Source organism: Cibotium barometz, chromosome 15, assembly GCF_041138505.1.
Source record: "Cibotium barometz isolate CiBa-2024 chromosome 15, ASM4113850v1, whole genome shotgun sequence".
In the NCBI taxonomy this organism is placed as follows: domain Eukaryota; kingdom Viridiplantae; phylum Streptophyta; class Polypodiopsida; order Cyatheales; family Cibotiaceae; genus Cibotium; species Cibotium barometz.
In genome coordinates, this window is record NC_141060.1 from 32552258 (window position 1) to 32659757 (window position 107500).

Sequence of the window (107500 nt, forward strand, 5' to 3'; positions counted from 1 at the left end):
GCATGTGTGTACGTATCATGTGCTGGTGTCTCTGTGTTGTGTGTGTGTGTGCATGAGCATACATGTGTGTGCGTCGACATACATATAAATCTATTTATATATACATGCTTATATACCTATAGATACACATACATACATAATACATATGTGTGTGTATCTATAGGTATGTAAGCATGTATACAAAGATTTCATTGAAAGATGTGAGATGAGATCTTCTTAGATTCAAATTCAAAATTGCATTGGAAGATGTGAGATTTGGCTCCTCCTCACGCTTGCAGGAGGAGTGGTTATTTTGAATTAGCCCCACCTCCTTTGCCCACGTGGAGGGAGGTGGGGTTGTCCTTAATCCTGTATAGATACACACACACACACACACACACACACACACACATGCACACACTCCCTCTCTCTTCTTACACTCTCTCACACATAGAAGCGCTCTCTCTCTCTCTCTCTCTCTTTCAATATCTCTCTCTCTCTCTCTCTCTCACGCACACATACGTATATACAATATTATGTTTTAGATACATAAACCTATACATATACACATATACTTATACATATATACATGTATACATACGTATATACAATATTATGTTTTAGATACATAAACCTATACATATACACATATACTTATACATATATACATGTATTTAAAAATATAAATACAAACATCGACATAATTTAATTAATTTTGATTAAATTTTAATGTGCGGAGATGGGTGATAAGTTGTGGTCACTTTTAAATATATAGATAGATATATCATACACACATCTAAACACACACACACACACACACACAAAACATATATATGTATATATATATACATACATATGTATATATAAATGTAAATAAAAACACACACACACACACATGTATACACACATACACATATACGTTTTTTATTTAATTTATATTTTATTAAAAGATACTTTTTATTCTCTTTCTCTCTCTTTTCACCCTCCCTCATTGCATCTCTCTCTCTCTCTCTCTCTCTCTCTCCAGGTCTACGCCATCTCACCAAGCACATTCTACACAGATGCAGATGTACGCACATGCATGCATATACTCTCTCTCTCTCTCTCTCTCTCTCTCACACACACACACACACACACATGTACACACCGCACATACACTAATCTAAACGCACACTCTCTCCTCCCACACAAACTATCTCCTATATAGAAATTATCTATCGCCTCTCTCTCTCTCTCTCTCTCTCTCACACACACACACACACACACACTTACACACACACACATGTACACACCGCACATACACTAATGAAAACACACACTATCTCCTCCCACACAAACTATCTCCTACATAGAAATTCTCAGCCTCTCTCTCTCTCTCTCTCTCTCATGCACACACACACACATACACACACACACACTCTCTCTCTCTTCACGCACACTCGCTCACATAGAAATTCTCTCTCTCTCTCTCTCTCTCTCTCTCTCTCTCTCACACACACACACACACACACACACACACACACACATATAATTTTAATTAATTAAATTTTAGATTAAATTTTAATGGTAGGGATGAGTGGTGAGGTGTGCTCACTCTCAAATAAATGCATCTTTCATGTAATCTCTCTCTCTAAACACACACTATCTCCTCCCACACAAACTATCTCCTACATAGAAATTCTCAGCCTCTCTCTCTCTCTCTCTCTCTCTCTCATGCACACACACACACACACCTCTCTCTCTCTCTTCATGCACACTCTCTCACATAGAAACTCTCTCTCTCTCTCTCTCTCTCTCTCTCTCTCACACACACACACACACACACACTTAAATAGATTTACACATATATATAATTTTAATTAATTAAATTTTAGATTAAATTTTAATGGTAGGGATGAGTGGTGAGGTGTGCTCACTCTCAAATAAATGCATCTTTCATGTAATCTCTCTCTCTCTCTCTCTCTCTCTCTCTCTCACACACACACACACACACACACACACATGTACACTATTTATATATACATGCTTACATACCTATAGATACACATACATACATAATATATATAAGTGTGTGTATCTATAGGTACATGTATACAAAGATTTCATTGAAAGATGTGAGATGAGATCTTCTTAGATTCAAATTCAAAATTGCATTTAAAGATGTGAGATTTGGCTCCTCCTCACGCTTGAAGGAGGAGTGGGTATTTTGAAATAGCCCCACCTCCTTTGCCCACGTGGAAGGAGGTGGGGTTGTGGTTAATCTTGCATAGATAAGGGAATGATTATGTATTGCTTATTATTAAAAATGACTTATATATAAGTGACTAGTTTTCACACTAGCTAGCTAAACTTAAAAATGTAATGACCTCTATTACTAGTCTTAAGCAACTATGTACACGGAGTGCGTAGACTTTCCCTATTTGACATTATGCACATGGTAAGGCTACTTTATATGTTCCAACATTGTCGTACAAAAGATAAGTACTTGTTTGAGCAAGCAAGATGGCAAAGCACCTTCCGATAGGTCGAGCGGGTAAAACTATGTTAACCTTTAGAGTGGTTAACAACATGAGATATCACGGAGCAACCACCATCATGTTGTTTAATTGTGGTAAGATGGGCACTGCTCCTAGACCATAAGGTGGAAGATGACCTCTTGGTTGATCTTGTTGACTTGCTTGTATCCTTTGTCACTAATAAGGAATGTTGAGTGCCGCTTGACCAAAAAAGTTAGCAATTGCTACAACATACGCTAGGTGTTGGGAGGATTTTTGCCAGCTTTGCATAGAGTGTGCTAGACATTATTGACACATTTGCCAATGAAAATTAGGGTAAAAAATAAGACACTAATAAAACAGTGTAAGTATAGATAGGTTGGTGAATGTTTTTACATATGAACCTAAGACTTTAGAAACTTGGACGAGTCTTTGAAATTTTTTATCTTGTATAGTAGTATATGTAGTGTACTTTTGGCGACTTTATCTTTGAAACCCACTAAAAACTAGGAAATTATGGGTGATTTTTCTTTAAAAAAGTCTCTTGTGAAATAGCTTAATAATATCAAAGAACGGGTTTGCTAAAAAATTTATATCTTATAAATGGAAGCGATATTTTAGCATTTCTCTTCTTGAATGTGGCAAACCTTAGAAAAGTATTAAGATGATAAAAAAACCTTAAATAATTGATGAATCACCATAAGTAGAGGTATATCCAGCATTATAATCCAAACAGGTTATAAATTTTCAAAGTAGGTTCCTACATGTATGATCTTGACTCATTATAAATTTCTCTTAAACCTTACATAGTATTTAAGAGATGAGAGATAGATTTTTCATGGAAAAAAAGTATTTCATCAATAATTAATTCAATTAAATTTCCTTCTTAGAATCTCTTTTTAGTTGTTAAGTCTTTGACACCAAAAATACAATAATATATAAGCTTATATGGTGATTTACTTTAGTTATACTAATAAATCAATATCTCTATTAAAGTAATTGGTCAAGAATTTATATCTAAACATTTTAATTTAGTAAAAAAATAAGGTGATGATCTCAACTTTCAAAACTGTATTGATAATAACAAAACAACCTATATAAACCCTTGCTTTTATTTGGACCATCTAGTGGAAAACTTATGAAAATAGTGTTATTATTATATAAAATGACTAGATATTCCACTTAAAGCCTTATGAAATGTTTAAAAATGCGTGAAGTAGTCTCTTATTCTATAATGATGAATATGGCTTAAAATTTTATATATTTTAAAACAAAGTGCCTAAAAGGATAGTGTATATGTGATTAGCTCTCATTAAATGCACCAGCAAAGGATAACATTATACAGAACATGTGTGCAAGATTTGGTCCTATTCTATGATTGTTTGATTAGCTATAAAATTTCTCTCAATTATTTTTTTTGAAATAGCTAAATACCTTAAAATTTGTATTAAGACCTAAAATTTAGACTTCTAATTGATATTTGAGCTTAAGATGGATTGTATTACATCATAGATATGTTTGTGTAACAATGCACATGCCAAAAACTTTGGAAAGAAATGAGAAATTAGGTAATTAAAGCCTTTGATCCAAATATAATCTAGCTCGGCATGCTGAAGCGCTAAAAAAAAACGAAAAAAAATAACGTGCGTTATTTTGTTATTCCTGGAAATTTGTGAACCGCTGAAAATTTCCCGCGAAAAAGTGAAGCGCTAAAAAATGCGAAAAGCGTTAATCCATGCTAAAGCGCTAAAAAAATGAAATAACACGTAATATTTTGTTATTTCAAGCGCTTATAAAAATGCGAAGAAGAGCGTAGCTGAAAAGTATGCGACGCTAAAAACGAAAATCGCCGAAACAAGTATAAAAAAACCAACATGGGCAGACTGGCGGATAAACCACTAAATTGATGCAAGGTAAAGAAAAGCATGTGCAGAGGAAGCACTCAATTGACGTAAGGTAAAAAAACGTGTGCTGCTAAATACCGTTTCTTCAAATTGATTTCCAAAAATAAAAATTCAAAGTATAAGGCTTAGAACCTTATGAAAGCATAAGGCTAAGCACCTTCCAAAAAGCCTTGCATGGGTTCTATGCACAAACTGCAGCTCTCTCTCTCTCTACCAAACCACAAAACAACGATGTAGAACAAGGCCTTGAGGTGTTTTAGTGACTCAATTTGTTCTTTCTATGGTATTTCAGTGACTCTCTTTGTTCTTTCAATGGTGTTTTGAAAATGCTGAAAGTCAGGGTAGGTAGGTTTTGCTGTTGTCACCAACACGCTGCCAGCATAAAGAGGAAGACAAGGTATATTTCCATATTGTGTATACATCTTAATTTTGTTCTTGATTTGGATGTTTTTTTTTGGTAGATTGCGGCTTTGGTTATGAGGTTGAAGATAACTTGTGCGGACTGATAGCGGTTATAGCTCTACATTAATCAGCGATCATGAAACAATATCACGCGAGACTCGTCGCATCATCAACTTTAATATTTTAAGCTTTGTCTTTTTTATATTTGAACAAACTAATGGCCACTTTCAACATTGAAGGTAGATACACCAAAAGATCATACATTCAAGATATGAAGGAATGGTGTCCAAATCTACAACTTGGACGAGCGCGTGTAATGGTCCGATGGAATACTTAAGGCGATTCCCACTTCAAGAGCGTGTGGTAGCAAGTTAGGATGAAGTCCCAAATGATGTACTTCATAGATATATTATGATAGTAGTCATTGTAATAGCATTAGGCCTCTTATGAGCCTAAAGTGCCCGGTCGGCCACTTTAGGCCTCTTATGAGCCTAAAGTGCCCAGTCGGCCATAGATATAGTAGTCATTGTAATAGCATTAGGCCTCTTATGAGCCTAAAGTGCCCGGTCGGCCACTTTAGGCCTCTTATGAGCCTAAAGTGCCCAGTCGGCCATAGATATAGTATGATAGTAGTCATTGTAATAGCATTAGGCCTCTTATGAGCCTAAAGTGCCCGGTCAACCATAATTTAAGTGAGTGTGAACACTTATGGCCATGTATATAAGTGAATATCTTATAATACAAGGATACTCTCCCATTGTGCAATAGAGTCTTGCACTTGCTAATCCTCTTACTAATTTCTCTCTCTAAGGCATGCTAGTGAGTGTGTGTGAGTGATAAGAATCTAGGCGTATGCCAAAATGGCTTATATAGACATTGAGGGATAGCAAGTTGGCAGCTCCTTTACTTAGCAGAACTCGTGCACGTTCTCATCATGCAGATTATTCTCATGTGGATTAGTTCTCATTTCTACTTTATGTAATAAGGAGGAACCTGTTTCCTTTGAGGAAGCACATGATGATGATGATTGGATGCATGCTATGTAGGATGACTATAACTCTATACTCAAGAATGACACCTGGTATTTGACAAATCCCTCATGGCAAGAAGGCCATTAGTACTAAGTGGGTTTACAAGTTAAAATGCAAAGCAGATGGTAGTATTGATCGCTACAAGGCCAGACTTGTTGCAAAGGGGTATGCCCAACAAAAGGACATTGATTATGATGACACCTTTGCACCCACATCTCGTATGACTACCATTAGGTGTCTCATTGCTTTGGCAGCACATCACGGGTGGAATGAACATCAGTTTGACATTAAGACTACATTCTTGAATGGTGATTTACATGAGGAGGTGTATGTAACGCAGCCTCCTGGTTTTGTTGTGAAAGGAGAAGAATTTTAAGTATGTAGGTTGAAAAAGGCTCTTTATGGCCTTAAGCAGGCTCCTAGAGCATGGTATGAGAAGATTCATATATACTTGGTTGCAAATGATTTTTACAACAGTCCAACAGAGAGTACCCTCTATGTGAAGAAGAGTAAGGACACATTTTTGGTAGGACACATTTTTGGTCATGGTTCTATATGTTGATGACATGCTGCTCTTCATGGGACCCGATATAGATCAGATTTCAGCCTTTAAGGTTGATTTGCAATCATCATTTGAGATGTCAAATTTGGGACCGTTGCATTACTATTTGGGGATTCAATTTATGTAACGCAATGATGTCATTGTTATGCTACAGTCTAAATATATACAGAAGCTATTGAAGAGGTTTAATCTTGAAGACTGTAAACTGTTGAAATATACAAGTGAATAGGGTGTGTGTGGGAACAAGCTCTTGGATAGAGGCTGTAAAAGAGGAGATGTAATTGTGAAAGAACCTGTGAAAAGGTGAGAAGAATCTACTGGAAGAGAATAAAGGGTAGCATGAGAGAATTTAGGAGTGTGGAGTTATTCTGGGAGATATTCAAGGAAAAGAGAAGAGGTGGAGAGAATCAGGCAAAAGGTGGAGATATTCTGGGAGTGAATCATGGAGAAATCAATGGGATTTGATGCTTGATGTAAACTCTATAAATTGAGGCATAGCCCTAATGAGAATTTGCTGGTTTTTGAGTATCCATGCCTACATTCATCTATTTGCTAATTACCCACTAATTACGTCTTAATCATTTGCTAATCACTTTGTTAATCATGTTGATTCTAGTGTATGATCCACCATAGCTCATCATTATGCTCAAATTTCAACATAAACCTGTGGCTATACCTATGGAGTCAGATACTCGACTTAGTCTTCAAGATGCAGGAGACTCTTTTGATGCTAGTTTATATCAGCAGGCTATTGGATCCCTTCTTTATGTATGCAACACGAGGCCATACATACAGTATGCGGTCTCACAGTTGAGCAGATTTATGCATAGCCCAGGTATGAAGAATTGGCAGGCTGTTAAGCGGGTTTTCCGTTATTTATAGGGCACTCAGTATTTTGGATTGTTTTATCCAAAAGGGGGTGAGTCACAGCTGCATACTTTTAGTGATTCAGATTGGGCTGGATGTTATGACACATGAGTGTCCACTAGTGGGTTTTGCTTTTCCCTTAGTGATTCATGTATATCATGGCTCAGCAAGAAGCAGCCTACAGTGGCCACTTTCAGGCTAACAGTTGAGTGTGTGTGGCTCAGACGCCTTATGGGGTTGATTTGGGTGTTGGACAATCGTTTAGCACTATGATTTTCACTGACAGCCAGAGTGCATTAGCAGTTGCGAGGAACCCAGCGTTTCATACTCGCACTAAGCACATTGAGGTGCATTACCACTATATCAGGGGAAAGACTCTCTCTGCAAAATAGAGATCAGCTTGGTCTATGTGCCTACACATGACAACATGGTAATTTATTCGCGAGGACGATGAAGACTCTTCCTCGTGAAAAGTTCAAAGCTTTTTGTAAAGCTTTGGGCTTACTGCCTTTTCAGGATTGATCGATCATACCTTGTACATGTTTACATCATCACTCCTGAGGGGATTTGTAGCATTATATGGTAGTGTGTGTGTCAACACACTTAGGACCGTCGGGGCACTTTTTCCCTCACTAGGAGGTTTTTTCCCCCCGTGCATATGTATACCCTCTTATCTACTCATTTTGGGGTGTGTACTTATCTTTTGTATCTGGCACACATTTATTCATTCTAATCTAGTGAGTTTGTGTGCTCTCAATCTTCTCTATCTTGTGTGTGTACATTGTTGTAATCCTAACCTTTATTCTAACATACACATAGAGTGTATTAGGTTTAGTTTGCATCCATTACAACAAAAGAATGCAATCAAATGCAATTTCTAGTGATTTTGAACTCTCTTTAGAGTTAAACATAGAACTAGAATCATTAATTTTTGGTTGATTTTTTGTATGTTTTTTGTTTTAATTGTATGCATTAGAGTGTTAGTAAGTAATAACAGTAGCTTAATCATTCAAAAAATTTCTCAAAATCATAAAAAATCCTTGAAATCGACTAATCTTCCTTAATTGACTGGTTTTTTTAATTATTAAGGGTGACTAATCCAATTCAAGAGGTAAAAATTTTAGAAAATGTATTTTTTTGGGGTCCAAATTAATCATGTAAGAGATTAAAATCAGTGTTTTGAGAGCATCTAGATGCATCAAAACACTTAATTACATCAATTGGATGAATTTCTTTCTCTTTTGCTTAATTTTGCTTAAAGAGAAAAGATATTAATTTATAGTTTAATTAATCTCTATTATACATTAATTTACACATTTATTGATACACATAGCTTAGCAATTTTATGTTGTACCCAATGATGTGCTCAATGGTGTGAATTAATTAGTGATTAATGGTTAATTAGAGCTCTTGATTAGTCTAAAAGGAGAAAGATTAATGAAATAATTAATTTTTTTATTAATTCTTAAACACTTTTTTACATAACTCATTAAGGCTAATGAGCATTGAATGAGAAGATGCTAATGAGTTGTCAAATTGTCCATTTTAAGGGTCATTTATGAAGGGTGTAAGGGGATGTTATAAAAAGGTTGACTTTTTTGATTCCCACTTGCCTTTTTGGGAAAATGCCTATATCTTCCAATTTAAAATTCAAAAAATATCCCTCGCTCTCCTAAACAAGGAAACTTAAATTTCCTTGTAGACGTTAAAAAAAATTAAATTTAATTCTTTTCATGAAGTTCGTTTTACGACGTGAACTGCGTCCTGCTCTTTCACGACGTGAAAGGTCTGTCTGGAAAACAGTCCTATTTGGAGGCTCGTATCTCCTAAACCCTGAATCCATTGAAGGCGCTTTAATGCTCATCGAAAAGCCGCCATCGAGCTCTTCGATATTGGTCTTGAGGGTCCGAGGGCAAAATCCATCGTTTTGGCCTCCGACCAATAGCCTCAAAATTGGACCCGGTAATTGAGGCAAAAAAATGGCTCTAAAAGCACTAAAAATTGCCCAAAATAGCACAAAAACAATTGCGGACCATATTCGGGCTGCTTTTTGAGGGTCTAAACGATAAAATCATGAAAAACTCAGAGACAAAGCTGTAGTACTTCAAAAATACTACAACTCTCTTATACAGAGTTTTTCTAAATCCCTTTTGGAACACCTTCAAAAACGGGTTGCAAAATAGGAAAAATCTTCTTAGGAAAAACTTTCGTCTTTAGACACTAATAAAAAATAGGTTTTGAGACCTTTTCATCTAGGATATTACCATCATGCACTTTTTTTGAAAAAATATCTCTGAGGTCGTTCACGTGCATGTAGCGTCTAAGATAATTTAGACAAACGGATACTTGTTTGACCCAACGAAGGGTATGCTAGGTGTCCTGAGGCTATTAACGCTCTGTACAGGCTGGCATAAATCCTAAAAAGCAACAAAAAAAGGGAGTGTACTTACTCATTAAGGAGCAATTGGTAGCGTCAGACATGGCAATGAGAGACTACGTGGACCGACACCCTCAATGAACCCAATGACTGACATCTTCGAGCCATTGAGATCAATGTCCCAAATGCACATCCTAATGCCATTGGTGGCCATGCCGACAAATAAGCGTATCATCGGGTTTTACACCCCCTATCACTTCAATCCCACCGAGCTTTGGTCCTTTACCTAACATTCCCACAAATCCTATAGGTACCAACCCTTGAAACCCCTAGATGCCCACACCTTGGAGATATTGACTAATTTAGGAAGGGGGGTTGCCCAAGGACTAAGTGAGTCCCTACCCCCACAAGAGCACTCACACATGGCCTCCATTACTCATACAAAAACACGGCCGTACAGATTTCAAAAATCACGTGCAAATATGATGAAACAATTGATCCTGTTCAATTCATTCAAATGTTTGAACAGAGATGTGAAGACTTTGGAAATCCAAACTGCCCCACCAAGGTAAATATGTTGAAACTATGCTTAGTAGGAAAGGCTAGTCGATGGTTCATCACATTGATGTCGGCTTGATAAAGACAAACTTCAGGACCTTCAAAAAAGCCTTTGTCCATGGCTTTTCAAGACAAGATGATCGGTGGAGTGTAGTGACAAAACTCTATTCAACTGAGTGGAAACAGAACAAAGCCATTCGAGATTTTATCCTTCGGATAAACTCATGAGATGTGAGCCATGGGAGAAACTAAGTGATGCTCAATTGAAGAGATGTTTCATGATGGGCTTAAAGAATAAGAGCTTACACAACTTGATCATTGTATCTAACCCGAAAAACATTCGATCAATGTTGTAAAGAAGTAATAGGGTTATATGACAACATGATGAAAGATGATCATGATACGAGATGTTTCTCATCTAAACCAAGTGAAGCAATGTGGCTAAAATGAAAAATTGATCTCGAAGTTGTCATTCCCTGAATTCTATGTAGCCTTGCTTAAAAGCTTACAACTGGCATCTCTAAGAGAGGATGAGATCCTTCAAAACCAAACATCCTTAATGCCTCTTCAAGTGATGAGCAAAATGCCTTGTGTTTAGTGTAGTCACTACGACCATCCCAATCCCCATTGTGCATACAAGGCACCTGTTTTTATGTACTACATATATTGTAAAACCTTTGGTCATGACACAACCCTATGTACCAATTCATCAATTACCTCAAAACCTCCATCTCCAGTGCACCAAAAAGAAACAGTTCAAAGGGTAGAAACTGCTCAGGAAGTAGTTAAGAAAACACTTTAGTGTTTTTATTGTCGTGGACCGCACAAAGTGGTAGACTGTATAGTTTGGAATACTTCCATGCCCATAATCATTGACACTTTTCAACCCATGTGTGAACGATGTGGCATTGATCACATGTTCCAAGATTGCCCAAGGCAAGTTGCTTCAATGCAACTTGTCTCACAAAATACAACTCTTAACGTCTTAAGTGTACAAAACGGACAGTTTGTCCACAGTACCCTTGAATGTGCTTACATACTTACAAGCCAGGGCACGAGGTACCCTTGAATGTGCTTACATACTTACAAGCCAGGGCACGAGGTACCCTTGAATGTGCTTACATACTTACAAGCCAAGGCACGAGAGATAGTAAAAAAGAATGCAAAAGTAAAAACTTTGAAATGGGTAGAAGAACATGCTTTAAAACAGGAACCAAAAGAGAAAAAGCAAAACCTTCTAAACCCAAGGACAAGAGGTAACAAACTATCGAAACCAAAGCTGAAATAAAGGACAAGGAAAAAGGAGTTGACAATACCATACTGCACAGAAGAGGATCCAACCCTAATGGATTTCTATGATATTGAACGCAAAAAGTTACAAGCCTCTTCCACAGAAGCCTCTCTACACAATGACCTACCATCTGCATTAATGACCAACTTGAACAAAGCATCTACCCCTTCCACTCCATCCTCACCAACAAAGTGTAATGCCAAAACCACGCAATCAACCGCTATTCCTAAAGAAGATCCCTAACCAAAACCATCTATCTCAAAGAAGGAACTCAAGGGAAAAGCCCCAGAGAAAACGCCTCTTTATCAACCAACCTCGCTAAAAGAGGGAGCTGCATGCTCAAAAGCCTCCATAAAAGCAACCACCACTCTGCAAGAGACTCAAACCTCATCGTCGAGATGAGGTGAGAGTGAGAGAGGGTAGGAGAGAGGGAGGGTGGGGGAGAGAGAGAGAGAGAGAGAGAGAGAAGATGACATGCCAACACATGTAAAGGAATAATAAAAGCAAATAAAGTAAGAGAGGGAGAGAGATATAATAAACAAGGAGAGAGAGAGAGAGAGAGAGAGAGAGAGAGAGAGAGAGATGCTCAATTTGATTTAGCAGAAAGTAGCATTGAATTGTGGAAACTCTTTGATAACAACGAATGTTGAGCCCACAAATAATGAGGAACACAATTGGACCAAAATGTTACTCATGCTCCTTGAGTTCCGCGAAGTTCATAACACAACACTCACATCAGCAAAGCAACAATCTACAAGCAACTAGCGACTGCACATAGTGGGCTACACATCATCATAGGAACACTGCGTAGTGGAAAGAGTTTCCTCATAAAATATTTGACATGTCAACTCATAAAAGAGAATAGAAGTGTCATATTAACAGCATCTATTGGAGTTGCAACTACACGCCTTAGTAGTATTGCTACAATCGTTCATTACCAATTCAAAATCCCAATAAGATATTAGCAATACCCGTTGTTTATACACCAAATAGATGAAAGGTTCATAGCAATCAAAGAAGCCAACGTAGTCATCATCGACGAGATCTCGATGCTAACTAAAATGACATTTGACATGGTTGTCTGTCAAATTGTTAATAACACAGATAGTACACTTCTGAACCCTTTCAAGGACAAGTTACTTCTCCTCTTTGGGGATTTGGCACAGCTCCCACCAGTATGCAACATTCTACTGACCTATACATGGCATGCCAGATAACCCAGTCGGCCCAGATTGCACATGCAATAGTGCGCAACATGACGTTCTCTGTTCGCCATGTCAGGGATATCCCCTTGCTTGAATTCCTAAAAGCAATACGCCGTAGGCAACCAACAGAATTGGATATTCAAAGAACTCTTTCCAAGTGCATAGTGCGAGAGAACGGCATAAAACACTGCATCAGCCAACTAGACCACTATCATTTGCACTCACAAGGAAGACGTTCGTTGATACAAGGACGTAATGCTCACAAATTTGTACTTGAAGAATGATATAGTTACTGTCAGCTTGAAAACCAATGGCCTCGATGAACCTTACCTGCATCACTGGATTGGAGATATCAACTTCAAGGAAATACATATAGTTGTAGTAGGTGCCAAAGTGTATGATAACCGAGAACATTGACTTGACAATCGGAGCAACACAAATGGGGTATCATGCAGCATAGATGAAATACTTGTTGAAGATCCTAATGGAATAGTTGTAGCAATACACATCAAAATTGACGTAACAATAAGCACAATAACACTACGTCATATGAAGCATGCCAGAAGGGCCATTAATGGTATTTGGTACCACAAATCCACATTCCCAATAACATTAGCATATGCCATAACAAGACATAAGGCACAAGTAGCAACAATCTCAACAAAAGTTCTCCTTGTGAGAAAAGAAGCTTTCGCACCTAGACTAGTGTACGTGATACTTATGTATCACAGGACGCTGGCATTTGAAGATCCTACAACTGCCCACGACCAAAATGTTCATCCTTATGCCGGACCCTTTTTACACTGTGAGACTCCGACGACTTTAAATTCAAGTACAATCCATGCACTGTATATCCTTTCTACGCTTATACACAAACAACTGCAGCAAATAACTAAGTGATTGACAAGCAGAAAAACTTGAAGGCAATAACATGTGAGCCACTATGTATATAAACACAAACTTCTCCCTTCCCTTAATAACTTTCTAACTAACCAAAAGAGTTTTAATATTATCAACGTTCTACAAGACTACATAAATCTGTAGTAGTTTGCCCAAAGAGAGGATCTGGAATTAATAGCAGTCAAAGGAGGACTGTGAAAGCTATCAAAAAGGGTAAGAACTACAACAGGATCGAGCACAGCAGAGGTGGAGCACCCACAGTAAGGACTGTAGGCATTGATGATACCATGATGAAATCAGAAGAGAGAGACTCACAGAAACATTGCGCAGAGTGAGCACACGATTAGATGAATAGACATGAGTGGATTATTGATTGGTGGTTATGTCCTTATAAGAGGATTGAACGTCGAGGTAAAGAGGAGTGCTCAAGCATAGCATGGGCCACCTCCACGGTAGTCAGATGCTTCCTCTTTGCAACTCCATTCTGTGATGGAGTGTATGCTGTAGTAAGCTGTCTCTGGATGCCTTGATCCTTGCAATATTGTTGAAACTCTTGGGATGTAAACTCAAGCCCTCTGTCAGTCTTGAGAACCTTGACCGAAGAACTGGTCTCTTTTTTCCACCTCAGTCCTCCAATCACGAAAGTGCTGAAAAGCCTCATCCTTGGTCTTCAAAAAGAAAACCCAGAGAAGTCATCCACCATCATAAGCATGTACAACGCCTTACTCAAAGACGTGGTACTCATTAAACCACATAAGTCTGCATGAACAAGAGTAAGTGATGTCGAAGATCTGTGTGTCACCTCCTTTGAAAAGGTGGCTCGGTGTTGCTTCGCTTGTAAGCAAGAGGAACATATAGAAGCTGGAGCCTTAATGGTCGGTAAACCCTTGACCAACCCATCCTTTGAAGCTCGCTGAAGAAGTTGATAGCTCAAATGGCCAAATCGAGCATGCGAAAGAGCTGAAGAAGAACCATGAGAGAGCAAAGAGGTCAACTTGTATAAGCCACTATCTTGGACTCCCTGAGCCAAGATGTTACGAGTCTCCTTATCACGAATACTAATATTGTGACGAGAGAAGATCACCTCCGCACTGTGAGCTATAAGAGCACTCACTGACAAAAGGTTAAATACCAAATTTGGAATGTAAAAAATGCCAGAGAAGTAGCTCTTGTCGTCGGAGAAGCGGAAGATGAAGATGGTGCCACGTTCATGAACTGGCATGGAAGAAGAATCACCAAGGTGATAGTGCCTGTCTTGGCAATAAAGTTCTCGAACCAATCCCGATGAGGTATCATGTTAGCCCAAGACCTAGACTGAGAAGTCACAAGTGCCAGTGTACGAGAAGCACCGGCTAGCAGAAGAATACCATCATCCTTCTTGGTTTGGGACACCTCTGTAGAGGTAGAGTCCTTTCCTTCTTTATCCTGCTTCTTCTTGTAACATTGGGGCTGTTTATGACCCTTCTTGCCACAGTAGTGACACTCCACGTCCTTGTTTTTAAAAGATTTATCTTTGTCTTTGCCGTTGTCCTTGGAGTTCTTGTCAAAACTCCCTTTTCCTTTCTTTTGTTGATTCTTCCTTTATCGTGAGCAGCCAAAGCCAAAGCTCTGGTCCACTCCTCAAAGCGAGACTTAATCTGCATAATGGAGGGGAGAACTTCCTACCAAGTAACTGGAACAGTACGAGGAGAAGAAACAAGAGAATAAAAGAAAGCATCAAACCTCTCTGGGAACTTGGAGAAAAGCTGAATAGCCATATCTTGTGTAGAGATATTCTTGTCACATATAGTAAGCTCATCCCGGAGATCTTTCATCTTCGTGATGAAAGCAGATAAAGAGGAAAAGTAGAAACCGAAAGATTCATAAGTTGCTTTTCCAAAGCCAAAATCCATCGCGGAGACTTAATCTCGTCCAAGGGCCTTCCAAACTTCGTGTGCCGCATCTTTTGTACACACATGAGAGAGAACAAAATCTTGACAATTCAACATGAGAAAGCAGAAAACACGACGATCATTTGCTGCCCAAGCATCAACCGGTGCCTGAGTCACACGAACAATAGAGAGGGTGGGAGGGGAGGCATTGGCAGTTGTAACTAGCCAGTCCCAGAGATCCACTCCACGCAAGGCCGACTTCACCTTCACCTTCCACAATGTGTAGTTAGAGCCATCCCACTTGGTAGACTCGTAGAACATATGAAGCACAGTCGAGGCAGCCATTACTGAACTCGGGCTCAATCTCAGAAGAAAACGCACAACTTAGAAGAAAGAAGTGTCTACCCATAGGTACCAAGTTGCCACCAAAGTTACAATCCACACAAGACCCCCTCTGCAAGAGATAGTGTCCACTGGAGAAGGAAACGTAGCCAACAAAGGGGCTGCAAACCTGAAAATACAGGCTGACTAGCTTGAAAACGATGAAGCCTAGGTGAAGGTAGAGCGACCGGCAGCAACTGTCCAGAAAACGTGGCAACCAGAGGGCTGCAAATCTAAAAAACGCTGAGGAGAAAGGACTGTAGACAGGGCAGAATATGGGGCAGCAAAAAAACGCTGATCCCAGAGTGATGATACCATGATAGAGTGTGCACAGAGCGGAAAAATAAGGGTGGCCAGCCCACAACCAAGGTCCAAAAAAGGGAACAAATATGGGCAAATACATGGACAGCATATGGGGATGAATATGCTAACAGTTGCATGCACTGCATGCCTTCGATGTTTGGTGGCTCCCATGTATGGGCATTCACACATTCCAACAAGTGGCTTATGTTTTTTCCAGTAGGCGTTGTGCTGAGTAGCAGCTTGCATGTATTCCAGGCCATATGGCCCGCTGAGAGATCTGCCAGCTTCTTCTGAATTTGGTCTACCCTTTAACATGGTCAAATCTAATCATGATACATCCCACCCCCGTCAAGATAAATGCAGGGAGGAGGTGGAGTTATGGAATGTGCTCAAGGCAAGATGTAAACTGGTGGACTGCGTGGAACTATGCACAGATATAGACCTTGATGTCTTTACATGGAATAACCATCAGGAAGGCAAGAACTGGAGAGCAGAACATCTGGACAGATGCTATCTGTGGTGTTCACCCACCCCTACATGCAAAATGTATCCATGATCTGATCACATGCCCCTGCAGCTTATCATTGATTGGCAGGTCTGTGAGCAAGATAGGGAGGGACCCCCTCCCTTTCAAACTCAATACCTTCCATCTAGGGAGAGCCTTTTGACAAGGGTGTGTAGACTGCTTGGCAAGCTGACCAGAGGGGAGGAGGTTCCCCCCTTTATGTTTGGGACAGATGCATAATGTATGTGATTAACTTCTGAAGAAATTTGGCAGAAATGAAGAAGAAAGAGAAGGGAATGGTGTACACATGCAGAGTCAATGAGCATGCCCAAATGGCGTGATCCTTATCCAATTTCTCCAAGAAGTGGAAATGGTCCTGCACAATGAAGAAAGAAAGAAAGCAGAATAGGCAAGAATTTACTCAAGGATCACCTGGATGCAAGTAGATTGCCCCTCTGATGACTAGGCAAGTCCCTACTGACGTATACACATTGGGTGGACCTTTTTCTGAAAATGAACTCCAGTACTCAATGAGCCAGATGAAGAAGGATAAAGCTCCTGAGCCAGACGGTCTCCCTGTAGAGCTTTATGTACACTTTTGGGAGCTTATCAAAGTGGTTTTTGGCAGCATGCTCAACTATGCATGGAGACAAAACATTCTCTCTTAGGGAATTGATCTAGTTCTTCCCCAGATGATAGAGCTTGGAGATTGGAGACCAATGACGATGTTGAATACATGATAAGGCATATGACAGAAAAGGTGGGATTTTGTGAATGCTGTGTTGGTATAGATAGTGCAGTTCTGCAGTATGGCCAATACACTTATGAGTAATGTCCACTCTGCTATCTCAGTGAAGTCAATTGCAGGTAGCTTCCGTTTACTACAGACAGTATGCCAGGGACCCCCTACTGTTTGCAGGAGCAACTGAACCTCTTCTTGCAAATATTGCCTATTTTCAAGAACAAGGATTCATAAAAGTGCTCCCCCTCCCAGATGGGAAGATCTATACGTGCTTACAAATTTTTGCAGTGATAACAGTGGTGTACTTTAAGCTTCAGAAATAAATGTGGACAGATTCCTGGGGCTGGTTGAGGAATTCTGTGAACTGTAGGCTCTGTAAACAAACTGCACAAGGCAGAGGCTCTCTGTCTGTTTTGGCAAGATGCTGAAGAGTGGACCAAGAAATACAATGTGTCAAGCAGAACAGCCAATAAGATTGGTGGGATGCCTCATTGAGGTAGACATAACCAACAAACAGAGGTCTGGTTGGTTTTATAATAAAATCAAGGAAAAATTAGCATACTGGATTCTGTGCAACTATCCATGCAGGCAAACTTACAGTGGTTAAGCACATCCTCTCAGCATCCATTGTCTTTGTCTCATAGATCTGTGTATTCGGAAGATACCTTTAGGACAAAGTTGAAAAGCTGTTTAGAGGCTTTGTCTGGTCAACTGAAAAGGGCCACAGATGGCATGATGCTATTGCATGGGAACAGGTTGAGAGCCAGAAAAAGATGGGAAGTTTGGGGATCCCTAACCTCCGTCTCAAAGCAAAGAGCCTTGCATGCAAATGGATCTCTTCATTGGAAGACATGGTGCTGCTTCGCCAGAGGCTGGATCACCTGGGCTGGGGAACTCCCTGGGAAGTGGGAAGGGACAGACTCTTTTCAAAAACCCCATGCAAGATCAAACAATCGAGTATTATCCATGGACTGACTATTTGCTGGAAAGAAGTGATGAGTAACTGTAAATGAAAAGGCCGATTACCGGTGATGGATCGCTATAGGAGAATCCATTCGGTGGTCCCATGCCACCAAGAATGATGGTAAACCCCTCGCCCTCATCAACCCTAACAAAGCCAGGAAGTTAAACAAGAAAGGCCTACAGAGATGGATCGACATATGGAACGGAGAGAGACCAACGATGGAGATTACTTTGAGGCAGTAGGCCAGTTCAACTTGTCTTTGTAGGAATACTGATTCCTAAGGGCAGCCACAGACCCATGTGTGTAGAATTGGCCTACATCGTCCATGGCACATATGGTACCACAATTGGTGCATCCTCGAGGGAAAGCCATTCATGAAACTCAAGCCCAGAGAATGGGAAGAAATGCTTGCCACGCTGCAGGTGGTTCCTTATAGGTGGAGCACCAGAGACCCACCCTCAGGTTGGAAAAGGCGAGTATGTGTAGTTTGGAAGACCCTAATCTAACAAGGGTCTGCGGGTAAGCTTGGGCTCTGCAAAAAACTCACCAGCTCTATCCCCAAGTTCCCTGACTTGGTCTTCAAGTTCTTTGGCTTGCTCTCCGGATCTTCTACATCACATGTAGCCTCATCCTCCTCATCAGATTCGGAGAGACTCTTATGAAGCTCCTCATTCTAGTATCTGCTTGTCCACGTCTACATTCTTCTTGTCCAACTAACCGATCTGCACTTGAAGGTCTTCTTGTTTTTGTCTTCACTCTCTTCAACTCTTTGCTAATGTTGCCGTTCATGCTCAACTTCAATCTCTCATCTTTCTTGCAATAGCGGCTGTTTATGTCTTCGCATTCCCTTTTGTATCACTCTGCAGGCTCTTGTTGAGGGAATGTCCGAAAGAAGCCATTTCCTACCTAGAATAGACATAGGCTAAGACTTTTGCAAGTCCAACACTACATGCAAACTATGCTAACGGAAAAATGCAAACTCTAGTTTGGTTTCTTAACTTTGCACATTGAATGTAGGACTAAAAACAGCATTGTAAGTGTTGAACTAATGCAAAAGAGGGAAATCCTAATTGGCTTGCAATCCTAATTTATCATGCACAAAAATCTAGCTAAGGATTGTCCTAGGTTGCTGATACTATTGTTACATCCATTGTAGAAGTGGGATCTTCATTAAGCAAGCGAGATTAATACTAATCCTATGTTTAGATCTTCTATATATTCCAAAACATGAATGTGTACCAACGGTTAAATCCGGTTCATGCATGCTAACGCTTAGTGCATACAAAAGATCTTGTTGGCCATAGCTTGGTCATGCTCATGAGGTGCTCGCATTTGTGCCTTGAGCTATCTCCAGATTATAGACGCTTGAGAGATTTGTGAGATATTTCACGATTATCTTACATCCTTTATATAGGGATCTAATGGCAAGTCATTTTTCAAGTCGGCCATCTATTCACACATCATAAAACATTATCAAAATAAACATGAAACATGTTCATATTGTGCCCAAGTTGTGAATCTACCATTGGGCCATGTCCTAAGCACCTTTGTGCGCTTAATGGGCTATTAGAATTGTCAAAATTGGACCATATTATGCATTTTATCTTGCTTAAGAGGTGGTTGATGATGAGGTCCATGTCCATGTGGCACTTCCAGAAGTGTTGCACATGACAATTTCTTCCATAAAGAAATGCACGCATGCTTGTTCCAAGCGATGGATTGTACCATGGGCCAGGCTAGCGTCCGCCATGGTTCCTCCATCCAAAGATATACGTGGAGGGTTGGTGTTGACGAGGTTAGTTGAAGGTGGATGAGTGTGTGTAGATCCTTAGATGCAAGATATGAAAAAAAAATGTGATACCCATAGTGAAGTATGCAGGTGACGTACATGGGTAATGGGCGGAAAGTGTGCCTTGTTTCTTCAACATTTACTCGACATCTCTTTTCATGGGGAGTCAAGATCATTAGATTGTTGATCCATGGCAACGAACGTTGCCCATAGTTGCAATGGGGCTGGGCAGTCTCTGTTGCTCGGGGATTGTGATGTTATCGAACATTGGGAATATAGACAATGTGGAGCAATGATTGGTGTGGTCAAAGAGGAGGCTACGGAAGGTTCCTGCAGATTTGAGGAAGGTCCAAGCGATCGGTTGTACCTACAACATGGGTTAACACCATGGTTTCCCCATCCAAAAATTTACATGATTATTGCGATGAGGCTTAATGCATGTGTTGGAGAAATGGGTGCCACATTAGTGTGTCTACTAGATGTCGGTGCTATGCATGGGCTAAGGGCTAAAGGTGTACCCATGTTCTGATGAAAACTCCAACACACCACTTTCTTCGACACTTGTTTGTCTTGTGTCTTTAACTCTTACACATAGTATGGGGTGGGAGATTTGAGTGTTGATGTGTAATGAGCTTGGCTGATAAGGTGGTTATGAATAAGGTTAGGTTTGTCTATGAGAATGAAGATTTTACGACACCCAATATGTGGCATGAACGTTGGTAAACCACAAGCTATGGATGGCTTGTTGGACATGTCCCCAACAAGCTATGGATGGCTTGTTGGACATGGTAGAATATTTTTGGACATTTTTTGAGCCCTTTTTTAAAGTGTTGGTGCCTCTTTGGCCCCTTGGTTGAAGCATGTTGCTTGAAGCATGGCGATGTCGGTGGAAAAATTCTTCCTATGCTCTTCAATATGTTCTTTTTTTGGAACCTTTGGTTCTAGTCCTTTAATCCTTTTAGGTGGTATGGGACTGACTTGTGACTTATGCTATTGGGTTTGAGGTTGAATCCTGAGCTTTTTGCTTCTTAGTTGCCTTCGATGTTTCTCTGGCAACTGCCCTTATCTTAGTCTGGAGCCTTGTGATGGTATTAAGGGGGAATGTATAAATAAGTCCTCCTAGTACGCGTTAAAAGAAGTATATTTGGAACAGCCAGCCACTTGGGTATGAGGATTTGAGTCACCTAGATTATGTGTGAAAGCTACATAAAGTCTTGTATAGCTTGAATCAGGCACCGAGAGCATGGAATAATAAGATTGCACAGTATCTTATCACCATTGGCTTTCATATGGCATATGCTAATCATTCCCTCTATTTACAAAAGAGTGATAAGGGGATTGTGGTCAATCACCATCTACGTGGATGACTTCATTGTTGGCGGTGACAATGAAGAGGAAGTTGAGAATGCAAAGGATCTCCTTAAGAAGAAGTTTAACATGAAGGATTTGGGTGAGATGAGATACTTTCTTGGCATTGAGGTTATCAGAATGCGTGAGAGTATATGGCTATCTCACAAAGACAATATGCATTGGACATGTTGTCTAAATATAGTATAGTAGGCTATAAGTCCATGTCTACAATGTTGGATTGCAAGTTGAGTACAAACACATGTGAGATTTTGGAGAACGCCACTATGTACAGGAAGATAGTGGGGATAGCTTGATCTACACGATGATCACTAGGCCAAACATGAACTACATAGTAGATTGGAGAGTCAGTTTATGTAGTGTTCCTCCGGAAGTAGCATTTGGATAGTATGAGGCACACACTACACTACGTGAGGTTCACCGTGGATTATGGCCTCTTCTATGAGGCTGGTATACAATTGTAGGTGTATGAATACATTGATGCACATTGTGCTGGTAGTATCTTGGATAGATCTACTAGCAACTGCTTTGACAGTTACCTTGTCGAATACAGAGGCAAAGTATAGGGGTGCTAAGATGACAGCATGTGAGGTGGTTTGGTTACTAGAATCTTGGATATATCTACTAGTAGCGGGTTTATGTTTTCCTTTGGGAGTGGTGTTGTTACATGGAGCAGCTTACGTAACCAAGCTACCTTACATGCTACCATCCTAGCACCCCTATACTCTGCCTATGTACTACTTATAGATTTGATAACCAGTGTTCTGTGCTCGGACCAAATACATAGAGGTCCATTATCACTTCATCAAAGAAAAAATCTTGGCAGGAGATGTTAATCTCGTCGTGTACGTCAACACAAGAGCATGTAGCTGACATTTTCACTAAGGCCTTGGGAGCAGAGAAGCTTCGTAGATTTTGCACTATGCTTGGAGTCTTGGAGAAGGAGTTGAGCTTGAGGGGGAGTGTTGAGATGTCAAGCTCAACATGAGCTGACACTCATGATGCGCCTAGGTGACTGTTCCACATTTACACCACTGGTGTATTTTGTAGCTAACACGATGGATCTTTGCCATCAGTGATTCTACTATACCTACCTAGTCCAACCGAGTTATGGCATAATTATCTTGCCAACTCACCTATTTAGTGTGTCCACATTATGGGATGCTTGTACTTAGTACTCTAGTACTTATGTTTAGTTTTCACTTATCTTTTGTAGTCTTCTTTTTAAGAGGAGGAGGAGGAAGAAGATTTAAGCCTTCCATCTTAGTGTGTGTTATTCATTGTTGTGTGAGTGTCTGTGTGCTTACAACAGCTCAAGCTCTCTCTCCTCCCCCAACGTTTTCATATGTGTGTGTCTGCATGTGAACCACCTCTTAGGAGGGTGAATAAGCATGCATTAAATAAGGGTCAAATGGTTTGATAAGAGAAAGGCCTATATAACAAGAGCTTATACTTCATTTAACATATTAATCAAATCAGTACTTGAGTCATGCAATCTATCTTTTATGTCTCGACTTTGTCACATATCTTTTTAAGGCTGAGTTGAGCACCATGGCCTCAACCCCATGGCCTCAACCACCGCCAGGGCGAACTTTTTTTTAGTGCATTTTTGGTTTAAACTTTTTTTCCACTTGTGAACCTTTGTTGTCGGTTCTCTCACCATCCCTCTTCACCTCATCGCTCACCCTCGTGGTTTCCTTGCTGTCCCACTTCTGCTTCACTACCTGTTTCTCCTGTTCACTTCCTTTGTGCATCTTCTGCCACTTCCTCTTTGTGCTGGCCTGTGCACCCTCCTGCTTGGCATCTCTGCTCTCTCATGTCTGCCTTCTTTTTGGCTTTGCTAGCCTCTAATGTATAACCCCATAAAAAGCGACTTCAACAAATAAGGGCTTTCCTGTATACATGGTAAAATCTTCAAATCTTCTACATTGCTTGAAATTTAGGGGTTTCTGCAAGATCATCTTCTTGCACCAAAACTGAAGGTTTTGCAACACCATTAATTTGGGGGTTCTATAATAAAGCCTACAACACTTCTCTATGGCACGCCATATCTTCATTTGTCGAAAGGTTCTTAGGCAGTGGTTTCCCAACCTGGCAAACCAAGATGCAACTACTTCTCATGCAAGAAAGAGCGTGGGGACTAATTTTTATGGAGATGATAAGGATCTTGGAGCAACCAAGCCTGACAAACAAATACAGTGCAAAAGCATGGAAATGAAAGAGTAATTGCATTGATTGGCCTCAACCACGCAACACTCTCATTCATCACACGGACTTCAAGGAAACAACCAAGTAAATTTGTGATTGGAGACTCTCTTCAGTAAAAAAATTACTAATTCTAAAGTGTTCTTAAAGCTAAAGTTTTATGATTTGAAAATGCTTCATAATGAAGAGAGTTAAGTGACCACCTTGCGAAGTTCTACTCAGTAGTCCAACAACTCTCCTCTTAAGTGTGAGCCTAATCATGAGAAAAAAGTGGCAGCCCTCATAGTGAGTATATGACCCGGTTTTGGAAATTCCTCGAAGCCGTATATATAGCTTCAACATCATTTGAAGACATGGTGGCTTTAGTCATTAATAGGACCAAAGACTAGAGGAGGAGGAAGCCAGTAGCAATAGTCTCAGCCTACGACAAGGCATTTGTCGAAGCTCAAAACTAGAAGAACAATAAGAAAATATAGTACTACAAATGCATGGGTCACAAAGAGGCTAATTACTTCAAAAATTTGGAGAAAGAGTAAGCCAACCACCATGCTAACCTTGTTGTAAAGGACCAGGAGGTTCCAATTGAAGAGGAGAAAGTAGAAGAAATCTACGCAGTAATAACAATAGCCCAGGTCTCCCTTGGTGAGGTAGACCAAGAGTGGGCATTTGTTGAAGCTCAAAACTAGAAGAACAATAAGAAAATACAGTACTACAAATGCATGGGTCACAAAGAGGCCAATTACTTAAAAAAAAAACAAAGTACTACAATCTCAACCTACGACGAGGCATTTGTCGAAGCTCAAAACTAGAAGAATAATAAGAAAATACAGTACTACAAATGCATGGGTCACAAAGAGGCCAATTACTTCAAAAATATGGAGAAAGAGCAAGCCAAGCACCATGCTAACCTTGTTATAAAGGACCAAGAGGTTTCAATTGAAAAGGAGAAAGTAGAAGAAGTGAGGTAGACCATGAGTGGGCATTTTAGTTCTTTACCCTATGTGTATGAGTCAATAAGGGTTCTCTATCCCAAATAGGAGAAAAGTAGACCAAGAGTGGGCATTTTAGTTCCTTACCCTATGTGTTTGAGTCAATAAGGTTCTCTGCCCCCGGGTAGTCCCCCAAAAACTTGATTATATATATGTTCTTTTTTGTGCCTTGATTTATAAAGGCTTCATGTTTCCCTTATCCTAGTGAGGATCGAGTGACTAAGTGCTAGCCTTGCTACCTCGGGCTTTCCCTGATATGAGAGACTACCATGGCATGGGAGGTGCAGATGGTGAGTCTAGCTCCTAAGCAGGGTGGATGGAGTAGGTGGTAGCATCTTCTTTGCATTGGAGTCTCACCACCTCGCTTTAAAAGGGGGATTCTTGGGATGAGTCCGACTTATATGTGTGTAGTAGTGTGTGAACAACTCCTTAAAAGGCTGGTAGTGTGTGTGTGTGTGTGTGTCTGCGTGTGGATAAGCATGCGTGTGTTATTATGTTGGGATTGATTGTGATGAGTCCAACTGATTGTATGTAACTAACATGGTTGGCATTGTTGAGTAATAGGTGATGAGCACTACAATGAAGTCAACTAGGACGTCGTATCGATGTAGGGTTATGCATAGTGCATATTTATCATTTGTGTTATCATGTTGAGTTACTTCATTTATTTGGCCACGTGTACCGACATTTTGTTATTATGTTTGCCACCCATTTTGTGCAGTTGGGGGATGTTAAATTTTGTGCATATGTGAGTGCAATTATTTATGATTGTAACCTTGGTTGCATGAAGATATATTTTGGAGATGAAGCTATGTGTGGGATGAATTGAAGATCTATTTTAATTTCGAGGTCATGACTACTTAGAAACTAAAAGTATCTCAACTCACCAAGGTCTTTCATGTCAAATTGCCCACTCAAAGCTTTCTTGACATGCATCACATCTGCACCATGATCACCTGTGATAATCAAGTCATCCACATAGATGACGAGTAAAACAATCCCATGCTTTGTCTTCTTTATATTTTTTTTTGCTATATTCTGGAAGTTATATTTTGGGAATAAAGCTATGTATATCCAAGAGTAGATCGTGTAATCTATTTTGGCCAATAAGTTTGAAATCATGTTTATTTTTAAATGCTTATTAAAACTTATTTTTCCTTTATCCATCCTAGTAGGAGAAATACTTGTCTAATTTCCATAAAATACATATTGATGGAAAGAATTTCTGAAATTTCAGTTTATGTAAGTGAACAGTGTGAACTTTGAAGGTTGTAAAAGAATTCGAAATGACTTTTTAAGAGGCTTTATTTAGAAGTGCATACGAAAAAAGTTTCTGTTCTTTAAGAATGACATTTTTGCGAACTCCAAGCGAGTGCAATTGGAAAAGTTGGAAGGCGAGAGTCCCGAGGTTAAGAGTTCGATTGCTCCCTATGCAAGTGGTGGCACGCATGGGTGTGTGGGTGTTGATATTATTCTTTCAAATTTCGAGCTAATTCAAGGGAAAAAGGAAGGCATTTTTTATATAGCCCTTAAATTAAAAAGTGGGGGGCAACTTGCAAAAATAGACCTTGTTGGATCGACATGCTCACATTTAAACTTTTTTTTAAGAATATGCAAGTAAATTATGAAAAACATCTGCAATCAAATGCAAAAAGAACTACATCTTGAAATAAGTATGAGCAATGCAATGCACTCCCACTAAGTGAGGCACTTCTCTTGCAAATTTCATCACAAGTCCATTCTTTGAACCAACCATGACACTGCAACCATTTGTGGCAAATTCAATAAACTTGGATTTTAACAAGCTCCCAAAGGTAAGCACAAAGGCTTACATATAATGCATGAGCTGAACCATTGCTTATGACGAGCTGAACCATTGCTTATGACGAGCAACCTTATAAAGCAATTATTTACCAGACCACTTCTCTTATTTGCAAGGTATGTGTGATGCATACTATTGTTAGGCACTCCACCTAAGCATAAGGCCTTGGTAGATTTCAAAATGCTTTTACTTAGTTATGCATGTTAAAAAAGTACCTACTACCACTGGTGGGGGTTTGGGGTTTCAATCAAGCATTAGACAAATACAATAATGGAGTGGGTGTCCCTTTTAGACATCATGGGGCCTGTTCACATGTGAAGGCTAGGTAGCAGTTGGATATATCAAACCAGTTGGAATGTGAAGTGGCTCTTGTGTTGACCAAGAAGAGGCAAGCTCAGTTTTTGTGTACATGGTAGTTCCTTTATCCAAAGAGGGGAAACCTCACTTTTTGTGTTCATAGTGGTTTTACATCTGCTTTGTTTTGGAAGCTCCAATGCACTTTGAAGGTATTTGCTTTGTTTTGCAAGCTCCAAGGCTAGAACAAAAAATACCGTTGAGCAAAAAATAATCATAGTGATATGCCCTTACAAACTTTTTAGAAAGAAATGAAAGGTTGAAGTACGACCTTCCAAATTTTGGGGTCATCGCTCTTGTGGGTGCCACTTGGATACCCGTGGTTTCTAAGTGGTGGTGGAATGCAGCCTTGTTGTTACTAAGGTTGTGCTCATACATGGTACCAATGGAAAAATGTACCATTTTTAGCACTAATAGGTTGAGTGGTGCTTTGGCAAGTCTCCTCAAACCTCCAAATTCAAATTCTATGGAACATAAGAACCTCCAAATTCATGCCATGTGAGCGTTGTAGAACTCTTCCTTTATATAACATAGAGACATAGAGAGAGAGATGTAATTATATCTCTAACCAAACCCTAGCAGGCCCTCAATGCGGTCATCGCCAACAAATTTTGGGTCGGATCCTCACCGGACATCAACATGCAACAGCTGGCCCGCCTTGTGAGTTGCCTGCACTTAATTTTTCTGCACTAACACGCTAGACATGGCGCACCTTACCAAACACATTCAAGGCTGCTCCGTCTGGATTCTGGAAAGTCCAATTCTACTCTTACCTACAAACGAGTTGCAGCCTGGACTAACGAGTCGAGAGACTGTAGTTGACTGCTCAGCTACCCATCTTGCATTGTGATTGCTGCATCTCGCACTTCACTTCATTAGAGAGTATACTTTTTCTATCTTGCCTTGTTCTACTCTCCCATAACCTTTCTTAATAGTGGGGATTAAGTATTATGGCAAAGGTTAATTTTCCTTGGAGAAGATTTAGAGCTTTCATTGGTGGTCCATCACCATCACCATCACCATCACCATCTCTATCTCTACAAGTCAAATTATCAAGGTCATCTCCTACAACTCTTATCTCTTGATTCAAGTATGGTTTAGAAGTTTTGATTTGTTCTAGATCTAGGTGAATAAGAATTAGGGTTTTAGTAATGCGACCACACATTTAACTAGATGATTTGCTATGTGAGTTACCTTCTATCATGTGGGATGATGACAATCTCCATGTGGTTCTAATTGGCTCTCACGGGGATATAATATGTTTTCATCTTATCCTAGGTTAAGAGAATGATTAAAATGAATTGTCTTTCTTTTTCCAACGAGTTCAACTTGGTAAATATGTCAAATATTTTATTGTCAAATATGTTTTCTATGTGGATGAATTGCTTGCCTTTGTAGTAAATAAGGCTACCATGAACCTAGGTTAGTTCTTGTTTAATTGAATGAAAAGGAAATGGCAATAGATAGTATAGATCAACTAGGGTTGTTGATTTACAAATCTTTTTGTAAATCATTGTGGTGATGTAAGAAGTGAGGGGTAGTTTGTTTATGATCTTGTCTTGTGAATGTGAATGAGAGAGAGCTCTGCAGCAGGTGTGGTTATGTAAATTTGTAAAAGGGCGTGGAAGTTTAATCAACTCCATGATTCTCCCTTCTTCTTCTAGGAATATGCATGTAGCTACTTTGTAGGATGCCCTTGCATATAGTTCTTATGCATGTAATTCTTGTGATGCCTATGTATGTAACCCAAAGTAGGAGATTAGTTCGTTAGTAGATTTAGGCATGGATGGTTAACTAATGGGTTGTGATTCTAACAGCTAGGAAAAGGGTTGTTATATCTAAGTTGTTAATCCTAACGTGTGCATGGATTTCTCATTTCTTTGAGATTGGATAATTGATTAAGTTAGTCTTGTTTCTCGTCTTGTTTATTTGCTGAATTTACCTATGCCTTTGTAGATAGATTGTTCTTTTCAATATCATAATGTGTGATTTTTGATTATTTAAGCAAAGTGAATGGTTTTTCTTCATTTTATGAATTCTTGGGAGATCTCTCAAGAGACTAGAGAAGGAATTGGATGATGTGCATGAGTATTACCCCCACTCAGACTTGTTCCTTTGGCCTTCATTTAAAGAACAAGACTTTGGTATATGCAACACTCCTAAGTCCCTAGCACATTATATATGCAAAATCTATGTTACTCATTTAATGGTATCTTTTTTTGGTATGCATGCGATGTAAATAAAGCTTAGGGACTTAAGGAACCCCTAGTTGAATACTCTTGGAGACTCAGTCCTAGGGATGGAACCACATAAAACATCTAAGACATTGGAAGTAACAAAGAAACTTGGAATGGGGACTGATATTCATTGTTTGCTGTTTGCATCTAGAAGAAATTATGGATGGGGATGGCCTCCTATGCAAGGCCAGAGTTTGGGTGTAGCCCTAGGAGTCTTAGCTTCTCTCGGTTGGATAGGCGGAGCACTGGCCCCAATCTCTCTCGGTTGGATAAGTTCTATGTCGACGAGTGGGCTTGCAACTGTGGAGGCATGGTTGGTATTCTGGCAGGTACTATATTTTCAGATCATGCCCCAGTTATTCTGTCCTTAGAGGACTCATGGAGGCATGGACAGACATGCGAGCTCCAGGATTCCAAACAGCCTCATTCAGGACCTTGAGATCTGTAGCCGGATCGAGTAGATATGGGCAGGATTGGACTTTTCCTCAGGCTCTACAGCGTGCACTTTGGATGATAGCCTTGGGGAGATCAATATTTTCTTACAGGAGGCAGCCCAGAGTAGATTGGAGGGATTTTGGGAGCCGAAGAGGAGTCTGAGGAGGGGCCTTAGCCTCTTTACAGTGTCTTCAGGAGAGTTCCCCAGACAGCTCGTGGATTAAGAGTCAGGTCGCTGCCACCCGCACGGAGATTCAGTCCATTGAGTAGAGTTGGGTGGAGTATAGATACCATGCCAGGGCTTCATTCTGGACTCAAGCCGGTGACAGGGTTATTGGAGACTTCTTTGAGATAGCTGGCCCACACAGGAGGAGAGATGGTATTTGTAGGTTGCATGGCCAGGATGGAGCTATTTTTCCGATCCCCCGCACGTGAGAGCCATCGCCAGGGATTTCTTCTGATCTCTTCTCACTGTGCCCCATTATCTCCCCAGGTGATGGATGCGCACGAGAGAGTGTGGAGGCACATGAGAGAGGTGGTTCCCCCCTCCCTTCGGTCTTTCTTATTGACCCCTTTCTCTTTAGAGGAGCTGGCGGAGGCGGTGAAGGCATTACCCAAGGGCAAATGCCCAGGGGCGGATGGGCTTCCTCTTTCTTTCTTTCTTTCTTCGCCATTGGGACCTCATGGAAGGTGGCCTTCGCGCTACCGTCAATGAGATCATGCTCACAGGTGCCATGCCAGAGATGCTCACAGAGGGCTTGATACATTTGATTTCCAAGGAGGGTGGTGATAGATTGGAGATCCGGTAGTGGAGACCCATCACCCTTCTAGGAACGGCCTATAAGATTTTGGCCAAGGCCATTAGCAGGCAACTTCAGCCTTCTCTTCCAGACTTGATCCACGATACTCAGACTGTTAATTTTGCACTAATAGAGTCAAGGCCAAGTTTGCAACCAATAGATGTTGTTGACAAGTCTTTTCATGTGCAATCTTCTCTGAGGATAGGGCTCTTGACCGAGATGCTCTATAGGTATTGGGCTTGTGTGAAATTTGAATAAGCTAGGCTTGTTTATATGTAGTTAACTTTTTGATTTGTGGCATGCATAATGGGGGAAGGATGCTAAGGACAGTTTGGAATTGGTGTTGGCTTAGAGTTGTTTGTCAATATGGGATCTTGCCAATGTAGTTAACTTAACTCCTATAATGAACACAGAAATAAAAGTTGTGATTTGACAAATTGTGTGCACTCTAGAGAAAAATATTCTTGGACTCTTTATCACCCAAGAGTAAAGCATTAGAGGTTTTTCTGTTGATAAATGTCTCAAGGCAAAGGATGAATAATGCTATGGCTTTTTACAATGGGATGTGGCCCGAACTGTGCCAATTGCTGTAGCGTGGTGAAGGCTGATGAGACGAGCCTTCTCTTGTTAGGTGATTTACCCAACTCAATGATTAGCTGATAGGTTAGGTTGACGGAATGCATCTAGCCATGCTGCAGCTCTACCTTCTAACCTGAAGTTTTTGATTTACGCTAATTGCTGCTGTAACCTTGAGAAATTAACCCTTCATTGGAGCTTGCCATTTGCAGAATTCAGTGCTTCTATCCTTATCAATCTCTCCTTAATATTGTGCATTCCCTAAGTAATTGTTTGGTCTATGCCTTGCTGATCCATAGCTTATATCCCAGCTAATCAAACCCTAGTGGATATTGAAGCTTACACTCATGTTGTGAATTGGAGATTGAAGCTTACACTCATGTTGTGAATAATATAATCCCTATGGGGGGATGGGTGGCTATGGCTTTTTACAATGGGATGGCCGGAACTGTGCCAATTGCTGTAGTGTGGTGAAGGCTGATGAGATGAGCCTTGTCTTGTTAGGTGATTTACCCGACTAAATGATCAGCTGATAGCTTAGGTCGAAGGAATGCATCCAGCCATGCTGCAACTCTTACCTTCTAACCTGAAGTTTCTGATTTACGCTAATTGCTGCTGTAACCTTGAGAAATTATCCCTTCTTTGGAGCTTGCCATTTGCAGAATTCAGGGCTTCTATCCTTATCAATCTCTCCTTAATATTGTGCATTCCCTAAGTAATTGTTTGGTCTATGCCTATAGCTTATACCCCAGCTAATCAAACCCTAGTGGACATTGAAGCTTACACTCATGTTGTGAATTGGACATTGAAGCTTACACTCATGTTGTGAATGTTTAGACAGTCCTAAAAAAGCCTCAAATCAACCTATTGTCCAATCCAATTTAGCCTTGCCTCACGTTCATAGGATTAATTTCAATCTCTATGCTTGGGAACTTTTAAAATATAAAAGATTGAAGGTTTTAATTTAATTCTAAATTCACTCCATTAGAGAGTATACCTTTTCTGTTTTTCCTTGTTCAACTCTCTCATAGCCTTTCTTAATAGTGGGGATCGGTGAGACCATATTAAGTATTACGGCAAAGGTGAATTTCTCTTGGAGAAGATTTCAAAGCTTTCATTGGTGGATTTTTGAAGTGGGACAACCCTCATCAAATTCTCAAGGCAAGGACAAACTCCTGGTCACTATCTCTAGCTCTACAAGTCAAATTATGAAGGTCATCTCCTACAACTCTTATTCATGAAGAAGAGCTTTCAACTCCTCATTACATCATTGGAAGCTACATTGTACTCTAGGAGCTACCCACGCTCTAGAGTTTCCAATGCAGGTGATGTCAGAAGCCCAATCTCCTCCACATTACTTGAGTCCGCATTGGGTAAGTGGTGCTTCTTACTTATGGTCTGGAGGCCCCTTTTTTGCTCATTTTTCAATGCAAGCTAGGTCCTGAATGTTGGATTCTACACGGCCTTGACCAAAAATGTCATCATTTGTTGCTCCCAGTTGAATACTCTTGGAAACTCAATCCTAGGGATAGAACCACATAGAAATGTCTAAGACGTGGGAAGTAACAAAGAAACTTGGAATGGGGACTTGTATTCATTGTCTATTGTTTGCATCTAGAAGAAATTCCGAATGAGGATGGCCTCCCATCTGAGGGATGGATGCTGATCTTTGTACTTCAGATAGTGATCCAAAGTTCCCACTGATGTGTTCAATGAGGAAATTGATAAGGAGTTTGTGGGGCCTTGATCCACCTCCCTCCTTGGGTCCCCACTCGGTGACCAGGATGAAGGCTAGTGATGCAATCTTGGGAGAGACTGTGACCCACGACCCTAGAAGAGTCTAGAAATGGAGTAATAAAAAATCCCATGGGTTATTTGGGTTCTCGACCCATGAATGTACCAAGGTATCTGGAGTAGAACTTGGGTATTGGGCAACCAATGAACCAATGAAATTACACAGTTATTAGGATGGGCCTCTAGTGCAAGAAATCTTATTGTGAAGAAATTTTAGATTGGAATTGAAAATTAAAAATTGTTTGTTGACACTTGAGTAATCCATTTAAATCCATCCCTAAGGACCAAGTGATTGGATTACAAGGTCGTCGGATCTAGACTCGAGTCTCCTCCCAGTTGTTCCAAAATGGAATTGTTAAGCTCTAGGATTTAGTTTTTAAATTGACCCTAATTTTATAAACCCCCTTAGATTCTAAGGTAAGAACCCGTCAGGCACCCAGCTTAGCGTGAGAGTGGTTTCAAGAGGGGGAAACTAGGCCGCGCCTCACATTATTTGGTGTGTCAAATAACAAGAGGTTATCGACGGCCCGCCCCGAGTGTAGATTCTCCTAGAGCCCCCTCTTTTTTCTATCATGAGGGTTGTACTTATTGCTTCACTTCAGAGTTGCTTTTGCAGACGTTTTTTCTTTAATGACTATTATTTCAAAAAAAGAAGAAGTGGAAATTAAATAAGTATATTCAAATTCTCTCACTCATCAATGCTAAATTTCATTGGATAAGTAAACACCTCATATTCTACAACATAGGTCTCTTAGATCAATCAACATGGTAGAGTTTCATTTAACATGAGTGGCTCAATCATTTCAATAGATTAAGCTATCACAACCCCATTCAACTACTCCTCAAATTATGATACAAAATGCATAGTCTACAGACTACCTCAATACCTTACCAAAAATACACCTCGCTAGCCTTCCAAAAACGTTCTCAACTTGAAGAAAACAATGTCAGCGAGCTTAGTTTTGATTGAGCATGTAATTCAAAACCAAATGTGAGATTTATATTATTTAGCATGAACATATTGTAGAATTAGTGCCATTGATGAACCAAAACATTTTTAGGGCACGTGATAAGCGTTGATTCTTTTGTATTGTTGTTTTCTGTTTTGATCAAGTGTGGTTATGGTGAAACCACATTAATACATAGGAGGACAATGAGCCCATATGAGAATCGATGACACTCACTCATAGCCTGCACATGATCTGTAATGCAGATTTATGCCACAGCCTTTCTGCAGAGGCTCTTGAATCTTTACAGGACTTACAGACTTGTTCTCTCAAGTCTCTAAGTGCCATGAATCCGTACAAATTCAGTGAACTTTGATAATCCATATATATACTTCACCTCTACATCTTCTTCTTTTTGGGTTATCAAGGGTAAGCCATTCATGATGCTGCACTATTTATTTTATTTTACTTTTTTAACCTCGTACAAATCAAGGGTCAGCCCATTAATGATGCTGCACATGAATTGGCTGTCTTTGTTATCCACAGCTCATCACCCACAACTGCATCACTGTCTTGATTCCGATGCCAGCTCCAGTGTGCATGAGTTGAATTTACAACTTGTAGTATGCCATGACCAAAGCTTGCCTCACGATATATGGACCAATCTGGCTTTGGATTTAAAAACCTGCATTAAAAACCATGTGGAAGGTTCTCTCTCTCTCTCTCTCTCTCCCCCCCCCCCCCTATCAAAGTGCCCAAAACACCTCAAGGGACTTGTAAAGAGGTGGGATGAAATTATTACCAGTCCTTGCATGACGTCATATGTTAGAATCAGGGGAACCTTTGGGTTTGGGAAGTGTCAGTTTTGGATACCTTCATGATCCAGAGTTTTCAGTTTCTATCATGGCTTCAAAAGACCAGAAGGTCACCCTGATGCGTACAATAATGAACCAGATGACAAATTTGGCCTCTACATAAGCAGTGTAGACGGCAACTTGCGCAGCCTTGCTGCAACATTTTGATACCCAATCGGCTTTGCATTCCACTTTTGTGGTTGCATGTCACTCTCACCAAGCAACTGATCGATCTAGAGCAAAAAATGTAGCAGTTGGAGCATCAAGAAAGCCGGCATAATTATGAGGATCTTGCCTTAGCCTCACCCCTTCTTCTCCAGCCCTTGCCTTTCAGGTTCCCCATGGGTTTTGGTGTATTCTTACATGTGGCAATTGTTGGGTTTTATGCTGTGTATGCACCCAGAGGAGTGCTAGTGATCATCAGTAGATTACTGGGGCACTTTTTACTTCAGTTAGTGGAGGTTTTTTCGCAGTTTAGCTTAGTTTCACTTATAATAGTTTATAAGTGATTTGGTCCACCTGGCACACTTTATGGCCGGATCTTTTAGGTCACTTCATCATGTGGCTATTGTACTTCACTTTATCACTACTGAATACAAGAGTTGTGTTTACTCTCTCTGCCTCCCACGTTTTCTGTTTGCAGTACCTCCAAACCCTAACCCTAACTACTCAGCACCTTCATTTGGTATCAGAGCCATCAGTACAGGCCATCGCCATCAGCTGTCCGTACGATCAGAGCTGGTTCCCCTGCAACTGCTCGTACAGCTTCGCCTGCAACTGTCCGTACCCTGTAGCTGTCCGTACAGTTCGTCGACAGCTACACAGCTTCTCCAGCACAGACAGCAGTACAGTCCTGCGTAGACAGCCGTACAGTTGTCCGTATAGGCGACCTACACCTGCTGTGTACGTGCTCGCCCTGCACAGTTCAGTACCAGTCGACTGTATCTGCTACGCATATCTGAAGTCAACCAGTGGACTGCAGTTTCTGTACTGCATCTGCTGCGTGTATGTGTTCCGTACAGTCGACTGTACCTACTCCGTACAGCAGACCAGAACCTGCTGCGCCTGTTTCGAACTTCTGTGTACCTACAGTCAACTTGTACCTCAAAAATCACAGTTGTGGTAAGCTTTACAAGTTTTGAAATTTGGGCATTTTTCTTTGTGAAAATTTTCTGGCAGATACAGGCAGATTTTCTTGCAAAGAAATCTCTACAGGTTTTTTGCAAGGTTTTGGGTGCAGTAATTTTGGGCATTTTGGCACTGTGTAAGCCATTTTTGCTGCTCTACTCAGTCAGTGGTGCATTGTGTTGCACATTCAGAGGATTGAGAGTGCAGGCATATTTGGGTGAGCTGTATTCAGTGGAGTACAGTTGCTTTCAGGGTTGTTGCTATTGGATTTTTTAATACACAGGTACAACATTGTGCATTGGCATAATGGCAAATCAACAGCAGAGTGATGTATTCACGTATTTGTCTAAGGAAGACAAATTGGACGGCATGAACTACTCCTTGTGGAGTTTTATGCTGAGAAATGTGCTCGTGGCAAAAGGTCTTTGGGATTTTGTTAGTGGTGATGAACCACGTCCAGGTCCATTGGCTCCAGAGACTCCTCCCCAAGGGGGTGCTCGTGGACGAGGACAACAAGTACAGGCACCAGGTCAGCCATTGCCTGTTCAAAGAACAAATGCTCAAAAGACATGGGATGCCAACGATGCACAAGCCTTGTCACTCATTGCATTGTCAGTACAGAGGTCTATTATACCTCATATTCGTTCAGCTGGCTCTTCACGGAATGCATGGGTGACTTTGGAGCAGATGTATGCTGCTCGTAATGAGGCTAGGATCTCGTTTTTGAAAAGAGAGCTGGAAAATCAGAAAATGCATGAAGGAGATGATATGTGCCACTTGAACAAGCTGCAGGATTTGAGAGAGCAACTCATCAATGTGGATGAGATAATTCTTGAGACACAGCTTGTGTCCACCATTTTGAACTCTTTGCCAAGATCTTACTTGGCTTTTCATACCTCTTTGAACCTCAGCATGAGGAATGCTGTTGAACCCCTTAAGTATCAGGAACTTGTTGCTCTCTTGCTACAAGAAGAGCAAATCAGGAAGAATATGAATATGAACACAAGTGCTGAACAAGCATTTACTACAGGTCAAAAAGGAAAAGGCAAATCTCAGCCAAAGAGTTCAAATCAGAATTCAGGTGATGGTGGTTCATCTCAGGATACCAAGAAAGGTGATGGACAGCCCAAGAAGAAGGGCAAATGCCATTACTGTAAGAAGCCAGGTCACTACATCACAGAGTGTAGAAAGAGGATTGCCAAAGAGAAGGCAAAGGAATCTGGGATGTCTGTAAATGATGCCTCTAAAGATCCTCTAGAGATTGCTTCTTTTGTTGAGGACAGGGATTACTGTTTCTATACATGCAGCTATGATGCCTCTTGGTCTTCACAGGCACTTAGTATGACAGAGCATGCATGTACTTGGTATTTTGATAGTGGTGCTTCAAAGCATATCACATCTCGCAGGGATTTGTTTTGTCATGTAGGCCCTGCCTCTGTTGGCAAAACTGTTCAGTGTGCCAATAATGCTTCATATCCAGTTCGTGGCATTGGGGAGATTCAGCTCACAGCCATTGATGGCTCTATTCTTCGCCTTACAGATGCCTTATATGTAGCAGGGATAAAGAAGAATTTGTTGTCCATTTCTTCTTTAGCACACTGTGGTATGCAAGTCCACTTTGATGATGACAAGTGCATGGTCAGAGACAAAGCTAATGCTTTGACCTTGATGCTTACTTGTACATTATGTCATGGACTTTATCAGTTGGATGCATTTCAGCCAGTGGATCAGTCTGCTTATAATGCATTCACTCTTACTCCAGCTATGGTTGATGCGAAGTTATGGCATGCTCGCATGGGACATGTAAATTTTGGTAGTCTTATGCTTATGCAGCGACATAACATGTTTACAGACCTACCTCTTATGGAGAAGCCTCTAGATCACATATGTGAAGGATGTATTTTGGGAAAAATGCATCGGTTTTCCTTCCCACGTGATCAGGCTCTACGAGCAACTACAAAGTTGCAGCTTATACATAGTGATCTTTGTGGTCCCATGCAGACGAAGTCATTAGGAGGTTGCTTCTATTTTGCTACATTTATTGCTGGGTCTATCCGTTGACACAGAAATCACAGATATATGATGCATTTTTGACCTTTGTAGCACTTGCTGAAACAGAGTCAGGATGTAAGGTCAAGACTCTCCGTTCTGACCGAGGGGGGGAATATATGTCACACATGTTGAATTCCTTTCTTGAGAGTAGAGGTATCAAACATCAGTATACTACTCCTTATACTCCACAGCAGAATGGGGTTGTAGAAAGGAAGAATCGGTCACTCATGGAGATGGCCAGATGTATGTTAAAGGCAAAGAAGCTACCACATATCTTTTGGGTGGAAGCTGTCATGTGTGCTTGTCATATTTTGAATCGATGTCCCACAAAGGCATTGGTTTCCATTACTCCTTTTGAGGCTTGGCATGGCCGCAAGCCTTCGGTATCACATTTTCGTACTTTTGGGTGTCTTGCATATGCACACATACCCAAAGAGTTGAGGAGGAAGTTTGATGATAAAGCCAAAAAATGCATTTTTGTTGGGTATAGCCGTGAGAGCAAGGGCTACCGGTTATATGACCCACTATCCACTAGTCGGGATGTGATTTTTGATGAAAAATCAGAAATATCCATGGCTGGTTATGATGCAAATCAGGCTGAAAATGATGTGTTTGAAGGTCTACTACCTATGGAGTTTCATTCCACAGTTGGTGATCCAACTCATGAGGATACAGGACAGCCAGCAAATCATGAAGGTGGTGCAGAAATTCAGCAGCAAATTGAGCCAGAAGCTGAACCAAATATGGGGCAGCAAGCACCACAGGTCAGACACATACCTAGATGGTATTTGAGGACATTACAGGACAGCCATCTAGAGGGTCCTCTTGCTGGTCGTACTCGTAGGGAGACACGGACCAATGAGCATGCACACATCATGGATTTGAATATGGTTATGGCAGCCAGTTTATAGGATGATGATGAGCCTGATTCATTTGTGGATGCACGAGACAATGTGCATTGGAACAAAGCCATGCAGGATGAGCTTGATTCTATTAAAAGGAATCAAACATGGGATTTGGTTGATCTGCCCAAAGGCAAGAAAGCCATTGGTACTAAGTGGGTCTATAAGTTGAAAAGACATGCAGATGGATCCATTGAGAGGTACAAAGCCCGTCTAGTTGCAAAGGGCTATGCACAGAGAAGGGCATTGATTATGAGGAGACATTTGCTCCTACATCCCGTATGTCGACACTTAGGTGTGTCATTGCATTGGCTGCACATCGTGGTTGGGTTGTTCACCAGTTGGACATCAAGACTGCTTTCCTACATGGGGACCTCGAGGAGGAAGTTTATGTACATCAGCCCATAGGTTTTGTAGAACATGGTCATGAAGGGAAAGTATGCAGGCTGAAAAAGGCCTTGTATGGTTTGAAACAAGCTCCACGAGCTTGGTATACAAAGATAGATGCTTTCCTACTTACTCAAGGATTTGTGAACAGTCCATCAGAAGCCACTTTGTATGTAAAGAAAGAAGAGAAAGATCTGCTGGTCATCAGTCTTTATGTAGATGATCTTTTGCTCATGGGATCAAATGATGACAAAATTGCAGCTTTTAAAGAGATAGTGTAACAGACATTTGACATGTCTGATTTGGGGCTCGTACACTACTATTTGGGCATACAGTTTGTGCAGGATAACAGAGGCATTGGGTTGTTGCAATCTCGGTATGTTGCTAAACTTCTGGAGAAGTTTAAATTTCAGGATTGCAAGCCTATTAGCACTCCTATGGAGCCTGGGATGAAACTGTCACTACAAGATGACAGTATTTCTTTTGATGCCACTACATATGCTCAGGCTGTTGGGTGCCTTATTTATTTGTGTACTACACGGCCAGATATTCAGTATGCCGTATCTTAGTTGAGTAGATTCATGCACAGCCCGCGATTGTCACATTGGCAAGCTGTGAAGCGTGTATTCCGGTATTTGCAAGGTACCTTGTCTCTTGGATTGCTTTATCCTAAGGGGGGTGACATGCAGTTATACGCTTACAGTGATTCAGATTGGGCTGGTGATTTTGATACCAGACATTCCACTAGTGGAAATTGTTTCTTTCTTGGCTCTTCATGCATTTCTTGGCTAAGCAAGAAACAAACCATAGTGGCCACTTCGTCTTGTGAGGCAGAGTACAGAGCAGCCTACACTACTACTGTTGAGTGTGTCTAGCTGCGTCGTCTCATGACTGATATGGATATTTCAGTGGAGGAGCCTACACCTATCTATACTGATAGTCAGAGTGCCATTGCTGTGGCCAGGAATCCTGTGTTTCATGCTCGCACGAAACACATTGAGATTCACTATCATTTTGTTCGGGAGAGACTCCAGGCAGGTGATATCAGTCTGATCTACTGTCCTACAGATCAGAATGTGGCAGACATCTTCACCAAGGCATTACCACGTCCGAAATTCGAAGCATTCCGCACTGCTTTGAATTTGTTTCCTTTTGGTGGATGATGTACAGTGATCACATATCACTCCAGGGGGGTTTGTTGGGTTTTATGCTGTGTATGCACCCAGAGGAATGCTAGTGATCATCAGTAGATTACTGGGGCACTTTTTACTTCAGTTAGTGGAGGTTTTTTCCCCCAGTTTAGCTTAGTTTCACTTATAATAGTTTATAAGTGATTTGGTCCACCTGGCACACTTTATGGCCGGACATGTGAACACATCTTTTAGGTCACTTCATAATGTGGCTATTGTACTTCACTTTATCACTACTGAATACAAGAGTTGTGTTTACTCTCTCTCTGCCTCCCACGTTTTTTGTTTGCAGTACCTCCAAACCCTAACTCTAACTACTCAGCACCTTCAGCAATGACAGTCCCTCTGACGCTGGCGTATTGTTATCTTCATTGCGAGGGATGGAGCCCCGAATATGCCCAGAACAGGGCTAGAGCAGAGTGGGCCTTCATTGAGGGCAAGCTCAGTGAGCACCTCGCTCGCATTTGACCACACACAGATTGCGACTACTCTTCTTCCAAACCAACTTCCAAAACTCTCCATGGAGAGGGTGCATCGAACAGGCCTCACTCCTCCCTTGCATAGTCATGCAGATTATCACTTGGAACACTCATGCAATGGCCGGAGCCCACTTCTGTGCCAGGAGAGGTTCTTCTCTAGAAGATTCAGAGAGCCTTTGTCAAGGGCTCAATGGATATTTTGCTCCTACAGGAGCACCATTTGTCGGCAGGATGCATCCGCAGAGTCGGGAAGATCTTGCTGGGCTGCAGTCACCACACTTTCTGGTCACCCGCCTTTGGTCCAGAGGGGAACCAGGGGGCTGTTTGCATATCAAACAGTGAACAGTTGCTCCATTCAGTTCTGGACTTGGGCACCATGGTCCAGGGGAGAGCTCAGTGGGTGATAATCACGATTGGGGAGGACTGGGCGGGCTTCCTGAACATTTATGCCCATTGCCCCCATCAGGGCGTCAGGATGACAGATTTATAGCTCCCTCAGGCAGATTATTGGTGCATGAGAGGGGACTTCAACATGCTAGAGGACCCTGTGGACAGGCAGGGACGAGGAGCGGACACTCTCTCGACAGCTGAGTAGTCAGTACTCTGCCGGGAATGAGCTGATTATCACCATAAAAGGATAGGATCCCTAGCATCTACCTGAGTTTGGATGCACCCACCAGAGCCTCCATTTTTCTAGGTCCGACAGGAGGATGCATGGACTGAACCTCTCCTGCATTGACCGGTTTTATGTGGTTGAGTTAGCATGTAGAACGGGAGGTATGAGAGGCAACCACGTTATCCGGCCATTCCCCTGTCCTTCTTCACCCTTAGTGACCTGAGAATCAGAAGAGTGCCCGCATACCTGAGGGTTTGGTTTATAACTTCGGGATTGTCACGTAGACACAGTAGATTTGGGGCACTCTCTCACCTTCAGGCAGGGGTCAGCTGTGGCGGATTTAGATGTGGGGCTTTTAGAGGTTGGATTGCTCTTTACAGACAGCAGCCCAAGACAGACTCATCGCTTTTTGAGCGTAGGAAAGGAGCTTGGGCAAGAGCCTCATCTCCCTCCAGAGACTGAAGGAGCAGGCTCCACATAGCCTATGGCTAGAATCGCAGATGGAGACAGTCCGCACGAGATACAATCGATGGAGGAGAGGAGAGGAGAGGAGAGTGGAGTACAGGTACCATGCCTGCGCCTCCTCCTGGTCTCAGGCAGGCACCAAGGTCACACAGGGTTCCTTCGAGCTTCCAGGCCCTTACCATCGCCATGATGGGGTCCACAGGCTGAGTCGTCTAGATGGCACCATTGAGTCAGATCCCCCCTCCAGAGACTGAAGGAGCAGGCTCCACATAGCCTGTAGCTAGAATCGCAGATGGAGACAGTCCGCACGAGATACAATCGATGGAGGAGAGGAGAGTGGAGTACAGGTACCATGCCTGTGCCTCCTCCTGGTCTCAGGCAGGCACCAAGGTCACACAGGGTTCCTTCGAGCTTCCAGGCCCTCACCACCGCCTTGATGGGGTCCACAGGCTGAGTCGTCTAGATGGCACCATTGAGTCAGATCACCCTTAGGTGCAGGCCATTGCCACAGATTTCTACAGAGCTTCTCTCGGCCAATCCCCTCACCCCCTAGATTGAGGTTGCCAGAGATAGAGAGTGGCAGCACACAGGAGAGGTGGTCTCCCCTGAACTGCTGAGATTTTTGAGCTCTCCAGGGGCTCCCAGTTTTCCTCTTCCTTTGTCATTGGGACCTCATGGAGGACGGCTTCTAGGCCACCTTCAATGAGATCATGGCCAGTGGCCTCATGTGGAGGGGCTCTCAAAGGGGCTCATTCACTTGATCCCCAAGGAGGGTGGTGATGATCATTTGGAGATAGACAGTGATGCCCACCCTCCTTGGCAACGCCCGCAAAATCCTGACCAAAGCCATCAGCTGCTACAGCCTCACTTCCCAAATTTGATTCATAGGCTTTATCCAGGATAGGTGCATCTTGGATAACATCTTCACTTTTTGGGAGGCAACTGCCACGGCCCGTTTGTGTCAAGAGGACTTGGTTGTACCACTCTCGGACTTTGAGAAAGCCTAAGACAACATGGATTTGGCTTTCCTCAAGGGCACCATGCTTAGGATGGGATTCCCAACCGGATGGATGCAGGGAGTCTCAACACTTTATTCTGCTGCCCACAACCAAGTCCTCATTCAAAGAGCCAAAGGGGATAGGTTCCCAATTACCAGATCTGTGCGGCAAGTGTGTCCACTCGCCATCTTCCTCTTCCTCTTTGTTGCTCAGGCTATGAGGAGTTTCTTGGCCTCCTAGGGGACTAGGCTTGAGGGTCTCCGCTTCCCCATCCGGTTTCAGGAGGAGCTTCTAGACTCTGAGTTTGCTAATGATATTGCCGCCCACCTCTCAGAATCTTCAGGGGTTCGTGCAGTCTATCGAGGTCTTCTACATGGCGTCAAGAGATCAGATCAATTGGCATAGTTGTCTGCGGGACGTGTACTGCACCACAGGTACGTAAAAACCGACATGAAATGGGATGGGCATACAGACGAGATCTGGGATGTTTTTTTTTTTCAAGATAGTTCGCTGCGGCCGATCGATCGGTTTCGTTGCATACCTGGCCGGTATTGTATGATCAAAAATGACTTTTTTTTTTGCCGTTTTTTCTCACCATTTTTGCCAATTGTTTTTTCTGCCCGGCGCTTGTTTGTAGCCATTTATGGCTGTTTGCTTTGCCATTTGGGCCTTGAGGCTTGGCTATATAAGCTCTCTCTCAAGGCTTAAGCTCTCTCTCTCTCTCTCTCTCTCGTCTCTTCCTCCCTCCCTCCCTCCCTCTCTAGCCTCTAAAGCTCTCTCCCTCTCTCTGCCCGCCCAGCCCTTCAGCCTGCCATTCTCTATTGCACCCTTGGCCTGCCCACCCTTCGCTCAGCCCCCCAAGGTAGCAAGACAGCGTGCTTGGGCCCCATCTCTCTCTTTCCTCTCTCAAGCACTCTAGGGCCTACTACCTAGGTTCTCCCTCTCCTCCCCCCCCCCCTCCCCCCTCTCTCTCTCTCGTTTCAAGCTCTCTCTGTCTCTCTTTGGCAATGAGGTCCGGACTCCGGAGGAAAGGAAAAGCATGAGACTTTTGCCTTATATATCACTACGGGCGAGAAACCTTCCAGTACTTTCGGGACATGGAAATGGACAAGGGCAATGTCCTTAGTGAGGGAAGTTTTGGGTTGGCCTCTGATGATGGGAACGTCTCTAGCAAGGGCATTCCTTTCCCTAGTGATTCCTCTGACGAGAAGGACTAGAGTCTAGTCTAGATATTTTTGACATGTTGTGAGCCGTGACTAGTCACTACACACTTTTTTGTATTTACTATTGCAGGCAGCAGGCCGCGGGCCACGGCTCTTATTTATGGCATGCCGCATGTATATGTTCACCATTCATGACTCTTTATACTAGTGTTTTAACATGTTTCTAGAATCTAGTTTATGACAATTTCTCTAGACTTTACATCTCTAAATGTGTATTAATATCTGACTGTACCTCAATCGCACTTATTTTTCAAAATTTAAAAGTTATGTACTGGTACCGCACTTTCGTTTCGTATGTCTCGCATAAGTCGTGTGGTTTTTGGATATAGAGAAACATCGGTATCATGTGCATGGCTATGGTGTTGGAGGTGAGCTGTGCTAAGGTGGGTGAAGCCTAAGTATACTCATAATGATGAGAAATTTAACTAATTAAGCTTTAGACTCAATTTCAGTTAGGTTACAAGATTGAGACTTGGTACTCATAGAAAGACTTGAGAGCTTGCTTGATTTGATTGCTTGAAAGTGACCCCTTTTATATGAGGTAGGTACATCTTGGCTTTGTTAGCTCATGTGGGACAATTCTTGCTTGCTCATGTGGCAACTTGCTAGACTTACACTCACTCCCTACCTTCCTTGTGCTTCATGGCACCATATTTCTCAATATCCCCTCTTGGTGCCATATTCTTAGGCTACTGCAAGGTGATTGGATTAAGGTTTACAACTCCAATACCCCCCTTGGGTGCTTGATTTTCTACTCTCAGGTGGTAAGTCTTGGTTACAACATGTCATCATCCACCCTTTGTGCCAACATAACTACTTAAGGTGGTGCATAGGCTTGGGTAGTGAGGTTTGTTGATGTAGCTATTAGAAGAATCTGTCATTTAGAAATCTCCTCTTTGCTCGATGAAGACTCTATGTAGTTGGGAATCTCCTCTTTGCTCGATGAAGACTCCATGTAGTTGGGAATCTCCTCTTTGCTCGATGAAGACTCCATGTAGTTGGCTTCTTGGTTCTTGCTTGATTTTCTACTCTCAGGTGGTAAGTCTTGGTTACAACATGTCATCATCCACCCTTTGTGCCAACATAACTACTTAAGGTGGTACATAGGCTTGGGTAGTGAGGTTTGTTGATGTAGCTATTAGAAGAATCTGTCGTTTAGAAATCTCCTCTTTGCTCGATGAAGACTCTATGTAGTTGGGAATCTCCTCTTTGCTCGATGAAGACTCCATGTAGTTGGCTTCTTGGTTCTTGAATCTGCATTCCTCTTCTTTGTGCAATGGTCACACTTTGGCTTGTGCTTGAGTCTGCATTCACTTTGCTAATGTCCCATCCTTCCACAATGAAATCATTTCTTGGTGGTTTTGTTGAAGAGCGTGTTCCACAGTTGTGCTTCCCTCCTTTAGCTCTTTTTTTTCTTCAAGAAGAGAGGAGATACATCCTTCAAAGGTTGGTTTTGGCAAATTTTTCAGTGTAGTCACCAATGCATTGTACTCTTTCGGCATGCGTTTTAAGAGAATGATTAATGCATCTTTATGTCCTATCTTGGCATCTTGGCATTTATGCCATCTAGTTGTGTCGTCGTGCTTTTCATCTTGCTAACAAATTGTGCTAGTGACTCACTGAAGTTTATTTCAAGCCCATAGAATTCAATTTTCAGATGAATTTTTTGATTCTTGGCTTTAGTTCCAAACACTTGACTCAACTTTTCCCATGCATCTTTAGCGTGTTCCTTGGAGTCTATGTGATGGATAAGATGAGACACTAGGTGTAACTGAATGAATGGAAGTGCTCACTCATCCGTTTCTACCCACTCATCAGTGGGATTGGTAGTTCATTCTCTTTAATGAGTTTCCATAGCTTTTTGTACATTAGAAGGTACTTTATTTGTGTGGCCCAAGTATGAAACCCTTCCCAAGTGAATATCTCCACACTCGTGTTAGTGCTTAACCCCATCGTGCGAATTCAACCACAAGGGGAACGAGAGGTTGGATTAAGCTGAGATTAGTGACCTTAATGAAGTGATTACTGCTAATGAAATTGGAAAAAAAATGACCTAAGCTCAAAATGGAGAGGCTCATAAGGAGAGGAGAGGCTTTGATACCATGTTGTGAAACATGAGTATCATGTGCGGTAGCTTGCTAGACTTACACTCACGCCCTACCTTCCTTGTGCTCCATGGCACCATATTTCTGAACATTGGGATGGATCCTCACCCACCCCGACTTGGAGACTAGTTGATCATTTCAGTGGATTCCCCGTTGCACACTGGTCCGATATTTGGGATGTCATTTCGCTAGTGTAGCAAATTGCCCCTCTTCTTCTACATTGGAGCACCGCACGGCTCTCCCTCGCTTTTGCCAAGTGCTGGTGGCCAACCAGGTGCTCATGGCCACCATGTGGTACATTAGCTCTTGCTGGGTTTTCTCCCAAGCACGGCTCAGGTAGGTGGAGAGGCTAATCGGGAACTTTCTCTGAGCGGGCATAGACAGTCGTCTTGTGAGGGCCAAGGTGACTTGGAGGGTTATTATTCAGTCCCAACATCGTGTTGGGTGGGGCATCATCGATCCAACTATTCAGTACAGAGCGCTCTTGGGCATGTTGGTCGTTAGAGGCAAGGGGTGAGTCCTGGAAGGCTTTCCTCATTGCTAGGATCTCGGCCTGCACGTCATGTCGACTGTTTGGAGAACCTTGGATCCCCAAACGTGCGGTAGATCTTCACGGAGGCGCGAGCCCATGGTCTAAGCTCCTCCTTTGAAGACCACTTCTTTGCGAAGCTTGGGGTCACCTCAAGCCTGCCCTCACCTAGTTATCCCCGACCACGAATGAGGAAAGACTTCGCTAGCCCTTGATTTGGAGCCCCTTCTTCAGGGTGCCCTTTCAAGCCCTTGATTTGGAGCCCCTTCGCCTCTTGGGCACTGGTCCTCTGCTTAGTCGGGGAGAGTGCCCTAGCTTCGGGAGCCTCCCCCCAGAGACTTAGGATAGACGCCTTGCAGGGATATGGGGTTGCGATCAGATCACCCTCGTCATCGACTTTGATTTCCCCCATCAGAACCGAGGACTACTAGAGTTGGACTCTGATTTCCCCCATAAGCACTTTCACTCGACATGATTTCCTCTAGCAGTCCTCGGTTCTTATGCGAGGGCAAGCGCTTATTTTTTCTCAGGCCACAGAGGACTACAGTAGTGGATCGAGAGTCAACCTTTGACTCACATCCAATGGGATCTGGCGAGTGGGAGTGGCAAGCCCCCTTCAGCCCACAGAGCCCGACCACACCCAACATGACTCAGCGAGGATGGGTCGCAGAATCCAGATACATGAGATTGATGGCACCCTCACAGCAGCAGACCATTGGGCAACCCAAGGCATCTCTTCTCGCTTCCTCCGAGATTTTTGGAGGCAGCTGTGGGATAGTTATCAGCCTAGGAAGGTCACTCTTCCTCTGGCTAATTAATTAGCCCACCATATAGGCACCTGGTTGGCCATTGTGCATGTGTTGCAGCCACCCCATGGAGTTGCAATGGCACTGCCTTTGAGACTATCCCAAAGTGCAACAGGTTTGGCCGAGGATCCTTTGCTTGTACACAAGATGCGATCACATGGGGGCCAGTTACCTAGGTGACTGAGGCCGGCCCTGCTCTTCTCTTCATCAAGTGGGCAGGCCCTCTGGTTCTCACTCTGTAGGATTGATACAGTTCCCACCCCCGACAGTTTGGTAGAGCCGTGGTCTCTAGGTACCATCCCGAGATGGGAGATCAGCAGCAGCATAGCTGCATGTCAATGTTTGGTGAACTCGTTCTGCAACGAGGCTATCGAGGGCACTCACACCCCTTCAGCTATGTCCATCTGCTCCATTTGGACCGACATTATTCATACCCTCCGTGGCCAATGGGGGAAGATGGAGGGCAGGTCAGATAGCATCCATAGACGGCAAAAGGCCTTCCTGCACACATGGCACATGGGTCCCTTTCTCACTGATCGGGGGTGCGAGACTACTTGGCATTATTGGCAACCACACTATTGTGAGCATCTTGATAAAGGCATGACACCCCTCTAATCCAATCCTGCGAGAATCCCATGCATGAAAGGGTACCTTCAAGGAAGTCCCAATCCACTTTGTCATAAGCCTTCTCAAACTCTAAAAGTAACATGGCTAGGGGCTGGCTAGGGGCTGATTGTTTGCCTTAGCTTCAACCACCTCCCAGAAAGAGAAGATATTACAAAAAACACTTTGTCCTTGAAGGAACGCATTCTGTGTATCATGAATCACAGTATGCAAAACAGGTTGCAACCTCATGCTCATTACCTTGGCGAGAATTTTGTAGACTGTCACAAGCAATGTGATATGTCTCCACTGTGCAATATTCATCTTATCACCATCTTTAGGAATAAGGTGGAGAAGACCCTCAGGAAGGACAGATGGCATTGTACTTCTGTTCCACATCTCCTATAAAGCCAGTGTAATCTCATCCCTGAAGTCGTCCCAAAACCTCAGAAAGAAGGTTGGGGAAAGACCATCATCCCTTGGGCATTTACCATGAGGTAATGCTAGGAGTGCCAGCCTAAACTCCTCAACAGAAAATGGGGCATCAAGTGAGGCACACATGTCATCCAAGATCAACTGAGGCATGGAACCCGAAACCTTCTGCTATGCTCTCTCTGTGGGGAATGAGCCTCTGCTGAGAGGAGGTTGCAATAGAAGTCGGAAGCAATACTCCTGACCATATTAGGCTCCGAGTGGAGCACACTGACTTTCTCTGCTAGGAGATAGACCATGAGTAGCAAAGAAGTGTTTGTTGCATTATCTCCCATCTAGATCCAAAAGGACTCTTGGGCATGATAGTCATATTCTCCATGCTGCTCCGAAGAGTGTCCAAAAGGAATCTTGGGCATGATAGCCATATTCTCCATGCTGCTCCAAAGAGTGTTGCAACTCAGCCCTAACAATGCATAGAGTGTCTGGAATCCATTAGGCATCATGATTCTTTTCATTTTCCCTCTACAATTCAGATAACCTACGTCTGACAGCTTGCTCTCTATCAATGACCTCCTGTCTCCTAGCCAAGGCCATCCTGTGGTAGAAGTCAAAAACACACTCCAAAGCCAAAACCACACTTTGTCGAGCATCAGGGGCAACACGAGGCCTCCAAACATCCACCACCTTCTCTGAAAGCTCTGCATCCGAGAAACTACTCAGGAATGCACACAGAGGGAGGAGAACTCTTGACACCCTCGATCTTTGATGCATAGTGCTACTGGGCAATGGTCAAATGTTGAGGTGCCAGGCGCTATGATTGCATAACCACCTCTGTCAAGACCCCACTCATCAACATAGAGGCGGTCTAGTTGGGCATAAATGCATTACCCTTTATCAATAACCCACTCGTCAACATAGAGGTGGTCTAGTTGGGCATAAATGCAACCTACATCTCTCCTTCGGTTGGTCCAGGAGAAGAGGAGCGAGTTTGGCCTCTTGTGGATGTCATCCTCAACCAAAAGTCCCTGCCATGTACAGAAAGAATAAATCTCTCCCAAGCTGCTCTCTCTAAGGTGTGAACAATGCCCTCATTGGGTTGCTCGACCATGTTGAAGTCCCCTCCAACAATCCACTGGTCTACCTGAGGGGGAGACTCTGATGGCATATTAGGGATATCAAAATGTCAAGTTTCATCCCTTCTTGCATAAGAATGACCATTGTGCTCTGGCAAGCATAATGACCCCATGGCCAACGATGAAGGTCGTCTGCCATCTCTGAGCATAACCCAGCACTGTTCGGTCTGGGGTGGAGCAGCAGGAGGCACATGCTGTGCAGGTAGCTGTTGTGCCTGTCTACCGGGTATCTGTTGCTCACATCTACCTCTTCTCTTCCTGATTCTAGGACACTCCCTAGCAATATGGCCCTGGTGGCAGCAGACACAGCACTGGTTCGGTTTCCTTGTAATCTCCATCCTCTGTCTAAAGTGCAAGCCTTCCCATCTGGTCTCTTGCAGCAATACATGATCCTCGGGGATGGCTGGATCAGAGACAAGAAGTGCAACTCTGGGTAACCCATCTAAGCTGGCGGTAACGGCTTTTGAGGCAGATGAGGGTGGACCAGGTAGTGGAGGGATCTCCAGTACCAGGCTGAAGGCAGCTCCTATTGACTTCGGCAAATTACAGTAGGCCCTTGGGAGGCAAGGAAATCAAGTGTGAGGCATCGGTCTTCTTTCACTAGATCAAAATCTGTGCGATACCTGAAGAGAAAGATCCTTCTAGGACCGAGCGGAAGGGGACTACTAGCCAAAGCCCGGAGTGTGGCTCCTGGTGATCAAAGCCTACTTGGAAGAAACCCCTACCAAGTAGAAATACATCCATGTTCTCCATGGGGCTGCCAGAAGTCCCGCCCTTGAGAGCGGACAGGGTGGGATCCATAAATCCTACCAATAACGTTGCGCTTAATTTCCTGTTCAATGTGAATCTGCAAGGTGTGGAGCTCATCTTGTGAAAAGTTTATGGTTCTTCCGGCTGAGGGGGGTGAGAAAAGATTGGTATTGGAAGAAACCATAATGCCAGTCAAAGACGGAAGATTACTGTATTCCGTACTTTAGACTGCAGGCAGGAGTAAGGGAGGGAAGAGGGCTGCAGGTGGAGGAAGGCGAGCAGGAAGAGGGCGGAGGCGGACAGGAGGAAGAGGCGGCCATTCTCCTTGCCCCCCTCCTCTCTGCACTTTTTTTCTCCAGCCGGCAGGAGAGCAAAAGCGCAGAGAGGAGGGGAGCGAAGTGAAAGGCAGGCAGGAAGGGATTTGTGCAGCAAAGAAGGGGGGCAGGAGCTGCTGCACAGGTGCGCAAGCAGGGAAGGTATTGAGCAACAGTATGGGGAGCTTCCTCATGTTTGCAAGCAGGGAAGGTGTGGAGCAACAGTCCTCATGTTTTCAACATTTTCACTTTCCAATCACGAAATGTTAGACTTTGCTCAAGAAATTTTTGAAGTCAAAATTTGGTTATTGAAATCTATCGTATCTCAACTTTGCTAGGATTAAGACTCAATTTGGTCAATATATCCATGTTGCTACTGCATGTCTTACATTGCATTCAACTTCTGCAGATTAATTTTGGTTATGTCTTTTCTCTTTCCAAGCTTTAGTTCTATTTACATTACAATGTTTAGCTCATTTCAAGACTTGTCCCTCAATAAGGTTGAAAAAGCATTCAAAATCACATAGTCTTTAGTTATTTTACTGGTAGAGGCAAGGCAACAAGAAGATTACGTGCGAGCCAGCCCTTCTCGGTTTCCACCATCTCCTATTGTGATATGACAAATACCACAATCATCAGTTGTCCAATTGAAAATTCTAGCCTGCAAAGGGGATTCAAACAGCAGCACATGCATGTACAAAGCATAAGTAAAAGGCATATTGTGAAGCAAAAATATGCTTGGAAAAGAAAGCATAAAGAGTGACAATTTACCATGCGCTCATATGCATGGACATGACCTGCAAACATCAAATCCACATTCGCTTCCCTCAGAATAAGCTCCATGGACTTTCTCATCTCCTCACCTTCACCCTGATGTTCAGAATTGCTGCTATACCATGGTGCATGAATGACTCCAATCAACCAAGGAGTTTTGCTTCTGTCTACTTTAGCCAAGTCAGCCTGAGAAAATGTGAAAGCATGCAAATCAGAAAAGAACAATTTGAAGCACGTCCCACCAAACTGCTGCAGCTCAAAGTCTAATCATGAAAACATCAGTTCTTTCAGCCAATTGCTTCTTGATCCTTAGTAGGCACCACAGCCATGTTCATACAAGTAAATTCTCATCAACATAACATGCATGTTGCATACTAACACAAACCTATACATGTCCATGTAGAAAAGGCAGGAAAGCACAAAGGGCACAAGTATACTGAGCTGTTGACTTACCAGAAGCCATTTGTACTGATTAGAGTCTTTAGTGACATTAGCATAGGAGCCAAGCATAAGGAAATGTACACCAGAAACTTCAAAAGAGTAATAGAGATTTGAATCTGAACTGCTCTCTTTGTATGGCATTTGCCACCGTGTGTTGTAAGCTCTAAATGGTTCCAATATAAGTGGAATATTCTCCACCTCATGATTTCCTTGGGTAACCATCCATGGCCTTGAGCTTGCCAAGGGCTCAACAAGCTTTCCAAAAGAATCCCAGAGAGGCTGATAATAATCAGCATAAGATAGATCCCCTGGCAGTATTAGCACATCGTAATTTGCCTTTTGAATGTGATTCAATGTTGATGAAGTCCACTTTGTCTGGCCAAGGTCGCCTGTTTTAAAGGCACAATTCGAGTAGTCAAGGCTGAGATAAAAATTCCTTCCCACTACTTTCTTGTAGACCAATAAAACCCATCATGCAAGTGGGCTAATAAATGAAAAGCTTTTTCTGTAAAGCAGCAAATAGTAATGATAAGATATTATACTCATGTGGCATTCTTCAACGATGTTTGATCATTCCCTATATCACCAGCAGGCACACAGAACTAACAAGATCTGTGTATATTGTCATAAAGACCATATTAGGGAGTTTGGGAAAATCCCAATTCCCATTTCGTAAGATTAAATAATGGGGAGCATGGTGAACCCTTTATGATAGCATGCATCTCATGTAGAACTACTAGTGTTGTCATAGTGTTAATAGAGATAGATGATCAACAGAAGTCAAGCAAACACAAAACGCACACTAATAATCCTAACCCTTATCCTTGTGTTATGTACAATGAATGACAGTACAACTGAATGTTCAAAGTACGACAGATAATCAATTTCATGTTGATCTCAGCCCGAGAAATTACAGATCCCAAACTATTCCCTGTCAATGTCTACAAGGCATTCTTCTTCTTCTTCTTCTTTTTCTGGAGTATTTCATTATCAGTTATATGGTCAGATGCTACTCATACCCTAGCAATTATCTAGAGTAGATAACAACTCTAGACAGGATGCTTTCATGTGTATATGGGGAGAGAGCCCCTTCCATGCTATTGTATTGATCTACCAATTCTGGATTGGCTCCGCCATCAGCGACATATTTGAGGGTGAATTCTTTTGAAAGGAATCCATAAGCTGTAAGAATTTTCTTTGGAAAAAAACAGGACCATTACTTAGTTCAATTTTGAAAAGTGCTGCAGTGCATTCAACCTTAGTAGCTGACACAAGGTGTATAGCAACACTCCAGTTCTAAAATTTATAAGCCTTGCCTCTCTTTCTAGAGAGAAGAAAAATTTCCCCTGCCAATTCAAAGCTCATACATATTACCATTCTATCAACCAAATTAAAGCAAGGAAGAATAATTTTACCAGTAATTGCAAACGTGATTGAAGTTTGTGGACCAGCAGCAGGTGGTGTTTTGAAGCTGTACTCTGAGCCAGCTCCTCCACACCTGTAGTAATAAACAGTGTTTGCTTCTAAGGACCCGAGAACAACATTGTGAACACGACCAGACTTATATAATAGGAAGGTGTAAGAATCACTACTCCCATCTGCAGATCTGTCATATGATCCTGGAATTGTTCCATACTCCACACTAGAAAGAGCAGAAGAACTAGCTGTGACCCAGGAGACCTTGATCTGATTAGGTCCAGCTAAGGACACATGCACCTACAGTTTTCACAAACAACAAATCACTCTCTCTCTCTCTCTCTCTCTCTCTCTCTCTGTCTCTCTCTCTCATGAGCTCGTTTTAGGATTTCAGGCTGCGTTTCAGGGTTTTTCCTGCATTTTAAGGTTTCAGCATCATGGTTGCCTGTGTTTTAGGGTTTCTACCTGCTTTTTAGTGTTTCGTCTGCACTTTAGGGTTCCTTAACTATGGTTTCCCTGTACTTTAGGGTTTCTACCTGGGGTTTTGCTGCAGTTTAGGGTTTCTTTTTCTGCTTTTTACGGTTCAGCTCCTCTCTCTCTCTCATGATTGGCCATTATCTGGCTAAGGTATACGGATCCATCTTGGAGCATGAGACGGTGGGCAGAGAGGCAGGGACATAGAGCAAATGGACAGGCTGGTTTTAGGAGGGGATACACCACACTGGATCATATACTCATCCTCAGAGCTCTTATTGAGGAGGGACGAGCACGAGGACGGAGGATATATTATTGTTTTGTGGACTTCGCAAAGCATTTGATACGGTACCACGTGCGAGGCTTATGAGGAGACTACAGGATATTGGTGTCCCTGAGGAGATGAAGTGGGGAGTATACACTTTGTATGAGTCAGTGATAGGTAGAGTACGTGCCCCAGGGGGCTTGTCAGATGCAGTGAACAGTACTATTGGGGTGAAGCAGGGCTGCCCACTTTCACCCACGCTCTTTGGGCTATACATTGATGAGGTCTCAGCCTATGTGGATAGATTGGGTGGGGCCCAGGGGCGAGCCTAGCTGGGGTGTTGATACCCATCCTACTATATGCAGATGACATTGTGCTTATCTCAGACACTCCTCAGGGACTACAGAGACACTTGGATGCATTGCAGTCCTTTTGTGTGGACAAAGATCTCACAGTGAACCTTAGTAAAACCAAGGTTATGACATTTAATACCACACAAGCATGGGTGACTAGAACACAGACGCAGTTTATGTTTAGAGGAGAGCCAGTTGAGTATGTTAGATCCTACGTGTACCTGGGGGTGACCTTCAGAGGGCCGCGGTTTTCTCTGAGGGAGGCAGCAGAGGCTAGACTAGCACGAGGATTTGCAGCTTTGGGGGCACTTGAGAGACAGTGCGCAGACATACAGTTTCAGGAGCCACGCACGAAACTACGGCTATTTGACACTCTGGTTACATTGACACTTCTCTATGGAGCAGACATATGGGGGCCTAGTCTTTTCCATAAGAGGGAGCCATTGGCAGGACAGGACGGACCAGAGAGAGACTATTACGATGGATGGCAGCATATGGAGAGGCGATTAGTGATGATTATTGCACGCATGATTCGGAGCAAGTCATCTGTACCACATGAGATCATCAGGGCACAGATGGGGGCTGCCCCAGTGGTTACTGAGGCTTTGTTCCGTGCAGTTACTTTTCTCCATAGAATATGGGAGCTCCCTCAGCAGAAATACCCTCGCCTAGCACTCACTTCCTCCAAACAGCTTGGAGATGAGGGAGACACCCAGTGTTGGTATGCCCAGATGCGCACATGGCTGGCCTTGCATGGCATGAGTATTGATGCACTCCCGCCTTTTGCTTACAGCCTGGACTGCCCGTTCTTAGATCTCAGCCATTCAGAGCTGAATCGGGTGATCAAGATGGACATTGTGAGACTAGATACAGAGAGGACATGGGTCAGGCCCCCACAGCCGTTGGGCACGAAAATGACACACTACCATAGTCATTTTCTACACCTCTCATTGGACGGGTTTATTATACACCATGCTTACATGGACACACACCTCTCACATGGTATTCGGAGTGCTATTGGACAGATTCGCACCTCTTCACACCGGCTGAGGATAGAGACAGGTCGATATGAGGATATATCACTAAAGGTCCGCATATGCCAGCTTTGCCATCAGGAGGTGGAGTCGGAGGAACACTATATATATCGTTGTATTGTCTACTATGAGATCCGAGGGAGGTACCACTGCCTGTTCTGTGAAGGCTTTGGACCTTTGTGTCGGATCATGCCATTGACCTCTCGGCCCATTCACTACCATTCCTCTCAGCTCACCTCTTTTCTTTGTGAATCGATTCACATTCTACCCAACATACCACAGCCAAACCACCATCGGGGTCCCTACCGCAACACCAACAGTATGATGATGAGTGCCAGGCTTTCCGCTTCAGCCTCTTCTGACAAAAAGCATGCAAGCAGCTCACCTCATCCTTAAGCAATAAGATAAGCTTTGTCGCACCTTCTTGAGCAAAAACAGCAAAGAGGCATGGAAGGAGCTCCAAGAACGTAAGTCAGCCACCCCAATTACTCATCCCAACATTTGGTTCCATCATACCTAAAATCTTTACACGTCCAACATCAGCCATAGTATCACTTCATCTCAGCCACCCTGACCCTGCTAAGCCACCCTCTATTCATAATGTCACTAAGGCCATCCATAAGCTTCACCCTAGATAATCCAGGGACCATGAGGACCTTTCCGTTGAGCACATCACCCATGCTTGTGACCCCATTGCCCCTCTTCTAGCTGAGCTATTTAATAGGGTACTCTATCATGGTTTCCCACCCTCTTGATCATAGTCACATGAAAACCCGTTTTGTTCCTTTACAAAACACGAAACCGACAAAATGAAACAAATTTCCAACTGAAACGCCACTTCGTACAAATTTGACCTTATTCTTCTCCTCTTCTTTCTCCGGGCAAAAATTTTCTTGTGACTATATTACAGTTCTCAAAATTGACTTCTTTATCAATTTCACCTAATTTCACACTCAATTATTAAAATTTCTTACAAGTATTCCACTAGGTCTTTTTGATTGCTCACTTTCCCCAAATTCAAATCTCAATTTCATACTTTTAACCTCAATGGTTGAAACACCATTTTGCCCAAATTCGAAACTTCTCGGTAAATTTCACGTGATTTCACATGGTTTGTTGAAATTTCCTACAAGTGTTCCACTATCACTTTCTTCCAATTTATAAATCCCATTTACATACCTTAGCCTCTATTGCACCTAATTTCACACCCAATTGTTGAAATTTCTCACTTTACCCCCAATTTATAAATCCCAATTTCATACTTTCAACCTCAATCACATCTTATTTCACACCCAATTGTCGGTAGCCTCGCAATTGGCACTTGGTTGGCCATAGGAGGGGGGTTGGCATAGTGTGTCTTGCAACCACCCCCCGGAGTGGCAACCACATTGCCTTTGGGACTGCCCCAAAGCACAATAGGTTCAACAGAGAATCCTTCGCCTATACACGATGAGGTGGTCTACACCGCGCATTCTCACCTGGTCGACCATGCAATTTATTGCGCAGCTCTGCGAAAGCGCAAGCCGGAAAAGGCCACATGTAATTAATTATATGAGGAGGCAGTGGTGATAGAGGCCAGCCCGGCCCGCTTCTATGAGGAGGCTGCACGAGGTCAAGCTACCCGATTATCTCATTGTAGTACCTACTCCTGACCTATTGTGAGAGACCTGGTCTCTAAGCACCATTCAGAGGTGGGAGATCATCAGCAACCTTGCTGCTTGACATATATGGCGGGCCCGTTGCAGCGAGGCTAACCCCCCCACATGCAGAGTCCATCCGTTCCATATCATTCATACCCTTCATGGCCAATGGGGGAAGCTTCAGGGAGGTTCGTAGGCGGTGAGTGGCTTTTCTGCACACATGGCGCCGGGGTTTTCTCTATGAAAGCGATAGCGAGATCAATTGGCATTACAAGCACACCCCCCCCCCCCTCCTCCTCCCCCGTGGCCCCCCGCAGCAGTTGTATGAGGTATTTTCTCTTCGAGAGAGCGGCCATCCATAGATGAAATCAGTCTCCCCAATTCTTATATTGCCTCTATGGGGGTCAACATGTATATTCAGCCTATGGTTGTTTGATTTTTAACTAATAGAAGGATCTATATATAGCATAGATGCACCCCTACCCCTCTCACCCATCAGGACATCAATGCCTGATCCGCTTTGACCTCCTCCACCTACACACTCAAACTACTTGGTTCGGACCCTCATAGGTACCCCCGAAGATGCAATTTTATAAACACCAGCTCCTGAGGGTCACAAATAATGGATTCATTCATAGGTCTCACTATTTACACCAGTACATGTCCCATGCCGTGTGGATTGAAATTGGCTGGCTCAAAGTCTCATCATATCAGTTTGGAGTGCAAACAGGAAGGCGAAAGGAATCGCCTCAGAGGACAGGATCTACGGACTCTGCCACCTAGAGGTTGAGGCAAAGGAGCATTACATATGTAGATGATGCCCTGCATACTATGAGATTTCTGGGTGATTTCATTTCGTTTCCAGGATGGGTTTGGTCCCCTCTCCAAATCATGGACTTTCTAGATCAGCACTTTACTTGATGGAGCGAGGTGCGGAGATGCCAAGGCCTACTACTCCAAGGGGACAGGGATAGGGTCTAGGATCCCCAGAGGCCTTCATCATGAGCTTACTTACCGTGGTACAGGGAGGAGCCACTCGCCAGTTATGCTGGCCTTATCCTGAGGACTCCACTTGACAAACCAGGTAGCGTACACTGCCGACTCTGGAGCTTCCACAGCTCCCAAGCACTCCAGCTGCAGGGCACTAAATGCTCTCCACGTGACAGGAGGCACCCATTTGCACGCTGTCGTGACGTGAGCGGTGTCGCTGGGAAAGTGCGAGACTTTTGGCTGTGAGAGTAAGTGGTTGAACTTCAAGGGGCATCACCAGCAAAAGCTAGAACCATCATAAATTTAATACCAATTACAAATAGGCTTCACCAAAAACCATCAAGGCACCTTGTTCACATATCTATAACCAAAACTAAAAACATCACAGCCTGCTGTCATGACATACCACACTTAGGCAACACACATACATCATAGCCAACATAGGCATGACATATACCATGTCTTCACAAATCCCAAAACCCAAAGAAAAACAACAGTTTATTATGACCTCAAGACATGCTGCAGCTCTCCATCTTTATCCTCCATAGGCAGTCTTCTCATATAATTTTCCACTTGTCTGTCTTCATGATGCATTAATGGTCTTCAAACTGCTGTCCAAATTCTCCCACAAGACATTTCTCCTTCACGTAGAATTTCACATTGCTGCTATCCTTAGATCACTCACAGGCGGGTTCCTCTACACGCTGTGCCTGCATCTCCATGTCTTCATGCAGTTCTCTCTCATAGCACTGAGACGGTTTTCTGTATGCAGCTTCATGACGATTTCATCTTTACAAAAATTGGCCTGCCTTTCCTATAGACCATCTTACAGGCCATTCCATCTCCACACAGAATTCCACAGCACCTCCTTCCTTTCTGAGCTACCTGCAGGATTGCGCCTCTTCAAGATCTACACAATCGTGCTCTCCTCACGTAGCTATTCCATTGTTCCTTGTATGCCTCTTGACTCCCATTTGGTCTTCACTCATGACCCCGCTCTCTTCCCACTAGTCTCCGCAGATCTCTTAGCCGCAGTACTGTGCCTAAACCTGTATGCTACAGCCCGTTCAATCTCCACGTATTCTCATGCACATCCAAAGCAAAGCTCTCCTCCTCAATTACCTGCAGATCCTCACAGCATGCATAATATGGTGTCCATCTCCACGTTGCTATGCAAAAACCAGCCCGTTCCCTTCACAAATTCCAAAAACCCAACAGCCTTCATGCAACCTATTCGGGCTAAAACAGAGAGAAGAATTATGTCACCAAAGTCGAGGGAAAAGGTGCATGCAGCACAGCTGCACCCACCACACCAGCCCATCCCCCGTGCCTCCTGGCTGCCCTTCACCAAAAAAGCCCCACTACCACTTGCGCTCCCCGCTTCTACGTCAGCTGCGCCGACTCCATGCACTCTCTCGCATCGTCCAGAAGATGCGCTGGCAGCTGCGTGAAGGTCCACGTAGCTAGCCAGATTTATCCTTTTTTTATTTTATTTTATTTATTTTGAAGAAAAAGGCCACCATGTTCCTTTCACGCCAAAGCAAAGGCAGCCTTAACCCTTTTTACCTTTTTCTGCCCATGCATCTGAGTTCATATGGGATGGTCTGTGAGCTTCTTTCACTACATGGACGTGCCACAGCACGACATCGACCCCCTCTAAACCTGCACATCCTCCGGTATGTGCCACCAAGTTGCTATATAGGCTAATCTTCATTCAAATTTATACTGATTTGCCTTCATCTTTATCAAATTTTGGCACGTTATCTTCAGCTTTTTCATCCTCTGAACCCACATTCTCATCAAGGCTTTTCTGACTGGTTGAATTTCCTGTATTGATCATCCTGCTCATAAGAAGCCTATTTTCAAGGGTTGTTAAAACTCCATCTCCATTCTCTTTGCCAGCTAATGCAACTTGCACAAGTGTTGGTTTGGCATCCCCCTAGTTGAAATTCTCACAGCTTTTACTTTCATAAAATACAGTTTGATTGTTCTCAGAGCAGTCCACAACTGTGTTTCTAGATTCCCCATGAGTGTCGAGAATATCTGCAAAAGATAGCATTGCATCGTAGTATTGCCCATCTTGCATGGTTAAGCCATCATCATCCTCGTTCAAACCTTCTAGTGATAATGGGGTTGAACCCCCATTGACATTAACCTTCCCTGTTGTCTCAGAGGCTGGTGCCTTACGCTCAGGGTAGTCCATATCTCTTATCTTTGATATGCCAAGTTTTGAACACCCTGGCTGCACTCTCCAGACTCCCACATTTCGTATACATATTGGTAAGGGCAATCCCAACCACTGCATCTAACCCAAAGCCACTAGCCATCAAGCGAGCATGGACTAGCTTGCCTTGGGAAAGGGCAGCTATACTTGAACATGCATTCAAGGCACTGATAAGAGTAACATTATTGGGCATTTGCCTCTCCTGTTGCATTTTGTTCAAAAAGTCCTGCTTGTCCATGTCCATGATCTCCATACCCTGCGATCAGTGCTGTCCATGAGACCACATCTCTAACCAATAGCCCATCAAACACCTCCTGTGCTTCCACAAGCAGGCCACATTTGGCATACATGTCCAACAAGGTACTACCAACAAAAGTTTCTGATTCAAAACCCTCCTTTGCAATCTCAGCATGTACTTCTTGTCCCCTTTCTAGAGATCCTGTCCGGCCGCAAATTTTCAAACTGCCAACAAATGTGACAGCATTTGGGAACACGCCCTCCATTTGCATCTGTTCCAAGCAGTGTAATGCTTCTCCATCAAGTCCACAGTCAGCATACCCCGAACTCAAAACAGTCCACGCAACTACATCTCGTGCTTCTAGCTCATCAAACACTTCATGCGCCTCAGCAAGTAAGCCACATTTTGAATACATTTCAACCAAACTATTGCCAACAAAAGTGTCTGATTCCAATCCCTCTCTGACAAGACCAGCATGTACTTCTTGGCCTTGTTTAACCCATTTCAGCCTAGCACAAGCTTTTAATAATGCCTGAAGAACATACTTGTTAAGTTGAGCACAATTGTGTTGCATTTGATGGAACAGTTCAAAGGCATGCTGATACTCTCTACATTCGAGATAGCCTTCCAGAAGAGAAGGCCAGAAACACCCATTCTGTTGTGCAAATCTACGAAAGACCTGCTCCGCATCCAGAGTTCTTCCGCATTCCACAAACATTGGGATAAGGTGATTTCTTAGTAGCCTATGAGCTTCCAGCCCATTGTAACACACGTGTAGATGAACACACTTTGCACATGAAGAATCTCTCCTTTTTCTGCATTTTTGCAAGATGGATGTTAAGCTTTCCACCGATGGCAGCTGGGCCATCTGCTCCAAAGAAGCCAATGCCTCCTCTAAACTCAAAGTCTCCCAACCCTTGGCCTCTTGCACTTGTGCATCCATTTGCACTCTAGGAGTGGATCTAGATCCAAATGCTTGTGCATGGTTTGCTGGCTCCTCCTGAAAAGCAGAACTCGACCACGCTGGACCAGCACATGCTTTCCCCCTTCCACCGATGCCCTGTACTGCTTCAAATCACCATGAGCTTCTTTTTGCCCTTGAAGTGGCAGGAATGGATCAAGTCATTGCAAGCTCCTCTCCTTCCTCAGCTGTCGAGAAGGATGAGTGTCACAAGCCCTTGTTGCCCATTCTACAGTCCTAAGAGAGAACTACAAGTCTATACAAGCTCCTTGTCACCCCCTTCTCTTGAGGTGAACAAGTGTCATAAGCCCTTGTAATCCTTGTTCTTCCCTAATCCACCTGGGTCAAATGGTACCAACAAATCATACAGGCTCTGCTGCCTGTACCCTTAAGGAATACCCTCTAGATCATAGGCCATCAAGGTTTTCTGCCTCATACATATGCTGAAATCATCACATACATAGTTCACGGGGATTTCACCACACTCTCACCCCAGCAATTTCACGTCGGGTTCACCAAAGATGTCGTGACGTGAGCGGTGTCGCTGGGAAAGTGCGAGACTTTTGGCTGTGAGAGTAAGTGGTTGAACTTCAAGGGGCATCACCAGCAAAAGCTAGAACCATCATAAATTTAATACCAATTACAAATAGGCTTCACCAAAAACCATCAAGGCACCTTGTTCACATATCTATAACCAAAACTAAAAACATCACAGCCTGCTGTCATGACATACCACACTTAGGCAACACACATACATCATAGCCAACATAGGCATGACATATACCATGTCTTCACAAATCCCAAAACCCAAAGAAAAACAACAGTTTATTATGACCTCAAGACATGCTGCAGCTCTCCATCTTTATCCTCCATAGGCAGTCTTCTCATATAATTTTCCACTTGTCTGTCTTCATGATGCATTAATGGTCTTCAAACTGCTGTCCAAATTCTCCCACAAGACATTTCTCCTTCACGTAGAATTTCACATTGCTGCTATCCTTAGATCACTCACAGGCGGGTTCCTCTACACGCTGTGCCTGCATCTCCATGTCTTCATGCAGTTCTCTCTCATAGCACTGAGACGGTTTTCTGTATGCAGCTTCATGACGATTTCATCTTTACAAAAATTGGCCTGCCTTTCCTATAGACCATCTTACAGGCCATTCCATCTCCACACAGAATTCCACAGCACCTCCTTCCTTTCTGAGCTACTTGCAGGATTGCGCCTCTTCAAGATCTACACAATCGTGCTCTCCTCACGTAGCTATTCCATTGTTCCTTGTATGCCTCTTGACTCCCATTTGGTCTTCACTCATGACCCCGCTCTCTTCCCACTAGTCTCCGCAGATCTCTTAGCCGCAGTACTGTGCCTAAACCTGTATGCTACAGCCCGTTCAATCTCCACGTATTCTCATGCACATCCAAAGCAAAGCTCTCCTCCTCAATTACCTGCAGATCCTCACAGCATGCATAATATGGTGTCCATCTCCACGTTGCTATGCAAAAACCAGCCCGTTCCCTTCACAAATTCCAAAAACCCAACAGCCTTCATGCAACCTATTCGGGCTAAAACAGAGAGAAGAATTATGTCACCAAAGTCGAGGGAAAAGGTGCATGCAGCACAGCTGCACCCACCACACCAGCCCATCCCCCGTGCCTCCTGGCTGCCCTTCACCAAAAAAGCCCCACTACCACTTGCGCTCCCCGCTTCTACGTCAGCTGCGCCGACTCCATGCACTCTCTCGCATCGTCCAGAAGATGCGCTGGCAGCTGCGTGAAGGTCCACGTAGCTAGCCAGATTTATCCTTTTTTTATTTTATTTTATTTATTTTGAAGAAAAAGGCCACCATGTTCCTTTCACACCAAAGCAAAGGCAGCCTTAACCCTTTTTACCTTTTTCTGCCCATGCATCTGAGTTCATATGGGATGGTTTTTGAGCTTCTTTCACTACATGGACGTGCCACAGCACGACAACGCCAACTTCAGATTTAGAGATCCTGAGAGAAAAATAGACAGCCCACACAAGGTCATTGATATGGCCCCCACATAGGGCCGACGTCTCTCCATTGTATACTTCTAACATGTACTCATACCACACCACAAGCTTCAGGCACATGGCTATCGTGCTTCATTCTCAAATGTTTACATCGTTGGGTAGGTAGTTTCTTTTCCCATGGCTCATTATTCTCATGGATTCATTGTACTACTTTTTGGTCTCATAGCCTTTTGGGTCTTTTGTAGATCTCTCTCTGCCACCCGCAGATGTTAAAATCAATCAATCTATCTATCTATTTATCTCACTCATCGAGGGCACTATCATTGTCTGTAAGAGAGGTGTTTGGTCATCTGCATTGTCATAAAGTATGAGAATCAGAGATGTGTGCATGAGGTTCATACACAAAGAGAGCAACAACTCTTGGCAAAGCACACTTGTGGTGGAGAGACAACAACCAAACACTCTTGTCTTTCCAAGTATTGGTCAATGCAAATTGAGGGAGACAGATGACACCCTCCCAATCAGAGCTTAGATTGAGGCCTACCGACACGGACTTGTCTTGATACATTTTAGAGCCTTGTGACATGTTGCAGCCCCAAGGGAACCACAACCATGACCCAGGGGACATCATAGAGATTCCAGAGAGAACCACTACCAGCCAGGCAGGGCTGAAAAGGATCATGGATATGTTCCGTGGACACATGGAGGATATCTAGGCCTTCAAACAATGAGATTCTTTGCTATTTCTTCAACAATAGGTGGCTTGCAACTTAACAAAGAAGCATATGGCCAGAACCCACTTGCCAGCATAACCACAGCTCGCTGTAGAATGTACATTACTGTCCAGTGCATAAGAGAATTACTTCCTTCGACGCCGCTTCCGAAGCGGATGAGAGGGTGGAATTCCCTGCCTCTGTCGAAGAGCCATCACTTTAAACGGGCTGAAGTAAAAACGTGGTTTTCGAAGAATTTGCCCCAAAATTGTAAAAATGGGCCACTTAAACGAGACCCATGGGAATCTACATGAGGAGAGAAAAGGAGAGACCTGCTCTGCGCCGCCGACGGAAGATACAGCGTAAGTTGGCAATAATCCCGCGAGAGCAACCGAGGCGAAGATAATTCGTAGGAAGCTGCGACAACAAGGGTGGCAGCAAATGGCCGATTCAGCCATGCTTCAGCCAGAGAAGAACCGAGACACCAGAAGATTCGGTGGCCGGGATGCTGCGTGGTGGTGGGTTTAGCTGCGCTGGTGGCCGGGGTTGGTAGCTGACAAGTACTTTCGGCGAAGGCAAAAACTTGGTTGGAAGGACGGAAGACCTGTGCTGCTTTGCAAAACCAGTAGCAGTGGTGCTTCAACCACCATGCCCTCGGGGAAAGACGTAAAACGCCCACACTCGGCATTTCCGTATTTGTTTCAAATGGAGGACAGTTCAGGATTTTATACTCACGAGTCAGGAATCTTAATCACGGGTCACGAATCTACCTAAAAAGCCTTTTCACCATATAGGCACGGTCTAGTGTTCATGGAAAACATTTTTCCCAACAATTCGAAAAACTTAACCTCAAATTTTTGTCTTTTTTTCCTTAAAATTTAAAGGTTTTTTAGTAAAATTATAACTAAAATCTTTTAAAATTTATAGGTTTTTGTGAATTGTTATTTTAAAATTTAAAGGTTATTTTTCAAAATTTTCCATTCACCGACACTAAACCTCGGTTTTTTATGAACATTGGGATCGGTTAGCAAACGTCCGTGGCCAAAATGAAAGTATGGGTTCATGCCTCTCGAGAAAATGAACGACATTAACTGAATATATCCACCTAGACAAGGTAATAATGTGTTTGTTGGCAGCATTTGACACCAGTAGGCCAGGTGGTTAGAAGGTTTGCCTAGTATGGAGGAGGCTATGGGATCAGACCTTGTTGTGCCCATTTCGTAAGCATTCAAACCTACTTGTCCTTAAATTTGTAATCCCACAACTCTGAAAGCCTGTACCACCTCAAGTCCATAAGCCTACAACTCTGCAAGCCCACAAGCATGTAAAGTCGATAAGCCTAAAAGCTATAAGTCCGTAAGTCCACAAGCATGCAAGCAAGCAAGTCCGTAAAGCCCACAAGCCTATAAAATCGCTGTAAGGGTGCCAATAGAAGGACACCCCACGGAATCAAGGAATTATTTCTTTAGATTTCAATTATCAATATATTTCAACTCTAATAGAAGCTTTCTAATCGCTTATAATTCTTTGCTTCAAAATCTAAACCTAATTTTTAGCAAGTTTGCAAAATCATGGCTAGGGTTAATGTATCGAGGGATTTGATTTAATGACACTATAGGGGGGGAGAAAGTGAACAACAGATAATTTGCAAATCACAACAAGACATGCCATTTTTTAATCCAAGACAAGACCCTCTCAATTTCATTATCGGCCTTGGCTTCCAACATCCAAGGAGCAGTAGTGTGCAAGTGCTAGAAATTATCATTCTGTTGGTAGTCAAACCCTACAATGATTATACACGTCAACATGTTTTAATTATGTGCCCTACCTTCATTTTGAATTTTTAAATAACAACAAGATCTTGTTGTTATACTTTGTCTCTGTGGACATAGCTACATATGATGGCGAGTTCTAATGCAAGCTTACATGCATTCTTTCCATTATTTTGTAGCATAGAAAAAAACCTCGAGTAATATTCAACCTCTTCTTGCACTTGGTTATGCATGAGTTGGTGGTCTATGGCAAGTCGAAGTGGCATCTCCATTTTTTTTTGGCTTTAAGGTTCCTCCCTTGCTAAATCTATCCTCAATTTCCTCATCATTTTTAAAATTTGTTATAGATAAGTTTTTGACCCACCTCAAGTTTATTAGTGTTAGTGTTAGTTTGGTCCTATGTGATGAGAGAGTTAAATTGCATGGACCTTGATGAAGTGTTAGGAGAGTAAGCATAAATCACCTTAGAGAATGACCATTGTCCACCCCCAACCATGTACCCTCCCCTACCCAACCACATAGAAGGGGAGAGCAGGGCATCAGAGGGGGGGGGATTAGGTGTCACATAGAAATATAGTACCCATAATGTTCAAGGTGTATTAAAGAAATCTCTTTTTAAAATGTAAATTAAAGTCTAGTAAAAGTACCCCAACTGTTTGGATTTCTCCTCATTTTGAATTATAACCCCCATATACATTAGACATGTGTTTTATTTGTAACTCCATGATAGTAATAAACCTATTCTTTTGAACTCTTTTACTATTTTAGATAATTTCAAGTGCACCCCTATCGGTCTACATAGGGGGGTTCACTATATAAAAACTCAACTACAGCCAATGTCCAAGCTATTTTACTTTTATAAAAAAAGTCATTTTCTATGGACTTTAAACTTTTAAGGGTATATCTTTTTTAATTTTGAAGCAAAATTATCCATCCTATATGAATTTTTTCTCATTTTGGATTAAAAAACCCACATCGAACCACCCACTCCCGATTTCTTTACTTCACCTCCCCAATTTTCAAGAGATGCACAAAAATTAATGCTTTGAACATATATACAACCTAGAATAAATATTTTTAACCTTTGATATAATGTCTTTATAAATTATATTTTTATGTGCTTTATTTGGTTTAACCCTATAAATGTAATTGTAATAATTGCATTGAAAGAGTGAAGTCACATTAGAAAGTTTATTTTGCACCTATGTGTAAAAACAATGAAAAGACAACTTTAGATGAATGTAAATATAATAATTGCATATAAAGAGTTAGCTCACATTAGAAAGTTATTTTGCACCTAGTATGTGTAAAGGCAATGAAAAGTCAACTTTATGAGATAACTTCATTGTAGGAGATAAATGATTAAAGAAAGCAACACCTTGCACAGTTATATACAATTCATTCTTATTTCTATGTTAGATATTAAATAGATTTGGGAAATTTTCAGTAGTCATAATGCACGTGCAGTCAAAAAAGTTACATCTACAAAGATATTGAGTTGGTTGATTAGAATTAATTTCTCATAATCTATCAAATCTTGGTTGGGTCAAAAAAATCAAATGAGTCAAGGACATGGCATCCTTTTGCCTTCAATGTGTTGTAATAAATAGCCTTTATGTGTTTAGTACAATTGCGGAAGTGCTCCTCATGCACATTGGGGAATGGGAGAAGGGTGAAATGTGAGGGTATGAGATGATACGGAGAGGGAGAGGGTGGAGTTTTTCTTTCTCTCTCTCTCTCTCTCTCTTTTTTTTTGGGGGGGGGGATTTTGGGGATGATGAAGGTATGAAGAGAAGCATAGAGGATGTGGAGGGGCTACAATAAGCCAAGAGGCCAAGATTATTTCTTGAATCTCAGCCAACTATATTTCATCTCAATAAAGGCCTACATTAGATCACTTAGGGAACTGAGAAGTTATGTGCCTCATCGATTAATTGATGAAGCAAGGAACTGTGCAAGTCACTATCTCTTGGGATTTCGTTGACAAGTAAATTGCCCTCTTCGCATCATGCAAACTTCTTCTTTTCTACATTGGAAGAGTCTCATCACACGAAAGGAAGTAATGGACTGATTGGAGAAAGAGGTGCTCTAGGCTAAAGTCATCCAACAAATTTTCTATCTTTGTAAGGGTTTTAAAAACATCCTCTTAGTCGACTCAACTTGGGCACCTAAGGTTCTTTTTAGGACCTCATTGCTCTGAAATGAAAAAAATTTGTATGTGTAATTCCTTGGGATCCTCTATTTGATGTGAATAAAGGCTAGGTTAATGCATGTCCATTGTGGGTGGAGCTATTAACCTCGCACCTTAGTTATGGCTACTAGAAACTTGGGAAAATCCTTAGTTATGGTTTATACTTGGAGACTTGGCTAGAAACCAGGGAAAACCCTTAGTTATGGCTGGTACCTAGAGACTTGGCTAGAAACCTAGGAAAACTCTTAGTTATGGCTTGTATCTGGAGACTTGGCTAGAAACCTGGGAAAACCCTTATTTATGGCTTGTACTTGGAGACTTGGCTAGAAACTTGGGAAAACCCTTGTTTATACGTTGAATCCAAACTTAAGGTTATAATAAGGATTATGTGGCGTCAAATACATAGAAGGAAATCCTCAAGCAGATGGAAACGCAGCTTGGATAGTTGGGGGTAAGATTAAGTTGATTTTTGGGTCTTTTATAAGGGCATGCTTCCACTATGGTAAGTTTGGCATTATGCCAAAGGTGCAAGAGAAGATGAGGAGGAGAGTTCTAAAGCACATATAGGAGTTGGTAGGCGAAGCTGGAAAAGCTCTTTACCGTTTGGGGGATGCTTTAGGAGGTATGGGAGGCGTAAGCTTGACACCTAGGAGCAGCTCTCATGACTAGGAAACGCCAGCAGCAGAAAGAATCGAGCGAGCAGCAACAAAAGGGGTTTGTGGGTTTCGAAGTCCGAGGTTTTCAGCCAAGCCCAAAGGAGGAGGAAGTCTACGCACGGGCAACACCTACAAAATCTGTGAACCAAAGCCAGCGACATCGCTTCTTTCTCTCTCCCCCGCCATCGTCTTCGGTCGGCCAGATTCTGAGGCAGCACGTCAACACTGACCTTCAAACCTGCTGCAGTGTGCTGATGTGGCAAACGGTGATTCGAAGTGATGCCTGATTGGAATATGACATTCAGATGCTGACGTGTAAGGATCACCTTCATTCCAAAAGCTGATGTCAATGTGTACTCTTTGCGTGATGGAAGATCGACCTCCTTGCATGACGGTCGGGACAACCATTCCAGCCGGCAGTAGGCTCTCGACTACGTCGATCGCTTGACCGGCTGGAATGGTCCTCCCGAGGACCATTCCCTACTCCATCATGGTCTTGGGTCTTTGGAAAATAAATGCCAAGAATCAAATCTGCAAGCTTTGTTTTTAAAGAATGCACCGAGGACCATTCCCTACTCGATCATGGTCTTGGGTCTTGGGAAAATAAATGCCAGGAATCAAATCTGCAAGCTTTGTTTTTAAAGAATGCACCCTATAAGATATTGACGCATCAACTCTGGGAATTTTACTCAAATGAAAACAAATGAGTTGATGGCATATAAGCAATGAGATGTTAAAAAATAGAAGGCTAATAAAACCTTCACACATCAGCACATGGATTGTTTAAAAATAGAGCACTAATAAAATTTTGCCACATCAACAAGGAGAATTTGAAAAAATTGTTCCACTCCCCAAGACCATGATGATCAGGAAAGGCCATGGGTTGCAACGCCTTTCCCTAGGAAAATGGGTCACTAGCTAGCGCCAGCTCTCCATTTTCCTCTAGGGAAAGACCCCCCCCCCTTGGCGTTTCCCTACACCGTCAATTCCAACAGGATGGGCACTAGACTATTTCGATCTCCTTTATTTTATTTTGTAAAAGTCTTCCTTAATAATTGTAGCGGTGATTCATATGGCCTTGGAGCTAAACTCAACCAATTCATATATACACAAGTTTCACGACATGTTGCACATCAAAGTACTCAAGTTTGCTTTAAATATTACGTTGGCATGGAGGCCTTCAACAGATCTTTGAGCTTATGGTCGACATGCCGATAGTAATGTATGGATGAACTTTAAAAGAATGTTGCAATCGATAGTAATGCATAGAGGGTGAGTGCTCAAGAGTATGTATTCACAAAGGGTTGGGAAAATCAATCGAAGCTACATGGAGACTAATATGGGAATGGCATGGAAGACAAGATATTGTGAGCTAGGTTGTTGGTGGGTTTGGATTAGTTATTGATTTTAAGAAGAAAGGGGATTTGATAGACCTCGTTCCCACAATAAACTACTCTGCACAAATCCATTTAACAAGAACGCCCTCACACCATAATTACATTACCAGTTCCCATTATGTACCTTTGTCCTCTCCACCATGTTGAAATCACCTAGTATCCAAGTCTTCTGGTTCCCCAGTTGAAGTAGCTGATTTCACTAGTATCCAAGTCTTCTAGTTCCTTAGTTGAAGCAGTTGATTCCACAATCCAACCCTTTGTTGTGCCCCATGAGCCCCATACACATTCATTATTCAAGCTCACCTCTACTCTACCAATGCTCACCTAAAAGGGTGGTTATCATTGTCAAGTCCAATGACTGCCATCACTCCACTGCATCGTTGATCTTGCATCATTGATCTACACCCCTATAGAAGATATGAAACCCGTTATAATATAGTTTCGTCTTATCCTTCTTGCCAAAAAGGTTATACTCATGGATCCCGCATATTTGTATCTTCATATCACCCACATTCTAAGACCAAAAAGCACCCTACTTAGTCTTAGCCTTCATACTCTTTACATTTGAAGAGCATAGTGCTTTTCAGGATGGTCTCTTCTCCTCCATCCTCTAGATCTTCTGTTTCAGCGACCATATCTCCATCACACACTTAAGGTCTTCGGGGGTCGAATTCCTTCTAGTGATAGAATCTCTATAAAGAAGACTGGTGTTCACTATCTTCTCCTTTAAGGATCCCAAAGGAGTTGTCAAAGTAAGTAGGAGTGACAAAAAAGAGCCCACTTGGCTTAGTAAATTTTTAGCATTCTTCCCAAACATATTTTTTCACTTAAATCATCCTTTTGAGTGGGTTGTTTACCAAAGACCTCTTTTCCTTGCCCTTCTTTACAAACTTAATTTTCCACTTATCACCCTGCTTTGTGGGTTGTTTACCAAAGACCTCTTCTCCTTGCTCTAATTAGCATTCTTTTGGATACCCCCATCTTGGGGGTGCTCTTCAATATCTTCACAATGCCTCAAATATTTTTCTCTGTTGGGTTTCTTCCTTAGTCTAATCTCCTTCTCCCTTAACAAACTCCCTTCCGCGCTAGAGCTAGCTACTCTTCTTCTTCTACTCCGGCAGTAATTCCAAATCGATATAGAACTTAATATATATATCCATGTGGCCACTAAACAACCGGCTTGGATACTTTCTTTGCTTTCATTGCGGGAGGATCGTGCCTCAAATGTCCTTTAAAGTCAAGCCAAAGCTGCTTCAAAGCTGTAGGAAGATGAACACACTACCTTGCGGGATAGCAAGAGTCCTTACTTTGTGTTGGAGCACACAGTTTCGCTCTTACGTAGACATCAAATTGTGGACTGTTTGGAACTATCCTAACAGTATCATGACAATTTTCACATCAATGTGGAGAAATATGTGTAATTGGGCGATTCTTAATTAAGCGAGATGATCCAATGTATTAAAGTGGCTATTAATTCAGGAGAGGCAGATGGTGGCTGTACCTGTTCTGGGTTGAGTGCGGCAGAGTGGTGCGGCAGAGTGGTGCAGACGGAGAAGGCAGCTCTGGCTATCGAAATGCACTAGTTGCGCGGTTGGCTGAGGATAGATCCCAAGCTCCCCCGTTGTCGTATTGACACGGTGGAAAGGGAGTCGGGCCCACCGGCCCGCCGGTCACTTTTTGGGCTTCGGCCCGGTCACTTTTTGGGCTCCGGTGGGTTCCAGCGCCCGTTTTTATGCAATTAGGTTTTTAAAACAGTATAATATTACTTTTTCCTGCAGGGTTTGTCATCAACCGAGTGTAGTGTAATGGAAACTTTAACGAGTCTAAAGTAGGAGGTACACGGTTGAAATCCTACCACTCAAGGGTGTGTTCATGTGTTATAGTGTGTATGTGTGTGTGTGATAGTGTTTGTGTCTGTGTTAGAGAGAGATTGTGAAATAGTGTGTATGTGTGTGGGAGAGGGAGAACAATCTAGCGTTGGAAAAGGGGTTTGACTGATTGGAAAATGAGGGTTGAAAAGGGAGGGGCCCTCCAAATTAGAATAAGACAAGCATCGGAGCTTGGGATCTATTCTCAGCCTGCGCGGTTGAGGAAATCACGAGAGACCAGCTCCTAACAGTGCAAGCAGCACAACAGCGGGGTGAAGGGAACATTTTCGGAGGGTGGCTGCCATGAATCTGAAGATTATGATTACTGTTGATGATCAAAATGAGGCCTTGGAATACTGCTGAAGCTTCTTATACATGAAAGACGTAGTGCGCGTCGACGTGCAGTAGGTTAATGACCAAGTTTCTATTGCAATATGGTACGTGTTCTCTCTCACCTCAATGATTTTATACTCACGAGTCACGAATCTATTTGTTTTGTTTTTCGAGATAGGGTCCTAGACGAGTGGACTTGTTTTGAAACTAAACAAAGAAACGTTTTTGTCATTAGCTTCGTCATCCCCAATCTTAGGGATAGTTTCGCTACTTCCTTAACGCATTGCCCTGGATAACCAATGAACTGGGCACGACAACGACCAAGTACCCTACTGTGGGACTTGCCACCTGGCCTACCTACTAAAATAGGAATTGCCAATTCCTACCGAAGTTGGAAGTCGGCTCGAATCACGAATCTACCTCCACTAAAACAACAATGAAAGTTTTCACCATATAGGTCCAGTTCACAAAGGTTCGCAACCAAATGAAGGTATGGCATGGGCTCATGTATTTAGAGAAAATGAACCACACTAACTGAATATATCCGCCTAGCCTTCACAAACATTGCACACACAAGGTTATAATTTGTTCCTTGGTAGCATTTGACACCAAGCGATGTTGGGCCAAGTGGTTAGTTGGTCTAGTTGGTATGGAGGAGGCTAAATCTATTGTCAATTTCATCATCATTTTTAAATTTGTTATCGATAAGTTTTTGACCCACCTTAAGTTTATTAATGTTAGTGTGATCCTGTGGTATGATGATAGAGTTAAATTGCATGGTTAGGATAGTACGCATAAATCACCTTAGAGAATGACCTTTATCTACCCCCAACCCTGTCGCCTCCCCCACCCAACCACATAGAAGGAGAGAGAAGTGGGGTGGGGGGGGGGGATTTAGTGTCACATAGAAACCCCATATAGCACCTATATTGTTCAAGGTGTATTAAAGAAATTCTCTTTTTAAAATGTAAATTAAAGGCTAATAAGAGTACCCGTTTGTTTGGAATTCTCCTCATTTGTGAATTAAAACCCCCATATACATGTGTTTTATTTGTAACTCCATGATAGCAATAAACCTATTCTTTTGAGAACTCTTTTACTATCTTAGAAAATTTCAAGTGCACCCCCCCTATCGACCTACATAGGGGGGTTCACTATATAAAAACACAATTATAGCCAATGTCCAAGCGATATTACTTTTGTAAAAAAAAAGCCTTTTCTATGGACTTTAAACTTTTAAGGGTATGCTTTTTTTTAAAAATTTTGAGGCACATAAAAGTATCCATCCTTTATGAATTTTCTCTCATTTTGGAACATCGAGCTTGCACCCACACCTCGTTTCCTTCCTAATTAATCTCCCCAATTTTCAAGAGATGCACAAAAATGAATGCCTTAAGCATATATACAAGCCAAAACTTCTTACCTAGAATAAATATTTTTAACCTTTGATATTATGTCTATTAATGAAATTTATTTTTATGTGCTTTATATGGTTTAAACCCATAAATGTAATTTTAATAATTGCATAGAAAGAGTTAGCTCGCATTAGAAAGTTTATTTGTAAAAACAATGAAAAGATAACTTTACGAGATAAATTCATTATAGGAGAGCAATGATTGAAGAAAGCAACACCTTGCACAATTATATGAAATTCATTCTTATTTCTACATGAGACATTAAATAGATATGGGAAATTATAATGCACAAGTAGTCAAAAATGTTACGTCTACGAAGATATTGAGTTGGTTGATTAGAATTTATTTCTCATAATTTATCAAATCTTGGTTGGGCCAAAAAACTCAAATGAGTGAAGGACATGGCATCCTTTGCCTTCAATGTGTTGTACATAGCCTTTATGTGTTTTGTACTGTTGGGGAAAGCGTAGGGAAAGCAATCTTCATGGACATTGGGGGATGGAAGAGGGGTGAATTGTGAGGGTATGAGATGATAGGGAGAGGGTGGATTTTTTCTTTTTCTCTCTCTCTTTTTTTTTTTGGGTGGGGGGGGGGAGATTTCGAGGATGATGAAGGTATGAAGAGAAGCATAGCGTACGTGGAGGGGCTACAATAAGCAAGGAGCCCGAGATTATTGGGGAGGATGATGAAGGCATAGAGTATGTGGAGGGGCTACAATAAGCCAAGAGGTCGATATTATTTCTTGAATCTCAACCAAGGCTATATTGCATCTCAATAAAGGGTTACATTAGATCACTAAGGGAACTAATAATTCATGTGTCTCATTGATCAATTGATGAAGTAAGGAACCGTACAAGTCGCTCTCTCCTAGGATTTTGTTGACAAGTAAATTACCCTCTTTGCATCATGCAAACTTCTTTTCTGCATTGGAATAGTCTCATCAAGAAAGGAACTTATAATGGTCTGTTGGATAAAGAGGTACAGGCTAGGCCAAAGTCATCCAACGAATCTTCTATCTTGGTAAGGGCTTTAAAAACATCCTCTTAGTTGACTCAACTTGGGCACCTAAGGTTCTTTTTAGGACCTCATTGCTCCTAAATGGAAAAAATTATACGTGTAATTCCTTGGGATCCTCTATTTAATGTGAATAAAGGCTTAGTTAATGCATGTCCATTGTGGGTGGAGTTGGTCAACCTTCCACCTTAGTTATGGCTTGTACTTGGAGACTTGGCTAGAAACTTGGGAAAATCCTTAGTTACGGCTTGTACTTCGAGACTTGGCTAGAAATATAGGAAAACCCTTGTTTATAATGTCAAATCCATCCTTAAGGTTCCAATAAGGGTTATGTTGCGTCAGAATGAGATGCAGCGAAGGAAATCCTCAAGAAGATGGAAGTGTAGCTTTGGTAGTTGGGGGTAAGATTAAGTTGATTTTTGGGTCTTTTGTAGGGACATGCTTCCACTATGGTAAGTTTGGCATTATGCCAAAAGCTACATACATTTGAGGGGTGCAAGAGAAGATGAATAGGAGAGTTCAACTTGTCTAAAGCATATAGAGTTGGGGGAGGAGTTGGTAGGCAAAGGAAGTATGGGGAGCTTATTGAGGGAGGAGATTGGACTAAGGTAGAAACCCAACGGAGAGGGCTCAAGTGAAAGAGGTACTTCTAAATATTTGAGTAAAGATATTGAGGAGCACCCCCAAGATGGGGGTATCCAAAATAATGCTAAGAGCAAGGAGAAGAGTACTTTGGTAAAACAACCCACTATGAAGGGTGATAAGTGGACAATTATGTTTTTGAAGAAGGGCAAGGAGAAGAGATCTTTCGTAAACAACCCAGTGAGAAGGGTGATAAGTGGAAAATTATGTTTAGGAAGAAGGCTACTAAACCAAGCCAAGTCACTCCCTACTTACTTTTACAAATCCTTTGGGATCCTAAAAGGAGAAGATAGTGAACTTAAGTCTTCCTTATAGAGATTCTCCCAGTAGAAGGAATTTGACCTCCATAGACCTCAAGTGTGTGATGGTGGAGATAATGAGGATATGGTCACTGAAACATATGATCTAGAGAGTGGAGGAGGAGAGGACATCCAGAATATAAAGGGTATGAATGCTAAGACTAATTGGGGTGCCTTTTGGACTTAGAATGTGGGGGATCCGGGGTTTTTATATCTTCTATGGGGTTCTAGATCAACGATGCAAGATTGACGATGCAGTGGGGTGATGTTAATGGTGCACAAGTCATTGAAACCGCCAGCGATTGCTAACCACCGGCCTTCTAGGTGAGTGTTGGTAGTAGAGGTGAGCTTGAATAATGAATGTGTATGGGCTGATGGGACCAAACAAAGGGTTGAATTGTGGAACCAACTACTTCAACTGGGAAACTAGAAGATTTGGATACTAGTTGGTGATTTCAACGTGGTGGAGAGGGAAACAGGACATAATGGGAATTGGCGATGTAATCATGGTGTGAAGGCATTCTTGGTAAATGGATTTGTGCTCTAATAAGCATCATGAGAGTAGTTTACGATGGGAAGGAGGTCTATCAAATCTCTCCTTAAAATCAATAACTAATCCAAACCCACCATCAACCTAACTGAGTAGTTTATGATGGGAAGGAGGTCTATCAAATCTCTCCTTAAAATCAATAACTAATCCAAACCCACCATCAACCTAACTGCCAATATCTTGTCTTGAATGCCATTCCCATATTAGCCTCCATGAACCTCAATTGATTCCCACCTTCTATGCATTACCATTGATTGCAACATTTAATGATTCTTTTAAATTCCACCCATACATTGCCATGGGCATGATATGTCGACCATAATATTTAAAGTGAACTTGAGTACGTTGATGTGCAACACGTTGTGAAACTCGTGTATATATGAATTGGTTGAGTTTAGCACAATTACTAAGGCTTCACCTTAGAAGACTTTTACAAAATAAAATAAAGGAGACCGACATTGTCCACTGTCTATTCCGTTGGAATTGACAGGAGAGAGAGAGAGACAGAAGCGATGGAGCTGGCTGCCGGCTTTGGTTGACAGCTTTTGTACGTGTTGTATGGCCGCGTAGACCCGTGGCCTTCCAGCTCCTCGTCTGGGCTTGCCTGAAAGGCCTCGAAACTCACAAACCCCTTTTGTTGCTGCCTCTCACAGATGATCGATTCTTGGTGCTGCTGGCGTTTCCTAGTCAGAGCTGCCTCCTAGGTGTTAAGCTTACGCCTCCTCAATCATCCCCCATACAGTAACGAGCTTTTGCCCTTTCTCATGAGCTCCAACAAAACGAGTTCCTCCCCCTCTAGCGCTCTAGATCTCTCTGCTTCATCCAAAATAAAACAAACTCGCTTCTGCGCCAGAGCTATCTACTCTTCTTCTTCTACTCCAGCACTAATTCCAAATCGATATAGAACTTAATATATATCAATTTGGCTACTAAACAACTGCCTTGGATACTTTAAGCTAGCTATCATATAGAATTTTAACCCCTGATCAGGGTTTGGATGGTTGGAGTGAAAGACAGCTTATTTGTCTTTGCTTTCTGTGCGGGAGGATTGTGTCTCGAATGTCGTTAAAAGTCAAGCCAACGCTGCTTCAAAGCCGTAGGAAATCGAACACACTGCCTTGCGGGTGTATCTTGCATAGCAAGAGTCCTTACTTTGTGTTGGAGCACACAGTTTCGCATTTACGTAGACATCAAATTGTGGACTGTTTGGAACATATTAATCTATCCTAACACGTCACTGGTATTAATGGAACAATGGATGAACAGGTTCATAGACATGTATGAGAAAATGAGAGTATCATGACAATTTTGATGTATTAAAGTGGCTATTAATTAAGGAGAGGCAGATGGTGGGTGTACCTGTTCTGGGTTGAGTGCGGCGGAGTGGTGCAGGAGATAGCAGACGGAGAAGGCAGCTCTGGCTATCGAAATGCAGTAGTTGCGCGGTTGAGGAAATCGCGAGAGACCAGCTCCTAACAGTGCAAGCAGCACAACGGCGGGGTGAAGGGAACACTTTCGGAGGCTGGGTGCCATGAATCTGATGATTATGATTACTGTTGATGGTTAATGATCATGTACAGTGTGCTGCATACACTTATTGAACAAGGAATGAGAGTCCCTCTGGACTTAAACAAGATGTGATGAAAGCGTGGGCAATGGAAAAGAGGTGGCGTAGACCGACCACTTCTATATGCAGGATTTGCCGCGCTTTCGCGATAATAATAATACGTAGGGCACGCTAGCACGCTACGGAGACGACGTTCTTTTCTTAATGCAAACGTGCCCGGAGCACTGTGCGAAAAAAAGTATTTTCTTGAAAAATGGAAAACTTTTATTTAAAATTTTTAAAATGATTTATAAAAACAAATCTTGAAGGTTTTTGTTTTTGTTCTGTAACTTCTCAAAATTTAGAAATATTTGTACCTTCAAGTTTTAAATTCGAAAGTATTTTTCAAAATATACAAGAAACACACTAAACTCTGACTTTAACCACACATGGTCAGTATTCCCAATAAATGTTTTTTTCAACCCTTAAAATTAAAAACAATCTAAAACCTAAATGCTATTTACACCATTGAAACCTAAGAACCATACTTTTTGAGGATTTCTAACTAAAACATGAAAATTTCATCTCTTAATGCATCCCAATGTTTATATATATATATATATATATACATGATGGTTTACTTTACGTGACATGTACAATACCAAGAATTTTAAATTCCAGTCGAAAAAATTACACTATAAATAATATATGTTCATATTGTAGAGATGATTTCGGCTGGTGATCAAGCGCGCAAGAATTTTAAATTCCAGTCGAAAAAATTACACTATAAATAATATATGTTCATATTGTAGAGATGATTTCGGCTGGTGATCACCTCTTCTAGCTGTGTGACTGAGTGACCCGTCTACCAGCGTTTTTTTCTCTCTCTGTGTTTTTGCGTGTTATGATGTTATGTAGCAGCTTTTGGTCGAGAGCATCTTGAACACGTTTACTCCTCTCAAGATGGCGACTTTGACGTGGTGGGTCACTCTTGAAAATGCCTGGTTTAACAGCCCTTTTTTTTACAATTGACATTGATTTTTTTTTAAAAACGCCCACTCAAAATAAATGATTGTATTTTACAAACCAAATGCCTAAAAACGGACATGATGCCTGTCAATATGTGGAAAATGTTTTTTTTGCTACAAAATAATTATTTAAGCAGCAGCATCGCGCAATAATTATTAAGCAACCTTATACGCTTAATAAATATAGCATGATGTGTTCCTCACACGTGTCAGCACATGCACTGCATGAGAGTTATTTAGATATGTATCCAGTTGGACTTCTTTGGATGCCGCATGTTGTTCGCATGTTGCCCCAGGATTCCTGCTCCTCTGGATTTGCTCCTCTGGATTTTTTCGGATGGTTCAACCAGGCGTGCACGCACTTCATGTCTCTGGATGCCTGGAGCAGGCGTGCATGCTCGTCGCATCTCGCCGGGATTCCTGTTGTCGATGCAGTTTCTGCTCCTCTGGATTTTTTCAGATGCTTCAACCAGGCGTGCACGCCCTTCACGTCTCTTCGGGATTCGTCTTCTCAGTGTCCAGCATGGTATGACGTTGCTATGTTTGGTGCCTTTAGGTAAGCTTTATCTACTGCTTCTGTGCATGGTCTATCTCCATGGCATTTGTGCTATGTCCAAGTCCTTTGCTATCATGGCTCAATCCAAGCGTGTTCATAAAAAAGCGGACTCCGCTCCTGCATGTATTGTCGTCTCTCCGCTGCTCCCGATTTTCACGCCTACTAGCGTTTCTATGCCCTCCATGCCTCCAACTGTCAACTCTATTCCTTGTAAAGCCACGTTATGTGAGGCGAACAAGGAAAATATTCCTCCTTGCATCCTCACACCGCTTGAAGGCTCGGTTGGTTTGCAGAATCTTCAGGGTGTCAAACACAGAGCACGTTCTTTAGGTATTCTCCGGGTGTTGTTTCGTATCACATGTATATTTGTACATGTGGGTGTTGTTTCGTATCGCATGTATATTTGACTGTGTGTGCATGTGGATGACAGGCATCAGCGACATGTCTTGCGCAACGATGAAGAGAAAGAAGATACAAGACTTATCCGTTTCCTGTATTGGTCGTCCGGTCGTCGATGCTCCTCCTCCCTATTCGAAGTTCCCGACTCGTGGGAATCTGAACATGCTCGGGGTGTCTGTGACCATTGGAATCGGCAACACCGACGTCGACACTTCCTTGTGGGATAACTTGGTCGAGTTTTCTCGACAAACAGTGTACACAAGAACTTTTCTCCCTCGAAAGAGGTGGAACACTTCACCATCTGCACTTCCAGATGGTTGCCTACATCCTCTCTACTTCTATCATTGCTGTTGGCAAGTGTGTGAAGCAGCACCTCATGTGGAATGTGAGCAAGCCTCAGGAGCAATTGTTATGTGCCGCGCACTTCGCCAGACATCTCAAGCGACCAACCTGGTGGTCCGGCAAATCCTATCTTTCTTGAAGAAAGTCCACTCGATGTTGACCCTAACGAGCGCCCTACATCAACTCATCTGAGGAAAAGGGCCGCTAAATTCCTCAGAGTTGTGAGCGAAGGAAGGGGAAGACTTCATATCCATTCCTCCTCCACAACATGACATCAGTGGGCGAGGCTTTTCTATCGTGCAGTCAGTTTTCCACTCTATGTTGTAAATAAATAAAATCTGTGCTCTGTACAGAAGTTTTCTCGATGAATAAAATTTCTTCCACTTGTCATGCTGTTTCTGTGGGTCCCTTACAGTGAATTTTTTTAATATTAATCCTCTTTCTTATGAATTCCTTGGCACGTAGATTTTCCCGTCTTGAATATATCTAATCCTTTCACCTTAATGCGATGCACACTTCATGTTTCCACACTTACTAATTAATGTGCACACTTACAGATTTTCTTAATATACTCAAGCAACCTTGCCAATGAAAATAAATCCTTTCTATTAGTCTCCATCTCACATAGTCCTTGGTAAATTCCGGTCTACTTTTTACACATTTTATAGGTTTTATTACTAAAATAACTTCAAAATGACCAATCTTTAAACCTTCAACCTCATAATTTCAAGGTATTTCTTAAATTCTGAAGGTGCACACTATGCCCTTATACTTTTCTGAAGTCTCAAATTGGCATCTCTAGCAAACCATCCATTGAGCTCTTTAACTTCATGCCTTAAGAAACATACTAATAGAAAACCATTTTTTATTTGAAGTGATGCTTGATAATTAAATGTTAATTTCCTACAATAAATTGTTCTTCAGGTTTACGTGTTTTTTTTTAAATAATGCCATGATTTACCCAATCCACTCTTCGCTTGTGGAGGGGAGGGGTGAGTCAAGCTTGGATGTGTTTTCATGTTTAGGTGTGGAATGTATAGTATGTGCATGCACGTGTATGTGCTCTCGTGTTACTAGTGCGTGTGCATATGCAAGTGTGTAAGTACACATGCACGCACGTAATGCTAGGTTACATTGCAAGAGGGCCTAGGTCCTAAGAAAAAATAAAGCTATGGATTTGTTTTGGCCTACATGACTCTCATGTACACAAAACAACAGCATGCATAGAATAAAAGTAAAAGGAGCCAAGGGTGAATTTCAAAATTGAGGGCCTACTAGTTGAAAGGAGCCAAGGGTGAATTTCAAACTTAAAGGCCTACCAGTTCTCTTGGCCTTTAAGTGAAACCCACCACTCAACAAACTTGCCCAATTTTCAAAAGTGGGCTTTCAGAAGTCCAATATAGCCTTCAAATTTCAAAAAGTTGAAAAGTGCCTCATCTTGAAAAAAAAATTCAAGATTCCCACTTCAAGTTTGTTTCTATATAGTTAAGTTAGGCACTGCTTAAGTACCATTACTTAAGTACCATCCTTTACCTTTCAATACATGATAAACAAATGATAATAAGTCAAACTTACAAATTCTTTTTAAAATCCTTGAAAAATCCCCTTATATGTAAGTACATTTCTTTAAATTGATTAAAAAAACCTTTTGGTGAACTTATGTGATACGATTACATACTTTTAAGTGAATACCTTGATATGTAAACATGGATGTTGATGTGGATTTTAATAAAGAGAGAAAATGCATGTGCATAAGTGTACTAATCAATAAAGAGAGAAGGCATGCATTATATATGTGGGCGAAGATCCAAGCTGGACCTAATGTAAACTTGCATGCCATTCCAGATTGAAAAACTTGCAAGGCACTCCATCTCCATATATCAAATAAGTGTGTGCTTGGAGTTTCCTCCTCTATAAGTAATTGTCAAAGTGTTTGTGTGTATGCAAACATGGATATTGATGTGTATTTTGATAAGAAAACGAGGAATGTATATTCGCAATGGCCTCATTAATGAATTTCACCATAATGTATATCAAATAAGTGTGTGCTTGGAGTTTCCTCCTCTATAAGTAATTGTCAAAGTGTTTGTGTGTATGCAAACATGGATATTGATGTGTATTTTGATAAGAAAACGAGGAATGTATATTCGCAATGGCCTCATTAATGAATTTCACCATAAAGGTATCAACCAATGGTAAAAACCTTTAATAAAATAGAAAATGATGAACATATATAATAAAATATATAAACATTCATATAATCACATGATTTATGTATAGTTTGCCTACCCATATTTATGGTCATCAATCATGATGCCACCGATATGTGTGTGAGGTAAAGGTCAACAAAGTGGTGGCTTTAGAGAAAAACCATGTTATATAATGCATGTTTCAAAAGCAATTCCAGCTTTGAGTAAATAAAGAACATAAATACAAAAATATTAACCTACACTACACTCCCACATTATCCAAGGTGAATATAATATTAAACATGAATCTTTCCAAATTGAAAACAAATTAGTAAACATTGACACTAAAAAATAGTCCCTTAACCACACACATCCATATCAATACAAAGACACACACATTTATACGTAGGCACACACATACACACTAATATAGTACAGAAAAAATAATCCATAAAATGAGAGACCATTAGCATATATTATTAATTTAAATATTTCTCTCCATATATACATACATAAATAGACAGCACATTCAACCACACTATTGCGTGCCCATGTAGACATAGACAGAGCATGTGTTGTTTGCCAATAACATAAATAATGCATATTTCTTAGAAGGCACACAAATCACTAATTGTACGTGTCAAATGATGTCGAGGGGGGTGGAGAGTGATGACTTGGTAGTCAGGTATAACTCAGCTACCGCGGGGCTCAAGTTTAGCGTGTTGCACTCACAATGGTGTAGGCAGGCTCTGTGGGTTTCTTTTGGGTTTATAGAACTCAAAGTCTCGTCTAGTGCTAGTAGAGCAGGTTGGTAGCTCACTGCTGTGGATGATGGTATGAAGTGTTAGAAGAGCTTTGTGTATGCTTTTAGGCCCATGATGAGATTGTAGGCATGGGGCCTAATATTGGTACTAGGCATCAACAAAGAAAAAAATCACTATCTATTGCACTCTGTGTGTGTGTGTGTGTGTGTGTGTGAGAGAGAGAGAGAGAGAGAGAGAGAGAGAGAGAGAGAGAGAGAGAGAGAGAGAATGTTGGCGCCTCCATGCTATTGTATGCATCAACAATGTACTGCTGTAATAATCTCCCCTCACATAGAAGGCAAGCATTGGTATTATGCTTGATCTAGAATTGATATGCATCGTACAGTCTTTGAATAACACATTTTTAATTGTAAATCTAATGCATGGGTAGGAACATCACCATACAAGATATATACATGCCAACCATCCTCCCGTTGTGGAACAAAAGAACATATAGGAGTGGTATGTATGATCGATGCAAATTAGATAATTGTCAAGATCTTTGTACCAGTTGAGAAGAGATTTAACAAACTCATACGCTTAAAATCCATTAGCTCAAGACTCTTCACAAATTAACAACAAAAGCATAGCATAAATAAATAATTAACAAAATAGCAAAAACAACGAAAGCTTGAAAATAGAGAAGATGTCACCATTGCAACAAAAGATTGGGTTCAATCTCCCCTGGGTGAGTGTGGCCCATCGTACCACTCACCTATATTTAAATATATTGATGCTTGCTATTTACGACAAGATACTCCAAAAATAAAGCCTGATAGCTTTTTGAGTCTTTGAGTGTGCAAGCTCCTTCCATAAATATAACAAGCCTAATAATAGAATCCTGGGGCTACCAAAAGCATAAAAATACTATTTGGTATGTAAAAAGGTTTAAGGCTAAAGCCTTCCAAAAATACAGATGCCAAATATGAAAACCTAAGAGGTGATCACTTGTCTTGCAAGATAGCCCATTATGGTGGACAACACGGTTCCACCCGTGACTAGCTCGTAGTCCGCCACTCAATCATGGCCTATACCAAATAATATTAGTTAGCGTGCACACATCTGATTAAACATATTAATCATGACTATATCATACCAGTGTACACAGGAGTTGATTAAACACATTAATCTTGGAAAATGATATGAATAAAAGTCACATCCCATACACAAATACTGACATAATCTACATACATTCACATATGGAATTAAAATAATGGGATCACCCACATTGCGATGTGAAAGCAATGATTGCATGGGTGCCCCCACTTGACCATAGAGTTCATGACTAACATTCCCTCTTGCTTAGGCTGTATGGTATGAGTAGATGAGATTCTGGTAAGGATAGAAAAACCTTTCTAGCATCCATTTAGCAACTTCAATAGGATGGTTCTTGAAGGTCACAAGATACTTGACATAAGTGTTGATAGTGTGTGTAGTGTTGGGCTCATGGGTCAATAATAGACTCAGGTTCCAAACGTTCTTCTTCATCTATTAATTCGGGAGGTTCTTCTAGCATAGGATCAAAAAATAGAGGTTCCCTAAATGGTCTCAAAAGACTAACATGGAAAGAATGATGAATATGCCAATTAGAGGTAATGATCTTGAAAGGTTCATAAAATCTAGGAGCTACCTTAACTACAGGGTTGGTCTCTACACACTTGAGTCTTCTTTTCTCAATCTGAAAAAGTACATAGTCGCCTTCGTTGAAGATGACATGCTTGCGTTTATGATTTGCATATTTTTTATGTACTTTTCTTGAGCTTTTTGAAGGTTCTCTTTCACTAAACTGTGGATTTGTTCAAAGTCTCTAACAAATGAGTCTCTAGCCTCTATAGAATGTGAAATACGAGTAATAGGAGTTGGCAAAGCCTTTCCATAGACTATCTCAAAAGGTGCTTTCTTGGTAGCAGTGTGAGGACAGTTTTTATATGCAAATTGCAAAATGTGTAAATACTTGTCCCACTACTTAGGCTGAGATTTTCTTTTAGGTTTATAGAACTCAAAGTCTCCTCTAGTGCTAGTAGAGCAGGTTGGTAGCTCACTGGTGGTGGATAATGGTATGAAGTGTTAGAAGAGCTTTGTGTATGCTTTTAGGCCCATGATGAGATTGTAGGCATGGGGCCTAATATTGGTTGTAGGCATCAACAAAAGAAAAAAATCGCTATCTATTGCACTCTGTGTGTGTGTGTGTGTGTGAGAGAGAGAGAGAGAGAGAGAGAGAGAGAGAGAGAGAGAGAGAGAGAGAGAGAAATGTTGGCGCCTCCATGCTATTGTATGCATCAACAATGTACTACTGTAATAATCACCCCTCACATAGAAGGCAAGCATTGGTATTATGCTTGATCTGCAAATCGATATGCATAGTACAGTCTTTGAATAACACATTTTTAATTGTAAATCTAATGCATGGGTAGGAACATCACCATACAAGATATATACATGCCAACCGTCCTTCCATTGTGGAACAAAAGAACATATAGGAGTGGTATGTATGATCGATGCAAATTAGATAATTGTCAAGATCTTTGTACCAGTTGAGAAGAGATTTAACAGACTCATACGCTTAAAATCCATTAGCTTAAGACTCTCCACAAATTAACAACAAAATCATAGCATAAATAAATAATTAACAAAATAGCAAAAACATCGAAAGCTTGAAAATAGAGAAGATGTCACCGTTCGACAAAATATTGGGTTCAATCTCCCCTGGGTGAGTGTGGCCCATCGTATCGCTTACCCATTTTTAAATATATTGATGCTTGCTATTTACGACAAGATACTCCAAAAAGAAAGCCTAATAGCTTTTTGAGTTTTTGAGCATGCAAGCTCCTTCCATAAATACAACAAGCCTAATAATAGAATCTTGGGGCTACCAAAAGCATAAAAATACTATTTGGTATGTACAAAGGTTTAAGGCTAAAGCCTTCCAAAAATACAGATGCCAAATATTAAAACCTAAGAGGTGATCACTTGTCTTCCAAGATAGCCCATTATGGTGGACAACACAGTTCCACCCGTGACTAGCTCGTAGTCTGCCACTCAATCGTGGCCTACACCAAATAATATTAGTTATTAGCATACACATCTGATTAAACATATTAATCATGACTATATCATACCAGTGCACACAGGAGTTGATTGAACACATTAATCCTGGAAAATGATATTACACAAATACTGACATAATCTACATACATTCACATATGGAATTAAAATAATGGCATCACCCACATTACGATGTGAAAGCAATGATCGCATGGGTGTCCCCACTTGACCATAGAGTTCATGACTAACATTCCCTCTTGCTCGGGTTGCAATTGACCTCAAGCTATATGGTATGAGTAGATGAGATTCTGGTAAGCATAGAAAAACCTTTCTGGCATCCATTTAGCATCTTCAATAGGATGTTCTTGAAGGTCACAAGATACTTGACATAAGTGTTGATAATGTGTGTAATGTTGGTCTCATGGTCAATAATAGACTCAGGTTCTAAATGTTCTTCTTCATCTACTAATTCGGGAGGTTCTTCTAGCATAGGATGAGAAAATAGAGGTCAACATCCAGCCATTTAAAAGTACAACTAAACCATAAAAAATACAACCCGTTTTTGAAAATGCTAAAATATCTTAAAAAACACTATTTTTTAAACCAAAAAGAGCATGAGCTCGTAAAAAGCTCAAAAAAACTATTAAAAAGTGCAAGTTTTACACTTCAATACTTTGAAAGATGATAGAGTTGCTCATAAAATCACACATTTTTTGAGAAAAAATATACTCAATTTGCAATAAAATAATAATGTCCACAAAATTGGTTACAATGAGAGGTCTTATGCCTCTCGTGTTAAATCTTTGACTTTCTCCAGAAGAATTTTTTTGGTTTGTTCTCGTAGATGACCCGACTTTTTCAAGGTAAAACCATAAACAAGAACTTCCGCATCCTCCATGCTTAGGCTATCCACGCAACGTTGACTACGATTTGCTTTCTTTCCCTTTTTATTTACTCGAATCATCTCTGGATAATATTTTCCTAATAATGCATTATCTCCATTGACCTTGTACCAGTGGACCTCAATTGAGCTTACTTTTCCATTTTCCTCAAGGACTTTAAGTACCTTTGCCAACCAAAAAGGACATCCGCTTTCATCATCTGTTGCTAACATTGCAATCATTGCACCTACAGTGAGCTCCTCAATATTTCCTTCCCACATTTCCTTCTCTTGCAGAGCCGTCATTGACTAGTCCTTCTAGCACTAACATACGCTTCGCGAGTCTCCCCATGCACCAATGTTTGCAATTCTTCAGGCAATTCTGTTTGTTGATTTGGCATTTGAATATTATCATCACGGTCTTCAAGTTCTTGTACCCTCCAAAGAAAGGGCTCCAGATTCATCAGTGATCTTGAATTGCTTTGAACTTCCTCAATCAAGATTTCTTGCTCATGAAAAAATGTATTCCACCATCCAAGTGAGCAAGCTGGAAAATACACGTGCTGATTGTATGGTCTCTTTAATTTCTATCAAACATTGCTGATAATTGATGGCTCGCTTTTCTTTTTAAGCTTTTGCTGCTTCAATGCTTGATGCCAAAAGCATTTTTGTTGCCTAAAGAATTTGTCATTCTGGGGCACTGAGTAAAAACTCCAAACCATCCTAAGGATGCCATGCCTCTGAGTTACTTCTTAAACGTGTTTCAGCTTCTTTTTCTTTTATTTTGAATTGATGTTGGAAACTATGGTCATTAAGCTGAGAGAATGCAGGGCTTGCAAAATCTCCACCTGTTGCAAACTCTCTAAAATCATAGGTGCCTTTCAAAACATGAATTTTTGGCGCAGGATCATAAGCTTCTTTAAGAATTGTGCACACCTCTGGAAGGTCAAATGCACTTTTCTTAGCAAGTTTGACTGAAAAACCTGCTAAACATCTGATCAATTTGATCATGAGTGTGACCCACCAATAAAAATCTAAGTTTGACCTTTTTGCTTTCTGCTGCACCAACATACTCAAATAAGCAAGTAGTATTTGATTTTTGTTTTCCCTTGCCGTATTATCTAGCTGCACATAAAGTGTGCTAGGTAATTCTCCTTGCCATTCACTTACTATTTTTTGAATTATAGTGATGGTCAAGTTAGGGTCGTTGTGTAAATTTAGAAAGTTTATAAAAACATTATCTAAGGAGGTAAGTGATTTCAAAAACATTATCTGAGGTAAGTGATTTCAAAAATAGACTTTTTTTAAAAAGATATTTTTTTGAAAGAATTGTTTGTCTTTTAAATACACAAAAATACCAAAAAGAAGATTTCATATGTAAATTAAGAAAAAAAGAGATTGAAAAAATAATGTTTTATAAAATAAAGATTTAATCAATAATTTTTAAAAATTATAATGACTTCATTTAAAAAAAAGCTAATTCTTGTGTTGTATTCTAGAATACAACACAAAAATCGATAAGTTGCTATGTTTCTTGTGTATTAAGTAGTTTGTATTCTAGAATACAAAGCTTGAAGTCAAATTTTTTAAAATTTAATACTTATGCACTTTGAGGTTGTTTTCCAGAATCCATTGCTTGTACAAGTTGTATTTTGGAATACAACTTCTCTCAACACTTGAGTTGTATTCCAGAATATGAAGCTTTAACAAGCTGTATTCAAAAATACAATTTTTCTCTATAGTTGAGAATGTATTCCAGAATACACAGCTTCAGCAAATTGTATACTGGAATACAACTTCTCTCTACACTTGAGTTGTATTCTAGAATACAGAGCTTCAATAAGCTATATTCTGAAATACAACTTCTTTTTACACTTGAGTTGTATTCCAGAATACATAGCTTCATCAAGTTGTATTCTGGAATACAACTTCTCTCTACACTTGAGTTGTATTCCAGAATACACGGCTTCGGCAAGCTGTGTTCTACAATAACCCAAACTCAATGTAAACCATTAGAATAGACCTTCACGTAAAAAGGATTTGTTTTTTATCTAATTTTAGAAGACATGCAAAGAAAGAAAGCTCTCGAGTTCGCGTTGCGCGCGTGCGAACTCGAGAGCTTTTTTAGTCGCGCACGCGACTAAAAAACAACAAATTGTAGTTTTAACTAAAAAGCAGAGGAGGAGCGACCCGGGAGTATTTGGATCAGGTGTCCTAAGGTTTTACCCCCTTTTGAAGCCAACGGAGCGGTCAGAATCTCCATCAGAGCAACGTAGCAGAAGATAGATTTTGGGGGTAAATTCTGTAAGTACTTTGGTGATAAAAAGGGTCCTAATTGTTTTGGGTTTGATCTATTCATCTCTTAGTGCTTTCTCCTCTCTTTTATATCTTTGTATTGTGTTTTGAAGCTTCTTGTGAGTTGTATTCTGGAATACACAGCTCTAGAAAGTCATTTATTGAAATTCAATTACAAAACACATCTTTGGAGGAAAACAACCTTTTGTATTCTAGAATACATCTCTCTCTCTCCCTCTTTATCTCTAGTGTGCTCAGGAGCTCTCTCTCTTACATTCCTATCTCATGTTTGCTTACACATCTAGGTCCGTTCTTGCATGGAGGTTAACTCTCTCTCTCTCTCTCTCTCTCTCTCTCTCTCTCTCTATGTCTATTTGTTCTCTTTCACTTTTTGTCTTTCTTGTTTGTTTGCCCTACATACACGTTTGCTAAATGTTGTTTCACTTAACAAATCATATTTTTTCATGAGAAATATGATTTTGTCTCTGTTTGTTTATCTTAGCAATGAGATAATGATTTTTTATTGTCTTGTTTAGGATTAAGATGGCCTCACCAATACATGATGCTCGAACTTCTAAGAAGCAAAAGAAAAGTAATCAAGCAACTGCATCTGTCCTTGTGGGTGGCTCAGGACGTTTAGGAGTCTTGACACCTTCTCGATCTCAACCTGCTCTAATTAGTCCTCACTTTCAGGCACCTCGAGTGACTATGACTCTTCCAAACCGTGATAGGCATCCAAGTGAGCCAAGAAGACAACTTCTAGTAGCTCACCAGTTTCCAGAGTTACAAGATCAACCACCATTAAGCAGAATGGTTTTAGCTACTCATGGACTTCCTCCATCATCTCAAGGAAGCACACCTTTAACTTAACATCAGCAGAAAAAGTCTTCAAGCATCGAAGCTACAACTCTTTGGAGTAGTGCAAGAGGTAAAGCACGAGAAGGATTTGCTTGGACAATTCACTTTGGCATGGTAGGTAAGCACAAGACAATCGTTGAGCCAAACACACCTTTTCTTTCTATTTTGCTGAAGAAAAAGGAGACTACTCTGAAAATACAAAGTATTTAACTTGTGGTCGCATTGTTGAAGTCAAACAAAGTATATCTCGTGGAATCATTCATCATCTGGTAGACAACAACAAAGGGAAGTTTCTTGCAGTTAGAGTTTTCTCTGTAGATTTTTAGCTTGAAGAGATGAATCTTGTTTCTACCCAAGCAAGAGTTTAAAGATGTAATGATTACTCGCAAACGGGTATGGATGTCTTTCTCTTGACCTTTTTTTCATTAGTGTTAAAAAAATTTCTTATCTTTGTGTATTCTGGAATGTAGAGAACTGTTATTCTTTTTCAAGTTTGTTTGAGTCATGTCTTTCCAGCTCATATATTGGAATACGTAGAGGTTTACTCAACTCTAGTTTGCATGTATTCTAATATACATGAAGTTTGTCTAGTCTAGTTTGTATGTATTCTAGTAGTGTACGCGTAGTTCATAAAACTTCTTGTCTTTGTGTATTCTAGAATACGTTGAGAACTATTCTTTGTTTTTTAGTCTATTTAATTCTTATCTTTCTAGCTCATATCTTGAAACACTTAGAGGTCTAGTCAAGTCTAGTTTGCATGTATTCTAGTATACAAGAAGTTTGTATGCTCTAGCATATGCTAGAGCATATGCTAGAATGCATTCTAGTATACAAGAAGTTTGTCTTGTTTAGTTTTAATGAATTTTAGCAAGAAGGAAGTTTGGCTTACTTTTTATGTCTGGTTTTGAGTTTACCATGTATTCTAGTATACAGAGAGATGGTTATAGTGTTCTTACTTTTGCATAAGTTATGCTTTGGTTCTTACTTTTAAGTTCACTCTATCTAGTCTTCAAATCCTCTTCTACTTAGAATGTTTTTTTTAATTTAAATGTGGTCTTTTTTTGAAGCATTTCAAGAGCATCATGACAATTCGTACAATACCAACCACTCCACTGATGATTCTGATTATGAAGAGAATGAAGGTACAGACGACATAGATGACTCAGAGGAAGATGACTCAGAGGAAGATGTTGAAGTTCTTGAAGAGACTTCTGGGTCAAAGTCTCAAGATGTGAGTGATACTTTGCTTTCTGGACCAAGAGCTCCAAAGTCTGATCCTTCAGAATCTTCTGGTCTTAATACCATAAGAAATAAAGCCAAAAGGTTTCATATGGTTGATGAGAGACCCTTAATTTTACTAGTGTCTAACATAGAACGTCCTCCATTAGATCTTGTTTCAAATAAGAGACCACTAGAAGTTCGAACCATTGTCCCTGGACATGTGAGTAATCTTAAAGTAATGATGAAGGAGAAACCAACAACAAATGTTTTACCCCTTCTTGTTCTTGTGGATAAGTCTTCTTGTGTTAACAAAGAGAGTTTTGAGAGATCAAAAATCAATCAATACAAATACTTTGTCTTGGGGGGGAAACTAACTCTCTCATTGCTAAAAAAGAGTTATGTGCTGAGTATCCTCATGTAGAGAGCTATAAGACAGTCCTAGCATGGGTCTATGCTGGGTTAAGTGATGATGATGCAAAGCTACTTGCCCTTGATCATAACATTGATTCCGAGATGCGACTATCCAGGTCTTTCTTACAAAAGATAAGATTTTTTCACAAACAAGTGGATCAATCATATTCAGCAAGGTCATAATGTTGATGAAGCTTTCAAAATCAAGCTTTGTGAGCAAGTGTTGGCCTTGTCACAAAGAAGTCAAGCAAAGCTGGACGCTCTGGAAAAACAAATGTTCGAAGTCATGACAATTTCTTTCAGTTGGCCTTTCGTGATGGAGAGATATGGGATCTACAAGAAGACATTTTCAAGCTTTGGGAGGAAAGTAAAATCAAAGGGCAAAAAGTAAAGCTCCCACCTGGAAGTCAAAAGGGCAAAGAAACAGGGAATGAGGACACTTTGAAGCCAATTCCTGAAGAAATACATATCACAAGTTGGCGCGAGCAATGCAAGGAATACGCGAGAAAAATATTATCATACCCATCTTAGCACGAGTGAAAGGAGGTTCTTTGACACTCGATGAAATGGCAAAGGAATTAGAACAGTACGTTGCTAATTCTTCTTTTTAAATCTACTTATTTTATTTCATCTAAAGTTGTTTTTTCATTTTGTGTTTTTTTGAAATAGGCAAAAGACTTTCTTGTACATGCAAAGAATCATGATTGAAAAACTTAATTTGCAAGGATTGGAACGAGGTTCAAATGTTTCATCCCATCACTAGTCAGCCAAGCTCCTTAGAGCATTTCATTTATCTTTTCAAAAATGTGGTAAGTAAACTACATATTTGAATATTTTTTTTTAATTTGAGTGTTTTTGAAGGTTTTGTAAAAATTTAGATCAAATATTTCAAAAAAGTTGATTTTGATTTCTGTAATCCAGTCAATGTGTATTCTGGAATACATTTAATGTTTACTTATTTTCATTTTAACAAGTCTTGAGCACCTCGTGCTCCCATAAAGAGCATTCAAGAGTTTGAGCAACATTTGAGTCACGCAAGGGCAGAGCGGAAGAGATTCGAAGAGGCACGAACTTTGGAGACCATTTAAGAGGCAAATATTTTCATTTCTGATGATGTGTCTGTAGAACCAGTTCAATATTTTGTTCATGAAGGCAAAGTAGAGAACATGGAATCGTTTGTGACTGCACAACATTTTACTTTAGCCATTGTGCTGATGCTCCGTATGGATTTAAGGCACCACACTCAATACACGACGAAGTAAAGTACGGTGTAAGTGCATATGAAAGAGTCATCGACGCTTTCAAGAAGGTCATAACAGGTGTGGGCACTGGTAATTTTTCATGCTCATGATTAAATCTCTGCTATAGAGAAAGCAGTCGTTGACAATCAAATGGTCCATCAGCTATGCATATGGTATGTTAAATTTCAAGGATTCTTTTGCAAGTTATAAAAGCTTAAGTTAAAGCCTAACTTTTTCTTTTGTAGGACAAAGCCTAACATCGAAGGCTATAAGCTTGACAGACTTTCTTTTGCTGCTTGCCGAGTTTACTACCATTGGTTTTTGGTCTCTTGTGGGTTTGAACAGTAAAGAAAATTTTGCTGCTTGGCCGAGTTTGCTACCATCGGTTTCTGGTCTCTTGCGGGTTTGAACAGTAAAGGAAATTTTAATTTTGCTTCGAAACCCAACCGAATAAATATTTTTGATAGACCAGGCGTGTGTCAAAAGCTTAGGGATCTTTTTGATGATTCAAATGAGATCATGAATCCTTATCAAAAACCACAACTTTTGATGATGGATTTAATTGAGCTTCTATCTTTAAAAGGAGAGTGGATCATGGATCTTTTTGTGGGGACAGGTAATCATGCAACCTTAACTTTTTACATATTTTATATTACTCATTTAAGTGAGCTTTACCATGTTGATTCTTTTTTTCTTAGGAACAATCACTATTAGTGCTCTTAAAAAAGGAAGGAATGTTGTTGCTGTTGAGATAGATCCAGTTCAAGTTTGTTTTATTCAACAACGAGTCACTGCAATGAAAGAATTGCCGGACGAGTTTCAAGAGGTTGGAATGAAAAACATGGCAGCAAACCCAAGAGTGGTGGATGCGTCTGGAGAACCTCATCCTCTCTTTGGACCTGATGATGAAATGCAGTTTGCAGATCTTGAGCCTTATGAAGATCCACATACTGTGGATATTGATATTCCTCTTATGGAGTCAACACCACTCATTGTAGGATGCGAGCAAACTGATGAAGAAGTTAGTCATGAAGAGGAGGAATTTCCTGTGCTAGAATAGATTTAGACACTTGTAGTTTCAAACAAATTTTGCTATTTAAATCCTCATTGGGGGTGTTCAAGGATTTCTAGGTTTTGAGAGTGTTTTGAACAACGTTTGTTTGTATTCAAAACTAACATCACAAATCTTTTTAAGGAGCTTGCGCTTTGAGATTGGTTCAAAAAATTGGTCAAATGTTTATAGGAATTGTCTCGTAATTAGACTTGTTTTTTTAATCAATGAAGATTAATTTAATCATGACATTGAAGTTGTGTGGTAAAAGTAGTTATATTTTGCTTTCTAGTAACGATAGCAATAATTTTGTATTCAAAGTGAAGCTCTTTGTTGTGAGTCTTTAATGCAACTTTTGTGTCATGTTTTTTTGTTTGAAATATTCTAAGATTTTGTAGTTGATAGGCTTGTAATTAGACATTAAATAGTGAAAAATTTGAAAAATTTTTAATTTAGCGAATGAATCACTTGCACGTATGTTTTAAGTTAAGCAAAAAAGTCTCTTTTTAAAGTTCTACTTTATTGGGCATGTCAAAGATTCTTTTGGTCCTAGATTTGGATTGTTTTTAAAGGATTTTTTTGGTCTCTCAAAACTACAACTCACGACCGGTTGTATTTTCAAATGGTTGGGTGTTGGTCCCCTCATGGCCCCCCCATCTAAGATGTACCTGGAAAGTTGTTGATGGTGAAGCTTTGGTGCAAATGTTCTCCAGTGCACGTGAAGAAATTCTAGCATTATCTTTTGGGCAATAAATTTAAATTTCATGTAGATAATCAAGCTTTGGTATTCTTGGTCAACAAGGCCAATTTATCAGGAAAATTAGCAAGGGGGGATGCTGATATTGCAAGAATTTAAACATGCAGTTGTTGCAGATTTTCTATCTCGAATAGACACTAGAGAAGCTCTAGAAGGTGTATCAAATCAGTTAGGCAGATGGAAATTTGTTCCGGGGATTACTGCAGCTCCAGATTGGTATGACAAAATGCTTATGTTTTTAACAAAAGGAAATTTTCCAGATGGTATTCGAAAGTGTTTAGCTCTCTGAAGTAAAACCTTTTTGGTAATTGCGGGTCAATTACCATTTAAACCGCTAGCTCAGAGAACCGATAACAAATATATTTTGGTAGCCACAGATTATTGTACCAAATGGGTGGAAGCCAAAGCATTAACCATATACTAGTGTGCATACCCTTATTGCATCGAGGGGCTAAAAACAAATTAAGCACTCTCCCTACGAGGCCTGTGTAACAAATGGTCATCGTGCTAGCATTTCGGATGGAGGCCGAGGATATAGGGCAAGATAAGGATCACTGTACACTCCTCGACTATGAGCAATCTATCGAGATGGCTGGAAAAGGTACTCGATACTATACTCAACTATGTAGCACCTCATGACCCCTTTATATAGAGCCTCTGTCTTTGGTCCCCCATATATGCTTTCATCTGCTCCATCTCGAACCTCATATGATCAACCTCTGTAAAAGTCAACCTCTCTGCACACTACCTTTGATAATGTTGGCTCCATAGTAGTATGTGCAGTTAGTGTCTATGTGAAAGAGCAAACATGAATAAAATATATATCAAAAACACACGAGACATTAACATACATGTAAGTAAACAAATCAAAGATAGGTACCAACATCAGTTCATCACTATAGGCACTATGTGTGGATGCTCTCTATGGAAATCTATACATCAACCTGAACCTGTGATCTACGTGCCTCAACACTTAAAAGTGGCACAAAGGTTGGGTCTACCTCAACAACTCAAAGGGCTAGGGGGTCACGGCCTACCCTGCTCACCCAAGCAACCCCTACCTACACCACCACCAGGACATGTGGTATTGTAGTCCACCTCTAGTCCTAATACATACTCTACATATAAGGGTTTTGCAAACTATAAGGGAATGTGGTGATGATGTGGAATCCTCCCATAAGAGTGGATTCCCTGGCCATCTCTAAATAGACCTTAAATAGAATCGCTAATGCCAGGGAGCCGCGTCCACCTTGCGCAGCCGATATATCAAGCCACGTGAAACTAGAGTGTTACTTGTATCTGTAGCCACTTGTGTATAGATGCGATGCTACCTAGGCTACATAAGGAGGACAACATCACCTCTAGGTCTGCCCACGATGTGCAACATAGACCGTGTATCGCCTGCACTCACACAAACCATCCATATAGCTTGTAGTGAATTGTGGCTATAAGGACCTGAATGGACTCACGTGTGACTCCATTAAGACCCATGTGAGTCCATGGACCCACATGTGAGTCCATCCTCGTTAGCATGTGATGCCACCCTAATGAGAACCCTAAACTAGGTGTGAAAGTGATTAAAATGTCTAATGGAGATTAGGTCAATGATTATGTGAAAAGCTAATGTAGATTAGGGAGAGAGGGAGATCTAAGAGTAAATAGTGATAATTAGGGGAGAGGGGGGAAGGGGCTTTTTGTATCTCAATCGAGTTAGGGTTTTTGACACAAGGGACATGTGGCACCCCACGATTGATTATCAAATAACTCGATCGAGTTCCATGAAATACAAAAAAAATTAAACCTTATTGGACACATGCATCTAATGGTTATTCGTATAACTCGATTGAGTTCCGTGAAAAAATAAAAAAAAATTAAATCATGCAACATTGCACATATGGCCCATCGGTATTTACATAACTCATTCAAGTTATGTGCAAGTTACATTTTTTAAAATGCATACCATGAAATAAAAGAAACACATGTCTATCATGGGCTGGGTATCCACATAACTCGGTCGAGTTAGGTGGAAATTTGATTTTTTGAATTACATGTATGCAATGTCATCGACGTGCATGAATGCCATGGGTTATGTAAGTAACTCTGTCAAGTTAGATATTATACATCCACATAGGTAGCTCGTATATCAATGGAGTTCCATGGTGGATGTCCATGCATAACTTGATCGAGTTACATGCTACCTACATGGATGTCCACCACGCAACCTGTTTGAGTTATGTGGATGTCCACCTCCTACCTTGATTGAACATATGTGGATGTCCACCATATAACTCGATTGAGTTACATGGTGCCTTTGTATAACTCAATTGAGTTATGTGGTGCCTTTGTGGATGCCCACCATGTAACTTGATTGAGGTAACTCGGTCGAGTTACCCACCATGTAACTTGATTGAGGTAACTCGGTCAAGTTACCTCCGCATGACATGATCCCAACATGAGGTCCCTTATTATATAGCCACCCTATTTCACTTTCAATGTTTTTTATTAGTAAAAGAATTTGGTATTTAAGATTAAGAAACACTATTGATGAAGTTTTTGGAGCAAAAAACATTGATGAGATGTATGCCTCACTCACTAAATTTTACCAATAATATTATGAGGGAAAGCTCAAATCTTCCATGTTATAAAGAATGATAAGTTTAATTTAAAAGTAATGCATGATAATTTGGGAACATGACAAAAGATAAAATTACCATGGTCATTCTTTATCTTTGAAATGATAGTTTAGTAACCCCAAAACAAATACAATTTACATTTGCAAGCTATTCATGGATTCTCATTTTATAATATCATGAGTGAATGCTAGGATTTAAATTCAATTTGTGATTTTGGTGATTTGTTTTTGCATTTAAATATGGTTTTTGTTGATTTTAGAAATGTTGATGGGTGCTCATTTTATATTGAAGTTGTAGTCTTTATTGATTTACCTTTACATTTTGTATGTGGAAGTTTTTTTTTGGTTATTCTTAACCTAGTCATATTTGAAATGATTGTCATCTTTCACAATTTAAATCATTATTATATTTTCACAAGATATTTTTTTTATGTATATCACTTTTGATAAAGTATACTTCATCACGTATGATGTAAATTACCAATATATATATATATAGTACCAGCGATCTCTTATAATATTTCAATATTATTAACTTTTTTATATATAGCGAACAATTTCTATATAGTAAGGTTTCTATATAGCAAATCTTTTCCTCTTTGATAAATGATTTATTAATATATCTCTTGATAAGGGATGGGGGAGTAATGCTAGCAATAGAGTCCTCAAGTTGTATCACTTAGATATCGAGCTTAATCCTCGATGGACTCACTCTTGCCCTCCCATCCCCAAGGGGTGGGATTAAGCAACAACCCTTGCATTAAAAAAAGATTCTCTTTATAGTAAATAACTTTCTAGAAAGACAATGGCATCTCACTTTTCCTGGTTTGGACTTTTACAGATATGTTCATTTTTTATGTAGCAACTTATTTCTCCTATGTATGAACCTATCACAAGTTCCTTGTGTGTGTGTTCTCTTTCCAAAGAGATTAAAACAAAGTAATCGAGATTTGACAAAAAGAAACAAGAAGTGTACTCAACTTACAAGTCTCATTTGTAATGAGGTGAACCATCTTATGAGTAGGAACTATAATTAAATTGCAATTCATTGTCACCATCCACAAAGTCTCTCTCACAAACTACATTATCAAATTGAGGACTCTGATTGGTTGGAATACCACCCAACAAGCTGCAATGCCCTAATTCAATGAAATAGGTATAGTTACTGTTTACATAATTAGCATGCATCAAAGGAGTCTCAATCAAAGGAGTCTCAATCAAAGGAGTCTCAATCAAAGGAGTCCCAACAAGCTGCAATGCCCTAATTCAATGAAATAGGTATAGTTACTGTTTACATAATTAGCATGCATCAAAGGAGTCTCAATCAACCATGTGGGCATAATGGATTTTTTAAGAGCTTACCAATACTATTAATGTTCATCTCAATATTAATTATTCAAAGTTAACTAATAGGGTCATAAATTCAAGGATGGTCACCGAGGGAGCTCGGTGGAGGGAGATTTGGAGGGAGATTTTCTTGGCTATCCTCTCCCTCTAATTCTTCCCACCACCATCTCCGCCCACCACCTCTCCCAGCCCAGCCAAGCTCCCTCCACCACTAACCTTGCTCCTCCCTTTCTCTCTCTATCTATTACCATCTCTCTTTCTCTTTCTATCTATATATATCTCTCTCCTACCATATCTTTCCATATCTCTTTCCTCTCTCTCTTCTAGCACATTATCTCTTCTCTCTCTTCTAGCACACTATCTTCTCTCTCTCTAGCCATCTCACATCTCTTCCCTCTCTCTCCTCTAGCACACTCTCTTCTCTACCTCTCCTCTCTCTCTTCAACCATCTCACATCACTCTCTTCTCTTCCTCTCCTCTCTCTCTCTCTCCAACCATCTGACATCTCTCCATTGCTTCTCTCTCTCCCTTTAGTTTTTTTTCTCTCTCCTACCATGTATTTCTCTTGTGCCCTCTCCCACCCTCATATCTCTCTACTACCATCTCACATCACTTTCTTCTCTTCCTCTCCTCTCTCTCTCTCTCCAACCATCTCACATCTCTCTGCCTGTTGCTTATCTCTCTCTCTCCCTTGTCTCTCCTCTCTCTTGTCTCACTCTCCCCTCTCTCTCTATATATATCCTTTTCTTTGCTCACTCTATCTACCATCTCTCTCTCTCCCTTGTATCTCCTCTCTCTTATCTCACTCTCCCCCCCTCTCTCTATATCCTTTTCTTTGCTCACTCTATCTAACTACCATCTCTCTCTCTCTCTCTCTCTCTCTCTCTCTCTCTCTCTCTCTCTCTCTCTCTCTCTCTATCTAACTACCATCTCTCTCTCTCTCTCTCTCTCTCTCTCTCTCTCTCTCTGTCTGTCTTTGCTCACTCTCTCTATTCTCCCTCCCTCTCTCTCTATCCTTCTCTTTGCTCACTATCTATATCCTCATCTCTCTCTCTCTCTCTCTCTCTCTCTCTCTCTCTCTCTCTATATCTATCTATCTCTTTTTTCTCTCTGTATCTATCTCTTTGCTCTCTCTCTCTCTCTCTCTCTCTCTCTCTCTCTCTCTCTCTCTCTCTCTCTCTCTCCTCCCTACTCCTTGTTTTCGTGACCCTTAACCCTCTTTCCTCATCTATTTAATTATTAGTCTATCACTGTCTCTACCTTCCCAACTCATTTGTTCTAATCCTTCTTATCATTCATTTCTTAACACAGTACACTTAACTCATTTTTTGCGTATAGATCTTTTGAGTCTACAAACTTAACACTACCTTCTTCATTCACACAACATACAAAATTTCAATTCTTTATTACTTTGTATGACATGTTGAGCACAAACGTAGAAATTATCAATCATATGTTATTGCAAAATGCCAACATGCATTACTCTTGTCCTCTCTCTCTTTTTTCATTGTTAAGTGTTGTCAAATACTCCTATGACATCGTGGTCGGCCACCACATATTTTGACTAGCCTAGGCACTAGAGAATTCATATTTCTCTTGTAATGGATTATTTTACATGTGCAATCCCCTCGCTGCTTGTATATGAAAGGCACGCCATGGGATAATAAGGTTAGAGTTACTAGCTAGGACAAGGTCTTTGTACTAGTGTAGGTAGTCTTGGATGCACTAGGACCTCGTTTTTAACATTGGCTGGCCAAGTGTGAACACTATGAGCCAAGTATAAAGGTTAAATTGGAACTCTAAACCCTCATTCTTGTATGCATTCTTGCATGCACTCTTATATGCTCTCAAGTAAAGATAGTGCTCTATTCTTCTCTCAAACCTTGCCTATCTCTTTCCTATCTTGTATATGAAAGGCGTGCCATGGGATAATAAGGTTAGAGTTACTAGCTAGGACAAGGTCTTTGTACTAGTGTAGGTAGTCTTGGATGCACTAGGACCTTGTTTTTAACATTGGCCGGCCAAGTGTGAACACTATGAGCCAAGTATAAAGGTTAAATTGGAATTCTAAATCCTCATTCTTGTATGCATTCTTGCATGCACTCTTATATGCTCTCAAGTAAAGATAGTGCTCTATTCTTCTCTCAAACCTTCCCTATCTCTTGCCTTCATTGCTTGTGTGTGAGTGTGTGTGTGAGGGAGGGAGGGAGTGAGAGAGAGAGAGAGAGAGTAGTGGCTACACTTAAGGCATGGTGGTGGCAGCTTTGTGAGCTACTTTGGCGTGCTTCCATTGACGTAGCTACTACGAGGAGTCCCCGATTCAATCAAACGAGTAGAGGTAAGTGAGAGTTGCCTCACTAATGCACTGCATGTTTCCCATGGCATATTGGGAGATCGGGTTGGAGTCTAGGCTCCCTGAGGCATGAGAGAAGAGTCCCATTGAGTGGCGAAAAGGCCTGATATAAATGGTTCCGTTGCCAAGACATCAATCTCTTGCCAAGCATCCTTGCATTGCTTGCATGCTTAATTTGGGTTACTATATCGACCGAGAAAAGGAATGATTCAATTAACAAAAATCCCACAAAATTGAATGTGTTTTTATTGTTTTTTGTATTAATTTCATGTTTTTCATGTTTCTAATCACTTCTTGTTACTCTTAGTCCTTGCAATTTCAAGTTTGTTTGGTTAATTTTATTAATGTTTTTTAATTTTGCACTCTTTTTCAAGAAATTTGAAAAACAAATTGCTTAATTAAGCACAAAATCATGGTACTTTGATGAAACAAACCCCACCATTGTGTTTAGAGCATGCCAATTACCCTAAATGCACATGTATGCACAAATCCATCAAATTATTGCTTGATTTTGAAGGGTGGATTGAAGAGGATTTTGCAATATAAAATTCTGGTTTTTGGTAATAAAAAGTGAATAAAAATCAGTCATTTAAGGCCCTAAACGATGGATTTTGACGAAATGGACATTGTCATTGTGTTTGGAGCATGTCAATTACCTTAATTGGACATAGTTGTGCAAGTTTTGGTAAGATTTAGCATCTCATTTGGGCTATGCATTAAGAGGCTTTTTCTTAAAAATTTTGGTTTTTATGATTAGCACAAAAAAGTGATTAGCCTCGAATCTTGTTAATTAAGAGGTGTTTTAATGCCACTTTTTGCACTCAAAAATCATTAAACTCATTTTATTTGAGTTCTTGAGTTTGTTTGGGGTGCAAAATCGAATCAAGAACATGGATTTAGTGACATGAAATCAATTGATTCACTTGATTAATTATGGATTTAGCATAAAAAAGTGTGTTTTGCATACTTAATTTTGCACTTAATTTACCGTGAAAACACTCTTTGGAAGCCTTAGAATCAATTGGTAAGGCTAGATATTGGATTTGGAGGTAAAACCATTGCCAAGTACATCTCTAATTTCTCTACGAGTGTGCAGGTTTTACACCTAGTGACCAGCCACCCGTCCCCTTGACCAATCGCCCCTTGTCCACCCGCCCGTCCATCCACTATTTGGCCACCTACCTCTCTAAACACACATTCCTATCCACAATTTCACACACTTTCTCTCTCTAGCTCTCATCCACACGTCCTCTTTTTACTCTTCAATTTTTTTCTCATATTTTTGTATTTTTACCCTAGCCCAAGTACATCAAGGTTTCTTCATCAATGACCGTGACCAATGTGCCCCAATGTCCAAATCACACTTGGAAGAGGAAACCTATCCCAATGGAGACTGTGACAACTCCACCACAATTAGCAATTGCTTCATTGAGAGTAGACAAAGGCAAGGCACTTATGGATGTGTCTACAACATCCCCACCACCTCTCCAAACTTAGCTACCTAAAAAGATTATTAGGGTACAACATAGCTCACGATGGGGTGATTCAAACCATGCTTCAACATCAAAAATCCATAGACCGCCTTGCCAAGAGGCTTCTTCACCCATCAAAGCATCAACTCGTGCTACTGAACTCCAACTCTTCAGTGTGCAACACCCCCTCAAGAGGAATTAGACATGCCAATACATCAAGAAGAGTATCTAAGCAAAATTCAATCTTATGAAAACACATTGCCACCTCTTTAGTTGGATGTAAGCACTTCTCAAGCACTCACATGTGTACCATCACCTAGGCTTTCTCAACATAGCATTTGGAAAGGATGATTACATCAAGCTTACACCAAAGTTAGTTAGGAAAAAATTGAGGTGGTGACCCAAGGAGATACTCTCATATTTCTTAAAACCCTCTAAGACACTTTACTCCCAGACATTTCACCATGTAAAAATTGGGACGGAGCTTGTTGAAAAATTTAATACCATAAAAACTGGTATTGACCTAACATGTATAGCATTGATACTTTGTACACAACTTAAACAATATTTGTTTCTTTCATAATCATTAAAAAAAATTAAGTTAAAAACAAAAAATAGTAAGAGAAGAGAGCACTAATCAATGACAAGCAGGCATGTACTTCATAGTCTTGGCTAATCAACATGTGTAGAGCTTTCCTTGAGGATTTTTACAGGTTTATCATGATGCAACAACGAAGCCTTCTACAACAGTAGACACCTACATAAATATCTTCATTCTTAACAAGTAGCTACAAAGTCCTTCACCAAGATCAAGAGCAAAAGGATAAGCAATTACTTCATGAGCTTCAAATTAAACAGGTGTATTCAAAACTGTCTCTTCATACATCTCTCTTTTACAATTCTATACTTTAATTGTTCCCTTTGTTGAAGGGCATAATTGCATTGCACTTGAATGGTTAGCTTCCAAGATGAATATTAATGCTAGCATCTTTTCTTTTAAATCGTTCTAGTCTTACGATTCTGTATCTAAAGATAAAGTATGCCAAAAGAGTATGCCAAGTACTCAATTCTACATTTATTAAGCCATCTTTAGCTATATTTTAGCTATCTAGGTAATCTATGAGGGAAAAAGATAGTTTTGGAAAACTAGCAATGGTACCGTAAGACCAATGCCTTGATTTCTCATAGGGTGGAACCTTGTGTCTTTGCTTCACTAAAAAACCATCGTCGCTCTCTTAGCGGCTCTTGATATCCTTGGGCGGGAGTCACTATGCCATTTATTTGGTCATAATTTCTTGTTCAACTATTTCCTTGTTAACTTCTGCTTGTTGCTCAAGGAAAAAGTTACTTGTTATTACTGTTGTCATGTAGATCATCCCAAGCCTTGCATTGCTTTCCTCTTGTGACCTCAAATCTTCTTCAACTACATCTTCCGAGGATGGAATCTGCTTTAGAAAGGGGGCATGTTAAGTGTTGTCGAAGACTCCTATGACACCACGGTCTTGGCCACCACATATTTTGATTGGCCTAGGTACTAGAGTATTCATATTTCTCTTGTAATGGATTATTTTAGATGTGCGATCGCTACTTGTATATGAAAGGCATGCCATGGGATAATAAGGTTAGAGTTACTAGCTAGCACAAGGTGTTTGCACTAGTGTAGGTAGTCTTGGATACACTAGGACCTCATTTTTAACATTGGCCAGCCAAGTGTAAATACTATGAGCCAAGTATAAAAGGTCGAATTGTAACTCAAAATCCTCATTCTTGCATGCACTCTTTTATGCTCTCAAGTAAAGATAGTGCTCTATTCTTCTCTCAAACCTTGTCTATCTCTTACCTTCAATGCTTGTGTGAGTGTGTGTGTATGAGGGAGGGAGTGAGAGAGAGCAGTGGTGGCTACACTTGAGGTGTGGTGGTGGCAGCTTTGTTGAGCTACTTTGGCGTGCTTCCATTGATGTAGCTACCACGAGGAGTCCCCGATTCAAGAAAACAAGTAGAGGTAAGTGATAGTTACCTCACCAATGCATTGCATGTTTCCCATGGCATATTGGGTTTAGGTTAGAGTCTAGGCTCCCTGAGGCATGAGAGAAGAGTCCCATTGAGTGACCGAAAGGCCCGACATTCATGTATGAAATTAGATCATGACATAATTATAAACAATTGTTAAACCCAATCACTTGAATATTCGTAAACAAATATGTTTATTGAACTACAATGATATCTTCATCGAGAAACCCTCTAGAACATCCTCTTTGGGATCAATACAAACAATGTTCATGCCTGATTTGTGTGTACTATAGCATAATCTCCACAGCCTACATAAAGCTCTACTATCACTTGCCCTTCTTTTACATGTTGCTTCAAAAATAGGCTATCCCAAAAGTCATATCCACATTGATATCCACTTGCAAAGAAAACATTTCTCTAAATTTCACATAATATGCAAGACCCATAATTCGGAGAACTTATACATTTATACCATACCTCACCCATGATACCTCACCCATGATGTCCCATCTAGGCATCTTCCCCAATGCATCATGGTGCAAGGATCAATGATAAATATTATGTATGGTTTATTCCAACTATGCTCATGAAGGTAGCAGCATATGTCTGCACAAGAGTATGAGATGATTTATCGCTTATAACAGAAAGTGATGTTCAATGGCAACCTTTTATGAGAATCATTAGCACCTCTAACATATTAAAAAGACATACTAGCTCGTCTGGACACTCCTGGTTCTGAATTGCACGGCCTATCTTGAAACGATCCCTAACAAATGCTCTCACCTTGGGAAAATCATGTCTTGTTACACCATGTTGAGAAAAGTTACACATTAATTGTCATTACATGATATAAAAGACACACATTTATTGTTCACAATTGATTAGTACACCTGTCTAAGGCTTCTATAACAATAGAGGAACTAGCACTTTGATGTTGCAACACGCTCGAAACACCAAGGGCTACTGTAGAGGGTGCACGAGACACTCCTACAAATTGTCATTACATGATGTAAAAGACACACATTTACTCATGATTGATTAGTACACCTGTCAGCACGACGAAAAGACTTCTATAACAATAGAGGAACTAGCACTTTAATGTTGCAACGTGCTCGGAACACCAAGGACTAATGTCGAGGGTGCACGAGACACTCCTACAAAGCATACATTTTGTAAGTGCATGCACTACACATACATCACATTGTTATTACTATTTAGTAAAAGCATACTTGGCAAATTCATTTAGATTGGTGTCAAAACACCTAGGCTAGGTGGATTTTTATGTCACAATGGTGCATTTGGTGCTTCACCTCTCCAAGCTTATCTAAACCCATAACTTATTCATGTGCATTAGTATTCCAGCTATGTAACTTATCAAACCCCTCACCTCTTTGCCAAGCATCTCTGGACCCATAACTAAATCATATACATTAGTATCCGAACTATTTAATAACAAAACTAATCAATCACCTAGTAGAAGAGTGCCCTACCTATGTTGCTGCAAGACCCACTTCGTCAACTTGTGGGGCTACCTCGATGGGCCGAGTGTTATCCTCAAAATCACTTTTGTCATACTCTGATGCAAAGACATCAGAGTCATCTTCTTCCCCTCATGCCTTTGCTTCTTTCTCTTCCTTCTTCGTGGCATCCTTCTTTGGCACTTTTTTTCCTTCATCATCATCCTCTTCATCTTCATCAGCCCCTTGATCTTCCATAATCCCTTTGCCCTTGTCTTGAAGATGTGACTAGTCACGTAGAATTTGACCCTTCAATATAAATCACAATTCGAAAAGATATAAGATACAATATTAGAAATGAACTGAAATATCTAATTTTATAGTACCTCACGGGGTTCACCTAAAAATGTGTAAGTGTAGCACGTGAGTTTATTAGGAGGGGTATATTAATTCAAAAAGGTTTTAGAATTACATTTATAGAAGGGGTTTTTTAAACCAATTTTGAAAAAAAAAAGTATGTTTATAAAGAAAAAGGGGTCATTTTATTCATAAAAGTATGTAAGTGTGAGGAGTTTTTCAAAAACCCCTTCAACGCACGTGATACATAAAATTGTTTAGAGCCCCATGAGTATAGCATACCATCTTGGATTTCTTTGATTTACAACCCTGAGTGTACATCTCCTTCTCGCTCTTAGAAAAATTTCCAAATTTTCCACTCGGAAAGTCAAGGAATAGTGGGCACCTCTTGTATATCCCTGCATCCCCCAAAGTTCTCAAAGTTGCTGCTGTGTATACATTATGCTCTCATGTCGTCTTGGATCGCGCCACATATTTAAGATGGCAGGCATAGCTACAATATATTTCTTGGCATGGCACTTGCGAATCCATCTACATATAAAATAATTTTCGTTTAGATTACGCAAATATAAGAGCACAATTAAGTAGTAAGTAGTCTTTGTAGATTGTTATACACCTAAACACAACATGCTTAGTAGCTTTGCTAACAACAAGGTTTGAAGCTAACATGCCTTGAATTTTGAGGGACCCCACCATTTCCTCAAACAGTTTCCCAAAATACAGTCTCTTGAGATCGGCGAGGCCCTCCTAAAATGTATCTAGAAAATGTATTCTGTACTAATCTATTATTTCTGCAAGGAATGCCACACCTTGTGCTCTAATCTCGTGCCATATCACTTCTCTTCTTAGCCAATCTCTAAATAAACTTGCATTTATTGTGTTGCCATTGAAATTGTTATTAATACAAGATACAGTGCTTTGTATATATCAAGAAAATAGGAAAAATAATTACTACTTACTCTTTGGTATTTATTA

At 41.1% G+C, this 107500-nt stretch overlaps 1 protein-coding gene across 2 annotated transcripts; it reads right to left on the reverse strand.

Moving 5' to 3' along the window:
* Nucleotides 1-33394: 33394 nt before the first annotated feature.
* Nucleotides 33395-77944, reverse strand: LOC147631188 (purple acid phosphatase 18-like). 2 transcript variants are annotated; one of them, XM_086809515.1, is made up of 6 exons: nucleotides 64471-64830; nucleotides 53250-53550; nucleotides 51847-52223; nucleotides 51391-51579; nucleotides 51192-51280; nucleotides 33395-34338 (listed from the first exon to the last, which is right to left on the reverse strand). In XM_086809515.1, exons 1-6 carry the CDS (start codon nucleotides 64594-64596, stop codon nucleotides 34149-34151), a joined length of 1272 nt encoding a protein of 423 aa, XP_086665641.1. In that variant the 5' UTR covers nucleotides 64597-64830; the 3' UTR covers nucleotides 33395-34148. The 2 variants fall into 2 exon arrangements, with proteins under 2 accessions (XP_086665641.1, XP_086665640.1); XM_086809514.1 differs by lacking the exon at nucleotides 64471-64830 and adding an exon at nucleotides 77635-77944 and having other exon boundaries at nucleotides 33396-34338.
* Nucleotides 77945-107500: the final 29556 nt, after the last annotated feature.

What these genes read in the sequence shown, in the direction of transcription:
- LOC147631188 (XM_086809514.1), bottom strand. Translation starts at nt 77,808, where the DNA reads ATGGCACCCAGCCTCCGAAAGTGTTCCCTTCACCCCGCCGTTGTGCTG. An exon ending in CCGCACTCAACCCAGAACAG is followed by an intron (nt 53,551 to 77,634) that starts GTACACCCACCA and finishes TGAAAACTGTAG; the next exon opens with GTGCATGTGTCCTTAGCTGG. An exon ending in CGAGAAGGGCTGGCTCGCAC is followed by an intron (nt 34,339 to 51,191) that starts GTAATCTTCTTG and finishes TTTTTAATGCAG; the next exon opens with GTTTTTAAATCCAAAGCCAG.